This window comes from Paroedura picta, chromosome 4 (genome assembly GCF_049243985.1).
Source record: "Paroedura picta isolate Pp20150507F chromosome 4, Ppicta_v3.0, whole genome shotgun sequence".
In the NCBI taxonomy this organism is placed as follows: Eukaryota; Metazoa; Chordata; class Lepidosauria; order Squamata; family Gekkonidae; genus Paroedura; species Paroedura picta.
The window spans coordinates 138,253,758-138,397,302 of record NC_135372.1 but is presented as its reverse complement, the minus strand read 5'-3'; the positions used below and the strand labels follow the sequence as shown (position 1 = coordinate 138,397,302).

Below are 143,545 nucleotides of genomic sequence, written 5' to 3'. Positions count from 1 at the left end.
TGTGAGGAGGGATGGGCACAAACTACGGCTTAGTCTGCACATACAGGATAATGCACTTTCAATGTGCTTTGGCAGCTGGATTTTCCTGTGCGGAACAGTAAAATCTACTTCAAAAGTATATTGAAAGTGCATTATCTATTTGTGCAGACTAGGTCCAGGAAAGTGCAGTTCTGTTTGTAATTCACAGGGTGCCTTGCTTTGTGAACCACAAACTGTTTTGAACTTTTAGCTGCCAAATGAAACAGTTCAGTTAATGAGGTTCACGATGGATAGAACCCCCCCCCATAAGTTAGTGACCCTAAAATCACATGAGATCTCTGGCTGACTCTTCCGTACCTGCTACCAAAGTTCGGTGAGGACTGGATTTATGGGGCTGCAGGAAAGTACTTTCTGAGGAAATTAGAGGCACAGGTTGAGGGGTGTATAGATCAAACTCACAGGGGCTCATATGCTCCTCAGTATGTCCTCCAAGTTCTGCCCACCCCGTTGCTTTCAAGTTTGTTATGCATTTAGATTGAGCGGAGACAGTCTCTCTGGAACCGTATCCATTCACGAACCACCAGGGACAGCTTGAACATTCATAGAAAGTTGGCGCCTACAGACCTGCCACGAACTTCAAGTCACAAACCCCAAACCATGCAAAATCCATCGTGAACTTTCATTTGCGAGCTGCTTCATGCCCACCCTTACTAGTGACATAGGTGAGGCTCGGAAAGATCTGAGAGAACCTGGACTGACCACAGGTCACCAAGTTGGCCTCATGTGAAGGCGTGGGCCATCAAACCCAGTTCTCCAGATTAGAGTCCACCACTCTTAACCATTGCAATATGCTGGAACAGGAAAGTGTGTGTGTGTGATGAAGCAAGCAACCCCAGTGTTCCATTCATGATAAGATTCCACAGGCTTCCCTCTCCTTAATGTTCATCTTCCTTGATCACGGCTGGAGGTAATTAACAAAAGGAGAGCAATAATGAGGGATGTGACTCCTCATAACTTCAAGCAATTCATGGCTGATTGGAAACCGGCCTGCCAGATACTGACCTCCCTAAGGAACAATGCAAAGGGGTGCGTGAAACCGAATTGTTCTTCCCTTCAATGCACCTGAGACTTTGAGAAATGTTTTGCTGCTAGAACAGACCACTTGTCCATCTAGTCCAGCATCTTGTCTCACACGGCGGCCAACCAGTTCCTCCAGAAGGCCAAAAACAGGGCCTGGAGGTCAAGGGCTTTCCCTGATGTTGCCTCCTGGCTCTGGGATCCAGAGGCTTTGGGTTGCCAGGGTGTTTGTGCTTTCTGGGATCTGGATCTGGAATTCAACCGGCAACCAATGCAGATGCCTCAGTGCAGGCTGGATATGACCTCCCCATGTTGTTCTGATCTGCCAACCCTATTCTTCATGTGATGATTTCCTTCAGCCACCATGGCTAGGATCCACAGATAGACTTGCCCTCCATGAATCTATCTAACACCTTTTGGTTCTGTGTTTTTATCGGGTTAGAATCATAGAGTCAGAAGGGGCCACACAGGCCATAGAATCATAGAATCATAGAGTCGGAAGGGGCCACACAGGCCATAGAATCATAGAATCATAGAATCATAGAGTCGGAAGGGGCCACACAGGCCATAGAATCATAGAGTTGGAAGGGGCCACACAGGCCATAGAATCATAGAATCATAGAATCATAGAGTTGGAAGGGGCCACACAGGCCATAGAATCATAGAGTTGGAAGGGGCCACACAGGCCATCCAGTCCAACCCCCTGCTCAACGCAGGATCAGCCCAAAGCATCCTAAAGCATCCAAGAAAAGTGTGTCTCCAACCTTTGCTTGAAGACTGCCTGGGTTCCTCTCCTGCTAATCCTACAAAGGAGTTTTCATCTCTTCCCACCTTTGCCTGACAACCCGCTGTAGCCAGATTCCCTTCTCTTGCACAGCTACTGAAGGGACAGAAGGTTTGTTTCCCCCATTGCATCTGGTTTGCCCGCGAGGGGGCCTGCAGGTGGCAGAGAAGGATGCAGGCGGGACATGCATGGGCATTTAAAGAAATCTGTCTGTTGCACGAATGGTGCTGTGCCAGCCTTCCATGAGCAATCGTTCTCCCGCGTTCTGCTAAACGCCTCCTTTCCCCATCAGCATGTGACGGGTGGCTGAAGAACATCAGAATGATGGCTTTATTTCCCTCCCTGGCAAACAGCTGCTCCCGAGTTTTAATTATATGTGTTGCAGACGGAGCATCTCAAATCAAAACGATTTTTCGCGGAGGGAGGGAAGGCGGGCGGCAGGGGGGGGGAAGAGCCCTTTCCACTCCGAAACTGCAATTTGCGCGTAGATTTATCTCCACGAACAGGGTATCTGAAACCCAAAAGTGATCACGCTTGTTTTAATGAGTACTTTGAACTTAATCCATTTTAGGCTTGAGATGTTCTCAGCTGCCTTCTGCGTAATTACATTTCTGTTATCTCGGATTCACAATGCACTCCTTCGCGCTCTGCAATCTGAATTTTTCCCTCTTCGTGGGTGTGGGGGTGTGGGTGTGGGTGTGGGTGTGGGGACCTTTGCATGCCTGTCTGGACAGAGAGAATAGGAGAGAAGGCAAAGACAGATGTAACGTTTTAAGAAGGGGGGGGGATTCTTCAAACACACCATCTCTCCTTGACAAGTCAACAGACTTCTTCTCTCCAAGCCCCTGGGGCAGAAAACGCAATTTTGCCCATTTGTACTCAAAGCCAGCTGGAGAAGACACCAACTGATGGGTCAGGAACCAGAAGAAGGAGCGATAAATACATATTAAGACTAATATACTAATACTTCTTTTTAAATACATATTAAGCAGATTAAAAACAACATTAAAACATATTAATTTGTGTCTGTGCAATGTTGCACGTTCAATCTCAGTGGTTGTACCATAGCACGATCATAGAACAGGCGTGGCCAAACTGGGGCTCTCTAGATGTCAGTGGACTACAATTCCCATGAGCCCCTGCCGGCATGCTGCAATATTGCACAGATGGTGATTCATATATTTTAATGTTGTTTTTAATGCTGCTGGCAGGTGCTCATGGGAACTGTAGTCCATGAGTGTCTGGAGAGCCACAGTTTGGCCATCTCTGCAGGTGTTTCAGCCCACAGGCTCTTCATCAGTGGTCAAATAAACTATAAACAGGCATATAATAAAATAGTATAATAATAAGATCCGGTTGGTGGCATAAGAATCATAAAACATGACACACTCACAATCTGCCTAAATTGATAACATCAGCATTTCTGTCAGATGACTATCTAGCCTCTGCTGGAAGTTTTTAAGCAGAAACTAGAAATGCTGATTTTATGAACTTAGGAAAATTGTGAGTGGATGGTCAGGTAGTTGTGAGTGTCCTGCATTGTGCATGGGGTTGGACTAGATGACCCTCGAGGTCCCTTCCCACTCTATAATTCTGTGAATATGAGAGGCAACATGTTATAGTGGTTAAGAGCAGTGGGCTGTAGTCCAGAGAACTGGGTTTGAGTTCCCCACGCATCCTCCACATGCACCCAGCCAGATGCCCACCTTGGACCAGTCTCAGTTCTCTCAGAGCTCTCTCAGCCTCAACTACCTCACAGGCTGTCTGTTGTGGGGAAAGGAAGGGAAAGGTGATTGTAAGCCAATTTGGTACTCCCTCCGGTAGTGAAAAGTGGAGCACTAAAACCAACTCTTCTTCATCCTAATAATATTTTCAGACATGGAGCTCACAGTAAAAAATCAAAGGAGTCAAGAACCACCATTCTGACCAGGGCCAAGGTTCAATCCTGAGTATGCATCCTCATTTATAAACCAGGTGGGTAGCCATGTTGGTTCGCAGTAAAGAGCAAGATTTACACCTTCAAGACTGACTAGATTTCCAGGCTATCACCTTTCAAGATATCTTCCAATGGACGCTTTGACTCTTGCCAGCTGTGGGGCCTTGGAGAAGAAGAAAAGAAGAGCTGGTTTTTAATACCCTGCTTTTCACTATCTGCCGCTTACAAACACCTTCCCCTTCCTCTCCCCACAAAAGATACCCAGACCTATTCCGCACATATTGGACAATATACTTTCAATGCACTTTAGAAGCAGATTTTCCTGTTCTGCATAGAAAAACCCAGCTGCAAAAGAACATTGAAAGTGCATTATCCAACATGTGCAGAATGAGCCCCAGTGAGCTCAGCGAGGCTGAAAATGCTACTAGTAAACAATAAAAGAGCAATCCATAGAATCATAGAATCACAGAGTTGGAAGGGGCCTCCTCGGTCATCTAGTCAGGAACTTCTTCCGGATGTTTAGATGGAATTTCGTTTGCATTAATTTCATCCCATTGATTCTGGTCCGTCCCTCCAGGGCAAGAGAGAACAACTCTGCTCCATCCTCTACATGGCAGCCTTTTAAATACTTGAAGATGGCTATCAGATCCCCTTCTTTAAAGACCTCCTCTTATTGTTGCCTCCCTACAGAGTTTGGAGAGAGTCTCTATTGGTGGATGTTTTGAGTGGGGAGGCCAACATTTCATGATGTCATCCCACCGCCTCAACCATAGCTCTATTTCACAGGTCCTCTGGAAATTTGTGAGATTTCAGAGGGCCCTGATCTCCACCAGAAAAGTGTTCCACCAGGTTGGGAACAAAGCTGAAAAGGCCACGGCCCTGTTTGAGGCCAGTGTTATCTCTCTGGGCCAGGGATCCTATGCAGGCTTAAGCTGCCTAATCTTAAAATTCTTTTTGGTGGGGAGGGGGTCTAAGGCAGGGGTTGTCAACCTAGACGTAGATAAAATTGAAAGGGTACAGAGGAGAGCGACGAGGATGATCTGGGGCCAAGGGACCAAGCCCTATGAAGATAGGTTGAGGGACTTGGGAATGTTCAGCCTGGAGAAAAGGAGGTTGAGAGGGGATATGATAGCCCTCTTCAACTATTTGAAAGGTTGTCACTTGGAGGAGGGCAGGATGCTGTTTCTGTTGGCTGCAGAGGAAAGGACACGCAGTAATGGGTTTAAACTTCAAGTACAACAATATAGGCTAGATATCAGGGAAAAAATGTTCACAGTCAGAGTAGTTCAGCAGTGGAATAGGCTGCCTAAGGAGGTGGTGAGCTCCCCCTCACTGGCAGTCTTCAAGCAAAGGTTGGATACACACTTTTCTTGGATGCTTTAGGATGCTTAGGGCTGATCCTGCATTGAGCAGGGGGTTGGACTAGATGGCCTCTATGGCCCCTTCCAACTCTATGATTCTATGATTCTAACCTGTGGTCCTCCAGATGTTCATGGAGTACAAATCCCATGATCCTCATGGGGATTGTAGTCCATGAACATCTGGAGGACCACAAGTTGACTACCCCTGGTCTAAGGGAAGAGGCGGTCCTGAAGACTTGAAAGCCATTTCTGTCAGCTGAGGACCTTTTCTTCTGTCTGGGTTTCACTTGTGTCTGCTCGTCATCAGCCTGAAGCCTTTGCAAAAGCAAATGGGCTATTTTGCACGATTACAGAAACCAGAGCGAGGGCGGATCCGGCATTCGACTTGAAAGCGCGCATGATTGTTATTCAAGCTGTGATGCTGGGGGGGGGGCAGGGGGACTCCTGCGGTGCGTGCGGAACTCGTGGTGAATTGCCTTGTAATATCCCTTCCCTGCACCCTAAATTTGTCCAAGTGTACCGGTTTATCCTTTAAGATGGGAAGGGAAATGTTGGCAATTTGTTCTCTCGAGTCTCTCATGACGTCCCCTAAAAAAAAATCTCATCTCAGGTTTTTATGCACCCAATTCTCAGTCATTCTTTCAAGGGCCTTTCCGTTGACGCTGCCGAACACAATTACGTTGGAGTGTCTCTCTAATTGTTCCCTAATGGGAAAGAGCTCCAATTCATCTTTTCACCTTAATGAAACCACGGCACAAAGACTCCCCGGAACAGAAGACCAAGGAGAGGCGCTGAGATGTGGCGCTGAGATGTGGCGCTGTCCTGGTGTGTCGTGATGACATCGCTCTGGTTCTCCCCTGGGATCTGACGGGAGTCAAAAGAGTCCTGGCACATTTTTGAATGAGGGTCTTGGTGGGTAGCGGGAAGTGGTTGTGCAAAAATGGTATCAAAGGCAAGAAGGAGAAGAAGACGAAGAAGAAGAAGAAGAAGAAGAAGAAGAAGAAGTTCTTATATGCTGCTTTTCTCTACCCAAAGGAGGCTCAAAGTGGCTTACATTCGTCCTCCCTTGCTCTCCCTTTCCCTTTCCTCTCCCCACAACAGACACCCTGTGAGGTGGGTGAGGCTGAGAGAGCTCTGATATTACAGAAGAAGAAGAGTTGGTTCTTATATGCTGCTTTTCTGTACTCGGAGTCTCAAAGCGGCTTACAATAACTTTCCTTTTCCTCTCCCCACAACAGACACCATATGAGAGAGGTGAGGCTGAGAGAGCCTGATAATACAGAAGAAGAAGAGTTAGTTCTTATGTGCCTGTTTTCTCTACCCAAAGGAGTCTCAAAGCAGCTTACAGTCACCTTCCCTTTCCTCTCCCCACAACAGACACCCTGTGAGGTGGGTGAGGCTGAGAGAGCCCTGATATTCCTGCCCGGTCAGAACAGCTTTATCAGTGCCGTCATGCTTTGCTTCTTTAACCTTTTCAAAAAAACGCTTGTTTTTTTGCAAAATGGTGCCAACTTGCACGTTTGTTTTCTTTGTGACCCTTAATCCCACCGTTCTGTACTCTTGGTCACCCCACCTCCCCTTCCCCCCATTCCTATTATTTTTCTGTACCTCCCCTCCCCTCCTCCATCCCACGGTTTATGGCCCCCCACTGCGAAGAGCTCTCCCTTATTTATCCTTGTCCTTGGGCTGGAAATTTACTGCCAGGGATGGCAGATGGCACAGACTGAATGTCTCCTGGATTCGTGCCTTTTAGATCAAAAGCCTTCTCTATGAGAACGATTTTTCCTGCTTAAACTAGCCCCCTGTATATAGACCCGAGGGGGATACCTGTGCTTGTCTCTGTCAAGGTTCCTGTTCATGCCAAGCTTTGTCCCGCTTCACCCCATGGAATCCCTCAATAAAGGCTGATTTCTTTGCACCACATATGTATGGAGTAAGGGGGTCTACAAGGGGGTCTTCTATTTTCAGCCAGCCCCGCCTACGGTTCATGACACTCTGCCTCGACTGATGAGATTGCTGTAACTGGGAATCCACAGAACACATGGTAAGTCAGATAGCAGATTTTGACTGTGCCTGGACAGACAAAGTTTAATGTGGAAACAGACTGAAAAGCTGGCCCTTTCCAAATGCAGATCTGAATGACATTGCTAGTGCAGAAACTGTCAAAGAGTGGCCCAAGATTAATCAGGCTTCACAAGTCCTCCTTGGATGCACTAACCACGCCACCAGCCTGGCTCTCTGAGTTCTGATTATTACATCTTCTTCATCCAAGGCAACCTCGTGGTCACTTAGATGCAGCTGTCTCAAGAAGAAAAGGACATTCTCACTTGGGGGCAAATCGAGTCACGCATCATTTGAGCTTGATGAAGAATGTTTTGAGAGTGCTCCGCTCAGATAGGGCGGAATAAATGCTCAAATATAAATAAAAAAAAATAGAGAGATAATTTGGAAATGTTGAGTGATTGGTTCGTAGGAGGAGTTTCTATTTTGCCTTTCCGGTAGCTCAAGGCAACAGATTAACCTCAATCTACAAATATAAGGTTGTCAAACAACAAGCCATTTCAAAATTCAAATCATAATAATTTACAATTTAAAACAGGCTCATAAAGACATCTCGGTAATCAACTCCTTTCAGAAGTCTGCCATTTAAAAAGAACACCAGGATTATTAATTAAAATGTAGTCAAATTAGAAGGTCTTACAAGCTCCGTGAAAACTGAGAAGATTATTTCCTTTTCTTACTCTTCCCCAAAGCGACTCTTTGCAACTGGCATCGTGTTTTGTGGACTGGCTGGTTGTGGAGTCCAGATACGTACATAAAGACACATGAAGCTGCCTTATAGTGGATCAGACAATCTCAAAATCATAGAGTTGGAAGGGTCATCTTGTCCAACCCCTTGCACAATGCAGGAACTCACAACTACCTGCCCACCCACAGTGACCCCAGTTTCATGCCCAAATTATCCCCCCCCAACTTTGGGTATGATCCATCAACCAATCTCGATCCACCCCACAAACTTAAAAAAAAGAAGACATAAATTTAGTCTGACGTGACTTGATCTTGAGAAAGCCATGCTGACTCTTAGTAATTACAGCCATCTGCTCTAGCTGCTCAAGGACCAACTGTTTGATGATTGGTTCTAAAAGTTTGCCTGCTATAGACCTCAATCTGAATCGGTAGTTACCTGGATCCTTCTTTTCCCACTTTTTGAAGATGGGGACAACATTTGCCCACTTCCAGTCTTCTAGCACTACACCTGTTCTCCAAGAATTGTAAAAAATAATGGACAGAAACTACATCTGCAAGTTCTTTTAGGACCCTTGCTTGCAATTGATCTGGCCCAGTAGATTTAATTTCATTTACAGAAACTAGATGTTTATGAGCTACCTCTACAGTGATCCTAGGCCACAACCCCCATCCCTCATCACATTAAATGATTTTGTCACATTGAGCATAATTCCCCTCACAAGAAAAGACTGAGGAGAAGGAGGAATTGAGCAGTTCAGCCCTCCCTTCATCACCTGTTACAATTTCACATTCTTGACTGTGCAATAGTCCTACCATTTCTCTATTCTTTTTCTTACTTTGAATATAACTAAAGAACCCTTCCTTGTTGTTTTTAGCATTTCTTTCTAGCCTAAGCTCATACTGACCTTTGCTTTTCTAACACTGTCCCTAAATTAAGGTGACCAGATTGTCCCACTTTTGGAGGGACATCTGGGGGTGCCTGGCAAATTGTACTTATGTTGAAATTAAATATATATATATTACAATAGTATTTTTGCATTCTATTAAACTTTTTGTTGCTCCATACAGACCAAATTTTTAATCAAGAACCCCCAGTCAATGGTGTCCCGCTTTACCTCCTTATATTCCTCCTTGGTTATAAGGTCCTCCTTCCAGGAGCTCCTCATTCTTCTGCCCAGCCTCCAGCTGCAGCTCCCTGCCTTGTCAGCAAACCTGGCTCACCTGAGACAATTAAGCAAAGGCAGCTATGTGGTGGAAGAGAGCTCCAGTCTAAAAGGCACCACACCATGTTAGCAAGGCAGTTGCTGCAGTCCTGCAGAAGATGGCAAGTCATCACAGGCTACTGACAATCTGTATTAACTTGAGGCAGGGACGGCTGGGTTGTGAGCACAACCTGTGACCTGCTTCTTCTGCTGAAGTCCTTGGACTGCCTGAAGGAACCCTAGACTTACTGGACTGAGTTAAGACATTCATTGCATTCTTTCTTCCTCTCTGACAGCTCATCTGTGCTGCCTTCCAGCAGAGAGCTGAAACCTGAGACCAACACAGGAGGCAAAGTAAGCAGATGGCTTCCCTCCCTTGCCTGGAGAAGATGGAGGGTGGGAAGAGGTTGAAGATAGAGCAAGTTATCAGTAGCAGGGCCTCTCTGAATGGCCATCATCTCTTCCACATAGCAAGCAGCAAGAAAAGGACAGATAAACCCCACAATTGGCTCTCACTGGAAGCTCTCTCCCTATTGGTGGGACTCCTCAGGTAGGGAGTCAGTTGCCTGCATGCAATTTGAACTGATTAGCCCTCATTGACAGAGCACAAATTGAACTGATTGGGCCTCATTGGCAGAGTAATCTCTCCCTATTGGCAACACAGCCCTAGGGAGTGCTATAAAGTAAGGGAGTGAGTTGGCTGCATGCTATCTGAGCTAATACATATTTTAGAAGGTGGGCTCCAAACCAGATACTTTCAAAACACTAGTTGGGGCTACACATAACACCACCCAGCGAGCCTTTAGATCAGGGGTAGTCAAACTGCGGCCCTCCAGATGTCCATGGACTACTGGCAGGGGCTCCTGGGAATTGTAGTCCATGGACATCTGGAGGGCCGCAGTTTGACTACCCCTGCTTTAGATTTTGATCTTATACAAAAGAGCATTCTGAACAATAATTGGATCATTGAGGAAGACCCCCCTGGGGGTCTAAACATGTTTGGTCTATTACAGGGGTAGTCAAACTGCGGCCCTCCAGATGTCCGTGGACTACAATTCCCAGGAGCCCCTGCCAGCGAATGCATTCGCTGGCAGGGGCTCCTGGGAATTGTAGTCCACGGACATTTGGAGGGCCGCAGTTTGACTACCCCTGGTCTATTATGTCATGTGCAGTTAGGTATGTGTTCTTTTTACTTTGTTTTTAATGCATGGCATCAGTGCACTTTGTTGAATAAATATTTGTAATGATTTTTTAATATTGTTTTGCAGCTCAGCTTTTAGTTTCCCAACTTCCGTTCAGGTTAGGTTTCAGTTTCCTCTTTTTGGTTTCGCTCTTTACATAGTATGACATCTACGCCCACCTGGAGATTATCAAGCCTGCCTGTAAGCACATCTTTATATTTCTCTGGGCAATTGCTAAGGCAAATATTAAATATCAGGAGGAAAAAGGGCCAGGATTGTACCCCCTTTGGATCCAGCATGCTGACATCCATTTCTTACATGTGCGGCCAAAGTAAATTAAATTCAGCCTTTGTCTTTTCCCATCTTGTTGATATATTTCCCCATCTGTTGTTGACTTTGCCGGCTCTTTTTATCTTCCTGCAGTACGTGTGCCCGCATCAGCATTTTGCTCACCTCCCAAGTGTCTTTGTACGTTCTCTTGCATACTCTTGAGTTGCGTCTAATGCTAGGTCGGGTGTTTGGTGACACAGTCTTCGGTAGGCAACCAGACAAGGGTAATAAATCAGATGTCGCATCCAAGCCAGAGGCTGATGCTTTTACTCTTCCTGGGAGCTTCCAGAGACAATTACAAGGTATTAAGGCAACAAATGATGCAATCTTATTTATTTACCTGGAGTACTGTGTGCAGTTCTGGAGTTCTCACTTCAAGAAGGACGTAGATAAAATTGAAAGGGTACGGAGGAGAGCGACGAGGATGATCCGGGGCCAAGGGACCAAGCCCTATGAAGATAGGTTGAGGGACTTGGGAATGTTCAGCCTGGAGAAAAGGAGGTAGAGAGGGGACATGATAGCCCTCTTTATGTATTTGAAAGGTTGTCACTTGGAGGAGGGCAGGATGCTGTTTCTGTTGGCTGCAGAGGAGAGGACACGCAGTAATGGGTTTAAACTTCAAGTACAACGATATAGGCTAGATATCAGGAAAAAAAATGTTCACAGTCAGAGTAGTTCAGCAGTGGAATAGGCTGCCTAAGGAGGTGGTGAGCTCCCCCTCACGGGCAGTCTTCAAGCAAAGGTTGGATACACACTTTTCTTGGATGCTTTAGGATGCTTAGGGCTGATCCTGCGTTGAGCAGGGGGTTGGACTAGATGGCTTGTATGGCCCCTTCCAACTCTATGATTCTATGATTCTAACCTTAGGAAACCAGTCCATAAAGAACTCTGGAGCCAGCTGTGCTACCCATAGTAGCAGGGAGGACCCGAGTTCGAGGTCCACAGGCAAAGAAGGGTATCGGGATACAAGGATCTCTCTGTCTCTGGAAAACAAACACAAGGTTAACAGTAAGGCACAGGGAAGACCCTGTTTACCAAAAGACTTTGAGAACAGGGCTGCGTGAGTGAAAGGTTGCTCTAACAAATTGGCTCTCCCAGGTGTCCCAGATCATCAAGCCCTTGGTCCTACATCAACTATTTGTCAGAAGGCATGCTAATCAATGCTAATTTGGCCGAGACTAGGCATGACCAACAACATCTACAGGGCCCCTGCCCCCTCCCTCTCCCCACCCCCAGAAATCCAGCAAGGCATTCTGCTTTTGGACCTGTTGTATTATTACTGTATAATGTTGTTCTGTTACCCTGTTATCAGTTAGTATTATTAATGTCACAGTTATTTATATGTATAGTTCTTTGTACAGTTCTCAGTTCTATGTAAACCGCCGTGAGCCTTCGGGGAGGGCGGTATATAAATGGGAATAAATAAATAATCTAGCATTCTTGCAGATGACGCTAAACTGGGAGAGGGGGGGAATCAAACACACCAGGGCAGAGTCTGCACTTACTTTCTTTATTCCATTGTCAATCATGTGTAATTCAAATTCCTTTGAACTCGATTCTTGCTCTCTCCCCCCCCCATTGAAACAGGAAAGTCTTCTGCACATGGTTAGGGTGGTTCAGAAGGGGGGGGGGAGCCAAGCCTCTTTCTTTCTTTTCTTGAAGGGGGGGGGGAAGGAGCCAGGCAGGGAGCCTCTTTATTTTCTTGGAGGGGAGGGGGAGAGGATAGAAAAAGGCAGAGGAGGGAGGAAAAATCCAGGACCGACAGAAATTGAGAGAAATTAGGGGCTTCTCCTTTAAGGCAAGCATGTCACATGACCAGGTGTAGCCTATCAGAGGTTCTCTACCACGGAGCTTTCTTTCCCAAATGGATATTGAGGATTAAAAGCAGTCTGAGATATCGCACAATAACGGTAGGGTTACTCCGGATCAATCCTTCTTGCTGCAGAAAGAAATTTTAAATCGCCCCAAATCAAAACAGAAATCGCATTCTGTGTAGAGGGCAGGGACTGAATCGATCTGGGGTTGGAATAAAAGCTCCGTGCAGTTTACACCCAGGCTGGAAAACTGGACTAAAATGAGTAAAATGAATTTTAATAGTGAAAAATTTAAAGCTCTTCATTTAGATAGGAAAAACTATATACACCAATATAGGATGGGGGAGATGTGTCTTGGCAGTAGCATGTGTGAAAAGGATCTGGGGGTCTTAGTAGACCAGGCACTGAACATGGGTCAGCTGTGTGACTCGGTGGCTAAAAAGGCAAATGGGACTGTGGGCTGTATTAAGAGAAGCAGAGTGTCCAAATGACGCAAGGTGATGTTACCGCTCTCGGAAGACCTCACGTGGAATAATGTGTTTAGATTTAGGCACCACAACTGAAGAAAGAGGTAGAGAAACTGGAGTGTGTCCAGAGGAGGGTTATGGAGATGGTGAGGTGTTTGGAGACCAAGACGTATGAAGAAAGGTTGAGGAAGTTTGGTCTGTTTAGCTTGGAGAGATGACTAAGAGGTGATATGATAACCATCTTCAAATACTTATCACCAAGATAAGTATCATAGAATCCTAGAATCATAGAGTTGGAAGGGGCCATACAGGCCATAGAATCATAGAATCATAGAGTTGGAAGGGGCCATACAGGCCATCTAGTCCAACCCCCTGCTCAACGCAGGATTAGCCCAGAGCATCCTGAAGCAATCCTTAGTCTCCTGTAGACGCAATGCCCTCATACTCCCACACACATGATGCTGGACCAGCAGGCCATTTGTGATTGGGAAGGGACTCTTTTGATTAGGCTTCTTTCCCTTCTTTTGATTGAAACCTGAATATGAACTGCATCTACTGGAATGAATGCAAGTCTCTCTCTCTCTCTCTCTCTCTCTCTGCAATATACTTCTCAGGACATTTATTTACTGCACTCCGTATCACACTTCTATGACCTAGCAAACACTGCTAGATTACCCAAATGCCCCCAATAAAATCCGTTTTTCAAGAGCAGCCCAGCGGTCTTTATTGGTGGTCTCCTCCTAGGGTTTGCGGGGCCTGTGATGTGGGGAAGAGCCTTTAATGACTGCACCTGCCTGAAGCAATCAGTTCCCTGGAGAGATTAGGCAGGCAATTTCACTATTTAGCAAGATCTTGAAGTGAGCTTTGGAGAGAGAGAAAGACAGAGAATGTTTACAGCAGTTGCTTGCTTTTGCAGCTCTGGTCTAAACCAGGTTTTCATGAAATCCCGAGGTTTCTTGACTGTCCTGGAAGGGTTTCCTGAATGGGCGGAAATTATTTTTTTATATGTTTAGAAAATTGTTAAATATTTATTGTATGTTATGACTATATATGGTCATGTCGACCTACCCAGGCCCTCCCGAAATGGCCAGTGATGGGCCTGGAGGGGGTGGGAAGGGGAGGGGCCCTGGGTAGTGGGCGTGTCCACAGCTCTGCTTCCCAACCATCTTCAGCATGATCGTGCACCTTCTGGGGTTCCTCTAAGACAGAAGAATGTCTTAGGGGTTTCTCGGTGATAAGAAAGTTGAGAAAGCCGGATCTAATCTATTGAATTTTCACTCCGTTTTGTCATTCCCTATGACTGGAGCACAAGAATGGGTGAACTTCAACATCCTTAACCATCCAAGCAAAGTGCTTGCTGGAAGGAAGCAGCCAGGGTTTCCTTTCCCCATCTGAACCTGCAAAGCCCGTCAAGGGAACAGAGAGGATTAGGGATGCCGGTCCCCAGGTAACAGGAGAAAGAAGAAATGTGAAGACTGTAGGAACAGGATGCAGATGAAAGGAAAACTGGCTCCAGTTCAGGGATTAAAGCTGTGTATGCAAATTAAGCTGTGTATGCAGAAAGGAAAGAGCCTCTTGTGGCGCAGAGTGGTAAGGCAGCCGTCTGAAAGCTTTGCCCATAAGGCTGGGAGTTCAATCCCAGCAGCCAGCTCAAGGTTGACTCAGCCTTCCATCCTTCCGAGGTCGGTAAAATGAGTACCCAGCTTGCTGCTGGGGGGTAAACGGTCATGACTGGGGAAGGCACTGGCAAACCACCCCGTATTGAGTCTGCCATGAAAACGCTGGAGGGCGTCACCCCAAGGGTCAGACATGACTCGGTGCTTGCACAGGGGATACCTTTACCTTTACCTATGCAGAAAGGAAGCAGAAGAGTTGGATTTTATAACCACTTTTCACCGCCCAAAGGCATCTCCAAGCAGCTTCCAATCACCTTTCCTTTCCTCTCCCCACAACAGACACCCTGTAAGGTAGGTGGGGTTAAGACAGCCCTGGTGTTACTGCTCTGTGAGAACAGCTCTATCAGGACTGCGACTAGCCCAAGGTCGCCCAGCTGGCTGCATGTGGCATTAAGCCCAGCTTGACAGATTAGAAGCTGCTGCTCTTAACTACCACACCACGCTGGCCCAAGCTGCTGACAAACAAACAGCTCAGAGTCCCCGCTGACAAAGAGGCAGCCAAACGAACTGCCCCTGATGTAAATTGAAAAACTGCAAAGCACCTTTGAGGGCTCTTGTGCGCTTTTCTCCCAGCCATTCATCATGCGCATGATGCCACATTTATCGCTTCGTTAATGCGTGGCTTTGTTTGCACCGTACATCAGAACCCGGAATTTGTCTGGGAGGCCAGCCTAATGCAACGGAATGCATGAGATTCTGGGTTTTTTCCCCATTTTTTATTCTTCCCTCTGGCTTTATCATTTATCTCTTTTTCAATATCCGCTCCACTGAAATAGCGGCTGCCCTGGCAGTCCTGTTGCCTGCATTTGGGTGGAACCAGAGGATCTCCCAAAATTATGCCTGATAGAATCATAGAATAATAGCCATGGAAGGGACCTCATGGGTCATCTAGTCCAACCCCCTGCACCATGCAGGACACTCACATCCATTGTAACCTGCCACCCCTTTAAGCCTTCACAGAATCGGCCTCTCCGTCAGATGGCTATCCAGCCTCTGTCTAAAAATTTCCAAAGATGGAGAACCCACCACCTCCCGAGAAAGCCTGTTCCACCGAGAAACTGCTCTGACTGTCAGGAACTTCTTCCGGATGTTCAGATGGAATTTCTTTTGCATTAATTTCATCCCATTGGTTCTGGTCTGTCCCTGCGGGGCAAGAGAGAACAACTCTGCTCCATCCTTCATATGGCACCCTTTTAAATACTTGAAGATGGTTATCAGATCCCCTCTCAGTCATCTCCTCTCCAGGCTAAACAGACCAAGCTCCCCCAACCTTTCTTCATACGTCTTGGTCTCCAAACCCCTCACCATCTTTGTTGCCCTCCTCTGATCATGCTCCAGTTTGTTTACATCCCTCTTCAACTGGGGTGCCCAAAACTGAACACAGGACTCCAAGTGAGGCCAAGTGATCACATGCATTGTGTGGCTAAGAGCAATGGCAGCTAGTCTGGAAAACTGGGTTTGATTCTCCACTCCTCCTCCCCAAGCAACCAACTGTGTGACCTTAGGTCCATCACGGTTCTCTCAGAGCTCTCAGCTCTGTTGTGGAGAGAGGAAGGGAAGGTGATTGTAAGCTGCTTTGAGACTCTTTCGGATAGAGAAAAGCAGGGTACAAAAATTCAGCTCTCCCCCTTCCCCAGAGTACAGGGCTCACCCCCCCCCCCCCGGGAGAAAAAGGGTATTTGGGGAATAGAAGCAGAGTTTATTTTTATAACCCACTTTTCACCTCCTGAATGTATCTCAAAATGGCTTACAATCTCCTTCCCTTCCTCTCCTCACAGTAGACACCCTGTGATGTCAGTAGAGCTGAGAGAGCTCTGGGAGAACAGCTCTAATAGGACTGTGACTGGCCCAAGGTCACCCAGTTGGCTGCACGTGGAGAAGCAGGGAAACAAACCTGGCTCACCAGATTAGAAGGCACCACTCTTAATCACCACACCAGGCAGGCTTTCTAAGGCCCTGTACCTTGATGAGGTTTCTCTCCCCCTAAATTGTGAGAATTTTTTATTCTTCTAGATATTGATAGCAGAAATGTGTCCCACAGCTAGGGTTCCCATGTCCCTCCTGGCCACCAGTGCTTTACCTGGGCCAGGTTAAGAAAGTCCTGGAGATTAGGGGATGAAGCCTGGAATGGACAGGGACCGCAGTGGGGTGGGATGCCAGAAAGTGGGGTGCACTGCTACAAAATCCGATGCGGATCCTATCAGCCCATTCCATGCAGCTGGCCAAAGAATGGAACCAAAAGGGGGGACAGGCATGTTTGAAAATAGCATTCTTTATTGCTGAGGCGGTAAACTGAGAATATGGGACTGCAGATGTGCTGTGTCGTCTTGGGGCGGCCTGTCACGACCCTGCGGTGCAGTCCCACAAGCCCTTCAAGACGAATACACAGGAGTCCCAAGCATTGGGAAAACCTTATGCTACTTTATCGAAAGTCAGGCAGAATCCCCACGAAATCAGCCATCGTCAAAGACCAAGAACTGAACAGCGCAAAGCCGGTTATACCCTTCGACCCTGCATCCCCCTGAACCCAAATTTAGGCAGGAAGTGCGCTTTCTCACAGTAACTACGTTTGACCCAAAAGGGTGCCAAAAGAGGAGACAGGCGGCCTATCTAACCCACAGGCTCTGGCTCCGTGAGAGGATTGTCATGCATAGCACGAGGGAACGCAGAGAGGAACACAAGGAGTCTCTCCGTAGTGTGAAGCAAGGAGAAGGGGGGCTGCTTAGGAAAAGCCTCAGACGGAGAAACAGGCAAGCTGGCGTGAGCCGGGCGTTGCACATGACACAGCCATCTGGGAGAAGTGCAGAAGCGTGTCCCTGCTAGCAAGCATCCCGTCCCCAGAGAACACACCAGCGGGACTAGCAGGAAGAGCTGCTATATTGTTGGTACGCAGGGACAGAGCCTGTCTCGAGGGAGCCTTCTGGAGCCATATGGATCAGAGCAGGGGAGGGAAGAGAAAGGACTGCATTTGTCTTCAGTTAATTTGACTAGACAAACAACTGGAGCTGTTCTTTTGCATGTCTGGCTGTTTATTGTCCTCTTCAAAGAGAAGGAGCTTGTTTTGGCTGTGTTTTGTTTTTTGTACCCAGCCTTTTTACTACCTGAAGGAGTCCTAGAGTAGCTTACTAACCTCTCTGCGTGGGGGTTAAGAGTGGTGCCTTCTAAACTGGCGAGCTGGGCAACCTTGGCCTAGTAAAAGTCTTGATAGAGCGGTTCTTACGGAGCAGTAATGTCAGGGTGCTCTCAGCCCCACCTACCTCGGGAGAGAGAGGAAGGGAAGGCGATTATAAGCCGCTTTGAGACTCCTTTGGGTAGTGAGAATCGGGCTATAAAAACCAGCTCTTCTTCGGGTTTCCTTCCTCTCCCCGCAACAGACACCCTGTGAGGTTGGCGATACTGAGAGAGCTCCGAGAGAACTGAGACCGCCCCAATGTCAACCAGCTGGCTGCATATGGAAGAGTGAGGAATCAAACCGGGCTTGTCAGATCAGAGAACTGGAGACCATCAGTATCTGGAAGCTACAGGTTGAGCCCTGGCAAGCTGGGCTTGATTCCCCACTGCCCCACATGCAGCCAGACGAGTGACCTTGGGCTAGTCCCAGTCCTGATACTGCTGTTCCGACCGAGGAGTCCTGTCAGAGCTCTCTCAGCCTCATCTACCTCACAGAGTGTCTGTTGTGAGGAGAGGAAGGGAAGGAGATTGGAAGCTGCTTTGAGACTCTTTCGAGAGGTGAAAAGCAGAGTGTAAAAACCAACTCTTCTTCTTCTTCAGGGCAGGATCAGCCTAACATCCAAGCTGTATGCCAGTGTCACTGTGGAAGGAGGCCAGGGATATCTCTCATTTGAGGGAAACAAAAGACTTCGAACCAGCTACAGGAGCCATTGAATGCTTCTGAAGGATGATGCAGTTCTGAAGAACATTCTGGAAACCACTGGACTACACAAATGCTCCTCTTCTGTCTTTATTGTTCCTGCGTCTGTCTTGGCCCTTACAAACGGCCAGATAAAATATCCTGTCCCTGCACTGCTTTGTGTCTTGTGAGTCAAATGTCTTTCTACATTTCCTTCAGGTGAATTTGACAAGGTGGTCCGGCGGGTGGGTGCAATTAAATTGAAGCTGTTTTATGTGCAGAGCCAACAACTCGTAGCCTGGCAGAATTCTCGTTCCTTTGTTTGTCTTTGAATTCATCTTCTTTTGCAGGAATGCTACTGTCATATTCAGTCTTTCAAGGTGGCAATGCTGTCCTTCCAGAAGAAAAGCGTTAAAAAGGAGAGAAAATGAAAACTTATTTGAAAGCTGAGGACATGGGCATGTCTCACTCCAAAGAGATAACCAATTGTCCCAGGGAACAATCTCTCATTCTTGGGGGATCATGTCATGGGGAGGGGGGGGGCTTTTCTAGGGTTGCCATCTCTGGGTCGGGAAATACCTGGAGACTTTGTCTGCGGAGCTGGGAGTGGGCGGGATTTGAGGTGGGGATGGGCCTCAGTGGAATATGATACTGTGGAGTCCACCCTCCGAAGCAGCCCTTTTCTCCAGGGAACTGATCTCTTTAGTCTGCAGATGAGCTATAATTGCAGGAGACCCAGGTCCTACCTGGGGACTGATATTCCTAAGAATCTCCCCTCCCACCCCAATCAAGTTGCCACTGCCTTGTGGTGACCCCCCCTAACAGTCCAACTGACTGCTGGACAATTCACCAAGTGTTGTTCTGGAGGCAAGCGGAGAGGAAGTGTGCTCAAAGGAGCAGGAAGTCCCCAGTGGAGCCAGCCAGGACAGAGGAGGATTATAAAAACTGGAACAAATCAGTTTAAAAATGGAATGGCAGCTTGATTTTTCGCCTGGCAGTCAAAATGAAATAGCAGCGCTGATCATTTCAAGATGCCTCCTGATCTTCCGGACGTAGAGTGTGTTCTGGGGGTTTTGATCGGGAGGGCCTGGCAGATGTCCCTGCTTCACTGGCCCCAACCCAGAAACCTGGTGGAAGAGCTCTGTCTTGCAGGCCCTGCGGAACTGTGGCCGTTTCGGCAGGGCCTGGATGTGCTCCGGAAGCTCATTCCACCAAATACAGGGCAGGACAGAAAATGTCTAGGCTGTAGTTGAGGTCACACGTATCTCCTTGAGGCCAGGGACCATCAGCTGGTTGGTATTGGAGGAGCAAAGCACTCTTCAGCAGGTATAGTAAGGCGGTCTCTGAATATGCGAATTATATTTTATTTTTATTTTTCGATTTATTCCCCGCCACTGGCTGGCTCGTGGCGGGTTACAGCGTCTTATAAAAACCCCATTAAAAGACATAAAAACCGACAACATGGCGGAAAACCCACTCCCCACCCCCCACCCCCACTACTAGTGGAGAAGGAGGTCTGATGATTTACAACTCAAACTACGTATCTGCTCTGATGCCCCCTACAGGGTGTTCTCCATATGCTGCTGCATCATGCACCCAACAGGTCAGTCAATTTCCTATAATGGAACCATCAGAACAGGGGTAGTCAAACTGCGGCCCTCCAGATGTCCATGGACCACAATTCCCAGGAGCCCCTGCCAGCGTTTGCTGGCAGGGGCTCATGGGAATTGTAGTCCATGGGCATCTGGAGGGCCGCAGTTTGACTACCCCTGGGTTAGAAGGTGGTGATCGCTTCCTTAAAGGCCACTCCCTCAAAATGGGTGGCACCTTTTTCGCTATCCAAAGGAAGGACACGAACACCCATCAGGCAATGCTTTCAAGCCAAAGGTAAAGGTAAAGGTATCCCCTGTGCAAGCACCGAGTCATGTCTGACCCTTGGGGTGACGCCCTCTAGCATTTCCATGGCAGACTCAATACGGGGTGCTTTGCCAGTGCCTTCCCCAGTCATTACCGTTTACCCCCCAGCAAGCTGGGTACTCATTTTACCGACCTCGTAAGGATGGAAGGCTGAGTCAACCTTGAGCCGGCTGCTGGGATTGAACTCCCAGCCTCATGGGCAAAGCTTTCAGACGGCTGCCTTACCACTCTGCGCCACAAGCGGCCCAAGCCAAAGGTATAACAAGACAAATAGGACGGCTTCAAAATGAATACAGGAAAAAGAAAAAAGGCAATGCAATAAATGTAATACTACCAAAAACAAGAATAGTCTCTCCTTATATGTTCTTTCTTTTCTTATTCCTTTATTGGTCAAGACTTCTACCAGAAGGGCATCCTGGGAATGTCCTTTTTCAATGGAAAACAGCTTTCCTCAGTGGGAAGTCTTCCAGTTAGTCAATTTTCAAAGACAACGGTTGCTGGCAGGGGCTCATGGGAATTGTAGTCCATGGACATCTGGAAGACCACAGGTTGACTACCCCTGCAATAGCTTATTTTAAACCAGTAATAATATGCGAACGCCCACCAGCTCTAAGAAGTGTGGGGAGAAACATGTGAATGACTAAGTTCCCCTACGTTTTTGATCGTATTAAGTCTATTGTATTGCCTTTGGAAAGGTTTCTTTTTCTGAGTTTATAATGCTTTCAATCCAGCCAGCTCACGAGCTAAGTGCAACCCTCCAAGTAGGCCCCAATCCCTCTGTGACCGTTTCTGCACTGGGAACTTCACCAGCCCAGCTCCCGTGCAGGAGCACAAATCAGGGGCGGATCAGGTGAACCAGGCCAAATGATCCCCCTTGTGGATACAGGAAGAAGTGGGGCAACCTGCCACGACTAAAACTCCAGGCTACAGCCTGGCATGAAACCTCCAGTGTGTAAACGGTCTGTGTTAAGCATCTCTTTCCACCATTCTCCAGCATATGAATATTGAAGCATTTAAGGCAGGGGGAATCAACCTGTGGTCCTCCAGATGTTCATGGACTACAATTCCCATGAGCCCCTGCCAGCATTTGCTGGCAGGGGCTCATGGGAATTGTAGTCCATGAACATCTGGAGGACCACAGGTTGAGGATCCCTGATTTAAGGGATGGGGGAAGATGGGAGTGACATTTCTTATCCCTCAAGTAAAGCACAAAAAAATGGCCAAGGGAATAAACTAAAATAAAAGACCGGTCTGCTCTGGTTTGTCTGTTTGTCCCTTACAAATGTAAATGGATGTTCCTGGCAGGGACAACCTGACCCTAGTCCAAGGAGCAAGAGATTGGTCTGCTCCATTGCTCGGCTTCCCTGTTTAGTATTCAGGCCTGGTCCAAACTGAGACATTGTTGGGAAAGTGTCCTTTGCCAACCATGATAACCACCAGTTAGGAAGCCAAGCGTGCCTTTGAGTAGGACACAGGCAAAATGTTCTTCCACAAAACAGCCGTCTTGAATGAAATCGAACACGTCTCTGAAATATTCACCACAATGAGTTGGTTTTTATATGCCGCTTTTCCCTACCCGAAGGAGGCTCAAAGCGGCTTACAGTCGCCTTCCCATTCCTCTCCCCACAACAGACACCCTGTGGGGTGGATGAGGCTGAGAGAGCCCTGATATCACTGCTCGGTCAGAACAGCTTTATCAGTGCTGTGGGGAGCCCAAGGTCACCCAGCTGGCTGCATGTGGGGGAGCGCAGAATCGAACCCGGCATGCCAGATTAGAAGTCCGCACTCCTAACCACTACACCAAACTGGCTCTCAATGCCGGGCACGGGGGCTGCTTTCGCAGTGGTTATGAACTCCCTGTTTAGAAACATCAGGGGATGGGGGGCTGAGGAGGGCAGGGTTTGGGGAATACTGCAGTAGAGTCCAGCTCCCAAAGCGGGTAATCAATGATCTGGACGAGGCAGTAGAGGAACTTCTAAATTTGCAGATGACCCCAAATTGTGAGGAGAAGGAAACACGCCAGAAGATAGGGGTGTAGAGTTCAGCAAGATCTGAACAGGCTGGAAAAGTGGGCAAATGAGAACAAGATGCATTTCAATAAGGAGAAGGGCAGAGTTCGACATCTGATTCACAAAATTGAGAAGCAGTAATATCGGACGGGAGAGACCCTTCTGGGTGGCAGGGTAACATGATCTTGGGGTACTTGTGGACTGCAAGGTAAATATGAGCAGACTGTGTGATGTGGTGCTAAAGAAAGCCAACACAGTCTTGGGCTGTATCAACAGGGGCATCATATCAGAATGGCTAGATGTCATAGTCCCTCTGTATACCGCATTGGTCAGACCCCGCCTGGAGTCCTGTGTGCAGTTCTGGAGGCCTCGCTTCAAAAAGGGCATGGACAGAATGGAGAGGGGGCAGAGGAGAGCAATGAGATTGACCCAGGGGGCCTGGGGACCAAGCCCTGTGAGGAAAGGCTGAGGCACTTGGGAATGTTCAGCCTGGAGAAGAGGAGGCTGAGAAGGGACAGGATGGCTCTCTTGAAGTATCTGAAAGGTTGTCACTTTGGGAGGAGGGCAAGGAAAGTTTCCTGTGGGCTAGGGAGAATAGGAACCACAGTAATGGATTTAAACTACATATAGAATGGTATCGACTAGATATTAGGGGAAAAAATTTCACAGTCCGAGTAATTCAGCAGTGGAATAAGCTAAGGAGGTGGGGAGCTCCCCTTCACTGGTGGACTTCAAGCAGTGGCTGGACAGATCCTTCTCCTGGATGCTTGAGGCCGATCCTGAATGGACCAAGGGGGTGGGACTAGATGGCCTTGATGCCCCCTTCCAACTCTAGGATTCTATGACTTTCTCCAGGTGAAATGATCCCTTGTTGGCCAGAGATCAGTGGTAAAAGCAGGAGAACCCCAGCCAACGTCTGGAGGTTAACAAAACAAGCTACAAAGGGACCAGAGACCATGCACTGAGCAAATAAATACCCAGAAGTAAACTCAGCAACCTAACAAAATAATTTAGACAGACAGTGTATTTGTGAACAAGAATTATAATTAATGTCACAAAGCGACTGTTACAAGGGCAAGGATTTATGAACCGCCAGCATGGCTCCTCCAAGCCAGTAAAATGTAGTGAACAGATCGTGCCAATATAAACCGCCCAGAAAAAAAACCTCACAGGCTGTTAACGCAGCAACAAAATCTTGCTGGCGTTCTACAGACCCCAGATTCTCTTTCTTATCTTCTCATAAAGAGGCAGTATTCAAGGAGACGTCATGCCCAATGTGCATTTCTCCCCACATCAGGCTTCTTCAAGGCGTAGACCAGCTCTGTGCAAATTAGTATAAATCCTTGAGTAAAAGAAAGACACCAAGTGAATGTAAACAACCTGACCAGTTTTTTTCAGAATTAAACAGGGGGAAATGGTCTTTCTATGGGGAAAACCTCAACATGCAAAGTTCCTCAAAGTTCCCCCCCTCTCCAGCTAGATTTCCATTGTTTGGATACTGTCACCAAAAAACATTGCCACCTTTTATTAATTTTACTTAGAATCATAGAATCATAGAGTTGGTGTCAGGAATCAGGCTGAGCCCAGCTGGCGGAGTCCGAGATAAAGGCGCATCCGAAACCCAACAATCAGTTGTAGATTTCAAAAGAGCTTTATTAGACAGAGTCCACAGAACGCTAAAGCAAGCCAAGATCTTCCTAAGCAAAGATCTTGATAATAACAAAGTACAAAAGACCAAGCAAGGCAGTTATAGTGCCCACCAAATAAGGGAGGGGGACACGTAGGTATTTCGGCGGGAGAGCAAGAGAACAGCAGAGGTAGGTTGATTCCCAAATGGCCAGATGGCCGGGAATCTTATCAAGCAGTTGGCGCTTTGTTGAGACTTTGGGTTGTCTCCGCAAGGACACTTACAGAAAGATTGATACATTCGCATGGAGCCTCTCCCGCTGGGAAAGGAAGGGAGGCAGAAGACCAGCCGACAGGTTTATTGCTTTATGGCCTTGGCCAGAAACGACTGGTGAGATCTGAAGGGTTTGGGAAGTGAAAACCTGGATGGCATGAATCGGGGTTCATGACAGTTGGAAGGGGCAATACAGGCCATCTAGTCCAACCCCCTGCTCAACACAGGATCAGCCCTAAGCATCTTAAAGCATCCAAGAAAAGTGTGTATCCAGCCTTTGCTTGAAGACTGCCAGTGAGGGGGAGCTTATTCATAATTTGATTTATAAGACTGACCTTCTCGGTCCAGCTGCCTCTGTGATCTTGGCGTCTCAGTTGGCTAATGATTTGTAAATTAGTTTCATATCCCTAACCATCAATACATACATAGATAAGCATGGCCTCCCAAAGAGGGTACCCCCATCTGACCTCCGTTGTTTCCAATGGCGAGGGAACTGTCTTGCCATTGGGGAAAGAATCAACAGACAAGGATTCTCGCCCCTTATGTGCAACATCCATATGAGGAGTGAGAATCCTTGTTCACTTCCCCCCTCTCCCTCCTCACCTGCTGGGATGTCTGCAGGCAGGGAAGGGGCCAGGCCAGCACGACACAACGCCATGCGTCGCTGTGCTGGCCCTGCCCCGCCAGTCTCCTGAGGCAGCATGGTGGTGATGCCAGACCATAGAGTGCACCTCAGTGCTCTGGCGCCACTGCTGCAGTCCATCTAATAGCAAGGACCCTGGGGGCGAGAATACGGACATCATGTCCGTAGACCTCCGTTGGAGGGACCGCACCAGTAGATGTTCCACATCAACAATGGTGGTTGGATGGAAGCCAATGATAAATTTTGGCTCCCCAGGATTAAGCAGTGACCGTGAGCCCATCAGGACGCATCCTGACTGGAACTCTCTAGAAAAAATCACCACACCCCTTCCGATTCTCCCCCTCACAAATTCTCAAAAAGAATCCATTTATTTCTGTATTTATCTGATTTATATTTATTTTATTTTTATTGATTTATTATATTTATACCGCCTGTCCCTGCTTTGGCCTTGGAAAGGGTAAAAGGACTTCAGGGTAAGAAGCAAGATCTGTAGTATGCTTGAGTCAAAAGAATATCGTACAGGGGGAGATGTCTAGTTAGTGTGGTTAGATTAGGAACTTCCTATCTTTTTCAAATAATTTTCTCCAGCGTTCTGATTGGCTCCTTGGAGACTTTCTCCCTGCTTGACTCCAGAACAGACAGAATGAAAATCAGTTAGGCAGTTAGGACCACCTCTCTCTCTCCTCTCTTATTCACAAAGTTGGTTTCTCTTATTAATAAAAACTATTTTATTTTTTTTAAAGCAGACTGGTGCTTGGCCCCTTTTTTGAACATTTAAACTCTGCAAACAAAAGGCCCGATTAATGACACTTGCAAAATGGAACATGTTAGCCATTGCAAACATTAACCCTTGAGGGGGGAAGTTAGGAATGCTTTGCCTCACAATAACTCTTGCAGTCTTTCTCAACCAGGGTTTCATAAAACCTTGGGGGTTTCTTGAAGGCCCTGGAGGAGTTTCCCAAATGCCTGGGAGTTAAATTTTCCCCCCATTTTTAAAATAATGTTAAACATGTACCAGATGATACAACCATATATGGTCATGTTGACCCACCCACTTCCAAAATGTCCAATGATGGGCCTGGGGGGAGTGGAAAGGGGAGGGGCCTCGAGTGGGCGTGTCCACAGCTGTGCTTCCCAACCATATTCTGCACGATCGGATTGTGCCCGTACTGATGTTTCTCATAACCTGAAGAATGTTTCAGGGGTCTCTCAATGGTAAAAAATGTTGAGAAAGGTTGGTCTAAAGGGAGGACTTTAATTGTGTGTTCACAAGAGCTACTGTTTTGTGGCAAATAGAGTGGAGGATCTGGGCAACTCATCTTCGAATCCCTGCTTCTGCCTCGGAAGTATGCAGGGTTGCATTGGGCCTGTCACAAAATCGCAGCCCGGCCTCCCTCACACAGCCATCGTGAGAAAAAGTGGAGGAGGAGAACAATGTTCTAGCATCGTTTTGGAATTCCAGCAGGGCAGAGAGGCAAGACAGAAACAGATCAATGCAAGTGTAATAAGCACACAGCCGAAGCCGTTACATTCGACACCAAAATGATTTGCCTTGCTACTGTTCCCGGCGACCGTTTTATAACCCATCCCTGACCACTCTACCAAATGAAATTCAAAGGCTTCTTAAATCAAACCCTCTTTTACTGCTGAATTAGAAGATTGGAAAATCAATACCCCCACCTGTTACCTTTTGTATGCTGGATTTCAACGTTCTCAGGAGCCAATGCAGATTTTATCTTGATGGGTCCCTTGGGTGGGGAGGGGGGAGTGCATTCCTCTAGAAAGACATAGCGGGAAACGAAAGACCAGACCCCTCCCTCTCCCGATCGGCGAGGCGAGAATTATTCCGGTCCTCCATCGATGGTGTCGAACGAAGAAAATTAAGCTCTCGAAGCCCGGCCAATTGAACACAGACACGATTTGTTCTCGCGGTTTGTTTGGATTAAAGTTTAGAGAGGGGACTTAGCATGGAAGTAATGAAAGAATTATTACTGGCGGAGAAACTCGGGGGACAGAAGTCATCTTTGCACACCAGTTTGGGCAGCCGCATAGAATACAAATCAGGGCAGGGAATATTGGTGTTTCTCCCATGTTTCCTCTGTCAAATGCATACCATGATGGGAGCACTGTTAATCGTCCTTCTGCATGTAGGCAGTCTTCAAGCAAAGGTTGGATACACACTTTTCTTGGATGCTTTAAGATGCTTTGGGCTGATCCTGTGTTGAGCAGGGGGTTGGGCTAGATGGCCTCTATGGCTCCTTCCAACTCTGTGATTCTATGATTCTATGATTCTATGATTCTATGTACATCAAGTCTCCCGTCCTCATCTGGATCTTTAGCCATGTGTATGTGACTGTTGAGAGCCTCTTGTGGCGCAGAGTGGTAAGGCAGCCATCTGAAAGCTTTGCCCATGAGGCTGGGAGTTCAATCCCAGCAGCCGGCTCAAGGTTGACTCAGCCTTCCATCCTTCCGAGGTCGGTAAAATGAGTACCCAGCTTGCTGGGGGGTAAACGGTAATGACTGGGGAAGGCACTGGCAAACCACCCCGTATTGAGTCTGCCATGAAAACGCTAGAGGGCGTCACCCCAAGGGTCAGACATGACTCGGTGCTTGCACAGGGGATACCTTTACCTTTACCTTTTATGTGACTGTTGGAAGTTGTTTGCATGATAGGGTTGACGGGTTTCCCCTGGCCACGGGCGGGAGTTGGTTGGGTAGGGTGGCCAGATCCTAGTTGGGAGACTTCTAGAGATTTCAGGATGGAACCTGAAAGGTCCAACCTCCAAAGCAGCTGCTTTATCCAGAGGAACTGGAGCGTGTCCAGAGGAGGGCAATGAAGATGGTGAAGGGTTTGGAGACCAAGTCGTGTGAAGAAAGGTTGAGGGAGCTTGGTCTGTTTAGCCTGGAGAGGAGACGACTGAGAGGGGATCTGATCACCATCTTCCAATACTTGAAGGGCTGTCATATAGAGCCAATCAGGACACAGGACGAGATTGTTTGAAAAATCCCAATCTAACTATGGTAAACTAGCGGTCCCCAACCTTTTTCTGGGGTTGAGGGAAATCTGCCGGCCTGGCCATGCACACGCACGTTTTCGCCAGCAGGAGGCGCTAATGCGCATGCGCAGAATAGCCACACATGCACGTTTTCTCCAGCAGGGGGCGCTAACGTTCATGCGCGGCAGCTCCGCGCGTGCACGTTAGCGTCCGCTGGCATGCTGGAGGCCGCGCCTGCCTCTTCCCCCCCACTCTCACAGCAAGAAGCTAGCCAGGCTGTGAGTGAAGCGGCCACTTTGGTGGCTGCTTCACTCGGGGCCTGGCGAGCTTCTCGCAGCTCCATCCCGAAATCTTCTTGCAGCACTCAGTTGCTGGCGGCCCGGTACCGGGCAGCAGACCAGGGGTTGGTTGGCGACCCCTGTGCTAAACTACACATTTCCTCTGATGCCCCCTCTAGGATAGTCTTCATACGCTCTTGAATCATGCACACTGCAGATTTGCCGTTGTTTCCTGTCTCGTGTTCCTGGTGGTTTCCTCTCCAAATACTGAACAGGGCTGACCCTGCTTACGGTCCAAGCCCTGATGAGAAGGGGGTAGGCAGAGCTCTCCAGAGCAGGGCTGTCTTCTCCAACTCAAGAGAAACTCATGTGGATAATTTCCAGTTCCCATATCAGACAGCTTTGTCTTGCCTGCCATCTAGTGGCATCAGAGAAGCACTGCAGGAGGTTGTTTTCTTCCAAATTCTCCGCCTGACCTTTAAAGGAATGTTCAGACAGTGGATCCCCTCGTGGCTGACTTAATACCTTCATGCTAAGTTAGATGAGGGGAGGTGGTGGAAAATCCCACAAGGTATTAAGTTAGATGGAGTCAGGTGAGTCGCCGGGTTGCTCTGTAACAGCAGGACAAAGTTCGAGTCTGGGGCACCTTGAAGAACGACAAAGTTTGAGAGGCGGCTTGGTGGAGTGGATAAGAGCACGGACGTCTAATCTGGTGAGCCGGGTTTGATTCCCCGCTCCCCCACATGCAGCCAGCTGGGTGACCTTGGACTCGCCACGGCACTGATAAAGCTGTTCTGACCGAGCAGGAATATCAGGGCTCTCTCAGCCTCACCCACCCCACAGGGTGTCTGTTGTGGGGAGAGGAAAGGGAAGGTGAATGGAAGCCGCTTGGAGACACATGAAGCCAGCTAGGTGATCTTGGACCGGTCACAGTTCTGTCAGAGCTCTCTCAGCCCCACCTACCTCGTGGGGTGTCAGTTGGGGGAGAGGAAGGGAAGGCGATTGTAAGTCCCTCTGAGACACACGAAGCTGGCTGGGTGATCTTGGACCAGTCGCAGTTCTTTCAGAGCTCTCTCAGCCCTACCTGTCTCACAGGGTGTCTACTGTGGGGAGAGATAAGGAAAGCAACGGTAAGCCTCTCGGAGACTCCTTTGGGTAGTGAAAAGTGGGGTATAAAAACCAGCCCTTTGCTTATACAATGCAAACATCTCATCGTAGGACTGTATTATATTTGTTTGTTTGTTTATATTTATATACTGCCCTCCCCTGAGGCTCAGTCAGCTTTACCCAGTGATATAGATCTTAGTCCCTGATAATTTATTCAAGTAACTTTGTGAGTCCTTTAGCACAGTGTGAGTCTGTCGCCTGAGTATAAAGGACCTATGGAGCAATTCAGTTTGGCATCCTTTGTGGGAAGCCTGGAGAACTGAAGTCACTTCAGGGACGCCGATCTGTAAAGCAGGGGCCACCACAGAGAAGGCACATATGCTGGCAGTTGAGGATTTAGCCCCTCTGCAGGTTGGCTTGTGAAGAACGCCCTGCTCACATGTTCTGGGGACTATATTTCATCTATTGCTCCCCCCCCCTTCTTTTCATTTTTCATAAAGGATTTAGCGTGAAGAAGCAAATTTAAATTGAATTGAATCCAGTTTACACCTGTTTCCCCCCCCCAAACTTTTATGGAAATGAAACATCAGATTGCCCTGGATCGCTCAGCCATGATAAGCTTGAATCGAGCGTGGAAAAGCAAGGACATCAACCTGACTACCAAATGTCGCTTAGTTCTATCGTATTTCCGATGGCTGCTCATGGCTGTGAAAGTTGGATGATGAAGAAATCGGACAGGAAGAGAGTTGATTCGTTTGAGCTCTGATGCTGGAGAAGGCTTCTGTGGGTCTCCTGGACAGCAAAAGTCCCAAACAAGGAAAGGCAAGATCGCTGAAGCTTGTTGTATCACTGGAAGGCAAAGTCAGGAATGTCCGATTTTGGCCATAGCATGCAATCCAGCTCAACAGAGAGAGCTATCGTGTTTGGACTGGTCAGAGGTAAAAGGAAACCAGGGTGTAAACTGCACGGAGCTTTTATTCCAACCCCAGGTCGATTCAGTCCCTGCCCTCTACACAGAATGTGATTTCCGTTTGGATTTGGGGCGATTTAAATTTTCCTTCTGCAGCAAGAAGGATTGATCCGGAGGGACCCTACCTTTATTGTGCGATATCTTAGACTGCTTTTAATCCTCAATATCCGGATTGGGAAAGAAAGCTCCGTGGTAGAGAACCTCTGATAGGCTACACCTGGTCACGTGACATGCTTGCCTTAAAGGAGAAGCCCCTAATTTCTCTCAACTTCTGTCGGTCCCTGGATTTTTCCTCCCTCCTCTGCCTTTTTCGATCCTCTCCACCATCCCCCCTCCAAGAAAAGAAAGAGGCTTCCTGCTTGGCTTCTCCCCCCCCCCCCTTCAAGAAAAGAAAGAAAGAGGCTTGCTCCCCCCCCCCTTCTGAACTACCCTAACCACATGCAGAAGACTTTCCTGTTTCAATGGGGAAGGGGGGGGGGAGAGGAAGACCCGAGTTCAAAGCAATCTGAATTCAACAGGATTGACAATCGAATAAAGAAAGTGCAGACTCTCCCCAGGCTGACAAAGAACATGGGGGAGGAAGCACTAAAAGTCCTATAAAGAAAGAAACAAGCAGAGGTGTTGTGACTGGGCCTTGGGGAGAGATGGAAAGAGCTGGGTATTGTCTGCACAGGGGTGACCATCGACCCTGAAGCTACAGAAGATTTGTCCTAAGGGTTTTGCACAGAGCATGAAAAGCAGGAGCGACAGGGCTTCTGTGACCCTAATCCTGGCGCATGGCTTATCCCGTGCCTCATGCTATTGATGGCATCGACCTACCTTGCGTAATCTGCTTTGAGTCTCAGCACCAGTAAATTAGCGATCTGCTTCCTCCTGGGTCAGGGACACAGGGTGATGGAGCAACCAAGTTCTGAGGCTTGAGGTGTCGCTGGAGATCTCTTGGGATTAGAAATGATCTTCAAGTGAGAGGTCAGCTCCCCTGAAGAAAACAGCCACTTTGAAAGGCGTCGTGTCCTGTTGAAGCCCCGCCCCTCTCCAACCCCCCCTCCTCAGGCTCCACCCCCAAAATCTCCAGGGATTTCCCGACCCGGAGCTGGCAACCTTATTGAGGTGGGGTGAGCAGAGAGGGCCTTGCAGAATACCCAAAACTGAGCAGTACTCTTGTGCTGTATTATTGCATCGATCCGACATTGAGCAGGGGGTTGGACTGGATGGCCTCCATGGCCCCTTCCAACTCTATGATTCTATGATTCTATTGGAGGGGATTTGGAATCGTCCCCTACAATCCTCTGTGCTTCCTCCTCCATTGCATTGGGTAAACCACTAGGTTTTTAGGATCTAGTCTCAGGGATCTGAAATTCCAACCGCAGCAGTAGCAAAAAAGGGAGAACCTGCCGGGCTGCCAACCTCCAGGTGGGAATACAACAACCGAAAACCAGGGTATGCAGTAAATGGAAAATACCAGATGGGGTTGGATTTTCTTCTTTCATCAAGCAGGCGATGTGCCCTCAGAAAAAGTACCACTGATGTAACAAATTAGCTCACATTTCGGCAAATACTTTTAAGTCAAAATGTTATTTATTCCCTTAAGGAATCTGTTCCACTTAATATTTCTGGTAAGGGCTTGGAGGAAGAGCTGGTCTCATAGCTTAAGTGCCACTCAGCGCTTAACACCCAATCAGGGCGGCTGTCCCACCCCTAAGTACCTCCTCCTCCAACCGGCTTGCCTGTCTGTCCAGCAGCCAGCCAATCGCCTTTGGTCTGTCGCTTCAAACTGACATGGAGACCCACCTGAATCTGTCTTCCAACAGTTGCACCTCAGACACGCTGCATTTCTGGGCGGTGGGAAATGAGGGGGGCAAAGAAAATGAGGAAAAATGGGCCACAGTGTGAAGCAGGTGTGCAAGGGAACACTTTGGAGAATCGGATGTCGCCCCCCCCCTCAAGAACAATGGGCCATAGAGTCTAGCCTTGTGTTTCACAGAGTGGCAAATCACCAGCTTTTGGAAGTCCTGCTCCCAGCACTGCCTTTGAATAGATGGGGGTCCCGCTTATCCATCCTGTGTGTGTTGGGCTTGCCAGGGTCCCCGGTCACGTTCCTGTGATTTCCCGGATGGAGTCAACCCATCTCATGCTGGCTCTCCCTCTTTTCTGCTGCCTTCAAGTGTCCTTTTGTCTTTTCCAGGCACTCCTATCTTCTCATCACGGGACTCAAGTATGACAGCCTGAACTTAGTCATTTTAGCTTCTAAGAAGAGCGAAGAACATAAGAGAAGCCATTTTGGGTCAGGCCAATGGACCATCCAGTCCAACACTGTGTCACTCTGCGGTCCAAACCCCAGGGCCCTCTGGAGGTCCACCGTAGGAACAAAAAAAGAAGCCATGTTGGATCAGGCCAATAGACCATCCAGTCCAACACTCTGTGTCACACAGTGCCCCAAACCCCATGGCGATCAGGAGGTCCACTGTAAGAACAAAAAAAGAATCCATGTTGGATCAGGCCAATGGACCATCCAGTCCAACACTCTGTCTCACACAGTGGCCCAAACTCAGGGGCCATCAGGAGGTCCATCAGCAGGGCCAGAATTCTAGAAGCCCTCCCACCGTTGCCCCCCAAGCACCAAGAAGACAGAGCATCCCTGCCCCGGACAGAGTATTCCCTCCATGCCTTGTGGCTAAGAGCCACTGATGGTCCACTGCTCCATTGTTCAGGCTCAATTGGATCTAGAACCCAATCATTAGTCTTTTGGGCAGTTCGAGGTATTCACTAAACTCTCTTCCAACACCACCTTTCAAATTAGTCATCGTGGCGAATTGCTATGAATGGGCCCCTCCCCTGTGTGTCTAATTCTCTTTTAAAGCCAGGTAAGTTGCTATCAGGACAAGTATACATGCCGGTTTGCTTGTTCAACATCTTTGTTGCCCCTCAAAGCCCCTCTCTGTGCATTAATGAGCCCAACCCCCCCCCCCCAAAAAAAATAACACACACAATCTCACGAGGGATCACTCTTTCCTCCCTCATGTATCTAAAAACGGTTTCTTTACAGAGTACAGCAAGCAAAACATTGCATAGATCCATTTTCTTTTTACACGTTTCCCGTGTCCAAGCATCCGCAGAGGCTACAGCACAAACACCATGGATCAGTCAGACCTTGGTTACAGTACAGATAAAAAATGAGAGAGAGAAAAGCATCCATCTTCAGAAAAGAAGGACGAAAGCGGGTTTGGGGCCGCGTACCGGGGAAGAAACTGGGCCGGAGGACGGCGCTTCGGTGGCAAGTCGAAAGGAGCGATTGGTGCGCTGAAAAAAGAAAAACCTCCAACGGGTCTGTAGTGGAGAAGAAGACCTGACAGGTGGTTTTAGGCTTCCCTCTGTGTATCGCAGGTGCTATGCAATTCAGTTTGGGAACCAGGTTGGGGGTCCCCTGATGTTTTTGAGCTTCTGGACTCCTTTGGAATTCTGGCACACAAAATGACGTCCACCAGGAGGTGGAGCCTGTCACAAAATGGCTGCCGCAGCTTACCTTCAAACACATGTGCTGTAACAGAAGCTGCTGCCAAAGCAGCACATGTTAAAATGAAATCTCCAGTGGCCAATCAGAGGCCTAGCTGGGCAAAAACCCCATCTAGTCCCACCCGTTTTCTAAAAGCACTTGGAGGACACCAGGAAAGGTGTTGGTGGTCACTAGGGTGCCCCCAGGCGCCTCATTGGGGGCCCTTGTTGTAAGTCATCAGGAGACCCAAATCAGGGAATTGAATCTATGGTCTACTTAACATAGTTTTGTCTGTTTATTTTTCAATCCTGGCCTTCTTCCAAAGCGTTCAGAGACACACACATGGTTCTCCCTCTCCCTTTGTTCTCACAACACCCCTGTGAGGTAGGCTAGGCCAAGTGATAGTGACTGGCCCAAGGCCACCCAGTAATCTTCATGGTTGACTGGATATTTGAATCCCGGTCTTCCCTGGTCTTGTCCAATCATGATGCCGTACAGGTTTTCTTGATGGAGCAGCCAGAGTGCCGGACTAGGAGCCGGGAGACACGAGTTCGAATCCTGACACTGGCCCGGAAGCTCTCTGGGTGGCCTTGGGCCAGTCAAACTCTCAGCCTCACCTTTTGTTCCGGGCTGCCCACCGCCATTGTGTCCAAGACAAAACCCAGTTCGATTTGAATCCAATACTAACCTTAGAGACGAACAAGGTTTTGAAGGTAGAAGCTCTCAAGAGTCAAAGCTTCCGTCATCTGACGAAGTGACATTTGGTGTCCCTGGTGGGGGCGGGGGCAGAAGCAGTAAAGGCCTTGTGCTGGCACGTGGCGTCCAGCTAGGGTTGCCAACCTCCAGGGGGTGGCTGGAGGTGTCTCGCTAGCACAACTGATCTCCAGGAGATGGACTGGTTCCCCTGCAGAATACGGCCACCTTGGAAGTGGGAGTCATCGAATCATAGAGTTGGAAGGGGATACCCAGGGTCATCTAGACCAACCCGCGCAGAATGCAGGAAATTCACCACTACTTGCCGAGCACAGTGACCCCAATTCCATACCCAGATGACACCCTCTCCCCAAACCAGAATCCCTGGCCAGTCTGGCCTGGAGGAAATTCACCTTCTGATCCCAAAGTGGCAATTGGCGTTTCCCTGGGCTTGCAAGAAAGGGCCACAAGAGCCAAGCTCAGACACAGTCCCTTCTGCCCACCCTCTCATGATCCTCCTACATTCACTGACTCTATGGTATTATACGCCCTCCCCAAAACCCTCAGGTCCCACCACTAAGATCTCCTGGTATTTCTCAACTTGGTACTCTTAGCTCCAACTGTCTTAGGCAATGTAGCAACAGAAAATACAGAACCTTTTTTTTTTAAAGATGCAATTCTGAGGACCTGTTTCCCATGGAGAACTTCCAGTGCTTCAGAATGCACAGGACAGGGCAGGAAGCTATCGTCCGAACAAGACCTAACAGAGCAACCTAACAAGACAAAGACATGGAAGAGGTCAGAAAAAGTAAAAAGGGTCCAGAGGCATCCGGGCAAGAAGCTTGCCTCTGTCTTCGGCTGATTTGCTCACGCGTCGCTCCAGGCGTCCTCGTTTGATGACATCACTCCACAAGTCCCGGCTGACCACGAGAATGCTTTCCGCCGGAAGTTATTGAGTTTGAGGTTGTGTGAGGTGAGATGAGAGGTTCACACCTGGATTTTATGGCTGAGTTTGAGGCACCGCATTGTTGCAGCTATCGAGTGATGGGTCAGCAGACGGAGGGTCCAAGACCTCAGAACTTTCTCCCTGGGAGCCGCAATGGGCCGTACGATTCACACAACCTAGCACCCATAGGTGGCCCTCCATGTGCAGCATTCTTAAGTGCTTTGATACCGGAATGGTCTGAAGCTATGTTTAGCCCTTCTTTAAATATATTAAATTAACACTGGGGATGTCGGTTAAAAACAGTATCGCAAACATCTGCAGACTCACCGGACAGATGTCGAAAGACAAGCTCGAACCACCTCCCGCGAGGAGGATCTCTTGCTTGGACCAAGCAGGGAAAAAACGCATCTTGATGGCGCCCCTGTTTCAAAGCGGTGGCGCCAGCAAGGGGAACAAAAATCCAAGTTTTCTGAGCTCCATGCGCCTCCAAGCCACCCTCCAAGATGTCCCAATGAGCTGGCGAGCCCCTACTTTGGAGGTGGAAGGACAAGCGCATGGAATTTGCGATGTGCTTTCGCTGCTCGTAAAACGCTAACTTAGACAAGGATTTCCTTAAATTATTCTTCCCCGAAGGGGGAAGAGAGGGGGAAAACGAGAAAGAAAGCATAAAAATAATATCAATAATTAATAACAAGGAACATTTTCGTCTGACGCAGCCTCTTTGAGACGGTGTGGACAAGTCACTTGTCGTGACCGCAGTGCTATAAGCTGTCCGGAGACTGGAGAGGACATTTGTTCTCGCTGAGGTCGCAGTTGCCGTTGTCCGAGGCGTCGGAACTGCCTGGGAGGGATTCCGCGGGAGGCGGCTTGTAGAGGAAGCAGGCGAGGAGGAAGAAGAATGTTCCAATCACCTGGAAGAGAAGAACAACAGTGTCAGCGATAGGGTAGTGGGTGTCCTGCATGGTGCAGGGGGTTGGACTAGATCGGGGGTAGTCAACCTGTGGTCCTCCAGATGTTCATGGACTACAATTCCCAGGAGCCCCTGCCAGCAAACGCTGGCAGGGGCTCCTGGGAATTGTAGTCCATGAACATCTGGAGGACCACAGATGGGAATTGTAGTCCATGAACATCTGGAGGACCACAGGTTGACTACCCCTGGACTAGATGACCCAGGGTTCATTCCAACTCTATGATTCTAAGATGGGCGCTTGTGAGCCTTTGAGACGTGGGAATTGTTTTCCCTGTCTCCCTCAGAACAGGACAAAAATCAGTCATCAAAATGGTGATTTTTTTGTTCTGTCTAGTGATACACCGGAGCTTTCAAAGAGAAGAAGAAGAAGAAGAAGAAGAAGAAGAAGAGTTGGTTCTTATATGCCGCTTTTCCCCTACCCGAAGGAGGCTCAAAGCGGCTTACAGTTGCCTTCCCATTCCTCTCCCCACAACAGACACCCTGTGGGGTGGGTGAGGCTGAGAGAGCCCTGATATCACTGCCCAGTCAGAACAGCTTTATCAGAGCCGTGGCGAGCCCAAGGTCACCCAGCTGGTTGCATGTGGGGGAGCACAGAATCGAACCTGGCATGCCAGATTAGAAGTCCGCACTCCTAACCACTACACCAAACTGGCTCTATTGTATAATCTCTAGGATGCCACCCACCAGGGCTGGAAAGCCCCCATTGTGGATGTGGGATCCCTCACTTCCAGGTCCCTCACTTCCAGGCCCACCACTGCTATAAGAGCTTCCAGTTTTATTATTTATTATTTATTGAATTTGCATACCACCCTCCTGCAAGTGGCTCAGGGCCGTGGAGAACATGCATACCACAGAGTTCCTAGTGATTCCTAGAGCTACCCTTTGTTCCTTCTGAGTAGCTCTAGGAATTCCCAGGACCTCTATGGTAAGAACTTCCTGTAAATAGATGAGGCCTTATTTTTCTTGTTAATTTTTCTCCTGAGGGTGCTGCCCATTTGACCAAGCACTTGCACGCCTGTCAGCCTTATCCATCCAGGATGCCCACTTAGGGATACGAGTCCCCAAGGGTTATAACTTATCTCCAGACTAAAGAGATTAGTTCCTCTGGAGAAAATGGCTGCTTTGGAGGGTGGACTTTGTAGCATTATACTCTACTGGGGTCCCGCCCCACCCAAATTCCCACCCACACCTGGCTCCACCCCCAAAATCTCCAGGTATTTCCCAATCCACAGCTGGCGACCCTAAACCCACTGATTCCCCCAGCATCATTATAAATGCTTGCAAATCAAGTTTGAATAGTCATCTGGGCAACAGACTATTTCGTGTCTCTCCCTTACTTTCTTCCAACCACTCTCCAGCATTCCACTTATTCCTCCATCTCTACCTGTCTGACTTTCTGGTAGATACTTAGGCTATCGTCAGTGCTCCCATCTGTCCAAGTTTACAGAGGCTTTGTCCATCTTCATGTTCATTACTACTAGCTTAGAAGAAGCATATTTCTCCATACCACATGCTCAGTCTGGGACACTGTAGAGCAGGGATGGCGAAACTGTGGTTCTCCAGGTCACCATAGACTACAGGGCTCATGGGACTCCACCACCCTCTGAGGCAACATCTATGAACAGCCCTTGACATCAGAAAATGCTTTCTCATATTTAAGTGGGGAGCCAGTTTGGTGTAATGGTTAGGCATGCAGAGCCTCCTTCGGGTAGAGAAAAGCAGCATCTAAGAACCAACTTCTTCTTCTTCTTCTCCTTTCTCATCATCATCATTATTTTTATTAGTAGTAGGGAATGGTAGAGGACAGGAAGGCCTGGAGGATCATTGTCCATGGGGTCGCGATGGGTCGGACACGACTTCGCACATAACAACAACAACAAAGTATTGGTATTAGTATTATTAATTAAATGGCTCCTAGTCCTTGTCTCTAAAGCTGCAATAAATGAGTTGGTCCCCTCTTCAACATGCCTACTTTGTGTGTAGATGACTGCTGGTCTGATCCAACAGGTCTCCTCCGATGTCCTTATGAAGGCCTCAGGCTCTCTGCCCTGTTGTTGGCCCTCCAGAGGAACTGGTTAGCCAGTGTGTGAGACAGGAGGCTGGACTAGATGGACCCTCACTGGTCTGGTTCAGCAGGGCTCTTCTGAGGTTCTTATGAAGGCCTCGGCCTCTCTGCCCTGTTGTTGGCCCTCCAGAGGAATTGATTGGCCACTCTGTGAGACAGGATGCTGGACTAGATGGACCACTGGTCTGATTCAGCAGGGCTCTTCAGAGGTCCTTATGAGGGCCTTGGCCTCTCTGCTTTTTGTTGGCCCTCCAGAGGAACTGGTTGGCCACTCTGTGAGACAGGATGCTGGACTAGATGGACCCCTGGTCTGGTCCAGCAGGTCTCCTCTCATGTTCTTATACCAGGTTACCCCTTCAGTGAGAAACAGGTTCTAATTTGTCTGTTGGTGTGCCCCATGGATGGAGGTCTTAAGAAAGGAGGGTGGAACAGTGACACGCCAAAGGAGCAAACGCACCATCATTCGGGATTACCTTGTAAATAAGACCGGCAATCAAGGTATATCGGCTCATGGCAAAGTTCTGGTAGACGTAGCATGAACCTTGATCCCCACACTGTTTCTGCCAGAGGAGACACGACTTGTCAATCATCGACCCAAAAGCGATCGGGCCTGGAATGCCGCCTGCAGGGTGACAGAATTGAGTGTCAATCATCGACCCAAAAGCGATCGGGCCTGGAATGCCGCCTGCAGGGTGACAGAATTGAGACCCGTCAGCTGCCAAAAAGACATCTCGTGACAAAAGCTTCCCGCCCAAGAGAAATTCCAGTTCCACATAACTCTCAGTGCGATATTTTCCGTTGTATTTCTTAGAGCTCTGAAAATATCCCCCATTGGCTATTGGGCCCATTTCAACCATTAACCAGAATTTATTATTTGGGAAGAATCAGACAATGTTAACTTTGGTGATGATATCCTTCATAATATCTTTAAAAAAATACACATTCCAAGGTCAATGTTTTATATATTAACACAAGGATCCTCCCTTGAATAACAGCATGATTTGTACTCTTGGGGTGAATGGAAGTGTCATTCTTTAACCCAGTGGTTCTCAACCTTCCTAATGCCACGACCCTTTAACACTGCTCTCCATAGAATCACAGAATCCTAGAGTTGGAAGGGGCCATAGAGGCCATCTAGTCCAACCCCCTGCTCAACGCAGGATCAGCCCAAAGCATCCTAAAGCATCCAAGAAAAGTGTGCATCCAACCTTTGCTTGAAGACTGCCAGGGAGGGGGAGCTCACCACCTCCTTAGGCAGCCTATTCCACTGCTGAACTACTCTGACTGTGAACATTCAATATCACCCAGCCTCAGATGTTCACGCTGCACAAACACGCATTTAATCACTGCATTAACGGCTTGTAGCCAGGCCATGTGCAAAACCCTCTCAGGTGAACTGAGGACTCCATGGAGCCGTCCCTGTGTTGGCACAAAGTCCAAAGATGCTTAAAAAAATGCACTCCCAGCCACAAGACGCCACTGGGTCCTTAAGGGCCGAACATGTTTTTCTTTGCAGTGCTGTGGCTGTCTTACCCCGCAGTGACATGGATTGACAGTTTAAAAGAGCGATAGCCTCACTCACTGCATGCATGGAAAAAAACAGCTTGTTAGTGGCTGTGTGTGTTACCTAGCGTCCTCACGACAATCCACTGGATTCCCAGAGCGAAGGATCGCTGCCGGTCTGAGACGCACCTAGGAAAGACAAAAGAAATATTGCACGGTGGCAGAGTCGTTAACACAAAAGCAAGGCTGCACAGTCTCAGTGGCGTATTAAAAAGAGAAATGCAACCGTGTCGGGCCAAGTTCAATAAACCACTCAATTAAACCCCAAAGACATTGATGCTTTGTTTCTTCTTAATTTGGACAGAAGATTCTCAAAATTCAAATAACTGTTTGGATAAAATAAACGTGCATCGGTGGACATTTCTTAAAATCTCTTTTCACATAAACAATCTGCAGTACAGGTCACACAGCACGTTCCTAATCCCGGGCAAATCTGACTCCCGTTCCCAATGTGGCTACAGGTTGGTCCGTTGTCTGCTTGCTGGAAACTTTTATCTGAATTTTGAGAATCTCCGACCAAAATTAACCTATGAAGAAACAAAAAAACAGCATCTTTGGGAAGTCGTTTTATTCTTATTATTCTTATTATTCTTATTATTAGAGCCAGCTTGGTGTAGTGGTTATGAGGGCAGACTTCTAATCTGGCGAGCTGGGTTTGATTCCCCGCTCCCCCCCCCACAGTGTTGAATAAGGTGAGCCATTGGCCTGATCTAACATGGCTTCTCTCATGTTCATTTGAACCTCATCACAACCCTGTGGAGTAACAGGAGGTACAGAGAAAGGCAACCAACCTGGCTGAGGGGACTGAAAACACCTTCCTATAAGGAAAGGCAGGAGAGTTTTGTGGCTTTGTGCGTGTGTTTACTTGAGAGCAGGAATGGCCAAACTGTGGCTCTCCAGATGTCCATGGACTACAATTCCCATAAGCCTTTGCCACCATGGTGAGAGTTACAATTTGGCCACCTCTGCAGAGCAAGATGACTAACGGGGAGCATGCTAGATGCTCATAACAGAGAAAGTGGATAGAGGCACCATGGTGTACTGCTTCAGAGTGTTGATACACAAGGCCCAAACCACGTAAGGCTTTAAGCAGTGATTCTCAACCTTCCTACTGCTGCAGCCCCTTAATACCGTTCCTCCTGTCATGGTGATCCCCAACCATAAAACTATGCAAGGGTTCTTTTACAGAAATTAAACTGAAACTGAGCAATGGCGTGAAGATCCATGGTTCAGGATGGCATATAAATTGGGTTTTTTCCCCGGGGTTTCTCAGTTCATTTCTGCCTCTTGTCCCACCATGCCGATCTCGCTCTTTTCCGCTGCTCCAGACAGACGAACGCTCTATCTCGATCTACCCCGCAAGGCTGTTGTGTAGATGGCGCCACCCCCCCCCACAGCCAAGCTGCTTGCCCTGCCACAACCCCTGTGAAAAGGTCATTCGACCCCCAAAGGGGGTCCCCACCCCCAGGTTGAGAACCACTGCCTTAAAAGTTAGTCCCAACACCTTGAACTTGATCTGGAACCCCACCAGCAACCAATGCAGCTCACAGAGTGTGATTATTTTGCAATAACCCTGTTCCGCACATCAACATGAAGCCGTGCTTCCTCTCGCTTACCGTAAAGTAGCAGTCAGGGCAGGAATACTACTGAGGAATGTGAAGATGATGACGACGAACACAAAAAGTAAGAGGAGGGCCCGCTTCTCGCAAGATGAGGAGCACTTCCCTGCAGTCGCCAAGCCGGGGATCATGGAAGGGCTTCCCAGAATGCAGCTGCACTCGTGGTAGACCTTGGTGGGAAACAAAACACATCGGAAGTCCATAACAAGCAATTGATTCGTTCAGCAGATGTCGCTCTGGGCTGACACCGTTTCCACCCACCTCCCTGCTTCTGGAGTCTCCTGCCCTGGGTCTTTCGGAACCTGGCCACCCTCCGCAAGGGGAATGAACTTGCCTGGGGGTTTCCCCAAGTTGTAGGGTCCCCAGCTCCCTAGTGGGGAAAGGGATAGAGGTGGTGAGAGACAAACAAAAAGGCTGCCTAGAGCTGTCTTAGAATGCCTTCCTGGAAAACTGGAAGTGCTGTAGTGATGCTTTGCCTGTGTCTAACATATCAGCTGGCCTCCCTGCCTTTAGAGAATCATAGAGTGGGAAGGACCCACAGAGGCCATCTAGTCGCACCCCCTGCTCAGTGCAGGATCAGCCGCAAGCATCCAGGAGAAGGATCTGTCCAGCCACTGCTTGAAGATTGCCAGTGAGGGGGAGCTCTCCTGTGAATATATTATTGGCATATGCATGATGGATTTTGGTTTTTTTATATCTTCACAGTGTACCGTCTTTGAGAGAGCTTTCTCCAGGAGAGCTGATCTCTGTAGTCTGGAGACCAATTGCCATTCCAGGAGAACTCCAGGCCCCTCTTAGAGCCTGGCAAGTCTAAACTGAAGAGGCGAAGGTCCCTTCCAGTCTGATACAGGAAGAAAGGAAGAGCCAGTGTGGTGTCCTGGTTAAGAGAAGTGACTTCTAATCTGGCGAGTTGGGTTTGATTCCCCACTCCCCCACGTGCAGCCGGCTGGGTGACCTTGGGCTCATCACAGCCCTGATAGTGCTGTTCTCACAGAGCAGTCCTGACAGTGCTCTCTCAGGCTCCCCTCCCTCACAGGGTGTCTGTTGTGGGGAGAGGAAAGGGAAGGAGATTGGAAGCCACTTTGAGACTCCTTCAGGTAGAGAAATGCAGGGTATAAGAACCAACTTCTTTAGCAATATCCCTTGTCCAACTGAAAGCCATAATTTTTAGATCCCCTCCCTTCCTTTTGAAGTCATGAAGTACCAAGTGTAAAAACTCAATACTTTCCCATGCCAGTGGGCTAATCCTGACCTTCTCCGGATGCACCCCCTAGCCCCACCTTACCCCCAGCTTCTGTACGGCACTGTTCTCTCATGATCACGCAGTCCTTCGGTGCCCCCTCTTCTTGGCTGCTGCTTCACACGGATAAGGAAGCCAAGCCAGGACAAATAGCTTAGAGGTTTTAAGCTCCAGAGTCAAAAGTAGATAATGCAGCTCAGGAGTGGAAACTCTTAGGCAGAGGAGTGGATTTAGGGTTGCCAGATCCAGCTCGGAAAGCACCTGGAGACATCAGGGGAGGAGCCAGGAGCAGTTGGGATTTGGGGTGGGAAGGGGTGGGATGTAATGCTCTAAAAGTCCACCCCCCAAAGCAGCCCTTTTATCCAGGTGGACTGATCTATATCATAGAATCATAGAATCATAGAGTTGGAAGGGGCCACACAGGCCATCTAGTCAAACCCTGTGCTCAACGCAGGATCAGCCCAAAGCAACCTAAAGCATCTAAGAAAAGTGTGTATCCAACCTTTGCTTGAAGACTGCCAGTGAGGGGGAGCTCCCCACCTCCTTAGGCAGCCCATTCCACTGCTGAACTAATCTGACTGTGAATTTTTTTTTCCTGATGTCACCTGCAGATGAGCTGCAAAGCTGGAGGGTCCCCCGGTCCCACCTGGGGACTGGCATCCCTACGACTGTACACAAACAGAATGTCATGATCACCCTCCCGATTTCCTTGGGAGTGCTGACTTAGAGGTTTAATCAGCCTGAGAGCCCTCCACCTCTCCCTACCTCCACGTTCCTTTCATTTTTTCTGTGCCTTCCCTCTCACCTCCATCCCACGGCTTATGACCTGTAGAGACTCTCTCCCCCTCTGCAAAGTCCTTGGTTCGCATTGTTGGGGTTGGAGATTTACTGCCAGGGATGGCAGAGGAAACAGACCGGATTTGCACCTTTTAGATCAAAAGCCTTCTCTTTGGGAACTGGATCTCCTGCTTAAACTATCCCCCCCCCTTATTTTGACCTGTTTGTCTCTGTTAATGTTCCTGTTCTTGCCATGCTTCGTCTCACTTTGACTTATGGAAACCTTCGATAAAGACTGACTTCTTTGTACCACATGTGTATAAAGCAGTTCTCTGCGACGGGGGTCTCTTCTGGTTAGCCGGACCAGCCCACAAGCTGCTACCTGTCTGAGTAGACAATACTGGCCTTGAGGGACCAAGGGTTTGATTCAGGATAAGGCAGCTTCATATGTATTGGGGTTGTGGCATAGTGGAAGAGCCTCTGCTTGGCATGCAGAAGGTCCCCGGTTCGATCCCCAACGTAGCCAGTTAAAATTTCCAGGCAGGAGGTGACGTGAAAGTCCTTTGCCTGAGACCTTGAAAAGTGTCAATACTGACCTTGAGGGACCACGGGTCTTATTCAAGATAAGGGTGCTTCTTGCGTGCTCATCTGTACGCCCAAAGGCATTCAACCCACCCCATATGCCACCAGGATCATCCCTTGAGCGTTTCACCTCCAACAGCTTCCGCAAATCCCGCAAATAAAAACTAAACTGGGAAAGATCGCGTCAAGGAACTTTTTATCCACAATTTGAGAGAGTGTTGGCTTCAGGATTTCTCTCCCTTCCCGGTGTGTTTGCGCTCTGTTCCAAGCCTGGCTAAATGTCAAGATGGATTTAACTGTTGCAGCCTCATGCAAAATGGCCACCGTTCGAGATGCAAATTGAGCCTCCCCTTTTTCGGGACATACCTTTTTCCCGTTGTTCTGACTGGTCGACACTCTCTTGCATCCGGCATGGCAGGGGGAGTAGTACATGATCCCATCGCTCCCGCACACGGGGCTGTACGTTTCTCGCAGGCAGCCGCACTCCGCGTTGCAGGGGGCGGACAGGTTGAGGCGGCCTTCGGGAAGGAGGCTGGAGGCAACGGGACACAGAGAGCAGACGGATCATCTCTTAGATGGAGACTCTTGACGACTCCCAGCCCGGCTCGGTGCCCAACTGGCAGGGGCTCGTGGGAATTGTAGTCCACGGACACCTGGAGAGCCACAGTTTGGCCAGCCCTGCCCTAGAAGCTAAAATGACCCTGCTGAGGTCATACTTTGGTCACATTACGACTCATGAGAAAAGACAATAAGACTAGGAAAAGTGGGAAGGTGGCAGGAAAAGAGGAAGAGCCAAGGAAGACTCGATTAAGGAAGCCTTTGGTTTGCAACTCCTGAACGAGGCTGTTAACAAGAGGACGTTTATGGAGACGCTTCCGGGCCAAAGGAAGCACGCCTAGCCTCAACCAGGGCCAGGGCCTTTTCGGTCCTGGCCCCTACCTGGTGGAATGAGCTCCCGGGAGATATGCGGGCCCTGCGAGATTTGTCAGCTTTCTGCAGGGCCTGTAAAACGGAGCTCTTCCACCAGGTCTATGGTTGAGGCTACTCCCCTATCCTTTCCTCTTCACCTCCTTGATAATTGGGGGAGGGATGGGATTTTTAGCCATCATGTTAATAGATTGATGTTTTAATGGGGATTTTAATGGGGTTATTTGTTGTGACCCGCCTCGAGCTTGTCGGGAGAGGCAGGAAATAAATATAATAATAATAATAATAATAATAATAATAATAATAATAATAATAATAATAATAATAATAATAATAATAATAATAATAATAATAATAATAATAAGATTGTTATTTCATAGTTTCCACAAGCCAGATGTGGCTTGAAGGCACTTCACACATACACACACACATGAAGAGTCACAATATCCAACAAATATGAATCAACAAAATCTAATGCTGGTCAACAAGGAAATGTCTGCGGTGATGTAAGGATCTATCTCAGCCTTTCTCAACTTTTTTACCACTGAGAAATCCCCAAAACATACTACTGGGGCGATCGTGCAGAATACGGTTGGGGAGCAGAGCTGTGGATACACCCACCCAAAGCCCCTCCCCTCCTTACCCCCTACATCATTGGCCATTTTGGGAGGGGTAGGTGGCTCAACACAACCTTATATGGCCATATAGGTCACTCTGCCATGTTCTCTTTTCCATTGTGATTTTATGTTTGGGGGGTTTGTGTCCTTTTAATGGGGGGTTTTCATGAGTTTTTATCGGATATCTGTAACCCGCCATGATCCAGCTCCGGGAGTGGAGAGGAATAAATAACAATAACAATAACAACAACAACAACAACAACATCACCCCCATAAATGTTTAACTATTTTAAAAGACCATTAAAAATTAGTTAATGCCCACCCATTTGGGAAACCCTTCCAGGGCCGTCAAGAAGTCCCTGAGTTTCACAAAATCCTGCTTGAGCAAGCCTGATCTAGACAGCATGGCCCTGGACAGTCTTTTAAAAAACAAATTCTAGTGTCAGCTAAGCTTGGCATCCTCTCCAGGCATCACCCAGGGGGCGGTGTTATGGCGAGGCTTACCTTCGGTCGTACATCTCGGTGACTCCGGCCATGGGCATGTTGGGGCAATCGACGAAAAAGACGAAGATGGCCAGCAGGCTCGACAGGGTGCAGAACAAGCAGAACTTGATGATCCCCGAACAACGGAGCTTAAATTTGTTCACAATGAAGCCGCCGAGGAAGGTGCCTCCTCCTCCAGCCGGAACCACCAGGTAACCTTCCAAAGAAAGAAAGAAAGACCCACGCCCGTGTGTGGTGTCAAAGCTTATCTCCCTCTTTACAATCTCCAGGTTGGTTTAAAAAAGAAAAACACCCTATCGTGCTTAGAGGACCCTGAGAACAGTATACGTAGAAAAATGCCATGTTGTGGGGGTTCCCTGCATGAACAAACCTGCAGCGTTCTTTGGATGAAGGTTGTCTCTTACATCAGGGGTAGTCAACCTGTGGTCCTCCAGATGTTCATGGACTTCAATTACCATGAGCCCCTGCCAGAATTTACTGGCAGGGGCTCATGGGAATTGTAGTCCATGAACATCTGGAGGACCGCAGGTTGACTACCCCTGTCTTACATGATATTTACTGGATGCAGAAAGTGCTTACCTCGACCAGGGCCTGTTTTTGAAACATTAGAGGCCTCCGTGTGTTTTATCTGACCTTATGGTTCACGGAATTGCCTAAGGTCCATAGTGTTCAGAGGATATAATGTCATTTTATGCATAGGAGCTCATTACACCAGGTACGGGCCAGGACAGAAATTGTCCAGGCCCTAGTGGAGGCCAGACATATCTCCTTGGGGCCAGGGGCCACCAGCTGGTTGATATTGGAAGAGCGAAGCGCTCTTCAGCGGGTATAGAAAGGCGGTCTCTGAATATGCTAACTATGTATCTCCTCTGATGCCCCCTACAGGGTGTTCCCTGTATGCTGCTGCATCAGGCTCATGACAGGTCAGTCAATTTCCTATAATGGAATGATCAGTTAGATTAGAAGGTGGATATCCATCTAAGAGCGAGGCTGATTCTGTGAAGGCTCAAGGGGGTGGCAGGTGACAGTGGATGAGTGAGAGGGTTGGGAGTGCCCTGCATAGTGCAGAGGGTTGGACTAGATGACCCAGGAGGTCCCTTCCATTGTTCTATGATTCTAAATTCCACCTAAACCTCTGGAAGAAGTTCCTGACAGTCAGAGCGGTTCCTCAGTGGAACAGGCTTCCTCGGGAAGTGGTGGGTTCTCCATCTTTGGAGATTTTTAAACAGAGGCTGGAAAGACCATCTGACGAAGAGGCTGGTTCTGTGAAGGCTCAAGGGGGTGGCAGGTGACAGTGGATGAGCGAGAGGGTTGTGAGTGTCCTGATTAGTGCAGAGGGTTGGACTAGATGACCCAGGAGGTCCCTCCCAACTCTATGATTCTATGATTCTAGGAAAGAACAGTGGAAGGAACTGTGAGGGGGGGAAGGATGCACACCCAGGTGGGGGACACACAGGTGCTTTGGTGGAAAGGAAAGCATGAGGAGTCCTGGTGGTGGGCAGAAGGGGACCAGCTCCCTGGGCAATCTAACCCTACGGCCTTCCGAAACATGGAACTAGCATCATAACCAGGACTTCACAAGAAGCTCTCTTACCGAACAAGGTGGCCGCTTCCGAAGCACTTAAACTAAACTGGGATTCCAGAAACTTCGGACCAAAGGTGGACATCCCAGCAATGAGTGTGGCCTCCGTTGCTCCAGCTAAGCAGAGGAAGATGAAGGTTGGGTTCTTCAGCAGCAGCAGTGCCGACCTGCAAGTCCAGAAAACATAGGGGGGACCCTTCAGAAAAATCCATTCAGAAGCATGTCACAAGTCCTCTTGAAGCTTTGTGCTAATTGATGGTGATCTCTGCATCAGTGTTTTCCTGTTGTGCATCACTGGAATCGCGACTGGTTCATTCATGGCCACCTGATTTCTTATTCTAAGCCCCTGGTCTTCCCCTCCTTATCTACTCATTGCTTGCTCTGGCCCACTTTTCTTCCATCATGAAATTCAAGGCAATGAACATGGAGTTTCTATGAAATCGTAAGGGTTTAATACCTTAAGAAGAAGCCTACTGGATCAGACTAGTGGTCCATGGAGTACAAAAGCCCATCTCACCCAATGACCAGCCAGGTCCTCTGGAGGACCAAGCACTAGAGCGATTGGTGTTTTATTTATTTTTATTTGTCGTTATATATTAACTGCACATGTTCAGCCAGCTGGAGACGAAGAAGAAGAGTTGGTTCTTATATGCCACTTTTCTCTACCCAAAGGAGTCTCAAAGCAGTTTACAGTCGTCTTCCCTTTCCTCTCCCCACAACAGACACCCTGCGAGGGAGGTGAGGCTGAGAGAGCCCTGAGATTACTGAAGAAGAAGAAGAATTGGTTCTTATATGCTGCTTTTCTCTGCCCAAAGGAGTCTCAAAGCAGCTTACAGTCGCCTTCCCTTTCATCTCCCCACAACAGACACCCTGTGAGGTAGGTGGGTCTGAGAGAGCTCTGACAGAACTGCTCTGTGACAAACTCGGTTGGCTGTATGCAGAAGAGTGGGGAACTAAACCTGACTCTCCAGATCAAACCCGGCTCTCTACACTCTGTAACCAACCAGACTTGAGTAAAATGTCCCAAAGAGCTGAGCAGACCCAGAAGCATATTACATCCATCAGCCCTTGGAGACTTCAGGATATCTGATGAGGCGATTATGAATTTCTCCTCAGAAAGCAATTCCAGCTGTGGCTCTTTCTTCTGCGTACTGAAAGGGCCTTGGGGGAGCACAAGATGGTCCCAATTATCTTTCTTTCCCTCCGTTATTAAGGCCGGTCGAATTTATGCTGACTCAACGGCATGCTAATAATGACTCTGTGACCACACTGAAGCCTCTTCTGGTACAATTCTCTGCAAACTGCTGCCCATGTCCGGCTAACGCAGAAACAGAACTAGCAGCATAGGGTCACTCCAGCAGGGCTCTGTGGCCTGAACAAGGTGAGAAGGTTTGCGGGCCTCTACAGCTTCTTGTGGCGCAGAGTGGTAAGGCAGCAGACATGCAGTCTGAAAGCTCTGAGGCTGGAAGTTTGATCCCAGCAGCTGGCTCAAGGTTGACTCAGCCTTCCATCCTTCCGAGGTCGGTAAAATGAGTGCCCAGCTTGCTGGGGGGTAAACGGTCATGACTGGGGAAGGCACTGGCAAACCACCCCGTATTGAGTCTGCCATGAAAACGCTAGAGGGCGTCACCCCAAGGGCCAGACATGACTCGGTGCTTGCACAGGGGATACCTTTACCTTTAACTTTACCTTTCTGAAATGCACGCCTGCAGAGGGGGCCAAATGGTGGCTCTCCAAATGTCCATGAACTACGATTCCCATGAACCCCAGGGGCTCATGATAATCATAGCCCATGGACATCTCAGACTGTCAAATTCCCCACCCCATCCAGCCAGTCCCATTCTATACCTAATTTAAAGCCCTTACTGCATTACTTATTAATGCTAAGGCTGATTCACCACTGCTGGGCCAGAAGGTCCCACGAAAGGAGGGCTGACAGCTCTGGGTTGGGGATTTGGGTGTGGAGACCAAGCAGGTGGGGATTGGGGATGGGAGAAAGCCTTCACAAATGGTAAATGATAGATCGGTTGGCTGGCATCTACATATTACTCTCTGAAGGGGCATGTGACTACTGGCCAGTTTGGTGTAGTGGTTAGGAGTGCGGATTTCTAATCTGGCATGCCAGGTTCAATTCTGCACTTCCCCTCATGCAGCCAGCTGGGTGACCTTGGGCTTGCCACGGCACTGATAAAACTGTTCTGACCAAGCAGTGATATCAGGGCTCTCTCAGCCTCACCCACCCCACAGGGTGTCTGTTGTGGGGAGAGGAAAGGGAAGGTGAATGTAAGCCGGTTTGAGACTCCTTCGGGTAGAGAAAAGCGGCATATAAGAACCAACTCTTCTTCTTCTACTTCCGGGATTCCTCATGATCTGAAAAGTATTTCAGGGGTTCCTCCATAGTCAGAAATTTGAAAAAGGTTTCACTATGGTGCTGGGAAAATCCTGAATTAAACACTATACATATGCTCAGCATTTTTCATATCTGCCCTGCTTAGGTTTCTAGCTTGATCAGCACTTAAAGGCTATTTTTGAATTTAATTTCCTTGCGAGGAAGGAGAGCCGGGTCATAATCTCAGAAAGTGGCACAAAATCAAGAATGTCCCTGAATAGCCCGGCGGAAAATTCTCCAGGATAATATTTTTGCAATAAATGCCCCCCCCCCCCCAAAGCAACTCCCCTGGCAACCAGGATAAGTGGGTCACTCAAGCCTTGGTGGCTGCCGGGAGCAAGAATCTAAGTGAGCCAAAGGGTGCAACAGAGCTCATGTTGTGACCTCAAAGAACCTCAACTCGATTGCAAAACTCCAATTGATGGATCTTTTCAAAAACCTCTACTGCGGGGTGAGGCCGTTTCGTTATCTGTCGGGAGGAAGGCATTTTTCTTGCACCATTTACACCGCGCTATAGGATGTCATTCCACCTTTTGTGAAAAACTCCCGCATTGCAGTTAGGAGAATGTTTAAAAAGAAATCTAGAACTGGGGCGCTGACAATTTGCTGTAGTTTTTAGTCCACCTCTCCCTCTCTCTTTGCAATGCTACTGGTGCTCATCTCAGCCATAAATATGAGACTGTCATAGAATCATAGCCTATAGGATGTCATGTGCTTCAAACCCCAATCCAAGCACAGCTACACGCAGGAGCGTCAGCAGGTTCCAAAATGGTATCCAGACATTTCGATGCTCGGCCGCTTTGCCATGCCGTTGGAAACGAACGCTCATCCCAAAGCCTATTACATGAAAGGCCGGATTTCACAACAACAGTGGCTGGCTGCCAAACCCTAAGAATTCTTAAATAACTTTTAGAGGACATTCTCAAGGCATGCCAAAGTGTTTCCCTGCTTTTAACGTGCTCTCCAAAAGCTTCCATTGGCAATAAGAATTAAAAGTAAATAGAATCATAGAATCATAGAGTTGGAAGGGGCCATATAGGCCATAGAATCATAGAACCATAGAATCATAGAGGTGGAAGGGGCCATACAGGCCATCTAGTCCAACCCCCTGCTCAACGCAGGATCAGCCCTAAGCATCCTAAAGCATCCAAGAAAAGTGTGTATCCAACCTGTGCTTGAAGACTGCCAGTGAGGGGGAGCTCACCACCTCCTTAGGCAGCCTATTCCACTGCTGAACTACTCTGTGAAATTTTTTTCCTGATATCTAGCCTATATCGTTGTAGTTTAAACCTATTACTGCACGTCCTTTCCTCTGCAGCCAATGGGAACAGCATCCTGCCCTCCTCCAAGTGACAACCTTTCAAATACTTAAAGAGGGCTATCATGTCCCCTCTCAACCCCCTTTTCTCCAGGCTGAACATTCCCAAGTCCCTCAACCTATCTTCATAGGGCTTGCTCCCTTGGCCCCAGATCATCCTCGTCGCTCTCCTCTGTACCCTTTCAATTTTATCCACGTCCTTCTTGAAGTGAGGCCTCCAGAACTGCACACAGGACTCCAGGTGTGGTCTGACCAGTGCCGTATACAATGTTGTTTTATTGGGGGTTCTCTGACTTGGATGGCCCAAACTAGGCTGCTATCATCAAATCTCAGAAGCTAAGCAGAATCAGCCCTGGTTGGCAGTTGGATGGGAGACCACCATGGAAACTAAGGGTTGCTCAGCAGAGGCAGACAAGGGCAAACTAACCTTGTCTCTTGTCTTGAAAACGTATTTTTGGAGCCTTTAATATAATCAAAACAAGACTCGACTTCTAGACAACGTCTAGTTTCATTGTGAAACTTTTTCAGCTTTGTAGTAATAACTGCATGCAACTTCTGTTCTGTTCCCAAGAGACCTTGTGCTCTGTTTGAAATTTTTTGGCTGTGTGCAACCATTATTTATTTGTTTGTTTGCTTGTTATATTTGTATGCTGCCACTCCCAGGACTGCTGTCTCATGGCAGATCACAGCAGTAAAAACACACAATAAAAGAAAACCATATAATGCAATCACCATCACTCCCCAGACCCCCTAACCTGCAACTGATCCCTCCCCCCAGTCTGCCCAGGGGGTAATGTTACAAATGAGGGAATCTAAACTCCAAACTCCAGAGGAGGGCAAAGTCTCCTGTCTACCTGACCTCAACTAAAAGCCCAGTGGAAGAGCTCTGTCCTACAGGTCCTGCAGAACTGAGTCAGCTCTGACAGGGCCCTTAGCTCTTCCAGGAGCTCATTCCAAGGGACAGGGGCCAAGGTCAAAAAGTCCCTGGCCCTGGTCAAGGTCAGACAAACTTCCCATGGGCCAGGAATTACCAATCTATTTTTACCCTGAGAGAAAGCTGAAGAAGTCTCATAATGAAACTAGTTGACAAACTGGAACGTGAAGGCATCTCACACTAGAACAATTTCCATTCTTGTTCCTTGTGCAAGGGGAAGTGGGAGAGGAGGGAAAGAGAGAATCTGTGAGCAGGTCCCACTAGCTGTGTCTACACCCATTTCTGACCACAGTAACTTTACTCATGGCCCCTGATGGCTGCCATTGAATAAGCATAAGGTTAGGAAATTTATTTCTGTACTAACTCAAATGAGTTTTCCTTAGGGACAGGAACGAGTAGAAGATCTTACCGGGGAAGGTCTTTCATACTCTTTCCAAAATCGGGATCTGAGGCTGTTTTGTGGCTGCCGTCTTTCAGTTGATGGACTTCCGAAACCCTCATGACCACGTAGCGCTGGGATCCTGAAGAGGAGACATTTTCACTGAGAGTCAATCCATGTTGTGTGGCCAGTGGATCTAACCACAGCACTGCCGGGCCATTTCCACCTCTGAGACCACAACTTTATTCAATGGTACACTGATATTTGTCATAAGCAGAATGTCACTTTTAGACATTCTAGTTGAGGAGTTGATTGAATTCTAACTGGACTCTGCCAGCCACCCAGTTTAATTTGAAGTAAATTCATAGAGTTAATTTAATGCACCATTTGCCTCAGTTTCTTACTGGTTTATTGATTTCCTCACAAGGGACTATCACACAATGTACAAATGAATTGACTAAATAAAGGGTCCCCAATCTCACTGAGCCTCTGGCACTTTTAGGATTTTGAGAAGTGTTGGAATTGCAATCAGCAAGTAATTTGGTAAAGTCAGGCTTAAAGGGGCTAATATTCAGCGGTTAAACTCCTAAACTGTACCTGTTTACTCAATAGTGGCATCAAGTGGTCACTGGTGAGATTACAGTGCTCTGGGAATTCCTTTGGTTAAGGTGGGCTCCCACCCACTTCCTGTCTCTACAGAAAGAGAAGCTCTTCTGCTAGCAAGAAGGAAGGGAATCCTCCATTAGTCTCAGTTCTATCCATCTAAGCTTGCAATATGATGCTTTTGTAACTCCTATTGACACTTTTGTACTCTGCTCCAGTAGGGAGACTGAAGCAGATGAATATGACATGTATTTGTAAATAATCTTTTCCAGTAAAGATTACTCTCTTTTAAACATCAAAGCACTGTGAGTGCCTCTGCACTTCTCCTTATCAAATTGCATCTTGTTCTTATTTGCTCATTTTTATAGCATGTTCTGACCTCATTGTATTCTATCTCTTATCTGGGTCTAGTGGTCACCATTACACCTTGTGGTCATTGTACCTGGCAAGGCAGTCCGGGGATGCAGAATGATAGAGTGTTGCTTGATCTCATCAGATCTCAGAAGCTAACCAGGATCTGGAAGGGAGACCACCAAGGAAGGCTCTGCAGAGAAAGGCAATGACAAATTGCCTCTGCTTCTTGAGTCCTTTGAAAATCCCTTGCATTATGTGCTTCTGACTTATGGCGACCCTCTGAATTAATGACTCCACCCCCCCCCTCCCAAAATGGCCAATGATGGTCCATGGATATGAACTTTCATGAGCCAATGCTCATTTTGTCAGATACAGCTAGAATGTGAGTCCATCTGTCCTTGTATCTTAGAGAACATAGTGATTTCAGGTGCCAAATGACAGTATCAAGTGAATGACAATGGCAGATGTGATTGGATTAGGTGTGATATGCAGAAGGGTGCTAGGTATGGAGAAATCAACACTGGTAATGAAACAGGAAACCCAGATCTCTAGTTGGTCCAGGAGGATGCATTGTCTTACACTTCAGAATCAGTTGCAATTTAGCATTCTTTCTTTTTGTATTTTAACTGTTTATATCTTTGGCATTTTTAAAATGTCTACCATCTCACAGATCTTGATTGAGTGGAAAGGCGGCATAAAAATGTTTTCCATGACTTCAACAAAGGAGCACTTCTGTTTGTGTTCGGAAAGCAAGGGGAAGCAAGAAAAGGCAGATACCTTCAAGCCTCTGGTCGGCCCACCAGTTTCTCAGGAAGGACAGGATTTGAACTCTTGACTCCTGACATACCTGGCAGGCGGTGAGGGTAACCCAAGATAGGGATGGCAGTCAAAAGGGCAGCAGCACCAGCACCGATAAAACCGATCCACCATGCTCCAACCCACAGAGTATTGTCTGGCGTGAGATCAACTCTGTGAGTGGAAGAAATGAGGAGAAAGGGACTATTATTTCCCAAAATGAAGATGAAAAGCTGCTTTCTATACTCTGCTTCTCACTGCCCAAAGGAATCTCAAAAAGGCTTACAATTGCCTTCCCTTCCTCTTCCTACAACAGACACCCTGGTAGGTATGTAGAGCTGAGAGAGCTCTGACAGGCCTGCTCTGTGAGAACAGCACTATCAGGGCAGTAACAAGACCAAGGTCACCCAGCTGGCTGCATGTGGAGGAGCGGGGAATCAAACCCGGCTGGCCAGATTAGAAGCCACCACTCTTAACCACTACACCACGCTGGCTCTCCATGAAAGGGCACGACCAACTTTCCTAACTATCTCAGCCAGTAGACCATGACTCTAGTGGCAGGATGGATGGGGGGAGGGGCGTCACCATTTGCAGAGGACTAATCAATACAAATTGTACACCCCCCCCCGAGAAAGTCCATTCAAATGTTTATTTTGCTCCAAGAGAAGGCGAAAGGACAGCCTCAGAGCTTTCTAGTTAGTAATCGCATGTCTGGGAACAATGTTCCTATTGCAAGCACAGCACCAGAGCTAGAGGTATGGATCATATCAGCCACAAATAGGGTCTTCCAGTGGCCATGGAGGAACACACATTCCCTGCCTATTAACAGAAAGAAAGAAAGAAAGAAAGAAAGAAAGAAAGAAAGAAAGAAAGAAAGGAAGGAAGGAAGGAAGGAAGGAAGGAAGGAAGGAAGGAAGGAAGGAAGGAAGGAAGGAAGGAAGGAAGGAAGGAAGGAAGGAAGGAAGGAAGGAAGAAAGAGGCCAGACTCCAGGTGCCATCTGGAGAAGAGTAGAAGCCATGTTGAGTCCCTGTTTGGGGAGAAAGATGGGGTGTAAATGGAATAAGTAAAAAAGGAAGAGAACTTCAGATAGAGGGGGGCGGGTGGCCCATGCAGATGTCAATAAATAAGCTCTGTGGAAGAGTGCCATTCTGAAAGACAGTTCTGAGATAGCTCGAATCTTTGCTGGCATCTTGTTCCACCGGACACTCACTCACTCACTCACTCACTCACTCACTCACTCACTCACTCACTCAGAGAGAAAGAAAGAAAGAAAGAAAGAAAGAAAGAAAGAAAGAAAGAAAGAAAGAAAGAAAGAAAGAAAGAAAGAAAGAAAGAAAGAAAGAAAGAAAGAACGAGGGCGGGAGAGAACGATAGATGAAACTACTGCAAGATGAATTATCTTCTGTTTATGGATTATCTTCTGTGCAGGAACCCATATCCTCCCTCCTGTCCTACTACATGCTCTAAAGCACGGGTGGCCAAACTGTGGCTCTCCAGATGTCCCCTGATGAGGCCGATTGGTGAAACACAAAGGACGTTTTTGGAAATTTAACCAAGTAATGAAATATATTCTAACCTGATTTTGCACCATCGGCCTTCCCCTTACTTTACACTGACTGGGCAGCCAAGTTCCTATTTTTTAATCTTCCAAGCCTTTATTCTCTTGATGCCTGGTAAGTGTAACAATTGTGAGACCTATGCTAAGATGCTTTGAAGTATTCTTCTAAAATGACGAGGTGAAAAGCAAATGTGGTAAATGGCCTGTCTAGAGCAGGGGTAGTCAAACTGCGGCCCTCCAGATGTCCATGGACTACAATTCCCAGGAGCCCCCTGCCAGCGAATGCTGGCAGGGGGCTCCTGGGAATTGTAGTCCATGGACATCTGGAGGGCTGCAGTTTGACTACCCCTGGTCTAGAGATATGGCAATCTTATTATGTTGCTTGGGTCTCAGGCCGGTGAACATGCTGAAGTTCCTCTAGAACAGGGGGCCAAACTTTGGCTCTCCAGAGTTTCATGGACTACCATTGCCATGAGCTCCTGCCAACTGGCCATGTTGGCAGGAGCTCATGGGAATTGAAGTCCATGAAACTTTGAAGAGTCAGTTTGGTCACCCCATGCATCCAGAGAGAGAGAGAGGGAGAGAGGAAGAGAGAGATGAAACAAGGATCAGATATGCAGTGGGTAAGAAACAACTGTGTTTTACTAACTTACTTCTGGCCTATTTCAGTATAAATATTTAGGAAGAGTCCTCCAATCAGATAGCCAGCCGCAGGCCCCAAAATGGCAGCAGTGTAAAAAATTGCTGGAGGGAGAGGAAAAAAAGAGAGAGGTATCAGAAGCACAAATGTTTCAAGTCCCCCCTCCCCATTCTAAAACTTTACTGAATTTTTGGTTTGTGGAAGGTCTCATTTCAGACTTTCTGACCTTCTGCCAGCTGCTGACTGAGAGGGGATTCCATCTAGAGTTGCTAGCCTCTAGGTGGGACCTAGAGATCTCCCAGAATTACAACCAATCTCCAGACAACAGAGATCAGTTCCCGTGGAGAAGATGGCTGCTTAGGGGGGCAGACAAAGGCATTCTCCCCATAGGCGGTCTTTCCCCTTCCCAAACCCTATCCCCCTCAGACCCTACCCCCAAATCTCCATCCCAAAGTTGGCAACTGTACTTGCATCTCACAACCTCCCACACTGGAACTCTGGCAAAGAATTGGGAGAGCCCTAAATATTGAGCTGCCAATACTAGCAGGTAACACAAGACAGATGTCTTCAGCACTTTCCACCAACACGGGTGTGCTTGAGGAGGAGACACACAGGCATGTAGTACTTATGTGCTTCTTCTGGTTGAGGGAAATTGGGAATGTGGCTCTCTTCAAGCTGTCGAGCGAGTACCGTGCATCTACGCAACTAGAATCAACGGATAGCTCTTTGGGGAGGTGAAAAGGCCAAAAGAAAGAGAGAGAAAAGAGCAGAACTACTTTAAACATATTGATTACCAATATATACAGGCGAATAGTTAGACTTGACGTTTTCATCCAGATAGGTCACCCCAAGGGTATAGAGAGGAGTCGCTCCAATCCCGTGCAGAAACTGTCCCAGCATGAAGACGAACCGGTAATTCGAGAGGCTGGACATGCTTCCCGAGCACCGCACGCTCTGGTTGGAGGAGCACATGTCCGTGTCCTGCAAGAAATGGACCTCATACCGGCTGGTGGTGAACTGGGGCAGCGCGAAGACCAGGGACCCGATCCCCATGACGAACACGCCCCACCCGAGCCACCGCGGCTTGTGCCCGTTCCCCCCAAAGTAGCTGACGAACGTCAAGCACACGCAGGCCGCGATGTCGTATGAGCTGGCGATTAGCCCACTCTCGTAACTGCGGAGGTCGAACCTCCGCTCGATGGACGTGATGACCGTGTTGATGAAGCCGTTGACCGTCATGCCTTGGAGGAAGGAGGCCGCGCAGAGGAAGAAGAGGACCCCCTTGGGCGTATTGCAGAACTGTAAACAACCGGGCGTGAACGCCCCCCACCCGCACTCAAGGCCCTCTTCTTCGGAGGAGACATATTTGATCCCTGTGCCGTACGGGGTTTTGCTTTCGGATCGGGCCTGGCAGAGGGGTTTTGCGCAGGAGTCCGAGGGGCTGTTGGCGTTGGAGTACAAAGTGCAGCTGCTCAGAGGGGTCGAGCAAGACTCCTTGGGAGTAGGGAGATCAAAACTAAGGCTATTCTCCACCGGGCCCGAGGGGCAGGAAAAAATCAGTTTCTGGGTAAAGTCGAAGCCATTTTCGCCGGACAACTTGTGAGGCATTTCCATCAGAGGGGGCTGGCTTTTATCCCCCCCCTCCCCAGACTGGTTTGGATTCTCGCAGTGTCGTCTCGAGACCTTGGCTTTCAAAAGGAACGATCCTGGGATAACAGCGCAGGCGGGAGGAGCGGCGAACGAGAGATCTGGGATCGCTTCATTCTGTGGAGAGAACATCGAGGGGAGTTAGCCGATGCATGGTGTCCTATGCAAGAGCTGCCATTTTTTTTAAAACTTTCCCAGCCTCTGCTCAGGGGCTTCGACAGAAACTTAATCTGCAGATAGGCCTAACGCTAATGCTGAGAATCCGGGACCTGGGTGGTCTTGACAGATCTCAGAAGCTAAGAAGGGTCAGCCCCGCTGGTTAGCCCTTGAATGTGGGGGTGTTAATTCAAGTTTACCTGAACTGAAAAATATAATGAAAACAGAATCTTATCAGTACTTTCCGGGGATATTTCGGCTTCCTGAATGCATCTGCAGCGCCACGAGCTACATTTCGCTATTGTTAGTATGACCTTCTACTCTGTCAAGAGAATCCTTTATAAAGTTGAAGTTGGTCCTTTAATATAAAAACCATTGTCCCTTGAAAAAGCTGTAAGGTGAAACGCATCGGGACTTGTGTGAAATTATAAAGAATAAAGAATTACTGAAGATAGAAGACTCTATATAAGTCAGTTTTGGATATTTTATTGCCTTGTTGGTTCCCCAGTGCATCTATCTCTATTTTCTTCACTGGGTCCCAGTTCATTATTTTTGCTTCAGCAGAATATCAGGTAAACCTGCAGTTCTCCCCACAGGATCAACTCCTGGGTGCACTTTGTTGGACATACCTAATAAAAAGTATTGGGTACTACCTGACTTCAGGTGAGGGCCAATCAGAAGCTCTTCCTCACTCTCTCTTTCTTCTTCCGTGCTCCTTCCGGGGAGCCAGCAGGAGGTAGCTCTGGCCAGCTTTCTACCCCCTCTGCATTGGCTGTGCTGCTCTTTCTGGCTGCGGGGTAAAGGCCACAAAATCCCTTCCACCCTCCCTCCGTGACCACCCCTCCTTCTCCTGGCTTTCTGGCTGCTGGGGGAAGATGGGGAAGGTTCACCTCACATGCTCCAAAGTCGCCACCCTACTCTTCCTTGCCAGCTTGGTGTAGTGGTTAGGAGTGCGGACTTCTAATCTGGCATGCCAGGTTCGATTCTGCGCTCCCCCACATGCAACCAGCTGGGTGACCTTAAGCTCGCCACGGCACTGATAAAACTGTTCTGATCGGGCAAGAATATCAGGGCTCTCTCAGCCTCACCCACCCCACAGGGTGTCTGTTGTGGGGAGAGGAAAGGGAAGGTGATTGTAAGCCGCTTTGAGCCACCTTCGGGTAGGGAAAAGTGGCATATAAGAACCAACTCTTCTTCTCCTCCTTGCTGCCCATGGAGGGTGGAGAAGCCTGGCCACGCAAAGTCCTTGCCACCCATGCCAATCAAACCACACGGCTTTCAAAATCGGGTCTCAGCCCCAATCACATGACCTCTGAAGGCAGGGCAGGTGGGTCAGGACTTTTGTTACAGTTGATAAGGACAGTTGTGGTCTTGCAAATATAGGATTGCCAACCAGCGGGCAGCACCCGAAGAACTCTCAGTATTACAAGTGGTCAATAAACAAGCCAGATCAGTTTCCCTAGAGAAAATGGCTGCTTGGGTAGATGCCTTCTATGGCCTTGTACACAGCTGAGGTCCCTCTCCTCCTCAAAACTTGCCCTCCCCATGAGTCCCCCCCCCAAATCTCCAAATATTTCCCAATCAAGAGAAGGCGACCATTTTAAAATACCAAGACTTGGAACTGTACCCCAAAAAAAAATGGGGTGGGGTGCAGGATGTCAGGTGCTTCAATCCCAATCCAAGCACAGCTACATGCAGGAGCGTCAGCAGGTTCCAAAATGGTATCCAGACATTTCGATGCCCGGCCGCTTTGCCATGCCGTTGGAACGAACGCCCATCCCAAAGCCAATTACATGAAAGGCCGGATTTCACAACAAGAGTGGCTGGCTGCCTATGAATTCTTAAATAACGTTTAGAGGACATTCTTAAGGCATGCCAAAGTGTTCCCCTGCTTTTAACGTGCTCTCCAAAAGCTTCCATTGGCAATAAGAATTAGAATCATAGAGTTGGAAGGGGCCATACAGGCCATCTAGTCCAACCCCCTGCTCAACACAGGATCAGCCCAAAGCATCCTAAAGCATCCAAGAAAAGTGTGTATCCAACCTTTGCTTGAAGACTGCCAGTGAGGGGGAGCTCACCACCTCCTTAGGCAGCCTATTCCACTGCTGAACTACTCTGACTGTGATTTTTTTTCTTGATATCTAGCCTACATCATTGTACTTGTAGTTTAAACCCATTACTGCGTGTCCTCTCCTCTGCAGCCAACAGAAACAGCCTCCTGCCCTCCTCCAAGTGACAACCCTTCAAATACTTAAAGAGGGCTATCATGTCCCCTCTCAACCTCCTTTTCTCCAAGCTGAACATTCCCAAGTCCCTCAACCTATCTTCATAGGGCTTGGTCCCTTGGCCCCAGATCATCCTCGTTGCTCTCCTCTGTACCCTTTGAATTCTATCTACTTCCTTCTTACTTAGAGTCGGGTTGCCAGTCCCAAGTTAGAGATCATTTTTTGAAGGGGGAGGCTTTAGAGGGTAGGGTTAGGGTGACCAGGTCTTGCCTAGCAACCTGAGGGTGATGGGGGAAGCTTCCCAGGAGAAAGAGGAAAGCCCTGGCCACTTTGCCAGAATCACACAGGAAGTGATGTCATTGCACCAGCAATATCTGGGTGACAATCTGGTATTTGGGGCAAAAACTCTATGGTAAAAATAGCTTCGACAATAGAGTTTTTGTCCCAATACCAGACTGTTATGGATCGCTGGCTGTCCTCTTTCTCCAAGGAAGTCCCCTGCACTAACCAGCAGATTGGCGGCTGAGCCCAGATATACAGCTCTGCTTCCCTACCATATTCTGCATGATTGCGCCACTTCTGGGATTTCTCGAAGCCTGAAGAATGTTTCAGGGCTTTCTCAACAGTGAAAAGGTTGAGTTTTATGCCATTAAGGGTATTAAGGAGCGATCGAGGGCAAAAGAAGAAGGGGACGACAGAGAATGAGGTGGCTGGATGGAGTCACTGAAGCAGTAGGTGCAAACTTAAATGGACTCCGGGGAATGGTAGAGGACAGGAAGGCCTGGAGGATCATTGTCCATGGGGTTGCGATGGGTCGGACACGACTTCGCACCTAACAACAACATCAAGGGTATTTATCTATCTTTTTTTTTAAAGGCTAAAAAGGCAAAAAGAGAGCCTCTTGTGGCACAGAGAGGTAAGGCAGCTGACATACAGTCTGAAGCCGTCTGCCCATGAGGCTGGGAGTTCGATCCCAGCAGCCGGCTCAAGGTCGACTCAGCCTTCCATCCTTCCGAGGTCGGTAGAATGAGTACCCAGCTTGCTTGCTGGGGGGTAAACGGTAATGACTGGGGAAGGCACTGGCAAACCACCCCGTATTGAGTCTGCCAGGAAAACGCTGGAGGGCGTCACCCCAAGGGTCAGACATGACCCGGTGCTTGCACAGGGGATACCTTTACCTTTACCTTTTACCTAAAAAAAAAAGGCTACACTTCACTAAACTCACTACACTGCTACGGACCAGCAGACTCAAGCTAACAAGGCCCCTCATTGCACAACTAATGATAGACAGCTGAGTCCTTTAAATCCCCCAAGCTGAGCATGACTTCCCCCCTCAAAGTCTGACTCAGTGCTCCCATCCACACAGCTCCTGGCTCCCAACCAAGGTTTTAACAAGCGGGATGACAAAAGCTTTTCACCAGCTTATCATTTTAATCAGCCTAATGAGCCGCAGGGCCAATTAAAAGGGGTAACTCAGCCTCTGAGTCTCCGAATGCTAAGACTGAGCTGTCAAACGGCACTCTGAGTAAGCCTATTTCCCCAGCCCTTGCTCAGCGGTAGGTAATCTTCTCTTTCACTCTCGCTGGCTTTGTGATTTTGATAAGGAATTACCGGAGCAAATGAGATGAGATTCACTCTTATCCGGTGTTTTCTCATTGCTGGGAGAGGCTTAGGCCATGGAAAAATGGAAATGACTGGATTGTATCATACGGCAGGATATTTAAAAAGGGACGCTGGGAAAAGGAAGCAAGCCGTCTGCAGAGAGAGCAGAGATCCAGGTGTTAATGAGGGGCGGCCAACCTCCAGGTGGGGCCTGAGATCATCTGGAGAGAATGGCAGCTCAGGAAGGACCGACTCTATGACATCATGTCCCACCTGAATTCCCTTCCCTCTCAAAACTCCACCCAGAAATCACCAGGGATTTCCCTGCCTGGACTTGGCGAATCTCAGCATCCCTATCTCCAGGGGATCTGATCTCTGTAGTGTGGAGACTAGCTGTAATGACAAGAGATCTCCAGCCTCCACCTACAGGTTGTCAACCCTACGGCCCATTCCGCACAAGGTTCAATGTGGCAAATTGCTTTCGGAAAGAAAAACCGGAATTTTAAATAGTGGAATTCGGCGTAACGCATACCTGCCTTTGTAGTGGAATCCAGTTGCGTTTCAATCGTTTCCCACAGGTTTCCGGTCTTGCCAAAAATTGCTAGAAAGGAAGCGATTTTTTCCGTGCTTTGTCCTGCCCCTGGCCGTCAATCAAACGAGCAGCCAATGGGCGGTTGTTACCATGCTCCGGAAAAGCCCCTTTGCCTTTAAGAACAGGTTTTTTTTAAAAAAGTAAAAACACACGTTGCAACGAATATGCCTTGATTCCTTGCTTCCTCCTAACGTAGAGACCCAGCTAGCTGGCAGCTGGCCTGTGAGCTGCCGATTGTTTGCAAGTGAGCTGCCGATTGTTTTCAAGTGAATCCACTTTTTGGGATTTCCCTGGAAGCACAACAACGAAGTGCTTTTCATGGGACTGTTTCAGGAGTGTGGCAGATTGTGCACGATGTCGTGCATAACTGCATATTAGTAGCGATTACAATTTGCCACACTCCTGCTACATTAAACTTGTGCGGAATGGACCTACGTGTTGACTCCATTGAACAGTCCAATAGCCACATAACTGGCTTCTGAAGTATCATCTGGAGAACACCATGGACCCCAAGCCAAGTGGATTGAAGGAAGGAAGGAAATCAGCTTTCCAAGAAATTATTTAGTCTGTAGAGGTTTATATCCTTAACAGCTGATGCTTGATCAGCTCAGCTCCTCAGGTTTGATGAGGCACATAATCACAATAAAAGGGGGATGAAATTAACCCAAATGTAAATATAATAAAATACGCCAGTTTGGTGTAGTGGTTAGGAGTGCGGACTTCTAATCTGGCATGCCGGGATCGATTCTGCGCTCCTCCACATGCAACCAGCTGGGTGACCTTGGGCTCGCCATGGCACTGATAAAGCTGTTCTGACAGAGCTTTGATATCAGGGCTCTTTCAGCCTCACCCACCCCACAGGGTGTCTGTTGTGGGGAGAGGAATGGGAAGGCGACTGTAAGCCGCTTTGAGCCTCCTTCGGGTAGGGAAAAGCGGCATATAAAAACCAACTCTCTTCTTCTTCTTCTTCTTCTTCTTCTTCTTCTTCTTCTTCTTCTTCTTCTTCTTCTTCTTCTTCTTCTTCTTCTTCTTCTTCTTCTTCTTCTTCTCCTCCTCCTCCTCCTCCTCCTCCTCCTCCTCCTCCTCCTCCTCCTCCTCCTCCTCCTCCTCCTCCTCCTCCTCCTTCTTCTTCTTCTTCTTATTCAATGCCTGAACTTCCACAGTTCCGCAGGGCCTGCAAGAGGGAGCTCTTCCAGCAGGAATTCGCTTGAGGGCGACCTTGCTTTAGGATGCTTTGGGCTGATCCTGTGTTGAGCAGGGGGTTGGACTAGATGGCCTGTATGGCCCCTTCCAACTCTATGATGTTAGGATTCTAGGATTCTATGACCTACTGAGAACACCTGCTGGGCCCCCCAGATACCCCCCTGAGAATTAACCTCCCAATGTTACAATTGTTATTTATATTATAAATGTGGTTTTGGAATCTTTTGATGCTTTATTGAAAGTTGTTTCGATGTTACAGTTTGTATAACGTTCCATGTAAGTTATAGAATGTTCAGTGTAAACCGCCCAGAGCTGCAAAGAAATGGGCGGTACAGAAATCTAAATAAATAAAATAAATAAATGTCGGGTGGCAGCTGAAGCCTGTTCTATTTAGGACAGAGTTTAATTAAAGGAGCCCAAAATTTGTGACCCAATGTTTTTTTTTCATTTTTAATGCCTCTTCTTAATGCTACAAGCCGTCTTGAGCTCTGTCAGAAGAGAAGCACCTAATCAATAAATGAATATATGGCGTATATGACATATTCCCCAAGCCCACTTGCAGGGAGGGGCAATCTTTAAAACCAAGAAAGGAAGAAAGACCTGGAGACAACATGTCCCCTTATGGGGAAGCCCTTTTATTTCCCAGTTATGCAGAGTGATTTCTGCTCTAACACATGCTGGGGAGTAAGTTAAATTAGGCATACAAGGGATGAAAAATATATTTGCTAAAGGGAATGAATATTGCATACCCTGCTAGATGCAGATTTACATATAATCACTAAATTTAAATGGACGTACAACTAGGGCTGCCAGCTCTGAGTTCGGAAAGACCCAGAAACTTTGGGGGCGGAGCCAGGAGTGGGTGGGATTTGGAGAGGGGAAGGGCCTCAGTTGGGCATAATAGCAGAAAGCCCTCCTTCAGAGGAACTGATCACTGCCACCTGGAGGTCAGCTGCAAATCCAGGAGATCTCCACCCTCCACCTGAGAGGCCAGCTGCCTTCGTGTCCCCTCTGTCTGCTATCCAGGTGCAAATGCTGATGGGGAGTTTCCGAAGGATGCTCTTCTGCCTTAATTCATCCCACCTAACAGAGGAAGTGTGAGCAGCCCTTCTTCCACCAGGTGGTATCTCAGGGTCTTCCATGGCTGCTTAAGGAATCTGGTCACCTGAGCAGACATAGAAAGCGATTTTGCTGGACAGAAGCAGAAGCCAGGCTTTTCAGTGGGCAGGCCTCAAATAGGGTTGGGAAATACCTAGAGGCCCCTCACCATCTTTGTTGCCCTCCTCTGGACACACTCCTTTTTGTCTATCTCCCTCTTCAACTGGGGTGCCCAAAACTGAACACAGGACTCCGAGTGAGGCCGAACCAGAGCAGAGTAAAGTGGTACCATCACCTCCTGTGATTTGGACACGATACTCCGTTTGATACAGCCTAAAATCCCATTTGGCTTTTTAGCCACTGAGTAACACTGTTGACTCATGTTCAATGTATGGTCTACTAAGACTCCTAGATCCTTTTCGCACATGCTGCTGCCAACGTAGGATGGTCTATATCAGGGGTAGTCAAACTGCGGCCCTCTAGATGTCCATGGACTACAATTCCCAGGAGCCCCTGCCAGCAAATGCTGGCAGGGGCTCCTGGGAATTGTAGTCCATGGACATCTGGAGGGCCGCAGTTTGACTACCCCTGGTCTATATGTTTAACCAAGAAGAAAAGGGGAGCCCTCCATATGGTGACAGTATAATCTTGGCCACAGGCTCACAATAGCACAGAGTTACCAGTCTAGAGTGACATGTGTCAAGTGATACCTTTAAACATTGATTTGAATGATGAAGAATTGGAGGGCTGTTACTGAGGAAGCTGTTTTCACTGAAAAAGGATATTATCCGGATGCCGTTCTGGCAGAAGTCCTGCCGATTAAAAGACAAAGAAAAGTGCACTAAAAGGACACTCTTTACTTTTGATTTATATTTTATCATATTGCCACTGGGATAGGCTAAGACTAAAAGCGGCATATAAGAACCAACTCGTCTTCGTCTTCGTCTTCGTCTTCGCCTACTACTGCCAAGAAAAGTCCCCCCCCCATCCTATAACAATTGTTACCTGTACAACCATATTTCTACCATAGAGTTCCCTTTCCTCACCAGCCTCAATCTCCAAATTTTAAGAACTTCCCCACTCTGGAATTCCATACCCCCCTTTCCCTGCTGGCAGTCAGGAGGACCCTGGGAATCCTAAACCAAGATGTGTGCTTGGCTGTGACTCTCTAAAACAGGGGTAGTCAAACTGCGGACCTCCAGATGTCCATGGACTACAATTCCCAGGAGCCCTTGCCAGCATTCGCTGGCGAATGCTGGCAAGGGCTCCTGGGAATTGTAGTCCATGGACACCTGGAGGGCCGCAGTTTGACTACCCCTGCTCTAAAAGCTTCCTTGCTTATTTTCTGCCTAATTAACACCTGGCTTTGCAAAATATGAAGAAACATTTATGGAAATCTCATTCTGGTGTAATAACAGTTTACGTATTACCCACATGAATACATACACACTTTTCAGTTATTTTAAACCTTTCCTCTACTCTCCCGAAGACCTGGATGTAAAACTTCCAGATGCCAAATTGTCCATGGACCTTGGTCGTTCCTGGGAAATCCACCCCCTCCTGGTTCAGGAACGAAAGATGGGATTACATCTCTCCATACGGAATTCCTCCTCCGTAGCAGAAAGATTACGGACAATCCTCTTAGCCTATGGAAGAATTTGATACATTACCTCTATAAGCAGTGCCAGAAAACCATTCCGCACGCCCTGCAAAATGGAGCTCTTTCTCCAGGGTTATGGTTGAGGCTGGCGTGGCGAGGTAGATCTGATGTCCCCCCCGACCCCCCGTGCTAAGAGGGTCATCCTTTAGCATTGTCATCCACGCTCCATCTTCCCACTCCACTCCTCAATATAGAATTGGGGGGGGGGGAAGGGGTAAGTGGGCTGAAGACCGCCATGGTTCTTAAAAGTCTGTTTTATTGTATGTGTGTCCAGAATTGTTTTAATGGGGTTTTTACAGGGGGGTTATAAGGACAGTTCAAGAGTGACGTGTATTAAGTCTTAAAGGTAAAGGTAAAGGTATCCCCTGTGCAAGCACCGAGTCATGTCTGACCCTTGGGGTGACGCCCTCCAGCGTTTTCATGGCAGACTCAATACGGGGTGGTTTGCCATTCCCTTCCCCAGTCATTACCGTTTACCCCCCAGCAAGCTGGGTCCTCATTTTACCGACCTCGGAAGGATGGAAGGCTGAGTCAACCTTGAGCCGCCTGCTGGGATCGAACTCCCAGCCTCATGGGCAAAGCTTTCAGACAGCTGCCTTACCACTCTGCGCCACAAGAGGCTCTTGTATTGTCTTAATTAATTAATTAATTAATAAGAGGCGCTGATAGGCTGGAAGAATTTTGCCAAAGTTGTCAAGAATGGCTGCTTGCCAGTGTCAAGACAGGACATGTTTTGAAGTCCAGGTTGTTGAGGTTCAGGTGCGTAGCTGCATTGGTCTGAAGAACACAGTACAAGTCGAGCTGCACTTTTGTGACCAAGAAGTTTAAATCTGAGGGTATAAGCACGCATATGAAAGCTATGAACCAGAATTAAACTTGTTGGTCTTAAAGGCGTCTCTGGACTCTCAGCTTTGTCCTAGGTTGTTTAGAGTTCAGGACTGGCCGTTTGTGGGTTTTGATTTCGTTATTTTTTTTCAGGTCTCTTAATAATATACTCCCCTATCTGCAGCCTACAACAACAACAAAGAAGACCACAGAATCTAACAGAGTTCCTTTCTTGTCTTGTGGGGGGCTTCTATGATAAGCAGTCAAAAGAGGAGATGCCAAAGCTGACCGATTCCTTCCAGAGTTCTGGGAATTCAAAAGGTTTGCAGATTAATGAAGTTACCATGGTGGCGATCTCTTCTCTTCCTGTTGCCAAGAGGGCAAAGTAAAGTGAGGCCAAGGTTGATGGTGCAAAATCAGGTTAAAATATATTTTATTATTAGGCTAAATTTTCAAAAATTAAGATGCTTTCACTTCAGAAGACATGTGGAATTGTAGCTTCGTGGAAATCTGGCTTCGTCAGAGGACATGTGGAGAGCCTCAGTTTGGCCACCCCTGCTTTAGAGCATGCAGCAGGGCAGGAGGGAGGATATGTGTTCCTGCACAGAAGATAATTCATCTATTCATCTTGCAGTAGTTCTTCATCTATCTTCCCCCTCTTCCTTCCTTCCTTCCTTCCTTCCTTCCTTCCTTCCTTCCTTCCTTCCTTCCTTCCTTCCTTCCTTCCTCCCTCCTTCCTTCCTTCCTTCCTTCCTTCCTTCCTTCCTCGCTCCCTCCCTCCCTCCCTCCCTCCTTCCTTCCTTCCTTCCTTCCTTCCTTCCTTCCTTCCTTCCTTCCTTCCTTCCTCCCTCCCTCCCTCCTTCCTTCCTTCCTCCCTCGCTCCCTCCCTTGCTCCCTCCCTCGCTCCTTCCTTCCTTCCTTCCTTCCTCCCTCGCTCCCTCCCTCGCTCCTTCCTTCCTTCCTTCCTTCCTTCCTTCCTTCCTTCCTTCCTTCCTTCCTTCCTCCCTCCCTCCCTCCCTCCTTCCTTCCTTCCCTCCTTCCTTCCTTCCTTCCTTCCTTCTTTCCTCCCTCGCTCCCTCCCTCCCTCCCTCCCTCGCTCCCTCCCTCCCTCCTTCCTTCCTTCCTTCCTTCCTTCCTCCCTCGCTCCCTCCCTCCCTCCCTCCCTCCCTCCTTCCTTCCTTCCTTCCTTCCGTCCTCCCTCCCTCCCTCCCTCCCTCCCTCCCTCCTTCCTCCCTCCCTCCCTCCCTCCCTCCCTCCTTCCTTCCTTCCTTCCTTCCTTCCGTCCTTCCTTCCGTCCTTCCTTCCTCCCTCCCTCCCTCCCTCCCTCGCTCCCTCCCTCCCTCCCTCCCACGCTCCCTCCCTCCCACGCTCCCTCCCTCCTTCCTCCTTCCTTCCTTCCTTCCTTCCTTCCTTCCTTCCTTCCTTCCTTCCTTCCTTCCTTCCTTCCTTCCTTCCTTCCCTGTTGCAGGATTCCAAAGCTGCTCCTTAGAAACGATGCCAAGGGTGCTACTTCTGGATATGCCTTCAAAGATTTCTTTGCAAGACCAGTGGTTCTTTCTAGCCTCCTCGCCCAGCTTTTTCCTGTTCCCTTCAGTGACCGGGTTTGGTTCATCAGAACCCGTCGGGGGGGGGGGGGGGCGACCTGAGGTCCTTTTGCCCACCTAATTAATTGCTCAGCCGCATGCCAGGAGATGGGGACGGATGGCTCTCTTTAAAACGGGCTTAAAGGCTCTTTGTTTATTTTAGGTAGAAACTTTAATCCCCGCTAATCAGAAGCCGGCCCTGAAAGGAGGACGGCCTTCCAATAATCCCGATCAGCAGGCTAAAGATTTGCCCCCTTTCGGCAAGCTCCACCGAAGAGCACGTGCTTGGGCTAACAAGAGATGACCGCTTAGCTTATTTTCTAAAACGGGGGTTACCTACGATTGTGCCGAGAAGAAGAACAAACTGCTGAGTAGCAACCAGCTGACAGCGATCCCAGGCTTGGATGTTCCAAGCAAGAGACAAGCATGGGCAGTTGGCCATTGTCTTCCCCTGAGACGTGAATTTTGTCTCCCTTGGTGATCTTCCTCCCTAGCAGTAACCCTGCTTTGCTTCCAAGTACTGACGACCTCTGGCTAAGCTGGACTTTAGCTGGCGAGTAGCTTGGCTGGGCAGGGACATCATCCACACAACAGCCTTGCGGGGTAGATCGAGATAGAGTTCGTCTATCTAGAGCAGCGGGAAAGAGCGAGGTCGGCATAAGGGGACAAGAGGCAGAGCTGAACAGAGAAACCCCGGAAAAAATACCCAATTTATATGCCATCCTGAACCATGGATCTTCATGCCATTGCTCAGTTTCGGTTTAATTTCTGTGAAAGAACCCTTGCATAGTTTTATGGTTGGGGGTCACCACGACACGAGGAACTGGATTAAAGGGTCACGGCATTAGGAAGGTGGAGAACCTCTGCTTTTGGCCTTTCTTGACAATCCATTGGGATGACCTGCAAGATCTTCTCCTTAGCCCTAGATTCCTGAGGCTGTTTGTAGTTGCTCACTAGGTAAGGAAGGACACTCTGCACATGCTCAAAGGAATTCTATTTTCTTAAAAAAAAAAAATATCGCTCCACATTTCAAAATAACCTGCGAAATCAGGGAGGTTGCCAACTCTGGGTTCGGAAATTTCTGGAGATAGGGTGGTGGGGGTGGTGGACTGTGGAGAGGATTTGGTTTAGGCAGAGAAGGGAAGTCAGCCAGGGTACCACGCCTTAGAGCCAGGGTACCACGCCTGAAGCAATCTTTTATTCCAGAGGAACTGATCCCTGTAGTCTGGAGATCAAATGTAATTCCAGGAGATCTCCAGACCCCACCTGGAGGGTGGTAAGAAACAAACCATCAGCTCCCTAGAGAAGAAGCAGCTGATGAAAGGCTATGATATCCACCAGAATTCTTCTTCTTCTACACAGGGGTAATTCAAACTATTTATTTTACTCTACTACTGTGACATTATGTCAGTTTATGTAGCGTCTGAATTATCCCTGCGTCGGGATCTTCTGCATAATCATTATTCTTGCACGTATCTTTTTTATTAACTGTGTTCTTTTTGTATTGACCGTTGCATCGATTTACCATTTGCCGGAACTAATGTGTAGCACCGTTTGGAAGTTGTCTAGAGGTATTCTATATTACATGCACCATGTATTATTTTAACTGGGAGAGGCATAATAAGAGACAAATCTTTGGATGATATTTTTCATAGAATCATAGAGTTGGAAGGGGCCACACAGGCCATCTAGTCCAACCCCCTGCTCAACGCAGGATCAGTCCTAAGCATCCTAAAGCATCCAAGAAAAGTGTGTATCCAACCTTTGCTTGAAGGTTTCCTTTGTATGGATGCTAAAAGCCACAGAAGAAAATTTTGTTTCAAAAACAGATGTATAACCAGAACTTGTTCCGGATCTGGCTCAGCCTTTCTCAGCATTTTTACCATTGAGAAACCCCTGAAACATTCTTCAGGCTTCAAGAAACCCCAGAAGTGCAGAATATGGTTGGGGAGCAGAGCTGTGGACACACCCACCTGAGACCCCTCCCCTTCCAACCCCCTCCATGCCCAGCATTAGCCGTTCTGGGAAGGGAGAGACTGACATGATCATATCATGCATAAATAATTAACAATTTTTTAAAAAAATATATAAAACCAATTAACTCCTACCCATCTGGGAAACCCTCCCAGGGCTGTGAAGAAACCCTAGGGTTAATAAAGCCTAAAAGGTAAAGGTATCCCCTGTGCAAGCACCGAGTCATGTCTGACCCTTGGGGTGACGCCCTCTAGCGTTTTCATGGCAGACTCAATATGGGGTGGTTTGCCAGTGCCTTCCCCAGTCATTACCGTTTACCCCCTAGCATCCTGGGTATTCATTTCACTGACCTCGGAAGGATGGAAGGCTGAGTCAACCTTGAGCCAGCTGCTGGGATTGAACACCCAGCCTCATGAGCAGAGCTTCAGACTGCATGTCGCTGCCTTACCACTCTGCGCCAAAAGAGGCTCTATTAAGAAAGCCTACTCTGTCTTAATAAAGAAGAATGTTGGTGAATTTCATTGCCTTTCATCTTCATTTCTTCTTCATTTCATAGAATCATAAAATTGGAAAGGACCTCCAGGGTCATCTAGTCCAACCCCCTGCAGAATGCAGGAACTCACATTATGCCTACCCACGATGACCCCAATTCCATGCCCAAGTGATCCCCCCCCACCATAAATCTCCAGAATACAGCCTGGCCTAGTGGAAATTCACCTACCATCTCACAATGGCAATTCCCTGGGCATGCAAGGAAGGGCCACAAGAGACAAACCCTGGTACATCCCTTCCTGCCCACCCACTCACAGTCTGCCTAAATCCATAAAGTCAGAATTTTGCTGTCCATGGAACCCACAGAAGCCTTCTACAACACCAGAGTCCAAATGAATACCCATCTGGAGGTTGGCATGCCTATGAAATCAGATTAATGATTCACCCAGTCCCATGTTTCTTTTCCCACCATGGCCAATCAGATTTGCAAGCAGACTTCCCTTGTTGACATTATTCTGAGGTATACTGCCTCTAAATGTGGAGGTTCTTTTTAGCTACAGTGACTAACGGCTCTTACGAGATCTATCCCCCATGAATTTGTCTAGTCCTGTTTTGTGGCCTTTTAAGCAGGGGTCCCAGATCTGGGTTGGAGAATTCCTGGAGATTTTGGGGGTGGAACTGGAGGAGGACACAATTTGGGGGGATTGGACCTCAGCCAGGCATAATGCCATAAGGTCCACCTTCCAAACCAGCTGTTTTCTCCAGGAAACTATGGTCTGTACTATGGGGAATCATGGTAGGTCCAAGAGACCTCCCAGGGCCACCTAGAAGTTGATATCCCTTCTTTAAACCAGAAGTTGCCATACATCCAATGTCAACCAGGTTGGCAACAGATGATAGAACCTGCAGTAGCTATACATAAAACAGTCACGAGTAGAAATCAGGGGGGTGCGGTCTTCAAGCAGCGGCTGGACAGATCCTTCTCCTGGATGCTTGAGGCTGATCCTGCACTGAGCAGGGGGTGGGACTTGATGGCCTATGTGCCCCCTTCCCGCTCTAGGATTCTAGGAGTCCAGTTCAGCAGTGGGATGGGCTGCCTAAGGAGTTGGGGAGCTCCCCCTCACTGGCAGTCTTCAAGCAGCAGCTGGACAGATCCTTCTCCTGGATGCTTGAGGCTGACCCATCATTGAGCAGGGGGTGGGACTAGATGGCCTATATGGAACCTTCCAACTGTATGATTCTATGATTCTACAATTTAATTTACAAATGTGTGAAGAAGTAATTTCTTGTGCCTGTCTTGCCTCGATGGCCTAAATTAAAGGGAAACCACAAGACTGCCATATGCTTATCTATGACGGAAATTATCATTGCAAGCCTGCTGGTTAAGTATTATTGAGTTCAGCGTTTTCAGAAGTGACCCGAATTTCCGACTCCATAGTTCTCTGCTTGTCGTGCTAGGCTAATAGCTGTGGGAAATGAACGGGTTCCCTCAAGCCAACCTGGGTAGCAGATGCTTCTTGTCTGGAACACATTCAACATCTGGGCAGTCTGTAACCAGGAAACTACCCTTGAGTGCCCTTTTATTGCTCTTATCTCCATCAGCCAGGGGGATCAAATGTATCCCTTTCGTACTTCTCAGTGCCGTTAAAGTGCATCGGATTCTCTCTTTTTACATCCAGCGACAGAATCATAGAGTTGGAAAGGACCTCCAGGGCCAGCTAGTCTAACTCCCTGCAGAATGCAGAACAATCACAACCACATGTCCACCCACAGTGGTGCCAATTCTGTGCCCAGATGATGCACCCCAAAAACAGAATCCCTGGTCAGTCTGGCCTGGAAGAAATTCGCCTTTTGATCCCAAAGTGGTGATTGGCATTTCCCTGGGCAGGAAAGAAAGGGCCTCAAGAGCCAAGCTCGGACACAGTCCCTTCTGCCCACCTACTCACCATCTGCCCAAGTTCACAGAATCAGCATTTCTGGCAGATGATTATCCAGCCTCTGCTTAAAAACTTCCAAGGAAGGAGAACTCACCACCTCCCGAGGAAGCTAATTCCACTGCCCCATCTTCAATGGGGCAGTGGAATTAGCTTCCTCGGGAGGTGGTGAGTTCTCCTTCCTTGGAAGTGTCATTAATTGCTTGCTTGTGTCATTAATTGCTTGCTTGCTTTTTTTCTTTTGCTTATCCAACGATGCCACTTTATTATCTCATTATTATTTTCTTTGGGGCTTTCTGACTGATCTCTTCCCAGGAAACTCCCTTCCTTGCTCACCGCTCTTCTCAAAGGAAAGCTTTGCTCTGACCGCTCCATCTTTATCGCCACACGGAGGTGCCTACAAGGTTGTTGGCTCATCATACAAGTGAGTCTCCGTGGCTCTTTGGCTTTAGGGTTGCAGTTCTACAGGCTGAACTGTCCCCCGTATCTTCTCATGAAGCAGGACGCTGTGACCTTGACTCTGTTTGACATAAGTAGACCTGGAACTGGCCCATCTTCGAGTTCTTCAGAGCAATAAAAAACGGATGTGTTTTTTTTTGGGGGGGGGGATTTATAGGCTTAGGACAGTATTTATAATTTCAAAATCTGATGGGAATTGTAGTCCATGGACATCTGGAGGACCACAAGTTGACTACCCCTGCTCTAGGGCCAGCTTGGGAAATCTCTGGAGATTTCAGGAAGGGTGGGGTGAGCCTGAAGAGGGCAGGATTAGGGGGCAGGGACTTCAATGGGTTAAGTTGCCATAGCATTTATCCTCCAAAATGGCCATTTCCCCAAGCTGAACTGATCTCCAGCCACTACCTAGAGGCTGGCAATCCAACCCCCAGAGGCACCAGTCTCTGCCACCTGGAGAGTGGTTGTAAATTCTATCTCTGGCCCCTACCAGGAGGCTGGCGTGTTAGGGATGCCAGCCCCCAGGTGGGACCAGGGGATCCTCTGGAATTACAGCTCATCTCTGGGCGATGGAGATCAGTCCCCCCAGAGAAAATGGCTGCTCTGGAGGGGGGACTCCTGATCAGTTTATTCCAGTGAGGTCCCTCCGCACCCCAAATCTCACCCACCCTTGGCTCCACCCCCAACATGTCCAGACACTTCCCAACCCAGAACTAGCACCACTGCCCCAAGGTGGGAGCTGTGGATCCCCTGGAAGTATAGCTCCTCTCCAGGGGACAGAGATCAGTTCTCCTGGAGAAAATGGCTATTTCATAAGGTGGACTCCATAGCATTATACTCCACCCAGGTCCCTCCCTGCCCCAAATCCTGCCCACTCCTGGCTCCATTCCCCAAGGTCTTCAGGTATTTCCCACCCCAGAGCTGGCAATCCAAACTGACTTCAACCACCTTCTGTAGGTACATTGTAGGTAGTCCAGTTTCTTTCATGGGAGGTTTCCACTGCATGGCCCTTATGCGACCAGCTTCTGCCCAGTCCTGTCTAGACCCCCTTTCCACTGTAGACCCTCACTGCGGCTGGATCCCATGATCCCTGATGTAAACATTTCAGCTGTCAAAAGTCCCCTTCTCCCTTTTATTTGGCCGGTGAAAAAGAAGAAGTGTTGGTGGGCACCAGGAAAGGTGTCCGTGGGAACCAATGGGTACCCTGTTAACGACTCCGCACCAGATTTTATTCAGAGTCTTTGTGAGTGTCCTGCATTGCGCAGGGGGGTGGCCTAGATGACCCTGGAGGTCCCTTTCAGCTCTGTGATCCCATGATTCTAACCAAACAGCTGCCAAGATGGCCCAATCGAACATGAGTGAATGTTTCCGTTGCAGCCAATACGACGCAGAAATACGACACATTCCTATCCGAGCAAGTCCAAAAAATATCAGGGGAAAAATTGTTGTTATTTTTAGCAGTCATCTTGTGCTAAAACGCAACAACAACGATGTTTTGTAGGCCACGTCACCCAATCGAACGAACTGGCCACGTCAGGCTTGTTCTTTATTTGGTTTCCGATCCGTGACCTATAGATTTATCTCGGCCGGCTGTAACTGGAAAGGATTCGGAATCCATTCTAGGCTCCTCTCTCCGCGAGGGAGGTGGCAGGGCGAACGTCACCACCTCCGTGCTCGATCTATTTATACTTGGATTCCGGTTTGGGACAAACCCCAGAGATCCAGCTGACCAATGAGTGTAAGCCCACCATTAAATCCCCATTTGCTGCAGGCCTGAATGGATTGTGGGTCACCCAGCGGACAACTGACCAGGCCACTGGACTGCACAACTCAAGGACAGGCAGATCCTGGAAGGGTGTCAGGCTGCAGAAGTTGCACTGGACAGCTTAAAGAGTCTCAGAGCTGCTCACAATGAACTTGTCTAGGTAAAGGTAAAGGTATCCTCTGTGCAAGCACCGGGACATGTCTGACCCTTGGGGTGATGCCCTCTAGCGTTTTCATGGCAGACTAAATACGGGGTGGTTTGCCAGTGCCTTCCCCAGTCATTACCGTTTACCCCCCAGCAAGCTGGGTACTCATTTTACCGACCTCGGAAGGATGGAAGGCTGAGTCAACCCTGAGCCAGCTGCTGGGATTGAACTCCCAGCCTCATGGGCAGAGCTTTCAGACTGCATGTCTGCTGCCTTACCACCCTGCGCCACAAGAGGCTCTTGTCTTCCTCTCCCCAAAACAGATACCTGGTGAGGTGGGTGGGGCTGATAGAGCTATAAGAGAACTGTGACTGGCCCAAGGCCACCCAGCTGGCAGCATGTTCAGGAGGAGTTCTCCAGATTACACCCCGCCACTCTTAACCACGACACAATGCTGGCTCTCGGGACAGAAATGTCCCAAGGTTGAAAGCAGCAGCACTTGTGGAAGACGAGATAGATGTTTTGTCTAATCCATAATCCCTCAAATTCACAAGTTCAGAACAATAGACCCCGCCCCGCCGCCCAGGGCTGAACAGGAATGGAGGATTTTGATCTCACCACGGTTGCTAATTTCCTGCCCCCAAGCGTGCCCTCTCTGCTCTCGATAAGCTGATTACAGTCTCCAGTGTAGCTCGGCACCCTTTACAGGCTTCCTTTACGACAACAACAATAACACCCACACCCCTACACACTCACACATCTTCTGGGATAAAAGGCGTGCATTTCTACACCACTGGGTCCGACAAAGGGAGTCTGGACTCTCAGACGTCTATCTCTCGAAAGTCTTGTTGGTCGTGAAGGTCCTCTTGGACTCAAATCTCACTGCAGACCAACATGGCCATGCTCCAGAAGCCTGTTTCATAGGGTGGCCATACCACAAACCCCAAGAAGGCACCGTAAGCTCCCCCATAGACTAATTGTACTGATTGGTTTGATATTTGATGTTATCTTCCCTGAGTTGGCTAGGGAAAGTCAGAAGAATACAAAAAGAAAATCATCATCATCATCATCATTATCATCATCTTGTGTTGTGCCTTGGTAGTCCAAGGTATACTGCCTCTAATCATAGAGGCTCCATTTAGTTGCCATGGCTTATGAACTGGAATCATGGGATTATAGAGCTGGAAGGAGCCATGCAGGACATCTAGTCCAGCCCCCTTCTCAATGCAGGATCAGCCTCAAGCATCCAAGAGAAGGATCTGTCCAGTCATTGCTTGAAGACTCCATCTCATATCTATAATGGTGAGTTCTCCATCTTTGGAGATTTTTAAACAGAGGCTGGAGAGCCATCTGACGGAGAGGCTGATTCTGTGAAGGCTCAAGGGGGTGGCAGGTGACAGTGGATGAGCGATAGGGTTGTGAGTGTCCTGCATGGTGCAGGGGGTTGGACTAGATGACCCAGGAGGTCCCTTCCAACTCTAGGATTCTATGATTCATAAGAAAGCTTATTGCGTATTTGAAAACATGGTTAAAGGACTGACGTTCAAATCGCATTCCTTTTGGCTATGCTCCCAGGAGAAGCGAGCAAAAAGGGTAATCATTCACCTATTCTGTGTAAACAAAGCACTGGCTTTTCAGGAAACATTTGCATGCATTTCAAGAGCTGCCAGATTAAAATAGGTAAACTTTAAAAAAATGATACCGATGCTATCTCAGGTGAGACAGCTTGACAAAACAAGGTGAAAGAAGTGTTACTATGGCTAGATATATCTGTTCTGAACCGAAAACCCTCTCCTCCTCCTCTTCGTCTTCTTCCTTTTGCAATCAACTAGCAAAACAGAATCAGAAACCATGGCCAGATGTGGCTTTTGAGCCATGGTTTGCAACGAACCACAGTTTGCTATGAGATCTGAATAGTCAAACCAGATTTGCAGCAACTTCTCTGCTTCTGGAGGCTCCCGAATTTAGAGCAGGTGGAAACGGAGAGAAGACGAGCAGCTCTGAATGACAGTTCACCTCTCTGTTTGAAGGCGCAAGAGTTACTGTTGAGCTTTACAGAAGTCAGCTATTTCAAACCACGGTTTGTTGTGCAATGTCTGAACAGATCCCCTGCAGACTAGAAAGAAGGTGAGGGGGTGGCCAACCTCCAACCTTTTATGTAAATCGAACTTTCAGCAACAACATTTGCAGAATCCTTTACAGATTGAGTTCCTTCACACACCCCCTCCCCCCACCCAGTGCATTGGGGTTAATATTTCTTCGCATGGTCTACCGCGCAACATACATATGAGCATCAAAGCCACTCCTGGGGCCAGATGCATCCACATTATGACTCCAGTTCTTCCGACCTTCCCATCCACGAACACAGAGTGGGATGGTGATGGAAGATGTTACGTATGGCCTAGATGCCACAGCACTTTCTGGGCATGTCCCTGTGCTCAGCAATGGTATCGTCACTGAGATCCAGGTTGTAGACTGCAAAATGCCAGAGTGTTCCATTGTAAAGTACTAGTAGTAGTAGTAGAAGAGTTTGTTTTTAAACCCCACTTTTCACTACCTGGAGTCCCAAAGCAACTTACATAGTCCTTCCCTTTCTCACCCCAGTGAGGGAGATGGAGCTGAGAGAGCTCTGACAGGACTGCTCTGTGAGAACAGCACTATCAGGACTGTGACTAGCCCCCCCCCCCACAGCTGGCTGGACGCAGGGAATCAAGCTCGGCTCTCCAGATTAGTAGCTGCTGTCCGAAAGCACGGCACCAGACTCATGGGACGTCCCCCTGTCTGACTGATCTCCCTCTTTGCATTGCGACCACAGTGGGTGCCCTCTGAAGACAACAATTCAGGCAACTACACAGAAGGTGGAGCCTAACTGCACGGCATTCAGGCATTTTCCACGATTGAGCACAGAAGACGCAAACAACAGGAAGTCAGATGTGTCACAAGCCGAGGTTCCAAGAAGTCTGCGTGCCCTTCAAAAGAGCTCTGTCAAAACCACAACTTCTGGTGGCTTTCAGATTTTTACTCACCTTGTCTAGGAGAAGACTGCTAGCATAGTAGGTCAAGAATGGGTAGTCACGTTAGTTTGTCTGCAGTAGAAAAGAGCAAGTGTCTAGTAGCATCATCAAGGCTAACCTTTGTGGCAGGGGTGAGCTTTTGTGAGTCACTTCTCACTTCTTCAGAGAACAGCTAGAATATGAGTCCACCTGTCCTTATATCTTGGAGAGTGGAGTGATTTCAGAAGCCAGATGAACAAAGTAGGTAATTGAATAGGGTGTGATATGCAGATGGTTAGTAGGCATGGAGAAATCAGCATTTATAATGAGAAAGGAAACCTAGGTCTTGATTCAGTCCAGGAGGACACCTTGTCTTGAGTGTCTTTAGCAGCTGCAATTCAGCCGTCTCTCTTTCTGATCACCCTTTGAAATTTCTTTGTAAGAGAAGCACTACTTTTAGGTCGGCAACTGAGTGTCCTGAAAATTTAAAACTTGGGCATCTGGTCGGTGTACTGTTTGCCCTGGTGGAGGGCTGGTAGTCCTTTATCCAAGACGAGTTTGAGGAAGGAAGGGGAGTTCAGACTAACAGAAATGTGCAGACTGTGGGAAAAGCTTTAAGGTGATAAGTGATCTGAATCGAAGCTGAAGAGTTCACACAGGAGAGAGGCCATATTAGGGTTGCATGCTCTGGCGTGCTTCGGTGAGCAATTTTAATGTGCTAACTACACATCTCTGATGCTTCTTGCAGGGCGTTTTGGGGTTTGATGTTTGCAATGTATGTAATTTTGATGGTTTTATGTGGTTTTATGATGATTTTATGGTTTTTTTATTGGATGTAAACTGCCATGAGCCAGGACGCTGGGAGGGGAGGTATATAAATGTAATAAATGAATTAATGAATGAATGAATCCCCCAACCTTTCACAAGACCCTAATAGAGGTGGTCCAATCAGTTAATAATATAATTCATTATAATTTAACTAATAATTTAATTTGGAAAGCGGGTGTCCTGCATAGTGTAGGGAGTTGGACTAGATCAGGGGTAGTCAACCTGTGGTCCTCCAGATGTTCATGGACTACAATTCCCATGAGCCTCTGCCAGCAAACGCTGGCAGGGGCTCATAGGAATTGTAGTCCATGAACATCTGGAGGACCACAGGTTGACTACCCCTGGACTAGATGACCCAGGAGGTCCCTTCCTACTCTGATTCTATGAACAACAATACATTACATTATAGAATTATCATCACCATTATTATGTCCTTTGCCTTTCCTCGGACCAGAGACAAGTCCAGGCCTGTCACCCTCCCACCTCCCCGCAGTGCTTTCCTCGGTGACAAAGGAGCCTGATCAGACCTCCTTTCCCATGCCAAAGAGCCGGAAACTGCCGCCAAACGGATGCCCTGTTCCTCCCCGAGATAAAGGAGAAATAAAAGTATATAATGTTTCCATTGTCAGATGCAAACATCTGTTGGCACTCTGGGCAGCTCGTTTTCCAGCACTGGGAAAGTCGGCCTTTGCAGAGAACTTGGCTCTCACTCCTGAGAAACGGCAAAGGGTTGTGGGACAGCTGTCACGGCGGATTGGGTTCCTCGGAAATCACAAATCCTTCCTCAAAAGGAACTTGCAGACCACGAAACTCCCGCATTCCCTTGCTTTGCTCTGTCCTGGTCTGGTGAGAATCCAGCTCGGAGTTGGAGCAGTTCTGGTTGGGGGTGGGAGTGGGAAAATAATCTGTACAGACATTTTATCACCCCCTACCCTTTACGGATCTGGCTTTCCAGACTGCTTTGTCCATGCATGCCCTGTAATTTTTATGCATGGTCGCTGATACACACCATGGATGTCATTTAGATCTGTTATAGGCATCCGACTGGTAATACTGATTAACTGATGTACAAATAACCTTGGCAGGGGAATAGTCTGGGGCTTTTCAGTGCAGAAAAGAGACAACTCCGAGGAGGCATGATAGAGGTTTCTAAGAGTGATACATGGGGTGGGGGGAATGGACGATGAGACATTTTTCTCCTGTTCTCTTAACTGCTAGAACTTGAGGTCATCCCATGAAACTGATGGGCAGTAGGTTCAGGATGAACACAAGGGAACACTACTTTACACAAAGAGTGAGTAAAATGTGAAATATAGTGCCAAAGGATGTAGTGATGGCTGCAGGAATAGTCAGCTTCAAAGGGGGATTAGATTGATTCACAGAGGATAAGTGGCAGCCATTAGCCATGGTGAATGATGGGAACCTCCATAATCAGGGGATGAATCCCAGGAGGTAACATCAAGGGAATGTCATGGCCTTTATGCCCTGTTGTTGGCCATTCAGGAGGCCATCCAGCAGGGTTCTGGATGTTCTTATGAAGGCCTCAACCTCTGTTGCTGGCCCTCCAGAGGAACTGGCTGGCCACTGTGTGAGATAGGATGCTAGACTAGATGGACCACTGGTCTGATCCAGCAGGGCTCTTCTGATGTTCTAACATCCATCATGATGTTCCTCCAGGACAGTGGTCCCCAACCTTTATTAGGCTGGGGACCGGCAGGGCATCGGGCCGCGCCCGCAGGGACCGCGCCCGTGCGGGCCACGCCCACGCTTCGGGCTGCGCCCGCGGGCCGCGCCCGCGGATCGAGCCGCGCCCGCGGGCCGCACCCGCAGATCGAGCCGCGCCCGCGAGCCGCGCCCGGCCGCGCCCGCGGGCCACACCCGCGGATCGAGCCGCGCCCGGCCGCGCCCGCGAGCCGCACCCGTGGGTCGGGCCGCACCCGCGGGCCGCGCAGGCGCGGCCTGCACGGGCGCGGGCCGGCCCTGATTCCCTCTCCCCGCCCTCCCGCAGTAAGTAGCTTCCCGGGCCGCAAGCTTGCGGCCTGGGAAGTTTTTTACTGCGGGGGGGGGCGGGGAGAGGGAGCCGCGGCCCGGCGCCATGGCCTTTGCGGCCCGGCGCCGGGCCGCGGCCCGCAGGTTGAGGACCACTGCTCCAGGAGATTGAACCTCTCATGCCCAAAAGCATCTGGCTACCTGTTTTGAGAAAGAAGATGCAGGAGAGCATAGACCAGGGGTAGTCAAACTGCAGCCCTCCAGATGTTTATGGACTAGAATTCCCATGAGCCCCTGCCAGCATTTGCTGGCAGGGGCTCATGGGAATTGTAGTCCATGGACATTTGGAGGGCCGCAGTTTGACTACCCCTGGCATAGACTGTACACTTATGCAGCTGGCCAACTATTGCAGGCTAATTTCATGAGAACCTGAAGAGAACCCTGCTGGATCACAGGTGTAGTCCATCAAGCCCTGCGTCCTGTTTTTACACCTGAGCCAGCCACTTGCTCTGGAGGGCCAATAACAGGGCATAGAGGCCAAGGCCTTCCCCTAGTGTTGCCTCTCATTACCAACATTCAAGGGCCACCTTCTGCCTTCCTCTCCAAGTCAACAGTGAAAGGAGAAGAAGAGAAAGGAGAAGAAGAGGAGAAGATGCGTCACGTTGGTTCTCAACCATCGTGTCGATTTGGCCTCATTGTTCCCAGGAAAACAGCTCTGCCCCCAGAACAAAGCGTTGCTAGAATGTATCCACTTGACCAAGGCGGAATGAGATTTCAATTCAGCAGACACGACTACATTTCAAGGTTCCCCCACCGCCACTTTGCTGTGGAATCCTCTTATTGTTATCTGCTTTACCCTACAAGCACACGAAGCAGCTTTCTACCGGGCCAGACTTTTGGTCCGTCAAAGCTGGTATTATCTACTAAACAATCTGCCTCATCCGTCTCCCATTCCGAGAGATGGGGTTGTAAGGAAGGAAACGACAGCTCCAAAAGGTAGGCTGGATGGGGTCACGTTCCTGCGTAGCTCCTTCCCCTCCTCAGACTTCCTTCCCAGGCTCCACCCCAGATCTCCAGGAATTTCGTAACCCAGGGTTGGCTACCATTCCCCAAAAGTCTCCATCTTTGGGAGGCTGGAAAATCCTTCTCTTGCTTGCTCCTGGCCCTGGGATCTTCCACTGCTTGCTTCTCTGTCTCTGTCTCTCTCTGTCACTGTCTCTTTCTTTCTCTGTCTCTGTCTCTCTGTCTCTGTTTCTCTCTGTCTCTGTCTCTCTGTCTCTCTCTGTCACTGTCTCTCTCTCTCTCTCTCCCCAATGGAGATTCAAAGTGGCTCTTAAAAATGACTTTTACAAAGAACTTATATATATATTTTTTTTTCACGGACTAAAACACGGCCACTAGACAACCACCAAAAAGGAAATGTAGGTAACATACTGTGCTCTGAATCTGCAGTAGACCTACCACCAGGAAAGTGGTGTGTGTTCGTATGTGTGTGGGAGGAGGAGGGGGGGAGCACTAGGGATGTGGCCTGGGAGCCAAGCGGGTGGCAGCTCAGGAAAGTTTGGGAACTGCTGGGGTCAAACCTCTGACCTTGCAGCCGGCATTCATACGCCCGGCCGAGTGGAGAGATCATGGGACTCCGGCCGAGAACGGGTAGTGATTTCTCCAAAGCCTCGGGCCTGTTTCCATTGCAAGCCAGCCCCGATGACGCTTTTTATTCATGACCTCAATTCAGAATCACATTAGGCCGCTACTCTCCGAGGAGGAAGCTTTTGGACTGCAGAGGGGCAACGTGGCACGGAGGCTAGAGCGCCAGGCAAAGACCTGGGAGAGCCAGGCGCAAATAGAAGAAGAAGAAGAAGAAGAAGAAGAAGAAGAAGAAGAAGAAGAAGAAGAAGAAGAAGAAGAAGAAGAAGAAGAAGAAGAAGAAGAAGAAGAAGAAGAAGAAGAGTTGGTTCTTTTATGCCGCTTTTCCCTACCTAAAGGAGGCTCAAAGCGGCTTACAGTCGCCTTCCCATTCCTCTCCCCACAACAGACACCCTGTGAGGTGGGTGAGGCTGAGAGAGCCCTGAGATTACTGAAGAAGAAGAAGAGTTGGTTCTTTTATGCCGCTTTTCCCTACCCGAAGGAGGCTCAAAGTGGCTTACAGTCGCCTTCCCATTCCTCTCCCCACAATATTTATTTAATTCATTTATACTCCTCCTTCCTCCCCAGTGGGGATCCAAGGTGACTTACGTCAGTCTCCTTTCCTCAACTTTTATCCTCACATCAACCCTTTGAGGTAGGTTAGATTGGGAGGGCGTGATTGGCCTAAGGTCACCCAGCCACCTTCTGTGACAAGAGTGGGGATTCGAATCTGGGTCTTCTGCCATGAAGCTCCAATGTCAGTCTTGACATTTAGTCCCAGCCTAGCATGCCTTGCAGGAAGGTTGCCAGGGCAAAACAGAGGATGGGGACAAATGTAGCCTCCATTTTGCGATTCTCAGAGAAAGAATAAATCAGAATCACACACAGAGCTGGAAGGGATCAGCCCAGCCTGCCACCTTCTTGGGGACTTAAAAATCACACACTCCCAACAGGTGTTCAACCAGTCTCCTCCTCAAAACATCCAGCGAAGTAGACCCCACCACCCTGCGAGGCAGCCTATTCCATCTATGAACTGCTCTCACCATCTGCAAAGGCTTCCTAATATTTCAGGGGAACCTCCTTTCCCATCGTTGGAACCCAGGTCTCCTAGTCCTTGCCTCTAAAGCCACATGAAACAAGTTGGCCCCCTCTTCAACATGCCTGCCTTTTATGTGGTTGAACACAGCGATCCTCTCGCCCCCTGGCCCTCCTCTTCTCCGAGCGACACAGGCCCAGCTCCCTCGACCTCTCCTCAGAAGGGATGGGTTCCAGCCCCTCCACCCTCCCAGTCACCCTCCTCTGGACAGAGTCCAACTTGTCAACATCCTTCTTGGACTGCAGCACCCAGAACTGGACACACTGTTCCAAATGAGGCTTAACCAATGCGGAAGAGAGTGATGTTATAAGTCCCCTTGCTCTAGATTCTATGCTCCTTGCAATGCAGCCTAAGATCGCATTCGCCTTCTTAGCTGCCGTATCACACTGTGGGCTCACATTCGACTTATTGTCCACCAGAACTCCTAAGTCCCTTTCACATGGACTACTATCAAACCAGGGATCACACAACCTTACATTCATGCATATAAATGGAATTTAAAATATGTGACAAACTGATAGTTTGATGCCAGTCTGTATGAGAGAGAGATTTTCAGCAAATCTGAGAGCCTCTGGAATCTCCAGTACTTAAACCTCCAAGCTGTAGCTACAAATGCACCTTCTCCTTTATTGCAGCTGATGATACAGTTGTGCCCTAGATCCTGGCCCAGATTAGAGGGTCAGTGTGAGGCATAGGGTGATTAATAGGAGCATTTGAGGAACAGAGAATGGGGGAAGTGATTGCACGCATCACAACATCAGAAATGCTGTAGGGATTTCCCCAGTCTCTATGGTAAAAGCCATAGAGATCAGGGAAATTCCTAGAGTGTCATGGATACTGTGACATCACTCCTAGCTGCTTGCACAGAAGTTACATCATGACACTTGTGATAAAACCAGCCTGCTTTTGCTCAGTTCTGTCCTTGCTTGTCCCCTGTTCTGGTTAGTTGCCAACTCCAGACAGGTGGCAAAATGAAATCTCTGGGTGATTGCCACCACCACCTGGCTAAAGTACAAGGTCGCATCTGGAAGAGCCAGGACCCTTAGCATCCCCTTTCACACCTGAAGTCTTGCCTCTGTGGTCTCCCACAGCCCTGGCTCCTGAGCATTGGGGGGGTTGAGATACTGCAAGGGTCCACCCCTCTGGGTCTTCCCTTTATACTTCCATTAGTGTTTCTGAGGTGGGGGAGCGCTATGTGGATCAGGTAACCATGGCCCACTTCCAATATCTGAAAGATTTATTCAAAGAACAAGGCTTAAAAAGCAGATCTTCAGCACAGAGTTACACAAAAGAGGACAAAAGAAACTGGATGAAACGCAGTCCTCCTGTCCCTCTGCTAAACATACCCTATCTGGGGGGTAGTCAAACTGCGGCCCTCCAGATGTCCATGGACTACAATTCCCAGGAGCCCCTGCCAGCATTTGCTGGCAGGGGCTCCTGGGAATTGTAGTCCATGGACATCTGGAGGGCCACAGTTTGACTACCCCTGTCCTATCTGATGTTAAATACAGGGCAGGCACCTTGGCTTAAAGAGGTCCCAACATCTCATTGCCTTGCTCACATGTCCAAGATGGCCCACCCCTTCTTCCAAGATCAGACTCCTTCCCTGATGACCAGCAGGCGAACGACCAAGAACCACAAGCCCCCTGAAAAGACCGCTCTGGTCACAATCCTATATACTTTTCCAGTGCCCTCCCACAGGAAGCCCCTCCCCTGAGAGTTCTGGGAAGAAGAAGCCCCCCCCTCCCTCCCCCTATTCCAGGTTCCTGCTTCCTGGACATTTCAATTAACAGGAGAAAGGGAAGTTGAGCAGGGGCTTAGCAGCCCTTCCCCCTCTCTCCCCAGCCCAGAGATAAAAACTGTCCTTTTAAGTAGCAATGGGGCATTTCGTCACAGCACTGCACCCCATCATCCCCCCAAAAGCCATTTTTTGCTCCTGCTCCTCCACTGAGTGAAAGCAGGAGGCGGAGGAGGAAATGAGATGAAATTTTGGAAACCGCCTGGTCTGATCTGTATTCCCATTCCTGTTTTGTTTCTCTTTTGTGAGTACAAACACCCGCGCATATATTTTCACACCCAGTTTGGGCTGACTTTCCCTTGTTAAAACCAACACATATCTCAGCGTCGGTGTTGTCTCTGTTGCAAAAAGGTGAAGTAGGAATAGTGTGAGTCTGTAAAGGTGCTAAAGGAATCTCTAGTGACAGTCCTGGGGGGTTGGGGGGTGGCACGGCACAGTGGAGGAGTCTCTGCTTGGCATGCAGAAAGTCCTGGGTTCAATCCAGTGAAAAAGGGCCAGGCAGTACGAATCAGGGGTAGTCAACCTGTGGTCCTCCAGATGTTCATGGACTACAATTCCCATGAGCCCCTGCCAGCCAATGCTGGCAGGGGCTCATGGGAATTGTAGTCCATGAACATCTGGAGGACCACAGGTTGAGTATCCCTGCAGTACGTGATATGAAGGACGTCTGCCTGAGACCATGGAGAGCTGCCAGCAGCTTGAGCTGTCAATCTGATGAACCAGAAGCCAACGTGGCGTGGTGGCTAAGAGCAATGGATTCTGATCAGGAGAACCAGATTTGATTCCCCACTCCTCCACATGCAGCCAGCTGGGTGACCCTGGGCTAGTCGCAGTTCTCTTAGAGTTATTCTCACAGAGCAGTTCTCTTAGAGCTCTCAGAGCGCCTCCTACCTCACAGAGTATCTCTTATGGGGAGAGGAAAGAAACACCACTTTGGGACTCCTGGGTAGTGAAAAGTGGGGTACAAAAAAAAAAACAGTTCTTCTTCTTGGTAATGATTCAATATCAGACATTTTTGTGTGTTCCCTAAAAATTCGGCCTAAAAAGTGCCAAAGAAGGATTTAGAAAGCTCCATTGCCTACCTCTCATCACTCAAGAGAAGAAGAAGAGTTGGTTCTTATGGTCCACCCTCCTGCACTATGCAGGACACTCACATCCCTCTCGCTCATCCACTGTCACCTGCCACCCCCTTGAACCTTCACAGAATCAGCCTCTCCCTCAGATGGCTCTCCAGCCTCTGTTTAAAAATCTCCAAAGATGGAGAACCCACCACCTCCCGAGGAAGCCTGTTCCACTGAGAAACCTCTCTGACTGTCTCTGTCATAGAGGAAGGGACTTCAAGAGCTTTGTTAGTATAGAAGAAGAAGAGTTGGTTCTTATATGCCACTTTTCCCTACCCGAAGGAGGCTCAAAGTGGCTTACAGTCGCCTTCCCATTCCTCTCCCCACAACAGACACCCTATGGAGTGGGTGAGGCTGAGAGAGCCCTGATATTCCTGCTCGGTCAGAACAGTTTTATCAGTGCTGTGACAAGCCCAAGGTCACCCAGCTGGCTGCATGTGGGGAAGTGCAGAATCGAACCTGGCATGCCAGATTAGAAGTCCCCACTCCTAACCACTACACTAAACTGGCTACATAGACTGCTTATCCCCTTTGTTTCCAGCTGTATGCAGATTTTTTTTGTTTACGTTCTTCATTTTAGTAGGAAGGCCAGCTAGATGAAACCCTGGTTGAGAAAAGTCTGACATAGTGGGTGAGAAGAAGAAGAAGAAGAGTTGGTTCTTATATGTCGCTTTTCCCTACCCAAAGGAGTCTCAAAGTGGCTTTCCCTTTCCTCCCCCCACAACAGACACCCTGTGGGGTGGGTGAGGCTGAGAGAGCCCTGATATCGCTGCTCGATCAGAACAGTTTTATCATGGGGACAAGAGATTCTCTGTCAAGCGCTGGGTTCCTAATGCTAAGGGGGACGGGGACCATGTGCAGAAGAGAATTGCTGGGCAGGCAGGGGGCCTTTCACCGACCAATTCTCCCCCACAATGGCCCTCTTATCATCATAATTCACTTCCCCCTCCCCAGTCAGGCCCCGAGACTGGAAAAAAGCCTGACCTGAAAGCTGGGCTGACCGATGGATGACCTCCTTCCACACTCACCAGGATAATCCACTTTCGATCCACTTTGGCAATCTTTGCCCAGCAGATTTGCCTTCAGGAAACAGGAAAATCCACATGCAAACGATGCATAATTGAACATGGGGGCAAGCAGCTTGGCAAGGGAGAGCAGGCAGACAGGGGCCAAAATATGAACCCGCCGATTCACTCTACAGATATTCTCACTTCCCTCTCCCCATTTTCTCAACGAGTGCAGATTTAGTTGGCCGTTGTAGGAGACTTCAAGCCTTGAAGAACTGGAGAAGAAAATGGTGGGCTGACATAGGGAGGAATTCATTTATATCCCCACCTTTCTCCCCCAAAAGGACCCAAAATAGCTTGCAACATTCTCCTCCATTTTGTCTGCACAACGACCTTGTGAGGTAGATAAGGCACAGGGTGTGTGGCTGGCCCAAGGTCACTCAGTGAGCATCCATGACAGAGTGGAGATTTGACTTAACTTGGACTTAAAACCTCCATTTTCAATGGCTCTGCTGGCCTCTGAATCTCAGAGCCAGAAGGCAATATTGGGGAAGGCCTTGGCCTCTATGCCATTTTGTTGGACCTCCTGGGGAACTGGTTGGCCACTGTGTGAGACAGGAGGCTCGACTGGATGGACCCCTGGTCTGATCCAGCAGGGCTCTCCTGATGTTCTTAGGAAGGCCTCAGCCTCTATGCCCTCTTGCTGGCCCTCCAGAGGAACTGGCTGGCCACTGAGTGAGACAGGATGCTGGACTAGATGGACCTCTGGTCTGATCCAACAGGGCTCTTCTAATGTTCTTATGAAGGCCTTGGCCTCTATGCCGTTTTGTTGGCCCTCCAGAGGAACTGGCTGGCTACTGTGTGAGACAGGAGGCCGGACTAGATGGACTACTGGTTTGATCCAGCAGAACTCTATGGGGAAAAAATTGTCTGAAATGAAATCTCTCACTGACTCACTTATTAAACAAGAGCCCAGAATCCTTACTCAGAACTGAAATGCTGAAAGGCTTGGATTAATTAGGGGAGGGGGAGTCCCAGGCTACTAAAGAGAGAGAGACAGACAGAGAGAGACAGAGAGAGACAGACAGACAGAGAGAGGAATGTCCTTAACTGTGTTATGCACAGCCTGGCACAGTTCCCAATTAAAGATTGTGCGAACACGGGCAGGGTGCTCCAGAGAACACTTTCTGCACATCCACGGCAGCATCCATTAACCTCCTGACCATCACATCCTGAGTGCAATTAATGCTCTGCCTGTTCCACTCACTGCTGTCGGGGCCTGCCTCGAACGTGATCCTGCCCACACTGGAATTACTCATTTCCTCATCTGCCAACGCTGGAGCGAAGTCCCCTGCTGAAGTCAACCTGAACCGAAAGGAGGGCTTGAATGAGTCATCTCAGACGCCCACCTGCCTTGAAGTAATTGGTAGTAATATAAGAAAGGTCGTGAACTGGGGAGAGAGACCCCATAAGGGCTGGGCAACGAAGTGTGATTAGACTTTTCCTACTTAGCTGGTGGCCCCCAGATTAACCCCACTCAGGGCTGAATGTGCCCTCAGAGTCTTTGCTTCACTGGGCCGGGCTAGGGAGGTATAGCTGTTGACAGGGGTGGTCTTAGGATTTCTGGGTCCTGGGGCTCCAGAATCACTGACCCCCTGCACAACACCCCCCCCCACACACACACACCAGGGCCCTCACTCTGTGCATAAGAATATGGATCAGCCCAGTGGTCCATCTAGTGTAGCCTCTGATCTCACTCAGAGCCCACCCAGTTCCTCTGGAGGGCCAACAACAGGACAGAGAAGCTGAGGCCTTCAAAAGAACATAACAAGAGCCCTGCTGGATCAGACCAGGGGTCCATCTAGTCCAGCATCCTGTCTCCCACAGTGGCCCGTTCATCTGGAGGGCCAACAACAGGGCAGAGAGGCTGAGGCCTTCACAAGAACATAAGAAGACCGCTCCCCCTCACAGGCAGTCTTCAAGCTGGACAGATCCTTCTCCTGGATGCTTGAGGCTGATCTCCATTCAGCAGGGGGTGGGACTAGATGGCCTGTGTGGCCCCTTCCCACTCTAGGATTCTATGGATCAGAACAATGGTCCAGTTGGATCAGAACAATGGTCCATCTAGTCCTGCATTCTGTCTCATTCAATAGCCCATCAGTGTCTCTGAAGGTCCAACAGAGAGGATGGGGCTTGCTTAAGAACATCAGAAGAGCCCTGATAGAGCAGGTCTGTGGTCTCATTCAACATTCTGACTTACATAGCAGCCAACCAGTTACTACAGGATGTCCAACAACAGGGCAGAGAGGCTGAGGCCTTCGCAAGAACATCAGAAGAGCCCTGTGGGATCAAACTAATGGTCCATCTAGTCCAGCATTCTGCCTCTCACAATAGCAAACCAGTTCCTCTGGAGCAGGGGTAGTCAACCTGTGGTCCTCCAGATGTTCATGGACTACAATTCCGATGAGCCCCTGCCAGCATTCACTGGCAGGGGCTCATGGGAATTGTAGTCCATGAACATCTGGATGACCACAGGTTGACTACCCCTGCTCCAGAGGACCAAAAACAGGGCAAAGATGCGGTCCGATGAGGCCTCCTGGCATTGGAATTCAGAGTGGGACTGCCCCTGAACATGGAGGTTCCCTTTAGCCCACATGACTCGCAGTCCCTGGTAGACCTCTCCTCCATGAATCTGCCTAGTCCTCTTTCATGCTGTCTGTAGCATCTTCTGACAGCCAACCCCACATTTTAATCCCTTGGTGAGTAAAGAGACCTTTTTCTTGCTGTCCATCCTGAATCTACTATCCATCAAGTTAATTGGATGCTATCAATATAGAATCATAGAATCATAGAGTTGGAAGGGGCCATACAGGCCATCTAGTCCAACCCCCTGCTCAACGTAGGATCAGCCCTAAGCATCCTAAAGCATCCAAGAAAAGTGTGTATCCAACCTTTGCTTGAAGACGGCCAGTGAGGGGGAGCGCACCACCTCCTTAGGCAGCCTATTCCACTGCTGAACTACTCTGACTGTGAAAAATATTTTCCTGATATCTAGCCTATATCGTTGTACTTGTAGTTTAAACCCATTACTGCGTGTCCTCTCCTCTGCAGCCAACGGGAACAGCATCCTGCCCTCCTCCAAGTGACAACCTTTCAAATACTTAAAGAGGGCTATCATGTCCCCTCTCAACCTCCTCTTCTCCAGGCTGAACATTCCCAAGTCCCTCAACCTATCTTCATAGGGCTATCGTCTGCCCAAGACTCAAATGGGGCAGGTTCCAGGGGGAGCAAGTGCTTTTCCTTCTTTTTTCCCCTCCTCCTTCCAGAGGGTGGCTCTCTTCCCTGTTGCCCCCCAAGTGCTGGGCCTCACAGAGCTGCCCCTGTTGCCCATTGGCAAGGAGTACGCCTGGAAGTTAGGGCACGCACATTGCCCTGGAAGCTCACTGTTTGAACCTGTTCTTCCAGGGTAACCTACCTTGCAGGGTGGTTGTGAGAATGCAATGGAGGGAGTTGTGTGCAAGATTCTAATGGGGCTGCAAAGATACAATGTCAAATCTTCATCATCATTGGGGAGAAATGCTTTGAGGTAACTGATTGCCTTTCCCCCCATTCTCTTCATGGCAACATCCCTCCCTCCTTGCGATTGAGATACAAGGACTCAGGGCTGCCCATGACAAATTGCACACAAGAAAGGGAGGCCTTATTCAGCACATGTGAAACGGTAAACGCCACTTGCAAACGATCACGGAAGTGTATTGAGTGCACCGTGGGAAAGCACATGAATCCAAATGTGTCTGAAAGGGCATCCACGTCTGGTGCGGTTGTTTCCTTGGGGGGTCCTCCTAGGCAGGTGGACTCAGAGGCGGGTCCCTCCCCTGCCTTGGGGCTTCCTCCCCAGTCCCTCGCCCACACCTGGCCCTTTGCAGCTCCCCAGGAAACTCCTGACGCTCCCTCGGTGCCTGAGGGCGGGGGATCGCCCCTGCCAGACGGCCCTTTCTTCCCAACAGCAGGCCGCCCACCATAAAAGAGGTTTCCACTCTGAATGCCGCCGAGCTGGGGGAAGAGAGCCGACTGCAGGTGCCTGACCGAAAATGACTCCCAAGCAAGCAAACAAGCACGCAGAAGGGCGAGGGCCGCGCACCGGATTGTGAAGCACTTAAGCCCTCGCTCTAGCCCCTCCGATTCGAGAATCGCCACGCTCGCGTCCCCGTTCCCAGGCCGAGGAAAGCGCCTTTTCTGCTTCGGAAACGCGCCCGGCGAGTCGTGCCGGCTTCCCACGCGGACTCAACCGCAGCCGCAGTGGATGCGGAGCGTCAGGGTGGCGGATCCGCCCTGGAGCCCAAAGCAGCGTTCGGAGGACGGTGGCGCCTTCCCCAGCCCGGCCCTGGGTCGGATATAGGGCTGCCAACCTCCAGGTGGGGCCTGGAGATGTCCTGGGATCCCCGCTTCTCTCCAGGCGACAGAGATCAGGCGTCCCCCTCCTCCCTGGAGAAAATGGAAGCTTCGGAGGGCGGCCTCTTTGGCGTGGCCTCGCTCCATCCCCAGATCTCCAGGAGATCTCCAGCCTGGATCCGAAAACCGCTCCCTCCCTCCCCCGCCAGTGGCCAGGCCGTTATGTGGCCGAGCCTAGCTGGAAATCGGCTTCGTCCGCACGATCGCGACCTTTGTCAATTTCCGTGTCAATTTCAGCATTCGCTCTCCCGGCATTTCACGAGCTCTCCCTTTGATTTTGACAGGCCCGCCTTGCAACGCGTGGTCCGGCGCCCACCGAAGAAATACACGAGCCTCTTTTTATAATAAACACCCCCCCCCCCGCCCGGACAGACAAGGGTGGAGTCTGCGGACGGATTCTCAGGAGTTTCAAACACCCCCTCCCAATCCTTATTTCTCTTTTGTCGCCTGAGCCTTGGAACGACTGAAGGAATGCGCGATTTTTTTAAAAAAGGGGGGTCATTTCTGGGGGACCCAGCAGCACGCGTCTCTCGGAACCGGGCCGCCCCTCTCTGAGCATGGGCAGAAGGAAGGCCTAGGGGCGACTCTCTCTCTCTCTCTCTCTGGGTTTCCAGCCCCCCCCCCCCAGCCCTAGAGTTCCAAGCAAAAAAAACCTCAGATCTCTGACTCGAGAAAAAGCCACCCCATCAGTCGATCGAGCCCTCCGGCTCCCGGTTTGGTGCACCAAAGCAAGAAAGACCGGCCTGGGGTCTTGCCGATAAGCGGAAACTCGCCCGGCTTCCTCCTGCGTCCCGTTTCGACCACATTTCCAACCGTACCGGCTCCTTGTCTTCGGTGCTGAATCATTTCCAGCCGCCTTGAGGGTTTTGTGTGTGTGTGTGTGTGGGGGGGGGTTTCATGCACAGCCGTGCGGCTTGTAGAGCCCCCGCTGTGTCCTCTCTAGAACTCGGTGCCTTCCCAGACAGCGCCGCTTCCCACCACGGTGCAGTCATTGCATGCTCAAAAGAAGGCGGCGGGGATGCCCCGGCTCTCCAGGGCCACCTTCCCCACGCGCCTGTCCCCCGTGCAAAAGACAGACACCGTGGATTGCTCAGCTCTGTCGCTCCGCCTCGCCCTGGCCGAGAGAATCCCCCTCTCCCTCGGACACCTGCCTGTGTCTCGCCTCTCTCGGATCCCCTCCAGCGCGCACCTTTCCCCGGGTCCCGAAATGCAGGTGCCTCTGAAGAGGGCAGAGGGAGAGCCCCAGCTGCGATCCTTCCCATTTAAGCAGGCCAGGTGGATGCCCACGCGGCTACATTTTCACCCACCCCACCCCAATAGCCCCTTAAATATGGAAGCGCCGCGACTGTGGCCCCCTGCAAGAGACAAAAGACTCTCGCAACACGTGTCTCTCCCCCAAAATTTCGGATTGCACCCCTCCCCGACCGGCAGGTACCTGTTTTTTGGGGAGGGACTTCTAGAGATGCCGCTTCTTGCTTCTTCAATCAGTTTTCCCCCCCTTCTCTCTCTTCTTCTCCTCCTCCGCCCCTCCCTCTCATTCAGCTCCTCTGTGGTCCCACCCACCTGGCGTGAGTGATCTCTCATTAAGCCAACCCAGGCGCCTCTAAGGTGGTGGCCTTATCGCGGACGAGCCAATCGGCGGAGGACCGGCGCACACCTTGCGACCGCCGGTGACAGACAGCCTGAGTGACAAGTAGAGCCGGCTGGAGGGGGGAGGCCGCGGAGGGAGCCGGAAAACGGTGGGGGGGGGGGGGGAGAGGAGGGCAGAGTAGCCGGGAGAGAGAAAAGGGTTAAGGAGGAGAGCCACAGAGGGAGGAGGGGAGGTGGAGGGGCTGAGAAGGACAAGGGGGAGAGGATGGAAGGGAATGAAAGGAGAGAAAAGGCAGGTGGGGAGGGGGAGGGGGAGGGGGAGGGGGAGGGGGAGGGGGAGGGGAGGAATAGAGCGGGTGCTTTGTCAACCTGTGGTCCTCCAGATGTTCATGGACTACAATTCCCATGAGCCCCTGCCAGCAAATGCTGGCAGGGGCTCATGGGAATTGTAGTCCATGAACATCTGGAGGACCACAGGTTGACTACCCCTGCTTTGGAGTATCCGGGACAAGGCATTGTTTTCAATGGCCATGGTCAGCAGGGCAGCATGACTTGGGCTGGATGCAAATTGGCTTCAGGTTGCAGCCGACTTAAGATGTCCCCTTAGGCAAGAGACAAACCAAAGGTGGTTGGCGAACCCAAGTTTGTCAGCTGTTGCCTGCCTCTGCCAAGAAACGGGACTTCCAGTCTTGCATACAAGTACTAAGTCAGGCTGACCCTGCTTCAGCTTCCAAGATCTAGCAGGGGTAGTCAAACTGCGGCTCTCCAGATGTCCATGGACTACAATCCCCATGAGTGTTTGCTGACAGGGGCTCATGGGAACTGTAGTCCATGGACATCTGGAGGGCCGCAGTTTGACTACCCCTGATCCAATGAGATCTGGCCTGCTTGGGCCATCCAGGTCAGGATAAAAGAGAAACAGAGGTGGTTGGCCATTGGCTGCCTCTGTGTAGGGACCGGGACTTCCTGTGAGGTCTCTCATGGAAGTGCTAACAGGTCTGACCGTATAGGGCTAACCGGAGCTATCCAGAGCAGGGAAGCCTTTCATGGGAGTGGAGCCATCCAGTCACAGCTGACTGTAAGGGTTTCAAGGTCAGAGACAGAGTTGGTTGGCCTCTGAGCAGAGACTTCTTCAATGGTCTTCCATCCAAGTACTAACCAGAGATGACCCTGCTGGTCTACCCTGAGCTATCCAGAGACCCAGGAAGCCTCTAACGGGGATGGAAAGTTCTACCAAGTCTAGCTGATTGGTGGTGACCCCATAAGGTTTCCAAGGCCAGAGATGAACAGAGGTGGTTGGCCACTGTAGGCCTCTGCCTAGAGACCCAGGATTTCCTTGGTGGTTTCCCATTCAAGGACGGATCAGGGCCAAAACTGCTTGGCTTCCAAGATCTGACATGGCTGGGCGAGGTTGGCCCATCCAGGGAGGGCCTTATCTTGGTGGGGAAAGAACTAAGGAATGGGAGAGCTGCTCGGATCCAGAGAAAAGGCCGGGAAGCATCCCCTGGTGTTGAGGAAGAGCCTGCATGGCAGAGTGGTTCAAAGTGCTGGTGGGCTAGTAATGGGAGATGTGGGTTCAAATCCCCACTCATGCCAGGAGAGCTCACTAGGAGACCCTGGGCCAGGCACTCTTCCTGAGCTAAGCCTACCTTGAGTCGCAAGACTGTTGTGAGGTTAAATTAAGGCGAGGAGAAGGATGGAAGCTACTTTAAGTTCCAACTAGGGAGAAAAGCAGGCTTGAAATGAATTGAATTTGTTTAAATAAATATATATTAAAAGACTAGCTGTCTTCTGTAGACTGGCTGTCCGCTGATTCTAAAGATCATGACAACATTGCAAGAGCCCTGTTGGATCAGACTAGGGGTTCATCTAGTCCAGGATCCTCTCTCACACAGTGGCCAACCAGTTCTTCTTTGCTTGGAGCTGGAAACAGCAGGCGCCATTTTGGAAACCCCCATGTCGACATACCATCAAGGGTCTTTCGTGGTTCCCTATGGTACCACAGTACTGTGGTTGGGAAACCCTGCTTTAAGGTGTCTTGGGACGTTAGCTCCTTACCACGCATACAAATAGTACATATTTTTAAATGGTGGGGGGTTGATTCCCTTTGGATTTTTAGGACTGTAATTGGAATCCTGGACCGGATCCACATTGCAGATCTGTTACTCTGCACTAGGCCCAGCTCTCGGCTCTTAGACACAAGGACATGACACCACCACACCCATGTTCGTTCCTGTGCCTGCTCCCACATAGACCCAGCCTCATTTCTGCATCCTTGTTGAGGGTTTTCTACCCTCCCCACTGCCCCCCTCCAGCCTTTCCCATGCTTGAGCTTTCCTATTCTTTTCTTTCTGTAACAGGCAGGGGAGGAAGGAGGCTGAATGGATACTAATTTCCCGTTCTAGCCGAGAACAAAACTGAATGTGCCCAAGGGCACCAGAATTCAGGGGTGGGGTGGGGTGGGGCGGGGGTAAACTCTGCAGCTGCTGTCCTCCATTCCAGCCAGCTGGGGGAAGGGGGAGAGGGGAGAAAACACGCACATAACGGTATTATCATCCAAGGCTGAGAAAGGGACAGGCTGTAATTTGGGGCCTTGGGGGAGTTCACTGGCAAATAGCAATCTGGGAACAGCCCCCTCCCCTAAAGACCCATTAGATGGCCTGCCACCTGCTCCCCAGCCCCCTTTCCCAGGGGTCTGGGCCGATGCCACATTGGCAATGCAAAAGAGTGTGCATAGAAGATGACCATGCCAATTGAAAACAGGTCAGCCTGGGTTAACAGCAGGGATGACAACTTGGGGTTTGGGTTGGAGAGAGGGTATAATGCAAGACAGCCTCCTTTCTGAAGGACCCATTTGCTTCAGGGAACCGGTATCTGTCACTGGGAGATCAGTTTTTAATTGCAAAGGATCTCCCGGCCCCACCTGCGGGTTTCAAAGATGAACACATACACTTTGAATACATAACGCTGCTTCAGAAGAATTTAAAGAATCCCAGGGAATTTTGAGGGAGCAATCTGAATTTGAAACGTAGATATTGCAAGATAAACCGTAACTTTTGGGCAGGAAGGATAAACTTTTCCTCCAATATGAAACTGAGTCAGAACAAGTGAAAACGTGCATGATAAAGTAGATGCAAAACTTGGGTGTGACTTTTACTATGGGGGAACGGGAACAACTCTGGTGTGAAAATGTGAAACTGATGAAATGCCAAGGACAGCGCGAAAATTGGTAGAAGATGTTTTATAGGTAGTGTTGGACACTTAAGTAGAATAATAACCACTGTTATTATTATTATTATGTGTGAGTATTAATGAAGAGTGTTCCATGTATTATTTATATGTTTAATGTAAACCACCCTGAGCCTCCGGGGAGGGCGGTATAGAAATATAATAAATAAATAAATAAATAAATAAATAAATAAATAAATAATGTCCAAACACACTGGTGGTAAATGCTGGAAATGTAAAGATGCGCTTTTTCCATAGGTGGTGGAACTGTACATTGATCAGAAAGTTTGGGATAAAAGTTCATGACAAATTGCAAACTGGATTTAAGAAGAAGAAGAAGAAGAAGAAGAAGAAGAAGAGTTGGTTCTTATATGCCGCTTTTCCCTACCCGAAAGAGGCTCAAAGCGGCTTACAGTCGTCTTCCCATTCCTCTCCCCACAACAGACACCCTGTGAGGTGGGTGAGGCTGAGAGAGCCCTGATATCACTGCCCGGTCAGAACAGTTTTATCAGTGCCATGGCGAGCCCAAGGTCACCCAGCTGGCTGCATGTGGGGGAAGAGCACAGAATCAAACCTGGCATGCCAGATTAGAAGTCCGCACTCCTAACCACTACACCAAACTGGCTCTCTGAACAGGGTGCTGAATTCTTCTTCCACGCAACAAAAGCAACAAGACTCATCACTGCCACTGGTTGGAATCCACAGCATACTCCCCACGTAGACTCATGGCTCACAAAACTTAGACAACTAGCAGTAACAGCTAACTAACAGATTCGGTTAACCACAGACTGCCAGGAGACTTTCACAGAATCATAGAGTTGGAAGGGGTCACCCAGGCCATCTAGTCCAACCCCCTGCTCAACGCAGGATCAGCCCTAAGCATCCTAAAGCATCCAAGAAAAGTGTGTATCCAACCTTTGCTTGAAGACTGCCAGTGAGGGGGAGCTCACCACCTCCTTAGGCAGCCTATTCCACTGCTGAACTACTCTGACTGTGAAAAACTTTTTCCTAATATCTAGCCTATATCGTTACACTTGAAGTTTAAACCCATTACTGCGTGTCCTCTCCTCTGCAGCCAACAGAAACAGCATCCTGCCCTCCTCCAAGTGACAATGTTTCAAAAACACTGGGATGAATATCTGAAATATTTATAATTCTTTTTTATTTCTGTAACTCGGTAACATTTATGAACTATTATTTAAAAAAATAATTAGAAAGAGAAATCATAACACTGTTTTGATATGAATTCATGTTTGGCTCTGTGGCTCTGTGTTTACACTGTTGGGGAGTTCCAGGTGCAAATCCCACTCAGTGGTTGACATTAGGCCAGTCAATCCACTCTCATTCCAATTCATCTCACAGGGTTGTTGTGAGGATAGAACGATGAGGGGGGGGGGGAGAAAGTATATGCCACTCCTTGGAGGAAAGGTGGCATAAGAACTGTTATCATAAAGGTAACCCATAATGGAAGGGTGCCTCACACAGGAACATTATGCACGGAGTGGAAGGTCTGCATTTGGGGTGGAATGGCGGCGGCTAACATCACCAATTACGCATGCTGCAGGTGGCAACCGGGAGCAGAGTCAACGTATGCCGCCAAAAAAGCCGCGTGAGCTAGATGCGGAAGAACGTGGAGATTCCCGGGACCAGGGCACAACCACAAGCGGCTCCGGAGTAGCCGCGTGCATAATCGGATACTCTGGGTTTTGCCGCCATTGCATTCCGTCCCGTGCGTAAGCGGTTTGCTTCGCCTCTTCCTCCTCCGCGTTTTCCATGCTGCCGTTTCAGCGGCCGTGCATAATAGGCCACAGAGACAACTTCACACACAGAAGCCCATGACTGTACTCTGAGCAGGGTGGTATATGGAGAAACCAGCCTGGCAGAGACTGACCATGGAGTCAATAGGGCCCCTTAAGAAACCTAGGAAACCAGGCCAGGTCTCCATCTTGTTTTGGCTTCACTAACTGTTTTATATTTACTTTGTATACATCTTTTATTGATGTTAGCTGCCCTGAGCCTATGTTGTGAGGAGTAGCCAATAAATCTAAAATAACAATAACAACAACAATAATTTATTACATTTTTATACCACCTTCCCAATATGGCTTAGAGCAATGTACAAAATGGGTTAAAATTAACAGTAAATTAAAAAAATCAACACAATGCATCAATAGTAAAAGAAGACAGGATAAAAACATAAGTAGTAGCAGCAGCAGCAGCAGCAGCAGCAGCAGCAGCAGCAATAATAATAATAATAATAATAATAATAATAATAATAATACGTGTTTGTGTGTTTGCCTTATCACAAAGGTGGCAAGAAAGAAATCTTTCAGGAGCAGACAGTTCATTTTGCTGGTGTCTACTCTGGGAACGTTCATGAAAGTTAGGCAGGCCCATGACCTGACGTGACCCAATTCATAAAATCTGCCCTAAAAAAACCAAACCTACAATAACTATTGTGAGAAAGTACAACCCTGAGCCAGTCACAATGCAATCTGATCAAAGGCCTGCCAATTCCGAGGGCTGACCTCATTAGTTTCCCTCGCTGCCTGGGTCCTAAATCCCGCCCCATTACAAAAAGTTATTCCTTGTGAGATTTTTTTCCCCTCCAGGTTGTCCATCTACAGAAGCCTTTCTCAACTTTTTTACCATTGAGAAACTCCTGAAACAAACTTCAGGTTTCAAGAAAACCTGGAAGTGATGTCAGCAGGCCACAACTTCCTGCCACACCCTCAGAAGTCACATGTCACCAGAAGTAATATCATCCAGGATTTGTATGGCTGGAGCCCATCCACGTCCCACCACCTCCAGCCCCCTCATTGGCCATTTTGAGAGGGGTGGGTAGGCTGACATGTACATATATGGTCATATCAACTGATAACTTTTAAAAAAATTAATGTAAAATAATTCACCCCCATCCAACTGGCGAAACCCTTCCAGGGCCATCACAAAACCCCAGGGTTTCATGAAACCCTGGTTGAAAAAGCCTGAGCTACAGAGATTAATGACGTCAGCTGCTTTTGGGGGGATGATTAAAATTTAGAAAGAAATTGGTTTGTAGGGTGGAATGACGTGCTACAAGGAGAAAACGGGGTTCCCAAACTCACATTCTCCTGGTAAGGCAAATGCAGCCATGAAGCAGAATTGCCAGCTCCTAGAAATATCCGGAGATTATTTGGGGAGGGGTGGAGCATGAGGAGAGCCGGGTTAGGGGAAGGGAGAGACTTCAAAGTGTTTTAATGCCACAGAGTCCACATTCCAGAGCAGCCCTTTTATCTAGGTGAACTTGTTGGAATTGGCAATGTCTGGTGTACAAAGAAGAAAAGGACCTTGAAGGGGGCAGCAAGAAGATGATTAGATGGGATGGTGAAGTCAGGGCCTTCTCTCCTGTTGTCCCTCCTGGTCTGTCTCCCGGTTGGCTATTCTTAGGGGCAATTTCCTCCTTCCTGGAAGCTCAGTCTCTCTCTCTGTCTCCACCTATCTCTGTCTCCACACTGCATGATCAAGTATGGTAATTCCTGAATAAAAACTTATCTATTTTTTAATAAGTTTGTGCAATCACGTTGCCAACAGAAATGATCTCTGTCACCTGGAGATCGGTTATTACCCCAGGAGATCTCTGGCAACTACCTGGAGGCTGGCTTTGTTAGAAATGACAGGAAATAAACTTTTTTTCCCACTTTGCCAACCAATTATCCCAGCCAATTTTCGCCAGACTCAGGGGACTCAAAACGTGGCTTGGGGGAATGGTTAAGCACAGTGGTCTCTAATCTAAGTCAGTTTTGTGGATATATTACCTTGAAGAGAGCCAGCATGGTGCAGTGGTAGCCTCTAAGTTGGAGAACTGAGCTTGATTCCCCCACTCCTCCTGCACCTACAGCCAGCTGTGTGACCTTGGACTAGTCCCAGTTCTCCCAGAGCTCTCTCAGCCTCACCTACCTCACAATGTGTCTCTTTTGGGGAGAGGAAGGGTAGGTGATTGTAAGCCACTTTGAGACTCCTTTGGGTAGTACAAATGTTGGAATTGCTATCAGTAGGTAATATGGTGAAGTCAGCCTCAAAGGGCAATAGCCTTTTCTGTATTAAAAGCATGTTTTGCTTCCATCTATTTCAAGGAGTCCCACTTCAAGGATCACGAGGACTACATTTCCCAAGTTTCACTGAAATGCTTGGTGTCCAAGGCCCAGGGGAAGATGAACGGGGGAGCCAGATTCTTTCCCACCAGCTGCATCGAATTCATCGCCTTTCCTGTTTGTTCAAACCAGTTATGACAAACAGGGGAGGTTTCATCCCCCCTCCCCTCCCACAGTCATCAGAAATATCTCTGAATAAACTGTTTTCTCGGAGACTCAGCGGTTTGGAATTCTGTGTTTTCAGTAGCAGAGAGGCAGCTTGCTGTAGTGGTTAAGAGTGGCAGCCTCTAATCCAGAGAACCGGGTTTGATTCCCCGCTCCTCCTCCACATGCAGCCAGCTGGGTGACCTCGGGTTAGTCCCAGTTCTCTCAGAGCTCTCTCAGCCCCACCTAACTCACAGGGTGTCTGAAGAAGAAAAAGGCACTTTGCCCATCTCTATTGGATGTTCTTCTCCACAGTCATGCATGTTGGAGTGAGCAAATCCTCATGCCTGGACATTGGGGTCATGAGATTTCTCTACAAGTATAGGTGTTAGCCCCTTGAATGGAATTCCATTCAAGGGGCTAACACCTATACTTGTAGAGAAATCTCATGACCCCAATGTCCACGCATGAGGATTTTGTGTTAACCTGGGAGCTGTCTTCTGACCCCTCCTGTTTCAATTTTTTTCTTATCCTCTCCCTCTCTTCATTTCACATGGCCTTCCAAGGAGACTTTGTCCTCTCCCTTCTCCACATGGCCTTCCATGTGATATAGTTGGGGCTGAGAGAGCTCTGGGGAATTGATCTCTTTCGCCTCGTGTTGACCTGTAAAACCAGGGGATCCCCAGATCCCAAATGTGAATTGGCGGCCCTTAACTCAGTCTAGCCCAGGGGTAGTCAAACTGTGGCCCTCCAGATGTCCATGGACTACAATTCCCAGGAGCCCCTGCCAGCGAATGCTGGCAAGGGCTCCTGGGAATTGTAGTCCATGGACATCTGGAGGGCCGCAGTTTGACTACCCCTGGTCTAGCCTGCCCCAAACGGCAGGACGAAATGGAGGGAAATCAATTCAAGAACGAGGATTATCCATACCTTTGTTCTGACGTTTTGCTTCAGTCCTCCTACCTCCTAGCTACAGTCGACATCAGCCCTCCACCGTCTGTGGTCAGTCGACCTCAGACGCTGTTGCTTCCTTCCTTCCTTCTGTGCAGGTTTGTCATACACCAAAACCGATCGGTCCCTGTTGCTCGTTCGCCACATTCACTTGGCCCAGGAGCAGCTGCTTCCTTATATGGCTGGAACAGGCTCCCAAATTGTGCCGCATCTCCAGCTCAGCAGGCAGGTGTGACTGAAAAAAGAAGAAGCGTGCCTTGAATCAGATGCGTTGCACGCTACAAGATGCATTTGTCGCTGTTTTAAACAGAGCATTCACCGCCAGATGGGTTTCGAACTGATTCTGCAGTCTGAGCTGGGACAGCATTATTATTTCGAGATGACGCCAAGGGGCCAATTAAAACGACAAATTGACAGCCATCTCAGTGTCGTGGTTAAGAGAGGTGGCCTCTAATCTGGTAAACCAGGTTTGATTATCCGCTCTTCCATATGCCGCCCGCTGGGTGACCATGGGCTGCTCATAGACTCCTTAGAGCTGTTCTCACACAGGAGTTCTGTCAGAGCACTCTCAGCCCCATCTACCTCACAGGGTGTCTGTTGTGAGGAGAGGAAGGGAAGGCGATTGTAAGCCGCTTTGAGACTTCTTCAGGTCATACAAAGTGGGGTATAAAAACCAACTCTTCTAAAACAGGAAGGAAGAACTAGAAATTGGTTTGCATAATGCATAGTATAAAGGTAAAGGTAAAGGTATCCCCTGTGCAAGCACCGGGTCATGCCCGACCCTTGGGGTGACGCCCTCTAGCGTTTTCTTGGCAGACTCAATACGGGGTGGTTTGCCAGTGCCTTCCCCAGTCATTACCGTTTACCCCCCAGCAAGCTGGGTACTCATTTTACCCACCTCGGAAGGATGGAAGGCTGAGTCAACCTTGAGCCGGCTGCTGGGATTGAACTCCCAGCCTCATGGGCAGAGCTTTCAGACTGCATGTCTGCTGCCTTACCACTCTGCGCCACAAGAGGCTCTAATGCATAGTATACTGGTTTGCAATAGCCCATGGGCTGGATATATGTTTTTAATTCCTAATGTTGCTTTTTAAATTGTGCACAATAAAAATAATAGAATTTTAACAACAATACAGACAGTCAATCTTTGTAGGTCCTCCCTGTTACCAGTTGGGGGTTTTTTGGTTCCAGTTCTAGTTCCCTCCCCCCTTTCGGTTTTTCTTTGGTTAGAAGAGAGACCTAGGTGAAAATTACAATCCTGTCATGAAGCTTGCTGGGTGGCCTTAGTCATAGGGTTGCCAGGGCCTCCAGGTGGGCCCTGGAGATATCTCAGAATCACAACTTCTGTATAGACAACAGAGATAGACAGCTTAGGAGGGTGAAATCAATGCCATTCTACCCTGCTGAGTGTCTTCTCCTCCCTAGACTCCACCTTCTCCATGCTCCACCCCCAAATCTCCAGCCAGGAGTTGGCAACATGATTGGTATGTGGTATGATTCTGGTCTGCACTCTGTTGTGAGGATATGTTACCAATGGCAACTTCTAATTTGGAGAACCGGGTTAGATATGCCACTCCTCCTCCACCTGCAGCTGGCCAGGTGACCTTGGTGCAATCACAGTTCTCTCAGAGCTTTCTCAGCCTCGCCTCCCTCACAGGGTGCCTGTTGTGGGGAGAGGAGCGGAATGGTCATTGTAAGCTGCTTTGAGATTCCTTCGGGTAGTAAAAAGCAGTATACCCAAAACAACTCTCTTCTTCTCTGAAGAGTTTAATGGTTGTTTTGTGCTCATTTGATGTCCTGGCTTTTTTTTTAATGTGTTGGGTTTTTTACATTGATAAATTATATTTGTACAATTCCACCTTGAGTAGGACTCAGAATATGACTAGTAATTGTATTTTTAACAGAATATGTGATTTTGTATATTGAAGTTACTAACTTGAGTTAGTGTACAGTACCTTTTGAAAGGATATATCTGGTGATCTCGACAGCCTCCTGTGTTTACATGGTCACGGTTTGTTTGGCTTTAATTCCAGGGGGAAACACAGCAAAGGAAATAAATATATCAAAATTTGAAATTGATGAGCAGATGTATTTTTCTTAATTACAGAATCCTGAGATTAATTACCTGAGACCCTGCCATTGTGCCCCATCTATTTCCTCTCATGTGTGGTGGTGCCCTTATAGGAGCTTTGAAGTGAGTTTAAATTACATGTCAAATGATACTGTTTAGATTTTAGGAAAGATATTTTCACAGTCTGCATAGTTCAGCAGTGGAAGGGGCTGCCTAAGGAGGTGGGGAGCTCCCCCTCACTGGCCGTCTTCAAGCAGAGGCTGGACAGATCCTTCTCCTGGATGCTTGAGGCTGATCCTGCACTGAGCAGGGGGTGGGACTAGATGGCCTGCATGGCCTCTTCCCACTATAGGGTTTTAGGAGTTTAGTTCAGCAGTGGGATGGGCTGCCTAAGGAGGTGTTGAGCTCCCCCTCACTGGCTGTCTTCAAGCAGCGGCTGGGCAGATCCTTCTCCTGGATGCTTGAGGCTGATCTAGCATTGAACAGGGGGATAGACTAGATGGTCTGTATCCCTCCTACTCTGGGATTCTGTGCTTGGCTATGCAATGTATCACTTCTGTCCCCTGGCCAGCTTATACCCTTGCATGGTCTTCAAGGGGCCACTGGACTCAAATTCCGTTCTGCCACTTGAGACCGCCACGGCGACCCAGCTGGCTCCATCTGCCAGGAAATCAAGACTTGCTTGCATTAACAGATAGTTTGGTCCTCATTCTAGGTGTGCAGAACAGAAGCAGAAGGCTAATCGAAGAAGCTCTTTGCATGCAGCACAAAACATGTGGATGGCAGCAGTCTTTCTATCTGCTTGCGTTTTCTGCATTGGCCATTCCATTTCCTGTACTGGTGGCTAATAAAATCGGTGCAGCTTAACCGAATTCCTCTGTAATCTCCCCCCGGGGTGTTCAGAGGCCTGCCTTCCTTTCTAGCACCTGTTGGACGTCCTTGCCGGCACTGGGCTGCATGCCCAGCTTCAAGCCCTCTGGATAAACAGAAGTCACTTGGCAGAAGGGAGGCCGAAGGAAAAGGAGGTCCAAACGGTTTCTAGTAATCAAGCAAAGAACTGGGTAGTTTTTCTAGATGACTCATTACTCCCTCTAGTGGAGAGGAAAGGATCTCACACTCTTCTATCAACAACGCCAACAATAAAAGCAGGTTTATTTTTCTGTCCTGCTGTTCTCTGTTGACTCAGGACAGATAACAAAAGATTAAAAAAAATACAAATATGATACCTATGTAACAATTAGGCCCAGCTTGATGCAATGGTTAAGAGGAGCGGGTTCTAATCTGGCGAGCCAGGATTGGTCCACTGCTCCTTCACATTCAGCCAGCTAGGTGACCTAGGGCTTGTCAGGGGTCTGAAAGTGCTGTTCTCACAGAGCAGTAATGTTAGGGTGCTCTCAGCCGCACCTCCCTCACAGGGTGTCTGTTGTGGGGAGAGGAAAGGAAAGGTGACTGGAAGCTGCTTTGAGCCTCCTTCAGGTAGAGAAAAGCAGAATATAAGAACCAACTCTTCTTCTTCTTCTTCTTCTTCTTCTTCTTCTTCTTCTTCTTCTTCTTCTTCTTCTTCTTCTTCTTCTTCTTCTTCTTCTTCTTCTCAGATGGATTTAACTCCAGTGGACTTTGCTTGAGCCATCCCACCATGGTCTCCAGGCACTTGGCCAAAGACTCTGGGGGTATGGACAGATGGCTGCCCATCGACAGCAAAAGTGTCCTGAGGGCAACCCAGCTAATTAACTAATTTTCAAAAGCCAATTAATCTACAGAATGAATATTTTATTATCATTTATTTACTTCAAGAATAAAGTTATTATTGTTGTTGTTATTAAAGGACAGGGTGCTTTTTCTCCAGAAGGCTGGTAACCCTTAGCATCCTCCTCTCCCAGCAAGGACCAACAGCGTAGAGGCCAGCTAACCACTAAAAACTGGAAGCCGGGAGGTAGTTCGTCTGGATCCGGGCCTCACAGAAGAGAGCTTTGAAAGAAACTGGAATTCTTTCCTTGGTGACCCTCAGAAATTCTATGAGTGCCACCTACTGGACAAGGAAATCATAGAATCACAGACTCATAGAGTTGGAAGGGGCCATACAGGCCATCTAGTCCAACCCCCTGCTGAACGCAGGATCAGCCCAAAGCATCCTAAAGAAATAATCCCAGCTATAGGATCTATCTGGGAGACCCATGCAATATCAATATTATACTATTTTAAATTTTTATTTTCATTTAATTAATTCATTGTTGCATTTTTTTTTTTTTGCCACCCTCTTTTGCGGCTTGGGCCAGTACACAGCATAGATTCCATGACAATGTGTGGTACAATACCCAGGAAGTTAAGAAATGGAACTCCGTAACTTACCTTAACATTATAAACATTCAAGCTGCTAACCAGATAGCCATATTGTAACTATTGCTAGGACTGATGATGCCTTATGATGTTTTTAGTGGGCATATCTGGTGGGAGGGGGGGGGGGGGTCTGATGTTACCAGTTGATCGGCCCCAGCGAAGGCTTGGCGGACGAGCTCCAATTTGCAGGCCCTGAGGAACTGTGCTAGCAGCATAAATGGGGCTGGGGACTTACCTAACCCTAAAGCCACTATTGATGAGGCAGCAGGGTGGGCTGGGAGGGGACGTTTGGCGTCCTTGCAACTGGGAGGGGCTGGGCAACACGGGAAACCGTGCATGAGGGAGGGCGATGCTCGTGTGCTTGGAAGTGCCTAATTAAGGCATGAGCAGCTTCGTCCCACCCTTTTTCCCCGCCGAGGAGTTGGGCAGCGAGCAGACGGATCCCTTCCCGATTGGGCCACAGTCTGGGCAGGGCCCGCCCCCACCATCCCTGCCAGGAGCGCTCTAGTGAACTTGCTGCCACTGCCCTCCTGGCCACCCCAGGCAAGCAGTAACTGGGGGGGGGGGCTGGGGGGGATTCCCTTCCCCTTGCCCCAGGAAGCCTTCAGCCCACCAATAAATGGTTAATTTTGCCTTTGCTATTTTCTGCAGACCTGTCCAAGATAGAATCCTTTGCTTCCCACCTCAACGTTCCCCCTTTGAAACAGTAATAATTAGCAGCCTTACACGGTTGCTTTGAAGAGTGGGAAGTGGGGCTGAAGAAGGGGGGGGGGTTAACCCTTTGTTACCCACAAGGGATCTTCAAGCAGTGGCTGGACAGATCCATATCCTGGATGCTTGAGGCGGATCCTGCACTGAGCAGGGGGTGGGACAGGATGGCCTGCGTGGCCCCTTCCCACTCTAGGATTCTAGTTCAGCAGTGGAAGGGGCTGCCTAAGGAGGTGGGGAGCTCCCCCTCACTGGTGGTCTTTAAGCAGCAGCTGGACAGATCCTTCTCCTGGATGCTTGAGGCTGATCCTGCATTGAGCAGGGGGTGGGACTCGATGGCCTGTGTGATCCCTTCCCTATCTAGGATTCTAGGAGTCTAGTCCAGCAGTGGAATGGGCTGCCTAAGGAAGTGCGGAGCTCCCCCTCACTGGCAGCCTTCCATCAGCGGCTGGACAGATCCTTCTCCTGGATGCTTTAGACCAGTGGTCCCCAACCTTTTTTTCATGGGGGACTGGTCAACGCAGCTGGGGAGGAGGACGAGGAGAAGCCACGGCCTGCTACTGATTGATCCACGGACCAGTCCTGGTCCTCAGACCTCGGTCCTCGGACCGCTGCTTTAGACTGATCCTGCACTGAGCAGGAGGTTATACTTGATGACCTGCATGGCCCCTTCCAACACTTCATTCTACGAATATCCTTTTCCTCAAGCATCAGTAAGCTCCATGGGGGGGGGGGGCGGGATGTAGCAGGTAGAGGCAGTCTTCAAAGCAGCCACCCAGGGGAGACTAATTAATATGATTTTCAAACCATCCTGCAGATCAGAAGAATGGATCTCTTGTGCATCATCTAGCAGATGCCTTTGGCTGAAATGATCCCTTATAGAATTCTCCTTCTCTTTTCCTTTGGGCCATTTTCAAACCGGAAACAGCCAAGACAAACAGGGCCAGGAAAGTCTGCTGAATATTTTCCCTTCTGGCTCTTTCTCAGGTCAAAGTCTCTCTTTCACTGCATCCCCTTCCCATAAACAACAAGATTGTGACTCTCCGGGGCAGAAGCAGGCTGAACAGCTCTGGAAGCAAAGCAGGGCCAGGCTGGTACTTGGAGGGGAGACCACCAAGAAGAAGAAGAGTTTGTTCTTATACGTTGCTTTTCCCTATCTGTTGTTGTTGTTGTTAAGTGTGAAGTCGTGTCCGGCCCATCGCAACCCCATGGACAATGATCCTCCAGGCCTTCCTGTCCTCTGCCATTCCCCGGAGTCCATTTAAGTTTGCACCGACTGCTTCAGTGACTCCATCCAGCCACCTCATTCTCTGTCGTCCCCTTCTTCTTTTGCCCTCGATCACTCCCAGCATTAGGCTCTTCTCCAGGAAGTCCTCCAGGAAGTCATGAGGTGACCAAAATATTTGAGTTTCATCTTCATTTGAGTTTCATCTTAATTTCCCTACTCGAAGGAGACTCAAAGTGGCTTCCATTCGCCTTCCCTTTCCTCTCCCCACAACAGACATCCTGTGAGGTGGGTAAGGCTGAGAGAGCCCTGACATTACTGCTTGGTCAGAACAGCTTTATCAGTGCTGTGACTAGCCCAAGCAGTGCCTTGACAGATCCTTCTCCTGGATGCTTGAGGCTGATCCTGCATTGAGCAGGGGGTGGGACTAGATGGTTTGGATGGACCCCTCCAGCTTAGTTAAACCCAGAAACCGCTCATTCAGGTTGGCTTGGGGATAAGCAAAATGATAAATAATACTCCAAATTTTCTAGGAGGTGTAAAAGTTGTTTTGCTGGGGCTTAGGGAAACTTTAAGAGGAAAATAGAGCAAGCCCATCTGGGAAACAGTTCTTAGTCAGCATTTATTTTTGCTAGAGGTGAGGGAGAACGGTAAAAATAAAGGCCCTGAATTTTTGGGATCCAGAATAAAAAGGGGGACGGGAAATCTCTGAACTGCAAACACTTCCAAAAAATCAGGATGACAAATATATAATGTCTGTATTGAGCGTTAACGCCCCTTACAAGTGTAGGTGACACAAGGGAGGGGTCGCAAACACAACTGAAGACAGCAACAGAATACAACATGATCTTGATAGGCTCGAGAAGTGGGCTAAACTGAATAAAATGAAGTTCAATAGGGACACATGTAAAGTTCTGCATTTAGGTAGGAAAAACCAAATACACAAATATAAGATGGGAGAGACTTGTCTTGGCAGTAGCATGTGCGAAAAGGATCTAAGAGTAGACCATACATTGAACATGAGTCAGCAGTGTGACTCAGTGGTTAAAAAAGCAAATGGGATTTTGGGCTGTATCAAACGGAGTATCGTGTCCAGATCACGGGAGGTGATGGTACTGCTTTACTCTGCTTTGGTTCGGCCTCACTTGGAGTCCTGTGTTCAGTTTTGGGTACCGCAATTGAAGAGGGATGTTGACAAACTGGAACGTGTCCAGAGGAGGGCAACAAAGATGGTGAGGGGTTTGGAGACCAAGATGTATGGAGAAAGTTTGGGGGAGCTGGGTCTGTTTAGCCTGGAGAGGAGGCGACTGAAAAGATGTCTCCAAGGGTCACCCCATGTACAGCACATAGCAGTAGTCTAGTTCCGTGAGTCCTGTAACATGAATCGGCATGCCTGTGACGACACCTGCCGTTTGAGCCCGGCAGCTCTCCGACAGAACACTCTCACAGGCGATAAAGCTTTTTCTCACGTCGGATCTCTCGCCCTCCTTACTGAAGTGCAACAAAACAGACCCTGGGCCAGAAGATAAATCTTTTCAAGGGCTGATCCTTAAGGTCCCCTTCTGACGGTTCATTTCCTTTCACCTCTGGATGAAGTTTCCACCGTGCTCAGAAGGAGACCTGAAATATCACAGAGTTCCAGAAGAGGGCACGCTTGACCGCAGACAGAGCAAAACGCTGCAGCTGAGCATAGACTGTGCCTCAAGGACACAGGGAGGACAGAGATGAGTTGCAAAGAGGGTAAGTATCAGGACAAACGCACGAGACAGAGGCAACGCTGTACATGGAATTTCTCCAGAGGCCTGGCTATATGCGTAATTTCTTCCATCATATAGACAGCAGGAGTTGAAGGGTCTGATGTTAAAACTCCCAAGGGGCATGCAGGGGAGGAGCGACTGATCACCCCACCTCCTTTTGGAAGTGAGGCCAAAGGAACTGCACCAAGGACTGCTGGTGGGGTTTGACCCATGTGATATACAGTGAGAGTACGGCATCTTGCCATTTCAATGTGATGCAATCGGTTGAGAGCCAGTTTGGTGTAGCGGTTAGGAGTGCGGACTTCTAATCTGGAGAGCCAGGTTCGATTCTGTGCTCCCCCACATGCAGCCAGCTGGGTGACCTTGGGCTCGCCACGGCACTGATAAAGCTGTTTTGACCGAGTAGGAATATCAGGGCTTTCTCACAGGGCTCTCTCACCTCCCTCACAGGGTGTCTGTTGTGGGGAGAGGAGAGGGAAGGTGACTGTAAGCCGCTTTGAGAGTCCTTTGAGGAGAGAAAAGCAGCATATAAGAACCAACTCTTCTTCAGTAATATCAGGGCTCCCTCAGCTTCATCTCCCTCACAGGATGTCTGTTGTGGGGAGAGGAAAGGGAGGGCAAATGCAAGCCACTTTGAGACTCCTTCGGGTAGAGAAAAGCAGCATATAAGAACCAACTCTTCTTCTTCTTCTTCTTCTTCTTCTTCTTCTTCTTCTTCTTCTTCTTCTTCTTCTTCTTCTTCTTCTTCTTCTTCTTCTTCTTCTTCTTCTTCTTCTTGGTAGAGCCCAGGACTGCATTCACCTTTTTTATCACCACATCACACTGTCTGCTTATGTTTAGCTTACAGTCCACAAGTACCCCAGGATCTTGTTCACACACACTAGTACTCAGGAGAGCATCTCCCATCCAGTATGCATGCTTCTCATTTGTGTGATTCCGATGTAGAACTCTGCACAGTAACTCTACAAGCGGAAGGCATCAGGAAAAGAAGAAAAGTCAATGTGAGATTGACTAATTCCATAAGGGAAGCCCTGACCCTCAGTCTGCATGACCTGACCAAGGTCGTTAAGGAAGGGATGTTTGGTAGGGCATAAATCCATAGGGTTGCCATAAATCAGAAGCAACTTGACGGCACTTAACATACAAACCAGGGTTAGTCAAACTGCAGCCCTCCAGATGTCCATGGACTACAATTCCCAGGAGCCCCTGCCAGCATTCGCTCCTGGGAATTGTAGTCCATGGACATCTGGAGGGCCACAGTTTGACTACCCCTGATACAAACCTTCCAGCCAAGCATCCATGAAGGCAAGTAAAACTGCCATCCTAAGAAAGTAAAGAGAAGGTGTGCTTATCATGCTTCAGTAAATATCCAAGCGGGAGTCACCTGTCAGCTTCTGATAAGCAACTGTCTTTCATTTGAAATGTTTCTATTAGGCATGTGCAAGAAAAAAAAATGGAGCTTTTCCAATCCACCCCAAACTGGTTTGTGCCAAATCTGAATAGGCCAAATCCCCCTTAGTTTTCTGGATTCAGCCCAATTGATTGGGCTGAATCTGAATCCATTTGGTACCATTGAAAGAATAATAAGAAGAGTTGGTTCGTAATTGTGTGTTTGTTACCCAAAGGAGTCTCAAAGTGTTGGTTCTTATATGCCACTTTTCTCTACCCGGAGGAGGCCCAAAGTGACTTACATTCTCCTTCCCTTTCCTCTCCCCACAACAGACACCCTGTGAGGTGGGTGAGGCTGAGAGAGCCCTGAGATTACTGAAGAAGAAGAAGGTTCTTATATGCCGCTTTTCTCTACCTGAAGGAGTCTCAGAGCGGCTTCCAATCGCTTTCCCTTTCCTCTCCCCACAACAGACACCCTGTGAGGGAGGTGAGGTTGAGAGCCCTGATATTACTGCTAAATCAGAACACCTTTATCAGTGCTGTGGTGAAACCAAGGTCACCCAGCTGGTTGCATGTGTGGGAGGAGCGGGAATCAAACCCGGCTTGCCAGATTAGAAGTGCATGCTCCCAACCACTGCACCAAGCTGGCTTTCAAGAAAGCAAGAACACCCTCCAAGTCTAAGGGGATTTCCCCCTTTTCGTCTTTCCCGAGCCTAGTGGAGTGGGCGTTTGAGTTAGAGACACCAAACCTGCTGCATAGCTGCCAGTTCTCTCCTCAAGAGAAACCCCAAGTTTCAAAAAAAAAATGGGCAAGGAGATCCTAAGGCTGAAAGCTTATGAATATTCCGTGCTGCTCTCCTCTGCCTTGTGGAGTGCTCATGAAAGTGGGAAGGTCAAAAGGTCAAATGCTCCCCTGACCCTTGGGACCAGCTTCACATTTGTAATTGGAGTTCCCAGGGTACCCCTAATTACAGCAGCGACTTTAGTGACTAGCTTCTCTTCCTACGATGAGCCTCTTGTGGCGCAGAGCGGTATGGCAGCAGACATGCAGTCTGAAAGCTCTGCCCATGAGGCTGGGAGTTCGATCCCAGCAGCCGGCTCAAGGTTGACTCAGGCTTCCATCCTTCTGAGGTCGGTAAAATGAGTACCCAGCTTGCTGGGGGGTAAATGGTCATGACTGGGGAAGGCACTGGCAAACCACCCCGTATTGAGTCTGCCATGAAAACGCTAGAGGGCATCACCCCAAGGGTCAGACATGACCCGGTGCTTGCACAGGGGACACCTTTACCTTGACCTCTCTTCCTTCGGTCAAACCTTCCAAAGCAGAAAGGGCAGCTGCTCAACAGTCCCGCTAATCCAATGTCTCCCCTTACCGATTCTCGCCCTCTTCAGGTGTCTCGGGTGTGGAATCATTTCAAATCCGAACGCAAAAGACATCGTGGCGTTTAACTAGGCAGAGCAAACGCCGCGACGAATGAGGACCCCCATCTACTGCGGAGCCCCCGGGAAGCTGTTTCCTAATTGGTACAATCAGAGGAGTGGAAAATAATTAGAAATACATAAAAGGGAGGTGGAGCGTAAGAATGTTTGGCTTAAACAACGCAGCATTGGCGAGGGGGCTGGGAAATGATTCAAGGGCTGAGTTTACCAAGAAGGACGGAAGTAAATGAAGGGAAAATCGCCAGGGAGGAAACAAATTCGTCATGTCCTTTTTTCATTACAGCGAGGGAAACGAGATGGTGTATCCTGCCCATGATGTGCCTTTAAGGCTTCCAGGACCTGAAGCGGTGTGTGGGTGTGTTAAGGGCTAGAAATAAATAATACATAAATATTTTTATTTCTCTCGTGCCCTTTCCTGGTGGCTCGGAGTTTGAAACCCGGTTTCAAACAATCGGAATAAAATATTTTTACAACAATGAAACCATTTTTAAAAGGCCTCCTTTAAAAATTTGTCCTTAGAAGGGCCACCCAAAGCTGGAGGGGGTTTTCAAACTGCGAAGTTTGGGGTGGGGTGGAGAAGAGTTGCATTCAATTTATGGCAAGGCTGCAAATTAACAACCTTGTTCTGTTCCTGCAGACAGGGGGGCATGTGCCAGAGTGGCAGTCATGTGACATTGCACCTGACCGTGGCGGGCCAATGAGCATCTAGCAGAACAGAGGTATTGCCCCCCCCCTCACAAACACACTATGTGCCATTGTAAATCTCTTTCAAGTGCATAATCCTTGCAGGAAAACATGACTGTTTTAAAAAAATGATGATTTAAAAGGGTCAGTGGGATATTTTGGCAAAAATATTGACATGCATGACCCACCTGGGAACCCTCACCTTCTCTCTGATAGGAGGGAGGGGGGAGCAAAGTGCTATAACATAATTACTAGGTAGAATGCAGATGTTGTCTTTGTCATGCCTCTCTAGGAATCTCTGGGACTCTCTGAGAAAACCATAGAGTTTTTAGGAATTCCTACAGAGGTGTGGGATTACTTCTGGGCAAAACCCAGGAGTGATGTCAATGAGTTTAGGAATTTTCAGAAGCAATTGTTTTATCTTAACGTTTCTGCTGATTACTAAAGAGGTCTTGCATCGTTTCTGTTTTTTTTTACAGCAGTGATGTCATGCCATTGTTAATGGCTGCCAGGTCGTGATTGGCAACCCTAGAAGAAGAGTTGGCTTTTATACCCTTCTTTTACCTGAAAGACTCTCAAAGCAGCTTACAATCACCTTCCCTTCCTCTCCCCAGAACAGACACCCTGTGAGGGAGAGGAGGCTGAGAGAGCCCTGATATTACTGAAGAAGAAAAGTTGGTACTTATATGCTGCTTTTCTCTACCCAAAGAAATCTCAAAGCGGCTTACAATCACCTTCCTTTCCTCTCTCCAGAACAGACACCCTGTGAGAACAGCTGTAACAGGATTGTGACTAGCTCAAGGTCACCCAGCTGGCTGCATATGGAGGAGAGGTTGCCGCTCTTAACTACCACACTAATCTGGCGTTCTCTGACTGGGAATATAGTTTTAAAAATACCGAGCCTACGGATTCTTGAGGCATATCGTGAAGGGGTGGTAGTGTTATCTTCTAAATCATGACAACTTTAGTTCTGAGGGCTCAGAATTGAATAAGCTCTGGTCCGAAAGAGATATTATCGATTGGTGTAATGTATTTATTTATCGTGTGGAGCCAGGAGATTTGAGGATTGTCTGGTAACCAGGCAAGGGATACTGGGAAGTGGTTTCCCATTTCCTGGCTCTATGTCATGATCCCTAGTGTTCCTTGGGGGAACTGCCACCCAAACTCTTGAAGGTCTTCCATCCAAATCCTAGCAAGGGCTGAATCTGCACGGAGCTTTTATTCCAATCCCAGATCGATTCAATCCATGCCGTCTCCACTGAATGCAATTTCCATTTTGATTTTAGTTGATTTAAATTTTCCCTCTGCAGCAAGCATGATTGATCCTGAGTGACCCTACCTTTCTCCCGTAATATCCTGGAGTGGATATAACCCTCAATATTTGAAAAATCGGCACGAGGAAGAGTGCAGCTGTCTGCTTTCCCTGAAATAACTTCCTGCCAACCCTCCAATGCTGTAAAAAACCCAGGTTGGCCAGGGCACCAGTTCCTGTTTTCCAGGTTGCAAGGCTTCCCTTAAAGGGGCTTTGCCTTGCCTTAAAGGGGAAGCCCTAACTTCTCTCAGCAGAAACTCCAGAAGCCCTAACTTCTCTCAGCAGAGATTTGCCTCTTGCATTTATTTCCCCTCCTCTGCTGTCTCCAATCTCCCCCCCTTCAAGAAAAGAAAGAGGCTCCTGCTGCACTTGGCCCCCCCCCTTCTGAGCTTTCACAGAAGTGCAGAACACTCTCCTTTTCAATAGGGAGAGGATAGAGGAAGACGCGAGTTCAAATCGATCTGAATTCAGCAGGATCCACAACAGAATAAACAAAGTAAGTGCAGAATCAGCCCAGGACCATCCCTGCTTAGCCTCTGAAATCTGACAGGATCAGGTTTGCCTGGGCTCTTCAGGTTGTGGAGTGTAAACTGCTATTTAGACATGATAGAGACCTGCACGCTTTGTTGTCTTTCTCCTCCACCCCCCCCCCCCCCCCGTTGAAGTCAGTTCTGCACGTTGGTGTTTTTCCAGGGAAGTTATCTCCTTCTGTTTAGCATCATTGCAACCTATTATAACAAATGGCCCCTCTGCTTCCTCCTGGTCTCGCATCAAAGCGCCTTTAGGCCTGGGCTGTGTGGCGACCATAACGAAACATGAGTGTCTGGGGTCAAATCCTTTCCAGGCCAATGAAAGGACAGGGCTGACCTTCCACGGAGGAGGCATGAGGGCACTGAGGCATCTTGCCTGAAGGGAAAGAGCCATGTTCGAACAGACAGGAAGGGAAAGGGGATTTCAGGGATCTCGTGTATGACACTGGAAACATGGCTATGGTGAAGAGTCATCACTCTTGCCCGGTTTTACACACAGCAACCAAACTGTCCCGAAATACTGAAGTACAAATTGAGAATCCTGTTGGAACCAGCCACTGAGAGTTGTTGTAGCAATAAAGAGTAATGTTCAGGAAAGGAGCCCCTAAACATTTAGAGCAGGGGTAGTCAAACTGCGGCCCTCCAGATGTCCATGGACTACAATTCCCAGGAGCCCCCTGCCAGCGAATGCTGGCAGGGGGCTCCTGGGAATTGTAGTCCATGGACATCTGGAGGGCCGCAGTTTGACTACCCCTGATTTAGAGCTTGAGGACACCTTTGGAAGTCTCACACAGTGTGGAGAGCACAGTTACAAAATGGCTGCCTCTGGAGGTGGAGCCAGCTGCAAAATGGCTTCCCTTCAGTCATGCAGCGAGGATCCGTGGACTGGGTTAGCAGCCACTACTGGAACAATGTTTTTAAAAATCTGTGCAGACCATCCAGTCTCCAGTGGCCAATCAGAAACCTTGCAGGAGAAAAGTCCCACCCACTCTTGTCTATTTTCTAAACCATTTGGTAGGCACCAAGAAAGGTGCAGGTGGGGAGCTTGGTGCTCACAGACACCATGTTAGAGACCTTTGGTCCAGGGTTTCATAGTTCTGGATCCACAAATAAAATCCCCTCATTGGGAATCTGGCTTAAAATGAGTTAATTATGAGAAACAACTAAGGAATTTTGTACAGCACTCACCATCTGGTAGAGAAAAGTGGCATATAAGAACCACTACTACTACTACTACTACTACTACTACTACTAATTCTTTGCTCTAGAACTAACTAAGTTCATGTGGTTTTTTAAGGGCAAGGCCACAGATTACCAGCTCCTTAAATAGAGCTTGTCAGAGAAGACCGCGTGTTATCCCAAAAGGCTTTGAGAGAAATGGGGAATTAGTTTTTCAAAACTGGGGATAACTAGCAAGGATCTTTCTGCACAGTTTACAAGTTGATTCAGCCCTTCAAGAATCCAAGGAAGAGAGCAAATACTTTTTAAAATAAGAATGTAGCTATATTGAAGAATAAGACACAAGACAAACATTGAAAAATTACACTAACACATACAGCAGAAGGAAATCAGGTAGGAAATGGCCATGTTTGGGGAAGAGGGCTTATACAATTACCTATCTAGGAAAACGAGCCTCTTGTGGCGCAGAGTGGTAAGGCAGTAGCCATGCAGTCTGAAAGCTCTGCCCATGAGGCTGGGAGTTCAATCCCAGCAGCCGGCTCAAGGTTGACGCAGCCTTCCATCCTTCCGAGGTCGGTAAAATGAGGACCCAGCTTGCTGCTGGGGGGGGGGGGGGTAAACGGTCATGACTGGGGAAGGCACTGGCAAACCACCCCGTATTGAGTCTGCCATGAAAACGCTAGACCCCAAGGGTCAGACATGACTCGGTGCTTGCACAGGGGATACCTTTACCTTTACCTTTATCTAGGAATAGTGCACATTGATGAAAGAATTGGGTGTGTTGAGGGATGGAGGCAACCCAAATGACCCGGCATCTAAATCGGGAGTCACTAGAAGGGAGTGTGCCTTGGGATCACAACTGAAGTATTTATATACCCTCTCCTTAGCCAGATACATGATAAAAAGTAACCTAACCAGGAGGCGGGCTATTCGGGTAACAGTTTCCCTTTTGATGTGGTATCCAAAAGGTTGCTTGAGCCAGAATGGCAAGGATCAAGGGGATCAAAGAAAATGATCCGGGGAGACTTGGGACCTAGTTGATATTCTAATGCAGGGGTAGTCAAACTGCGGCCCTCCAGATGTCCATGGACTACAATTCCCATAAGCCCCTGCCAGCGAATGCTGGCAGGGGCTCCTGGGAATTGTAGTCCATGGACATCTAGAGGGCCGCAGTTTGACTACCCCTGTTCTAATGCCTAGAGTGAATACATAGACCAATAAAGTTCTTGGCAGGTTAGCATGGCTGTAGTGATGGAGAAGGAGATTCAGAGGTGAGAAAAGTGACTTCTGAGATCTGCCGTTTCCCATGTTAGGACTACAGTGAATAACTGGGGGATGCTCTTTTGGATCGCAGGCAATGTGTCTGTTTCCCATGGATGCAGGGATGCTGAGTTCATGAGAGGTCATTCAGACATTCCAAGCTTCACGATAGCCCATAGTCTTGATTGGAGAAGCACCAAAGTGCTAACCCTATCCCACAATGAGTCATCGTCCCACCCACCCCCCAGCAGCCATTTTCTCTAAAGATACGGCTCTCTGTCATATGGGGAGCATTAATTTTAGGAGATCTCCAGCTGTCACCTGGAGGTTGGCAGCCCGATATGCGGATAGGTCAGGAAAAGGAGAGTAAGCAAACTTCTGGCCTTTTGATAGGAGAGCTTCTGTGAAGCCAGCTACCAAGGGAAAGGAACGAGATTTTTCCGTCCCCCCTTCTTTGGAAGGGGCCGAACCGGATTATTTCCAGTGTTTTCTTTTTGCTGCCGGGGATATGTTTTGCCAGGCTCTTTATGGCTCTGTGTGGGATTAGGGAGGTTTAACTGCCTATGACCGAGCAGTGTGTTGTTTGGGTATTGTGTAGTGTTGCATAGTACAACCAAAGATAAGATTGCTTTTGGGGGCTTGCATATTCTTTCTGTGCCTGGGAGTAGTTTTTTTTTCCCCTCCCCCATTTCATGCATAATTCATAGTTTGCAGCAGGCTGTTCCACTGAGCTGGTACAGACCCTTCAGCTGGAAATGGAATAGCTCAAACGGGAGCGCAGGAATCAACCTTTTCTCCAAGTCTGGAAAGGACGTTGCGTGCAAATTAGTAACATTAAATTTTCTGGGCTATCGTTTCTCAATGGAGCGCGAATTCCTGCACAATTAAACCAGTTTTTTTTTCCTGTGACTCTGACGGGACTGTTGAGATGTTTTATACAAGGGTGTGTGATTGCTTCTGAATTTAATTGGCCAGAGTTTCATCTATGGCTGTGCACAGAAAACAAAGCAAAGAAACCCCCCCAAAGAAACCTTGAGGAGTACTTTCCCCAAGAAACTTGTGCAAATTACAAATAGCACCCCATTTCTGTGATTTCTACGGGAGTTCCGCAAACAAATCAAGATAGGTAGCCATGTTTCTCTGTCTAAAGCAGTAGAAAAAAGCAAGAGTCCAGCAGCAGCTTAAGCACTAACAAAATTTGTGGCAGGGGAGGAGTCACTTTCAGGACATACAGGAGTTATTGCTTACTTTTTCCGTACTGGATTCCTGTTATGCAAACAAATAAAGTTCTGCTCATGAGGAAAGTAATAAGTCTCAAAGTGGCTTACAATTGCCTTCCATTCCTCTTCCTACAACAGACATCTTGGGAAGGAGTTGGAACTGAGAAAGCTGTGTGAGAACTGTGACTGGCAATATTTGCATTTTTGCTTACTTCAGTCTATGTAATGTCATTGTTTCTTTCCCTGGGACTCTTGTCAAGGGTCCACCCAGGGCAATTACAGGTATTATCTATGTCCTTGGAAAGCCCCATATTTTATGCACTCTGGACAAGAATATCACTTGCTTTCTAGGTTTCCCATCATGCTTATTGTTTTAGGGGCTACAGTGCCCAAATTTAGCCTTCAGATCTGAATCTGACTATTTAAAGCATATGCCAGGGTGGCTGTATGTGTGTGTGTTCTTGGATCCAATAAGCACATCCCTGCACACTTGTAGGCTCTTCACTTCTCCAAAGCTCTGGCTGTTTCTGCTTAGACTTTTTCACATCACACATGTAGCTATACCTTTCTCCCCCCCCCATACTCCCTATCACACCATCTTACCACTGCTTTTCCTCATGTATGTGTTAGCTTAGTTTAATTTCTCTGCAAGTTGTCTAGTTTTATTTTGAAAGGCCAGGATTCTTTATTTCCAACTGGTTTCTGAGAGAGTTTCTAAGGGAAACCTAGTATATACAGGTGGGGATCCTGCAGTTATCCTCCTATCACTGAGTCTCCATTTAATTTGCTAATTCCCCCTTCTAAAATTCAGGAGAGACTCAAATTTGAATAACACTCCCTCTGAACTGGCTTTCTGATAGGACATGATGGATTATGCCACCCTCCATGTACAGTGAGGATGGGACGCCCAACCCTTACCCCAAACTGGCTTTATGTCATCATGAAAAGTTCACTTAAGATTGGCTACATTCAATGCTGTGCCAGTCCTAACATTCACCATATTTGTTATTTGTTCCTCAATTAGCTGGGATCACATACTTAAAATGAAGACGCTCCAGTTTAAACAAAACTGTCAGAACAGATGAAGACAGTTGTGTGAATAGAGGGTCCTGTTTCAAGCAGTCCTAGCTTACTCCATGAAATTTGATCCCCAGGGTCCTTGGACCTACACGGACTAAAGGAGGGTTGCCAAGTTAAAGTTAGGAAGTTCCTGGGCATATGACGTGTAGGCTAGAGAAGGTTGGGTTTAGAAATGGACCTCATCAGAGTGCATTGCCCTGATGTTCACCCTCCCAAGCAGCCATTTCCTGTAGGGGAACTGATCCGAATCAGAAGACCTTTATTGGCATACAAAAAGAAGAGAAACAAAAACATCATAAAATGTAATTTTTCATGACTTCTTAGCCAGCTGTAGAAACTTGGAAGCCAATTCAATTACTAGAGATTTTGTTGCCTAAGATGATGATCTCAAAATCAGCTCGACGTCGTTTATTCCCTCCTCTGATGTTCTCTGACTATATCCATCTACATCCTTCTGGTCATGTGGTAGGCAGCTGGGGGGGAGGGATTGTTGAAGGGATTGGGAGGTTGTAGCCTATTTTCTAATTGTGAGCCTCCACAAGCTGGCCAGATCAAGAGCAGCGGCATATAAATGCAACAAACAAACAAATAAACCAACAAACAAACAAACGAATGAATGAATGAATAAGTAAATAAAGATGGTTGATGGTTGATCCATGAATAATGGCAAGGAGTGGACAATTGAAAAACACATGTAAGATGGTTTCAACGCAGCCAGAATCACTGGGGCATATTCTTTCAGAGAAAGGCATTAAAAAAAAAATCTCCCTTGGAAACAGCAGTTCAATCTCATTAATATCAAAGATCACAGAGATTGTGGGTCTGTTAAATGGTGAAAATATGAGTTAAAGGACCATTGCTTGGCTTGGCAAAAGACCAAAACTCAAAGGAGAACATGGTCCTCTAGCTCAGTGGTAGTCAACCTGTGGTCCTCCAGATGTTCATGGACTACAATTCCCATGAGCCCCTGCCAGCATTTGCTGGCAGGGGCTCATGGGAATTGTAGTCCCATGAACATCTGGAGGACCACAGGTTGACTACCCCTGCTCTAGCTGACTCACTAAGATTTTGTAATTCCATGCCCAATAACCTACACTTCAGGCTTCCTCATGCATACTATTCAGTTAAAGGACCTCATTAGGATTCAATGCCATAGAGTCAATCCTCCAAATTAGCCATTTCCTCCAAGGAAACTGATCTCTGTATTTAGTTGTAACTCCAGGAAATCTTCAGGGTCCCACATGGAAGACTGAGCAAACAGCCCCAAAGCTCAGGGACCTGCAGAACGGAGAAATGAGGGCCTCCTGCAATTTTTTCAGTTCATTTGTTGACAGTCCTTTGACCAGCAATTTTCAACAAATGGATACAATTACGCCATCCGCATTTAAATATAATGCTAAACAATGCCAAATGAAGCCACCTCTTGCATCAAAATAAATGGTGCTTGAAGAACACAGAGGAATTATTTCGACCCCTTCCTCACCGGCTTGTCTTGGAATTGGGGTCACTGTGAGTGGGCAGGTATTTGTGAATTTCCTGCATTCTGGGGGGGGGGGGGTTGGACTAGATGACCCTGGAGGTCCCTTCCAAATCTGTGATTTCATATTTCTATGTTTTATTTATCCTGTTGTTAACTGCCCTGAGTGGGCTTTCTAGGAGTGGTGATCATAGAAATCCAAACAATGAATGGGTGGATGGATGGATGGATATTTAGATCAAGAATTCACTGGTATTTTTCAAATGACTTGCTCCTGTTCCCTGATTGGCTCAACTGGAGACTTAGAATAGAATCATAGAATCATAGAATCATAGAGTTGGAAGGGGCCATACAGGCCATCTAGTCCAACCCCCTGCTCAACGCAGGATCAGCCCTAAGCATCCTAAAGCATCCAAGAAAAGTGTGTATCCAACCTTTGCTTGAAGACTGCCAGTGAGGGGAAGCTCACCACCTCCTTAGGCAGCCTATTCCACTGCTGAACTACTTTGACTGTGAGCATTTTTTTCCTGATATCTAGCCTATATCGTTGTACTTGTAGTTTAAACCCATTACTGCGTGTCCTCTCCTCTGCAGCCAACGGAAACAGCATCCTGCCCTCCTCCAAGTGACAACCTTTCAAATACTTAAAGAGGGCTATCCTCTTCCTCCTCCTTTGAGCATACTTCCTCACTGATGGCCTTCAGAACAACAGTTAATCAGTCTGTTAGGATGATCTCTCTTTTCAACAAAACTTCATTATATAAGCTGTCAGGGCCTTGCCTCTCCTTTGAACACTGCCAACTCTTTTGACCTCATGAAAGGACACTCTCCCATGGGAACTTACAAAGACAGAAATAATGTTATGAGTTGGGACATCTCATCTTCACACTGCAGAGATCAAATCCCCAGGAGGAGATGGCTGCTTTGGAAGGTGGAGTCTATAACACTGGGCCTCAGTGAGGTCCACTACTTCCCTCAACCTGGCTCCAACCATGAGGAATTGACCAACTGGAGCTGACAATTCAAGTGGGGAATCTTACGGGGACCCTCTTAGAAAGCTGCCTTTAATTTTGGGACACCCCCCTCTCACCTGCCCATGATCAATTTTTGACCACTTCACTTTTAAATACAATCAGAAAGTTCTGAAACCTGTTCAATATTTGCCTCTGTTGAGATGTGTTTGGAATGGTCCTGTTCACGCTGATATTTGGGAGCGGCTACAAGCAGTTTCCTTAAAGCCCAAAAGTCGCTGATAAATGGCCTGAATAAATAAACCAATAGCCATTGGAATAAATGGAAGTGCATTGAACTGGCCACAATAACTTCTCCACTTGGTCCTGCAGCCACCAACCCCCCTCCAAAAAAAACCATGTCATGTTTAGAGTCTCACAGCCCATATTATTTTTACCTGCTTTCCCACCTCTTCCCCGTCAAGTTTGTTTCCCTCCTACCGTCCAAATGGTCACCTTTCCCCCCTCCCTCCAATCTCCCCCACCCTGACATACACCACAGAGGACTCAGTCTGTCAGAGACTAAATCGTTTTCACGAGATTAAAATGTAAATGGTTATACCCCACTTTTCAAACGGATGGTTTATGCTTCACTTTGGACGGAGGAAGGAAATAGAAGGTTTATGACCCCCACGGAATGGCTGCCGGTCGGGTACTTCTTCTGCCAGGGACTCAGAAACCTTGAGAAATAAATCCTGGGCCTGCAGCAACCAGGAAAACAGCTTGCTCCCTGCTTACGGGAATGTCTTGAATTACGAAGAGGTCTCGGGCCAAAAGGCGATTTCGAATTGCACTAATGTTTCCCTACGCTCAGCTCGGAAGGGGAGAAAGGGCCCAAAATATTCACCCCCAAATAATATTAACATTCCCGGCTGCATTTGCTGGTATTTTCGATTTGTTGTTGTTTTTAAAGGGGATATCCATTTTCTATGTTCTGTTCGAGTGTTGAATGAACCCAAAAGAAGAAGAAGAAGAAGAAGAAGAAGAAGAAGAAGAAGAAGAAGAAGAAGAAGAAGAAGAAGAGTTGGTTCTTATATGCCGCTTTTCCCTACCCGAAGGAGGCTCAAAGCGGCTTACAGTCGCCTTCCCATTCCTCTCTATAGAACAGCCTATAAAGCGCTGCAGGAAGCAGGGTAGAGAAAACCAACTATTTTCTTCTCCTTCTTCTCCAGATTAGAGGCTGTTCCTCTTAACCACAACTCCAAGTTGGCTCTCTTTACCAGCTGGCATAATCACGTGCGTTTTGGGGTCACTGAGGTCGGTAGATACCTGGCTTAACTGGGTGGGTTGCCAAGAAAGAGTGAAGGAGGGCATGGGGTGGGTAGGCCTTGTTTGGGGGAATGAAGAGAGATCCAAAAAAAAATAGAATAATTCATTTATTTATTTAACTTCTATACCCCGCCTCCCCTTGAGGAAGTAAGCTTGGGGTGGGGTGCAGCCTTCAAGAATATGCATCGTTACGTGATCATCACAAACAGTAAAAGAATGTAAATATTCAAGTAAACAATTAAAGCCCTTTAAAACCTGATTCATAGGCCTCAATGGACCTGGTTAGTAACAGCCCCATAGGTATGCAGACCAAGATGGCAATCTCCCTAAATCTCTACATTTTCAACCGACTCAGTCGCAACTGGGGAGAGTTCAAAGAGCTCCGTCACATCTCCCTGGCAAGCACAACGCTCACATCTCTGGGACAGATGGAAAATTGCATGGTGGGCTGTACAACTAGTACATTTGGGTCCTGGTATTTTGCTCCATTTCAACCACAGGTCTGCAGCTCTGCTGAGATGCAATTCTTGCTTCCCTCCTCAGGGTGCACCTGAATAACACAGAAGAAGAAGAAGAAGAAGAAGAAGAAGAAGAAGAAGAAGAAGAAGAAGAAGAAGAAGAAGAAGAAGAAGAAGAAGAAGAAGAGGAAGAAGAAGAGGAAGAAGAAGAAGAAGAAGAAGAAGAAGAAGAAGAAGAAGAAGAAGAAGAAGAAGAAGAAGAAGAAGAAGAAGAAAAGCAGCTTCCCATCCTTTCCCCACAATAGACACCCTGTGAGGCAGGTGGGGATGAGAGAACCCTGAAAGGACTGCTTGGCCAGAACAGCACTATCAGAACAGCACTATCAGCACTGTGACTGGCCCAAGGTCACCCAAATGGATGCATGTAGAGGAGCATGGAATCCAACCTGGCTCACCAGATTAGTAGCCGCTAATCTTAACTACAGTGGGGCTACCCAAGAACATCTGGCTGCCAGATGAGCATTGGATCCCCTGGCCACACTGCACACATGGAAACAAGCCCCTCATTTAAGCATGGATGGGATAGTGCTTTATTGGCCACTGTCCCAGCTTTAAGGCCACTCACTGGGACAGGCAGGGGCCTTCTGTGATCCTTCAGAAAGCTTTAAACAGCACAGCTTTCTGTCCCCGCACCTGAACATGACTGGCTTGGTTTTTGCTGCCAGTTGTTCACTACCCTCCCCATCCTCATCTAGTGATATATATATTTTTCCCCTAATGGTAGAAACGCTCATAAACCGTCTTGGCCTCATTCTGCAAACAACGCTTCCAACAGAGGGGGGGGGGCTGCAAATTACATATTGCCTTTTGCATTAACACCCAATGAGTTCATTGCCGTTTTTAAATAAGGGTGTCCTTCGTAACTGCTTTATTCATAATTAATGGAATTATTCCTGGACGCAGACACATTTTTCATCTCTCTCCGAGCGGAGGAACGTTCTCCTCGACTCATGCTAGGACAACTCGACGGCAAAATGCATTAGGCCACAGCCCTGGCATCGATTCTATCCTTGGGAAGATGCAGAGCACGTAAAGTGATAGCGGTTTGGAGAAGGGAGTGGCTGAAACCCAATGCCAAGGACACAAAATGTTTGCAAATGCGGACATCATTAACATCGGGCTTGAGTTTAATTTTTTAAATCATTCCCAAAGCAGGTTGGGATTCGTTTGGTTAGCTGGCCAGGGAGGGGAACTGAATAGAAGGGGTGGTGGGTTATCAATCTCTCTCTTCCCTCTTGGAAATAAAGGCAGAGTTTCCCACCTCCTTTCACCATAGCAATAAAGGAAATGTATTTATTCATTTATTTAGTCCCACTGTAGACCGTATTGGTGAGACCCCTCCTGAAGTCCTGTGTGCAGTTCTGGAGGCCTCACTTCAAGAAGGATGTGGACAAAATGGAGAGGGGGCAGAGGAGAGCAATGAGGATGATCTGGGGCCAAGGGACCAAGCCCTATGAAGATAGGTTGAGGGACTTGGGAATGTTCAACCTGGAGAAGAGAAGGTTAAGAGGGGACATGATAGCTCTCTTTAAGTATTTGAAAGGTTGTCACTTGGAGGAGGGCAGGATGCTGTTTCTGTTGGCTGCAGAGGAGAGGACACGCAGTAATGGGTTTAAACTTCAAGTACAACGATATAGGCTAGATATCAGGAAAAAAATGTTCACAGTCAGAGTAGTTCAGCAGTGGAATAGGCTGCCTAAGGAGGTGGTGAGCTCCCCCTCACTGGCAGTCTTCAAGCAAAGGTTGGATACACACTTTTCTTGGATGCTTTAGGATGCTTAGGGCTAATCCTGCGTTGAGCAGGGGGTTGGACTAGATGGCCTGTATGGCCCCTTCCAACTCTATGATTATATGATTCTATGACAGATCTTTCTCCTGGGGGCTTAAGGCTCATCCTGGATTAAGCAGGGGGTGGGACTAAGTGGCCTGTTTGGCCCTTTCCAACTCTGTGATTCTATGATTCTTTCTTTATTTATAATTTCTGGATCTCCCCTCCCAAGAATGAGCTTGGGGCGATTCACAACAGCAAATTTAACTTCTAAAACCATAGCACAATAAAATAAATCAAAGCATAACAAAACAGAAGTAAAAATTATATAAGTGCTCCGCCATTGCATCAACCACAGGAATCTAGTTGGCAATTTTACACTGTTAGTGGTGGAATGCCACGGAGAGAGGAAGCCTAGAGTAGGTCGAACACGGAAAGAATAGGAGGCCCATTATACTTGCTAGCAACCGTGGTCTTCTGCCAGATTGGTGCATTGGTTAGGAGTGTGGACTTCTAATCTGGTAGAAATTTGATGGCTCCCTCAGGGCCTGGATCTCCACTGGCAGCTCATTCCACCGGGCAGGAGCCAAGGCAGAAATGGCCCCTTCTCTGCTCGAGGCTATTTGCAACTCTCCAGGGCTGGGGATTGCCACCAAGATAGTATTTGCACAACAGAGCATTCTAGGGGGACACATGGGGAGAGGCGATTCCTCAGATATACAGGTCCCTCCAAGGTCCTCTATGTGAGTTTCAGGAGAATAGCCCGGGCCCAATGTGACAGACAGATTCAAAACATGTTTTTCCATATTGATTGGGTGTGTGTGTGTGTGGGGGGGGGCATAAATCCCATGGGGGAACTGGAAGTTCTTTGGCCTGCCTTGCCTGTGGGCTCATACCTCCCCCCAACCCCCCAACCCCCCTTCCCCGACACCTGCCCTTTTAATTCAAAAGAAATTCCATCTAAACATCCGGAAGAAGTTCCTGACAGTGAGAGCGGTTTCTCAATGGAACAGGCTTCCTCGGGAGGTGGTGGGTTCTCCATCTTTGGAGATTTTTAAGCAGAGGCTGGAGAGCCATCTGACGGAGAGGCTGATTCTGTGAAGGCTCAAGGGGGTGGCAGGTGACAGTGGGTGAGCGAGAGGGTTGTGAGTGTCCTGCATAGTGCAGGGGGTTGGACTAGATGACCCAGGAGGTCCCTTCCAACTCTATGATTCTAACAGAGGAGCTTCTCTTTCTAGGATCCAGTTTTCTTTCCCACTAAGAACAGTCATTACCTTCCAAAACTGGCCATGTTCCTAACTCCACCCACTTGATCGTCCGGCACTTTACAGCCAGTATTCCCTTATGCTTGAAGGTGATTGTTTAAAAACAAAATCATGATTACATTTATGCTTAAATGGTCTTTTTTTTGCATAAGCCTTCTTTTATATGCTATGACTGCAGACACGATTGTTTCCTAAAATGGTCGGGGGATAATTGAAGGTAGTTATTCAATAGGTAAAGGTAAAGGTATCCCCTGTGCAAGCACCGGGTCATGTTTGACCCTTGGGGTGATGCCCTCCAGCGTTTTCATGGCAGACTCAATACGGGGTGGTTTGCCAGTGCCTTCCCCAGTCATTACCGTTTACCTTCCAGCAAGCTGGGTACTCATTTTACCAACCTCGGAAGGATGGGAGGCTGAGTCAACCTTGCGCTGGCTGCTGGGATTGAACTCCCAGCCTCATGGGCAGAGCTTTCAGACTGCATGTCTGCTGCCTTACCACTCTGTGCCACAAGAGGCTCTTTAGTTATTCAATACAGGCAGGTAAAAAAAAAAAGCCCACGTGAACTTAGAAAGAACAGGTTGGATTCATGATGCACATCTCTGGCGATAAGGCTCTCTCCGTATGAGTTTGCTGTCTCTTCGTTATGAGGAACTCGTGGATTTTCCATTCCTTTCATTGAAGTCTTACCTGGAAATTTTATATACACCAAACTCATAGCCGCCCTGAGACTCAGGGGAGGGCAGTATATAAAAGTAATAAACAAAACAAACATAAATAGAACCGAAAGGAATTCACACCAGCAAGTGCTGAAGATATGGTAGATTTCCAAAGGGGGACAGTGGCATTTTTTGTCACGATATTTACATACGGCGTAGCCTAAGGTGACCAGATTTTAACATTGGTAAAGTGGGACACCATTGACCGGGGGGTTCTTGATTAAAAATTTGGTCTATATGGAGCTACAGAAAGTTTCATAGAGCACATAGAATGCAGAAATAGTATTGTAATATATATATATATTTTAAATTTCAACATAAGTACAATTTGTTAGGGGAGGGTGGGTGAGTGGGAATCATTTGGGCATGAAATTGGGGTCAATTTGAGTGGGCAGGTCACTGTGAGTTCCTGCATTGTGCAGAGAGTTGGACTAGATGGCCATGGAGGTCTCTTCCAACTCTATGATTCTATGATCTGTCCAGCCGCTGCTTAAAGACAGACAGTGAGGGGTAGCCTTAGGCAGCCCATTCCACTGCTGAACTACTCTGACTGTGAAATTCCCCCCCCCCCCGATATCTAGTCTGTATAGTTCTGCACGTAGTTTAACCCATTACTGCAGGTCCTATTCTCCGCTGCCAACAGGAACCTTTCCCAGACCTCCTCTAAGTGAAAACCTTTTACATACTTCAAGGGAGCCATCCTGTCCGCTCCCAACCTCCTCTTCTCCAGGCTGAACATTCCCAAGTCCCCCAGACTTTCCCCAGAGGGCTTGGTTCCTGGCCCCAGATCATCCTTGTCACTCTCCTCTGCCCCCTCTCCATTTTGTCCATGTCCTTTTGGAAGTGAGGCCTCCAGAACTGCCCACAGGACTCTAGACCTGTGAGCAGGGGGTTGGACTAGATGGCCTGTATGGCCCCTTCCAACTCTATGAGTCAGATGGGGTCTGACCAATGCCGAACACAGCAGGACTATGACATCTTGTGATTTCGATGTGATGCCACTGTTGATGCAACCCAAGATTGCTTTTTGCCTTCTTAACCACCACATCACCCAGTCCACAAGTACCCCAAGCTCACGTTCACACAACCTGCTACCCAGAAGCATATCTCTCATCCAGCATGAATGCTTCTCATTTGCTGTCCCCCAGATGTAGAACTCTATGCTTCTCTTTACAGAATTGCATCTTTTTTGCCCTGTTTTCCAGTCTTTTCAGACCTTGTTGAACTCTATCTCTGTCTTCTGGGATGTTCGCTACTGGTGTCATCTGCAAAGTTAATGAGGTGTCCCTCCCCCCTCCTCACTGGCAGTCTTCAAGCAAAGGTTGGATACACACTTTCCTTGGATGCTTTAGGATGCTTAGGGCTGATCCTGCGTTGAGCAGGGGGTTGGACTAGATGGCCTGTATGGCCCCTTCCAACTCTATGATTCTATGATTCTATGGCCTGTATGGCCCCTTCCAACTCTATGATTCTATGATTCTATGGCCTGTATGGCCCCTTCCAACTCTATGATTCTATGGCCTGTATGGCCCCTTCCAACTCTATGATTCTATGATTCTATGACCTGTATGGCCCCTTCCAACTCTATGATTCTATGATTCTATGGCCTGTATGGCCCCTTCCAACTCTATGATTCTATGATTCTATGGCCTGTATGGCCCCTTCCAACTCTATGATTCTATGAATCTATGGCCTGTATGGCCCCTTCCAACTCTATGATTCTATGATTCTATGACCTGTATGGCCCCTTCCAACTCTATGATTCTATGATTCTATGGCCTGTATGGCCCCTTCCAACTCTATGATTCTATGATCCAGATCATTCATTAAAATCTTGAAAGGTAGCAGACCCAATCCTGAGCCCTGTGGCACCCCACTGCTCACCTCCCTCCACTCTGATGGACAAAGAGAAAACATTCACCCCATCTCCCTTGCATAGAGAGCAAAGAGGTTGCACAAAAACAACCACTGCCATTTCCTGATCTATCTAAGTGGGTTTATGATTATCTGGGAGGGACCCCAACACTTCATATAATAAATCCAGAAGTCAAGAGATCCTTCTTCTCCCTCCCTAGACCTCTCTTTCCTCCGCTGTCACTTATGGATGACTTTCTCCTCCTCGCCTCGCAACGCCCAACCGGTTGTTTCCGGAACTCCCTCCGGTCCCCGCTACACGGTCGGTCTCCGGCTGTATTTCCTCCTCTCCCCCCCCCCCCCGCCCGCCCGCCCTGCAAGAAGAAAGATTGAGACGGAAGCCGGGAGATGCTGATGGATGTCGGTCCGGTGGCTTATATATTATTATGAGAACACTGACAAGTCGTTTGACTGGGGGAACATGAATTAGTCAGATTTGTCATCTTCGCTATGGACTGTGACAAGAAACCAATGCACTGAAGTGGCCTCCGCCAGGAAAGGCCTTAAACGCAGAAATTGCCTTCATACATTTTATTGGCAGCCCGCTGCAGTCATTGGCTTTCCACCCTCCCTCCCTCCCTCTCCCCACCCACCCTTTCCCTTCCTTGAAAAGGGATGGCGTCTCCTGCTGATATAATTATTGGCTCTGTCTAGGGGACGATGCTCAACCTTCCTACACTTGTGGGGCAATACGGACTCTGAGGGTATGGGATCCTCATTGAACGGTAGGACGCACTCTGTCTCCACTCTTTCACGTAACGTCCCAAAGTTTTGTCTTGCTAGTCCTGAAACATACAACATCAAACCAAAAAGGGAACAAAACCCCAACCTTAACAAAGTCAGGAACTCAAATTTTGAGTTCCTGATTTTGTTAAGGTTGGGTTTTCGTTCCCTTTTTGGTTTGACCTTGGGCTAGTCGCAGCTCTCCCAGAGCTCACAGAACAGTTCTCTCAGAACTCTCTCCACCCCGTTCTCTCAGAACTCTCTCCCATGGGTGGGGGTCTGTTGCAGGGAGAGGAAGGGAAAGGTGTTTATAAGCCATGGGCCACTGCAAAAAAAAAACAAAAACAGACAGGTCACAATAGAGATTGAAGGTGAAGAGATCGAATGCATTCCAAGATTTCATTTTTCTTGGGTCCCCAATGGAACCAAGTGGTGGCTGAAGTATGGAAATGAAATGTCAAATTGCTCTGGGTCACTCAGCAACGATAAGCTTAAACCGAGCCTGGGAAAGCAAAGACATAAGCTTGGTCACCAGATGTAGATTAGCTCGATCTATCATATTTCCAGTCGCCGTAAAAGTTGGATGATGAACAAATCAGACAGGGGGAGAGTGAATTCGTTTGAACTCAGGTGGCGGAGAAGGCTTCTGAGGAGTCCGTGGACAGCAAAAGTCCAAAACAAGGAAACACTAGAGCTCATAAAGCTGATCTATCACTGGAAGCAAAACCACGAAACTCCGGCTCACTTACTTTGGCCGTTTCATGCGATCCAACTCAATGGAGAGAGCCATTATGCTAGAGCTGGTCAGTGTTAAAAGGAAACCAGGCTGACAAAGAGCATGGTGGTTGGATGCCATCAGAATGGACACCGGCCAGACCATGATGCAAATTTAAAAAGTAGTGCAAGATTGAAAAACATGGCGACAGTTGACCCAAGGGATCATCAAGAGTCGGACATGACCCAATGGCTAGCATCGTCAAGCTGCTGAGGCCCCTCCCCTCCCTAAACCCCACCCTCCAGAGGCCCCACCCCCAGATCTCCAGGAATTTCTCAACCTACCTATGCAATGTTCTGCCTCTGACCAATGCTGAATCCAGTGGGACTGGGACATCTTGTGATTTTGATGTGATGCCTTTGTTAATGTAGCTCAAGGCTGCTTTTGTCCCTAAGCCACAATGTGTGTCAGGTTGCCATCTCCAGGTTGGGTAATTCCTGGAGACCTGGGGATGGAACCTGGGGAGAGGAGATGCAAAGAGGTGAGGGAACCCCAGTGGAGTATCAGGCTGTAGACTTCACCATCCCAAGCAGCCATTTCCTCCAAGGGAAGTGCTTCTTGTAGTCTGGATGTCAGATGTATTTCCAGGAGACCTTCAAGGCCCGTTGGGACATTAGCAAACATAGGCATGTATCATGTGAGAACACTAGAGTAGGCATTCCACTGTGTCAGAATTCCCCAGTACATGGGCATTCCACTGTGCCCATGTAGGCATTCCACCTTGTCAGAACATCCCAGTATTCTGCCATGATCATTGTGATTAACCATTTATTCCCCTGCCCGGTCACCCTGTGATGTATTCCAGTTCATAAGCTGCCTGGTACCCCAAGGACAAACATGCTTTCAGTTCCCATAGCCTAGTTCTTCCTCCCCAGCCTCCCTGTCTCCCACACCTTGGTAGTGTTAGATTGCACCAAATGTTTAGGCTCCTTGGAAATCCTGCGTTGAGCAGGGGGTTGGACAAGATGGCCTGTATGGCCCCTTCCAACTCTATGATTCAATGATTCTATGATTCTATGAAATGCAGTTCACCCCCTTCCCAATAGAAGGGGGAATGAGGTGAGCTTGGGTTTATCAGAGGAGTCTTTCCCTCAATCCGCCATTCCTGTCTATGCCTTGTAATGATGTCTACGTCTCTGAATAAAGAAACTTGCTTTGAAAGAAGTTTTCCGGTTCAGTTCATCGAGGACTCTTACACACTGGTGCGCAAATATTGCTCACCTAGCATCAATACACGTGTGGTTGCATGGAAGCGGGACAGGGGCTACTCCCCAGGAGCTATGCGGCCTTGCCCAGAAGTTCGGATGGCTGCTGACATCACAAGATCTCACTCGAACCCATTTCCCCTGTTGATCCCCAGTCTCTTTCTCCGTAATAGAAATGGTAACTGATCGACTTGAATGATCGGCTGGCTCCCCCTTCATCCTTCCACGCCCACTTCTGTGAAGGAGCATGGCACCACTTCTGGGGTTCCTCAAAGCCTGAAAAATATTTAAGGGTTCCCCCATGATCAAACCATTGCAAAAAGTTGCACGAGATCACCACCAAACTCGTGCAGAGAGCAATGGAACAGCGTTGAGCCTGGAGGCTACCATTGTAGGAGGCTGCGGAGATGAAAAGTTGTCGGAGTTAACAAACTGCCCAGCGACAAAATGCCCTCTTGATTTCGGAGCTGTCCCGTCCCATTTTGCAGCTCCCCAAGGAACAAATGCATTGTCACCGGACAGCAAATAAACCATCTTGTCAAGAGCATCGGTATTAACCAAACCAGCTGAAATCTCCCGAAATATATCTTACTCTGGGGTTATTATACATGATAGAGCAGAGAACATAATGACAGATACTTTCAGGTGACTGGAGATAGATCTGCTGTGTTTTGATGTAATGTGGTTTGGGGATAGTAACTCTGCAGGCATCGCGAAGGAGTGTGTGGAAAAGAACAATCAGTGTTGTGGAGAAAAATCCATATTTTAAAGAGAGAAGCACCAACCTGGAGATTCAATTGCTCACTTTATGGTTGGGCGATGCAGCTAGAGTGTTGGATGGAGTGGAGAGACCTTGGTTCAAAGCCCTCTTCTGGTGTGAAACTCACCTGGTGACCATAGAAACACCCTCTCCTCTTAAGAGCCATCTTGGTGTAGTGGTTAGGAGTGTGGACTTCTAATCTGGCGAGCCGAGTTTGATTCTGCAGCCAGCTGGGTGACCTTGGGCTTGCCACAGCCTTGATAAAGCTGTTCTGACCGAGCAGGAATATCAGGCTCACTCACCTCACAGGGTGTCTGTTGTGGGGAGAGGAAAGGGAAGGCGAATGTAAGCCGCTTTCTCCTTCAGATAGAGAAAAGTGGCATATAAGAACCAATTCTTCTTCTTCAGTAATATCAGAGCTCTCTCAGCCTCATGTTGTTAACAAGAAAACCCATGGGGCAGGATTCAGGACTTCCATTGGGTTGGGTGCTTGTGTGCCATGCTCCCCATGGCATTGGATTGTACTCTTTGAATGCACGGGAAGTTCCCCGTTATGACACTCAAGCTGCTCGCAAGCAAGTGAACATCCCGGCGAACATTCGCCATTCGGTTCGTAATTGGCGAGCAGAGATCATGCGTGAACTTGGGGGCACCAGAGAATACAAATAACCTTTATTATCCATAAAAGACATGCATAGATGAAACTCACCCAGTCAGGACAGAAGCTCACAGTGGCACCTGATTCACAATGACTTGTGCCTCACCTGTACATCTATAACCAAGGTTGGATGATAATTACTATCTATATTTGAGTAATATTTTAGAAGTTATTTCCCCTGTAGAATACTACTCAGTGGCTATGGGAGGTATTTTTCTGGTCCTCATTGACCTTCCATGTTGTTAACATAAATATCCATGGGGCAGGATCCAGGACTTCCATTGGGCTGGGTGCTTGTGTGCCATACTCCCCATGGCAGGGGTAGTCAAACTGCGTCCCTCCAGATGTCCATGGATTACAATCCCCAGGAGCCCCCTTCCAGCGAATGCTGGCAGGGACTCCTAGGAATTGTAGTCCATGGACATCTGGAGGGCCGCAGTTTGACTACCCCTGCCCCATGGCATAGGATTGTACTCTTTGAATGCATGGGAAGTTCCCCGCTGACGAAACTCAAACTGTTTGCAAGCAGGCGAACATCCCGGCGAACATTCGGCATTTGGTTCACAACTGGCGAGCAGAGTTCGTGCGTGAACTTAGGGGCACCGGAGAATCCGTCCTGAAAGCCAAACGGGTAAGCGAGGAGTTCAGCGTCGGAAGGAGCCATTCTCATCCTTCCTAATGACTCTCCCGAGGCCGGACGGCAGGCAGCTGGAAGTTAACAGGGTTCAGAAATGAGAAGCTGGATCCGTGACATCCCTTGACAGTGCCAAGATCGGTGGTCTATGAATCACCTCTTAAGTACCAGGAGAAAGGCGGGAGGGAAGGGGGAGAGAGTGCCGGCGAGAGGGAGCGGGCTCCGGAGAAGACAGCCTGTCCTTTTAAAACAAGACAATGTTTTCAAATTTTTCAGCTGACGTTACACTTTCTGGCCAGTGATATACGGAGCTGCATCCGTTCCAAGCATTACATCATGTCGAGGGAAACGCACGGAACGTCTGTCCTTGGGCGTCAGCGGTGGAACAGGTGGCCGCATGCAAACGCAGGATGCATCCGAGACTCGGTGCGCCGGTGAAGAATCACTGCCAGGCCAGATGTGCCCGTGGTGAGTGCCGTGTCACAGGTGCGCTCACCGGTTCATCTCCAAATTCTTGGGAGCAAAACTCGCCACATTGTTTTGCTGGTCTGAGGGCTGATTCCCACATTGCCTTCTACTGAATGAGACCTTTGGCCCTTCAAGATCTGTCTTGTGCACTTACACTGGCTAGCAGCAGCAGAACTGGTTTTTTATACCCCGCTTTACACTACCAGAAGGAGTACCAAAGTGGCTTCTGCACACCTTTCCCTTCCTCTCCCCGCAACAGATGCCCTGGGAGGGAGGTGGGGCTGAGACAGCTCTAAGAGAACAGCTTTGCGAGAACAACTTGAAGAGAACTGCAACTAATTGATCTGGAGGAGGGACTGGATGGTTTTGGACCCTGCTGAGGTCTTGCCTTTCTTCAAAGCCCTCCATCCCCAGGCTGCAGCCCCCAAAATCTCCAGATTTTTCCTAATGCAGAACGGGCAACCCGAGTTGCAAATGTTGATCGGAGAGGATTGTGGAGGAAAGACTGATTTGCCATGAGAGCCATCTCACCTCTGGAGATTAAAATGGTGTAGGGAGAGAGTGTTAGAGCATGGAATACCTGTAGGAGGCTTATGGTTGCCAGCTCTGGGCTGGGAGAGAACTGGAGATTATGAGGGTGAGAGCTTGGTGTAGTGGTCAAGAACGGTGATGTGATCTGGTGAAATTGGTTTCATTCCCCGCTGCTGCATGTGGAGGTGGAGCAGGGAATCAAACCTGGCTCACCAGATCACAAGCCACTGCTCTTGACCACTACACCAAGCTCTCACCCTCATAATCTCCAGTTCTGTCCCAACCCAGAGCTGGCAACTATAAGCCTCCTACAGATCTTCCATGCTATAAGCTGTTCTAACTGAGCAGTTACATCAGGGCATTCTCAGCCCTAACTCTCTCACAGGGTGTCTGCTGTGGGGAGAGGAAAGGGGAGGAGATTGTAAGCCGCTTTGAGACTCCTTCGGGTAGAGAAAAGTGGCATATAGATACCAATTCTTCTTTTTTATCCTGGATGCTTTAGGTTGAGCCTGCGTTGAGCAGGGGGCTGGACTAGATGGCCTGTATGGCCCTTTCCAGCTCTATGATTGTATGATTCTACACTGACATAAACCTCACAGCTTTATGGACTCATAGAATCATAGAGTTGGAAGGTACCTCCAAGGTCATCTAGTCCAACCCCCTGCACATTGCAGGAACTCACAATTACCTGCCCACCTGCAGTGACCCCCATTTCATGCTCAAGTGATCCTTCCACTAAAAATCTCCAGAATCCAGCCTGGCCTGAGGGAAATTCACCCACCAGCCCAAAGTGATCATAGAAAATATCACAGGCAACTCGAAGTACAGCTAGCATATTGTAACAGTGTTGGGAGACATCTGTGCCCCCCCCCATTTTAGTCAAACCTCTTGAAAGCCACCATGGTGTCATGGTTAAGAGTAGAGGCCTCTCAACTGGAGAACTGGTTTTGATTCCCCACTTCTCCACCGGCAGCCATCTGGGTGACCTTGGGCCATTCCCAGTTCTCTCAGAGCTCTCGGAGAGAGCTCTCTGGTGTTTGTTATGGGGAGTGGGAGGGGACACCTTCAAGGAGTGAACAATTGAGTATTAAAAATAACAACCATCTATTATTGTTATTGTTGTTATTGTTGTTATTGTTGTTATTGTTGTTATTGTTGTTATTGTTGTTATTGTTGTTATTGCTGTTATTGCTGTTATTGTTATTGCTATTGTTGTTGTTGTTGTTATTGTTATTGTTATTGTTATTGTTTATTTCCCGCCACTCCCAAATCTATTCCTCCTCCTCCTCCCAGGGTGCTCTCCCATTCTCGGGGTCCTCCCCATTGCTGCTCCTGCCCTCCTCCCCCAATGGAGGAATCCATTCCATTTCTGCACAGACACCAATAGTCTCTTCAGTGGCTGAGCACTGGAGGGATGAGGTATGAATAATTAAACTCCGAGTTGTCCAGCTCAGCACAGTGTGAGCAAAATGACCCCCCCCTCCCATTCCCGTCCAGGCATCTTCCTTGCTTTGTCTCTGCAGACCTGGCTGGAGAAAACCTTCTGATATCTAATTTCAGCTGAAAGAGAATGGATCTCTTTTGGGTCCAGTTCTTCTGTCCTTTGAACTGCTGCAGCCTCCCTTCTTCTGAAGCGAGGCTCCTCCGTCAGTCTTCAGAAAGGTGTTTTCGGATCAAAGGCGGCCCTCTAGGGAAGGGGTAGTCAACCTGTGGTCCTCCAGATGTCCATGGACTACAATTCCCATGAGCCCCTGCCAGCAAATGCAGGGGCTGGCAGGGGCTCATATGCAGCAAATGCTGGCAGGGGCTCATAGGAATTGTAGTCCATGGACATCTGGAGGACCACAGGTTGACTACCCCTGCTCTAGGGGAAAGGGTACTGTCTAGAGACAGTCTCCTTTTTCAACTCCTGTGAAGAAGAGCTGGGGCTTTTTATACAATTCACTACCCAAAAGGGACAACCTTTCAAATAATTCAAGAGAGGAATCATGTTCCCTTTTCAGATTAGAGGACATTGGTCTTAACAACTACACAAAGAAAGAAAGAAAGAAAGAAAGAAAGAAAGAAAGAAAGAAAGAAAGAAAGAAAGAAAGAAAGAAAGAAAGAAAGAAAGAAAAAGTGTGTGTAGTGGTTAGAGCATTGGATAAAGGATACATGAGACCCAAGTTCGAATCCTCACTCTACAGGAGAAACTGTCTGGGTGAACTCGGGCCAGTCACACATTCTCCACCTACCCTACCTCATCAGGTTGTCGTGAGGATCTCATGGGTGGGAAGGTAACCATGGAAAGAATTTGGATCTCCCTTGGGGAGAAAAGGAGGGGTGGGCACAAAGTACATAATTAGTAAATAACCTGGGGAGATTGTCCAAAGATCTCTGGATGGAAGTCTTGGAGGCCATCTAGTCCAACCTCCTGGTCCGCCAAGGATATTTCTGCCCACTCCTGACAGAATGGATGTCTTTCTGGCCCAGGGGCTGTGCCTATGAATCTGTCCCTCATTGCCAGAGTAACATCAGGGGCATCAGAGGTCCTCCAGGTGGGAGTTCTTCCCACTTCATGGCCCTTTCTCTTGCAGGTGCTGCCCTAGGAGGGAGGGTGTCATTTCTTTCCCCACCGCCAGCCATCCCGGTGTAGTTCTTAAGAGCGGTGGCTTCTAATTTGGCGAGCTGGGTTTGCTTCCCTTCTCCCCCACAAGCAGCCAGCTGGGTGACCTTGGGCTAGTCACAGCCCTGATGGTGCTGTTCGGACTGAGCAGTTCTCAAAGGGTGCCTGTTGTGGGGAGAGAGAGAAAAAGTGATTGAAAGCCCCTTTAAGACTTCCTTGGGTAGTGAAAAGCAGGGTATACAAACCAACTCTTCTTCTTCTTCTTCTTCTTCTTCTTCTTCTTCTTCTTCTTCTTCTACTCCTCCTCCTCCTCGTCCTCCATCATCATCATCATCATCATCATCATCATCATCATCATCATCTTCTCCTCCTCCTCCTCCTCCATCATCATCATCTTCTTCTCCTCCTCCTCCTCCTCCTCCTTCTTCTTCAGTTCTGGCGCTCATCCAGGATGCTTTGTGCACCGGAGAACACCTTCTGAGTGTTGCAGGCAGGAGAGGTCATGAGGGTCTGCTGTTCACCCCCCACTCTTCCCCTGAACACGGCGGCTTTCTGATGACTTATCTCAGAGCAGTCAATGGGGCTTTTCTAAAATAAGTGGCATAAAGGCGGCATTCCAAGCTTTATAGGTCAATTTATTGCATTTTTCCCCCAAGGCTTATGGGCAGACAGCTTGAGGGAGAAGATAAATGGATGACTTTCAAGCGCATCCTCTCCTCCGGGATGGATGGGACCGGTCTGTCGAGATGAGGCTGCCATCCCAGGTGCCCTTTCTTGGGAATAAATCCCTTTGAACTCATCTGGACCTTCGAAGGCAGCAGGTGCTTAGGCAGGCCAGATGGGTGTTTTTATACATGATGTTTCCGCTGCAGGCAAGCCGAGCTTTTTGTAAAGAGCTGAATCGGGAAAGAAGAAGGAGAAGGAGAAGGAGAAGGAGAAAGGAGAAGGAGAAGGAGAAGGAGAAGGAGAAGGAGAAAGGAGAAGGAGAAGAAGAAGAAGAAGAAGAAGAAGAAGAAGAAGAAGAAGAAGAAGAAGAAGAAGAAGAAGAAGAAGAAGAAGAAGAAGAAGAAGACTGCATGTGGAGGAGTGGGAAATCAAATCCGATCCATAGAATCCTAGAATCCTAGAGTTGGAAGGTCCCATAAAGGCCATCTAGTCCCACCCCCTGCTCAGTGCAGGATCAGCCTCAAGCATCCAGGAGAAGGATCTGTCCAGCCCCTGCTTGAAGACGGCCAGTGAGGGGCAGCTCCCCACCTCCTTAAGGCCTGAATCTGGAAAGAAGAAGAAGAGCTAGTGTTTCATACCCTGCTTTTCACCACCCAAGGAAGCCTCAAAGTGGCTTACAAACCCCTTTCCCTTCCTTTCCCCACAGCAGACACCCTGCGAAGAAGGTGGGGCTGAGAAAACCCTGAGAGAACTGTTCCACAAGAACAGCTCTAAGGGAACTGTGACTAGCCCAAGATCACTCAGCCGGCTGCATGTGGAGGACCAGAGAATCAAACCCGGCTCTCCAGATCAGGGTCTGCTGCTCTTTGACCCCTTTTACTACACTCAACACTCTCTATTCATGTTGTGCGCATTTCCCGCCACTGACTCCGGTTAAAGAGGCTTCCCGCAGATTACGCAGTCTTACAGAAACTATCAAAACCCTGTTTGTTCATGTATTTATTTACTAGGCCAAAGTGGCCTGAATTTGCAGCGAGGCCTGTAATTGCCTTTCTTTCGGCCTGCCTCCTAACGCTTAGAGAGATGAAGTTCGGACGGCAACCTATCACTGGCTTTCCTTCTGCTCTTTATGCGCTCATCTCATTACTGCGCACCAAGGGAGCCTGGGAGAGACATTTGTCCTGCAAATGAGTATCCTGACTTCATGGTCCTGTTCCAAAGCCACTGGGAACCAGAGGGGTTTGACACCCCATAAGTGAAAGCCCTGGGGAAATGCCCCTGAAAGGCCAGGTCCTCAAAGCCAAGGAGGATGACCAAGGGACTTAAGCATTGATCAGATCCAGGAAAGGACACGGAAAGGCAGGGACGGGGATGCGTGTCTCAGAGGCATGGCCTCCAAATCGCCAGATGTAATAGCCTCACTGCACAGCGCATGGGGCAGGCCTCACTTGGAAGTCCTGTGAGTCGTTCTGGATGCCTCGCTTCAAAAAATGAATGTGGACAGAAGGGACGGGGTGCAGATGAGCCTACAAAAGTGATCCAGGGCCTGGAGATCAAGCCGTATGATGAACAGTGGAGGGACCTGGAAATTTTTACTCTGGAGAAGAGGTTGGGGAGGGCAGGAGTGCTCTCAGGAAGTATTAGAAAGGCTGCCGTTTAGAAGCTCAGTTTAAATTCTGGGTGGAAAGGTACAGGCTAGATATTAGGAATTTTTAAAAATTACCACAAGAATAATTCAGCAGTGGAATCTACAGCCCGGGGAGGTAGTGAGCTCCCTGTCACTGATCATGTTCAAGCACCAGCTGAGAAGAGAAGAAGAGCTGGGTTTTTTGAACTCTGCTTCTTATGAAGCAGTCTCAAAGCATATTACAATCTCCGTTCCCTTCCTGTCTCCACAACAGGCACCCTGTGAGGGAGGTGGGGCTGAGGGAGCTCTGAGAGATCTGTGCCTGGCCCAAGGTCACCCAGCTGGCTGCATGTGGGCGAAAAGTGGGGAATCGAACGCCGTTCTCCAGATTAGAGGCTGCCGCCCTTCACCACGACACCCAAGCTGACCAAACAACTGCCAGGGATCTTTAGACCGTTCTTGCATTGAGCAGGAGGTTGGACTGGAGGGAGGCAGAGGGAGGTTCATGTGCCCTGTCCAGGGTGCTGAAAAATTAAATGCTGGTTTTCGTTACTGACCCCTTATTTGGGCCTCAAGCAGTAACTCTCCCCAAAAGACCCTTGGTCTTCTCCTTATGCAAATAATTACTACAAGTGCCTCTTAGAAAGAAAGAGGAGATGTTTTTATTACGCTAAATATTAGCTTGAGAGGAGAAGATGGAAGATGAAGAAGAAGAAACGCAGAGTTTTTAAAACCCCTTCCTTTTCACGACCCAAAGAAGTTTCAAAGCGGCTTACAGCCTTTCCCTTCATTTCCCTACAATAGAGGTAGGTGAGGTAGGTGAGGCTGTGAGAGCTATAAGAGAACTGCTTTGCTGAAACAGAAGTAAGAGATCTGTGACTAGCTCAAGGTCACTCAGCTGGCTTCAGATGGAGAAGCGGGGAATCAAGGTTGGCTCACCAGATTAGAGACGGCCGCTGTTAGCCAAAACACCAGGCTGGCTGTTGGTAAAGGAGGGTTCACCTAAAATCATAGAATCATAGAGTTGGAAGGGACCTCCTAAGTCATCTAGTCCAACCCCCTGCACTATGCAGGACACTCACAAGCCTATTGCTCATCCACTGTCACCTGCCACCCCCTTGAACCTTCACAGAATCAGCCTCTCCGTCAGATGGCTCTCCAGCCTCTGTTTAAAAATCTCCAAAGATGGAGAACCCACCACCTCCTGACAGTTGCTACAGTGGCCAAACTGCGTGTCCAGATGTCCACAAACTACATTTCCCATGAGCCCCTGCCAGCATGTGTATACCACTGGAATATTAGGAGGGTTGAGGCTAGCTGAGTGATGATGTGCAAAGTCTCAAAAAGAAGTCCTCATTCCCATTATCTACTCCGTCTCCATTTGGAACCTATGAGTCACTCCATGGAGATATATCACGCCCCCCCCCCCCGGGCCCATCTTATTGTCTCGTTGCCCTCCCCCAGCCAGGACATTTGCTTTCCTCATAGATTCTGCCAGAACCTACAAAGCAGGCGAATGTTTTATTAATAACGTCTGGTGCGCTCTCTTGACAATGAATACTGTTCCTCAAATGTCCCACTTTTAGTGCGCTCTTTCAAAACACAGGCAGCCAAACAGGATCCCAGACGGCCCTTAAACTACATGTTTGTGCAACACATCATTTCTTCCTACCCGTTCGG

General features: G+C 48.4%; 1 protein-coding gene across 3 annotated transcripts; it reads right to left on the bottom strand.

Moving 5' to 3' along the window:
- Positions 1-33,247: 33,247 nt before the first annotated feature.
- SLCO4A1 (solute carrier organic anion transporter family member 4A1) lies at positions 33,248-94,538 on the bottom strand. Of its 3 annotated transcripts, none has more exons than XM_077335796.1 (12): positions 94,474-94,538; positions 57,569-58,538; positions 56,788-56,878; positions 54,628-54,749; positions 52,854-52,965; positions 47,816-47,970; positions 46,222-46,417; positions 44,540-44,705; positions 41,572-41,744; positions 40,020-40,084; positions 38,866-39,014; positions 33,248-36,268 (listed from the first exon to the last, which is right to left on the bottom strand). In XM_077335796.1, exons 2-12 carry the CDS (start codon positions 58,386-58,388, stop codon positions 36,119-36,121), a joined length of 2,199 nt encoding a protein of 732 aa, XP_077191911.1. In that variant the 5' UTR covers positions 58,389-58,538; positions 94,474-94,538; the 3' UTR covers positions 33,248-36,118. The 3 variants fall into 3 exon arrangements, with proteins under 3 accessions (XP_077191911.1, XP_077191913.1, XP_077191912.1); XM_077335798.1 differs by lacking the exon at positions 94,474-94,538 and adding an exon at positions 93,857-93,960; XM_077335797.1 differs by lacking the exon at positions 94,474-94,538 and adding an exon at positions 59,231-59,375.
- Between the last annotated feature and the right edge of the window lie 49,007 nt (positions 94,539-143,545).

Bases quoted from the DNA above. Each gene is read 5' to 3' on its own strand.
- SLCO4A1 (XM_077335796.1), bottom strand. From the start codon at position 58,388: ATGGAAATGCCTCACAAGTTGTCCGGCGAAAATGGCTTCGACTTTACC. The intron at 44,706-46,221 runs GTAAGCCTCGCC...CGTTGCCTCCAG, and splicing joins ACCGAGATGTACGACCGAAG to CCTCCTTCCCGAAGGCCGCC. The intron at 39,015-40,019 runs GTAACACACACA...GTCACCCTGCAG, and splicing joins GATTGTCGTGAGGACGCTAG to GCGGCATTCCAGGCCCGATC.